Here is a 144,179-nt window from a genome sequence, read left to right as displayed (position 1 = left end):
GCGACACCGTTAATGATGGCGATGTTGTGTGCGTAGGAAGAGAGAGGGAGTGTCAGAGCTCTGTGTAGGCTCTGTGTAAGAGAACGGGAGAGAGAAAGAGAGTGAGAGAGGGAAATGCAGCCCAAAGAGTTATGATAGAGAGAGAGAGAGAGAAAGAAAGATAAGGTTAGGTTAAGTTAAGATTCAAAATTCAAAGTTTGGATATAGGGTTGTTCATACACCTCAACCCGTTGTAAGTGAAATTGTGTGAGTTATAGGTGCTTTTTCACGATGAATCCATTTTATTTAAAAATATATATACATCATTTCAAAAAAACATGGGTATACATGCATGTGTGATTATACTCCTGCACACCTGTTCTTTAAATGTGTATACTCTTTATTTATGTCAACTTGCGACATAGTCGTACTTCTGTATTGACGCATGTGACTATTATGTACCCCTATATGTGTTGGTGGGCTCTCAAAGAAGCTGTACACATTTATGGATCCAAGCATGAATCACACATATGACAAAAACAAACGATTAAGGAAGAGAGCGTGTGCATATTCGCGCATGCAACATTAACACATTGATCTAAGATCCTGACAAAAAGCACTTTATCAACCCTTCTTGGCCTCCTATTGATCTTGGGTCATGGTTATGTGATGCTCTATTTCACCTATATAGAACACCCTATACCCCTAAGTTCATAAGATGTATACATACTCATCATGAAACACCTACATATAGTACCCTATGGCCCGAAGTCCATAGGATGTATATATACTCATCAAAACACATCGAAATAAGGGGTTACTACTATGGCTACCTCTGGTCTCTTACTACAGGCATACTTGTTGGTTGCCATTGCCAACAACAGCAGTGGCATACACCTGGGCCCTTTCCCTCCCCGCCCTGCACAACCTGCCAAATCAGTTCTTCGGTTACTTCTCTTGTGCACAACTGCAGACATACATGGTGTCAAGGGAATCTCGCAACAATACATCATCTCGCGTCATTCTAAGAAAATGCCTCCTTATGAGCACACAGAGCGTCCGTGCGTGAAGATGCCTTGCGAGCTCATAATCTTATAGCAATATTTTGCACTGATTTGGTACATTTTTGTCATGTTAGTTTATAAACTTCCAACCTAGAGCACGAATACCGTTCGCATGCGCAGACACTCTGCGAGCTCCTACAGGATACTCTTGTGGAGAGATTTGATACATTTTTTCATTTATAGACTTACAGCCCAGAACACGGAGACTTTCTGCGTGCATGCGAATGCTTTGCAAGCTCATAGCGTGTAGGAGGTCCGTAGGATGGTGAGATTTGTCACCTATTAAGTATTAAGAATTGAAACTGAATCTAATTTAAAGTTGAAACACTCAAGGAGATTATTAATAGTCTATTGATGGGTGCGTTTAGTGAGAGTGAAGACTGCCCATCTCTTGTAAGCTGAGCTCGCGTTCAGACTGCACCTAATATAGGTTTTTTCGCTCTTTGAATAGTAAGGAAGCTCTCCAACCATGACGCATGCTGAAGAGTGTCCTGGGGTGAGGCTACCCGCAAGAAAAGTGGGTCAAAAACCTTTTGTTTTCTTTCTTACCTATAATATCTTGCCACGTCTTTTGAATGCATTTGTGGCTCATTATAAAGTGTGGAGTTTGAACCCAACCTTAAACTACACACATGCCCGTGCCTCAACACCATTTACACTGCTAGACAAGCAAATATTTTGTTACACAATATCACAAGAAGGATCAACTATAGACGGGCCTGCTAGTTACATTATCGATAGAATTCCTATTGCAAACAACATGGGTATCTATTTGTTTCGAGGGTTGGGGGCTACCCATATCGTGGTTGTTCTAGAACATCATCAAGAGTGTTTTGGTGAATCGCAAGCTACCACGTCCATGACATAGCTCATGGTCGAGGTTGAGTGAACATTCCTATGTCTACCCTTTCTTATAGGCATGTTTTTTGAGGCAAGTGCCATTGACCTTATTTCTTGGTCTCCTTGCTAGCTATGCGACCCTCCTTAGTTATAGCTCCATGATGTTATGAAACAATTTGTGAGATTATTGCTACAGGTCTCAAACATCATCAAGATTTTTCTAATGATTGCAAGCTAGCTCGTAGATGGCATAGCTCGTTGTTCAGGAAGTTTGAATGCTACCTATGTCTAGCCTTTTTCATTTGCATGTTTCCTAAGGTGAGTGTCATTGACCTTATTTCTTAGTCTCCTTGGCTAGCTATGTGGGCCCTCTTTTGTCATAGCTCATGATGTTATGAAATATTATGAGGGATTATATTACAAGCTTGTTTTTACCAATCCCAAGCTACCACATATATGGCATAGCCCATTGTCTAGGTAGTCTGAAGGCTACATATATATAAGAGTGTATTTGCATGGCCATGGTTGCAGTATTTTTCTTGCATATGTAGGTTGGTACATTGTCGTGTAGTGAGAAAACACTGCTTGTGTGCCTCCACTCTACCAATTTTGGAAGAGTTGGCAAAACGTTGTTCGTCTCTCTATACTCTCTCTCATCTAGAGTGCAAAAATGATAAGTCCTTGCGCATTTCTCTCTCTACACACTTTCATCTTTACATGCAGCACTGACCTCACCTAAAACACTACAACCCAATGCGCAAATGCGCTCTAATCTTTCTCATATACATGTTTTCCAAGTGAGTGTCATTTAATTTATTTCTTGGTCTCCTTCCCAAGTATGCGGGCCAATTAGCCTTTGTCATAGCTCATGATGTTATGAAACACTATGTGGGATTATATTACAAATATTTTCAAAACTTCTTATTATTAAATGCGCCATTACTATGTTTTGTGACCTTATTTCATATATGAGTGTTGCATAACTGAGCATGGTGTGTGTGTAGGAGTGGGTTTGATGAATATGCATGTTTTCTCTCTTTTTTATGGGATGGAAGGTTTGTTTTCAATGTTGGCCTTCTCTTTATCAAAGGGCTTCAATCTATGTCAATCCTTGATTGGCAAGATCGTTAGATAAATACCATAATAATAAATGATATATTATTAAAAATTCTCATTGAGGTTGATCACTTTATGTTTATCTAGGTGATTTATTAAAATCAATTGGAAGCTTCAAGAAAGAGGGAGTTTGATAAAGCTAAAGGTTGTCCTTTCCTTATGGAGGGTCTTTTAATACCCCACCTTGTTTTGATAACATACACCTTGAAAATTTTCTCTGCATTGGACAGAGTGTCGGTTATAGGAGACCTTAAAGGAGGCATCCACTCTATATGGTTGGGAGGGAGGGTGAGCTATGTTTTGAGGTATGTCGGTTGTGAACCCTCCTTCCTCTATAGCTCACATCCAAATCATACCTCCATATTTGAATCTCCTTCAACCATCAACCCCACAATATGAAATCTAAAATTATAGAGTTCCATGGCTGCTTTGGAACCAAAAATTAACCTACCTCCTAGTAAAAGGATACCCATGTTTCCAATCAGGAGCATATAGAAACCAACTCCAAAGCACTATATCTTCCACAACCTACCTCAACAGGGACCATGATCTTCTTAGAATTGGTTTAGGGGTCACAACATACTTTGTATTGGCTATGACATTGTTCCTACAATCCAAATTCTCGAGCTTTTTCTTGATACATGGCCATCCATCCCTCTACCCGTGAGATTATCCTAACTCAATTCAAGCTAAAGTTCTTTCCAATGGTAGAATGACCCTCTCTAATCATGGATGTTTAATTTTTAAGACATTCTCATAAGCCCAAAACTCTTTCCCTTATAAGATATCCTAAACATATATATGGCTCGTGCATAACGGCTTTGTGCCCCACTAATCAAAGCGCTGCTTTCCAAAACCTTATCTTCCTAGGAGTGTACCCTCATTCAACGATTTATGGTAGATACATAAGCTTCCAACAAAATAAATCCCACCTTGTACAAGTCTCCCTCTCCCTCTCTCTCTCAAAATTTATTCTCAATGACATCATTATGTGTTTCATGATACCCATTAGCTAAATAGTCTAGTCATAATAAATTATTCATGCCCTCTCATCCACGCCTATTATATCTTGTTTCACTATTTTGGTGGAATATTTTCATGTCTCTTCATTACTATGATTTTGAGAGGCGGATTTGAAAGATAGACCCGGTGGCCTCAACACAAGAGCTAACCCATGACGGCCTCACCATGAAAGGCAAACAATAGGGGCACCACCTAGCTTGAAATGCGGCTAGGGCGCAATGACAATACTATACAACACACCATACACCATGTCACACAGCTGAACATGTTATGAATTGTGGTATGAGGTGGTAGACAAAGAAGTGGAGATAGATAATGTGAGTTGTGAATGTAGGTCAGTGGACTACTATTCACACAAGAGGTGGCAAACCCGCACACCCATATATGCAAATCAAGAACGAAACAACCCTAAGGTGGTGAACCCGCACACCTCTACATACAACACAAAAGAAATAAACAACAAAGTGACATACTCACAAATCCAACACAATAGAAAGAATGACATAATGAAAAGAGTAGATTATTTGTGGGGAGAGATAATGGATAGAGAGGAACAAGAGAGGAAGGAGGAGAACATGGGTTTCTCGTCTCAATGGGTGGAGATGATGTCAAGGAGTTGTGTGAGGGTAACCTTCACACTTGTTGAATGCCGAATCCTCCACTTCAAATTGCACCAAGGCGTAGCGGTTGATGATGATGGAGGTGGAATATGTGTTGATGAGTAACTTTTGTGCGCATAACCTCCTTACAATTATGGTGTGATGGTGTCTCCCAATGCTCTTTTACATGGACTAACACTTCTAGCTATATTAGAAGTGTGGAGGCATGGTGCCTACGCCTCAAAATGCTCATAACTTCTAATAACGTAGAGCTTTTGTTGTAGTGAGAGCGTTCGTTGTTTTGGTGATAGAGACCCCTCCTTATACAGGAAAAGAGGGTGGAATTTTCCTATATTTTATTGGGACGTGACCCACACCATCTGACTGTGGGTTGCCATGTCTGATGCAATGATGCTTGTGATAGAGGTCCACATAGAGAAAATAGTAGGGGAAGAGAGAGATGGAGAGGAAAAGAGGGTAGAGGAATGGGGTTTTTACAATTTATGCTAGTCGTAACTAGCTTATTTGAGAGAGGAGAGAGGGTTTTTTACAAGAGGTTTTCGAAGGTGGTTTTGTCGTTGGAGAAGATACATCCGCCACTTATAGCGGTAGTAGCTCTATCTTTGGCCAAGAATTCATTTATTGTGGCTTTGTTTCTCTCACTCATGCCAAAATTGATGTTGTCGTTTGTAATTGATGAACGTAGGCATGGCCCACCTAATTGGCGCTTCCGTAACTTGATGCTTCGCTCGGACAAGCCTCCCTTGCGTCATGTCGTTTGTAGTGGTCGTAGTCGAATGCCTTTGCGGTTGTCACAATGGTCATCACTTCATTGAAGCCGTTGGCGCGAAGCGTGTATATACGAGAGCATGTGTATGTGTGCGAATTGATGGTGGATGTAGCTTGACTATTTTGGGCCTATGGGCTGATTTGTGAGAGTGTTTGGCGGTGATTACGAGAGTGGGGTGCGTGTTGATGGTAAGTTCTGTGTGTGTGTGTGTGTGTGTGTGTGTGTGTGTGTGTGTGTGTGTGTGTGTGTGTGTGGCTGAAAAAATAGCAATTTTCAGCTATGGAGAACTTGGGAACGACATGAGAGTGAGAGAGAAGTGAGTGTGTGTGTGCATGTACTCTATGTGTGCTGCAAATTAGCTATTATCAGCTTTGTGTGTATATGTGTGTGGAGGGAGATAAAGTTTTTTTTTTGTTGGTTAGAGAGAGAGAGAGAGGGAGAGAGGGGGAGAGAGAAAAGGGACAAAAAAGTAAAAATTTCAGCAAAGAGAGAGAGTGAGAGGGAGAGAGAGAGGAGACAAGGAGAGGGAGGGCTCCATGGATGGAAGAGGACAAGGTGGAAAGAGGTGATGATGAGAAGGAGGCCCCCTTTATTTGCTTTTGTAAGAAGGTGGTGGCCATGGTTGTACAAACCATTGAGTGCCCTCTTATTTACTAATATAGTTATCAATTATTTTGAAAGTGGAGCCCTTTGAGGAGAAAATAAAAAAAATGATGACCCGTGGCTCCGCCGGTACTTGAGGACAAAGGCTCCTTACCGTGCAAGATTTTCTGCTTCGGTGAAATCTTTTACTAGAGATTTTGTTTATCTTGATTCTCAAGTGGTCGTTCACACGCCTTGTGCTTGAGATTTTTTTAATTTTTTTTTTTTCAAGAGGGAGGGGGAGGGTTTCCATAGAGAAAGGTGAGTTGATTTCAAATGTCGGCCCTCATTAGCCCTCCTCTTTAAGCTAGAGACATTTATGCCTCTAGCTTCGTGCTTGATCCTTCTTCATCTGAAGTGGAGGAGTCTCCCTCCTCAGAAATATCCATCATAGGTACTTGATCAAACCTTAAAAAGTACTTCTTTAACCTCCATCCATTGACACGTGTTTTCTAAGGCCTACCATCTGCATCCATCAGTCGATAACTGCCATTGTTGTAGCGCTTTCTAATGACGAATGGCCCCTCCCATCTGGGTGAAAACTTTTTATCTTTCGTAGTGTCAAACCTGCTATCATACCTTAGGACCAACATGCCTTTCTTTAGACCTTTCTCCTTGAGCCTTTTGTTGAAGGTGAGGCGTCGTTGCTCTGCTTGAGTTGCATAGTAGTTGATAGCCTCTTCTCTGTCTAGTTGGAGCCTCTCTAGATCTAGAATGTGGTTGTGGAGATGAGCATTAGGGTGTTCCATGTGCCTAGCTAGCACTCTAAGACTAGCCAATTGAACTTCGATGGGTAAAATGGACTCCTTACCATACACCAAGTGATATGGTGTGAATCCAAGGGATGTGCGAAATGAAGTGCGATAAGCCCAAAGTGCAGCCATAAGGTGCTTATCCCAATCACTTTTGTGATTGTTTACATGTTTAGTGATGATCTTGCAAATCATACCATTTATCTTTTCCACCAAACCGTTGCATTGTGGGTAGTAGGGAGTTGAGTGGTGTCGTGAAATGACCAGCTTTTCCATCAGCTCTCCTACTAGGTCTCCTCTAAAACCTGGTCCTCTATCGGAAATTATCTCAAGAGGAGTTCCAAAATGACAGCAAATATTTTCAAATACAAACTTTGCTACTTCCTTAGCTGTAATTCGAGTGGTAGCTACTGCTTCAGCCCACCTGGTCATGTAGTCTACACCCATGATGATATACAATTTACCTGATTGGGACCTTGGCAAAGGCCCAATAGCGTTAATTCCCCATTTCTTGAATTGTCCATAAGATATTATAGGAGTCTGTGGCTCATAGGTGAGCCTCCATCCCCTGCTTTTTGACATTCCTTGCATGTTTTACACCAATGGTGCACATCCCTCTGTAGACTAGGCCATACAAACCCGGCTTGTAGAATCTTTCTACTAGTGATGTCAAGTGCAAAGTGTCCTCCCCAAAAACCATCATGGCAACTTAAAATGATTTCAGTGATCTCTCTAGAGAGAGGTACACACCTAAGAATTTGATCCTTACCCTTGCAATAGAGGTCATCATTGATAAGGCAGTATTTTGTTGCCTTACGCACAAGCCACTGCTTTTGGCCCTTAGTAAGATCTTTAAGACAATCTCCTGTGTCCAAGAAACTCATGATGTCAGGCATAGCATCACTACCTTGGAAGAGAGGCAGCTTCAACTTGATAGCACCCACCACTGGAACATCTTGTAGCTTCTCTCTAGCTAGAGCATCTGCTTATTGATTTTTTGCTCGAGGGACATGATGTAATTGTACAATTTGAAACTTCCCCAAAAGTTCCTTAACCTTGTGCAAATGGCCTAGCAAGCTATGATTTTTACAAGCCCAAGTTCCTTGTATTTGTTTTATTAAAAGCATAGCATCACCAAAAACATTTAGTCGTTGAATACCTTGTGTCACACACCACTCTAACCCAAGAGTTAAGGCTGCATATTATGCCTCATTGTTGGAGTGAGAATCCAAGAGATGCCCAATGGAGAAAACCTTATGCCCTTGCTCGTTGAAGATGACAATGCCAGCTGCAGCTTTGTCCACTGCCCTCTTGTAGGCTCCATCAAAGTAAAGAGAGTGAGCCCCCTCTAGCTTTGGTACCTCCAACACAGGTGTAGTCTCTTGATCATTTGGCTTTATCTTTAGCTTCTTTTCATAGTGGCGATGAGTGAGAATAACTCCTAGACTGGCCCTTGTGGAGTTCTCCACTTGCATTGTGTAGTCAAACTCTTACAGCCTTGTGAGCCATTTGGAAATCCTAGAAGAAACATCCATGTGTTGCATTACATAAGAAAATACTTCTTCCATTGTTAAGATTATGAATGGTCTAGACAATAAATAAGAGCGAAACTTGGTGGTAGCAAACATTAATGCAAGCACCATGTGCTCCACTATTGTGTATCCCTTATCTGATGGAATCATCATGTGACTAGAGAAAAAGATAGGATGCATGAAAGAAGTTTGAGGATCCTTTTGCATCAATACTGCCCCAAGTGTTTCATTGCCCACACTAGGATTAACATAAAATGGCTCATCCCACTTTGGAGGTGCAATGGTGGGTAGTGAGGCTAAGATTTGTTTTACCTCATTGAACTGTTGTTCATCTTCTTCACTCCAAGTGAAGATCTCTTGATGGGTAACTTGTTGTAAAGGAAGAACCACTTGGGAGAGCAAGTGAATGAACCTGCTCGTTACCATTTGAAGGAATGAGACCAACTGCTTGGTCGTAGTGGGTGATGGTAAAGACACCAAATCTTGAACTTTGCTTCGGTCAGCTTCAATACCTTTGGCCGAGATTACATGGCTAAGAAGAGTAACCTTGGTTTCACCAATGTGGCATTTCTCCACATTGAGTTGGCCACCCAAAGCTTGTAACCTAGCTAGACCTTCATAGACTTTCTCCAAATGAAGAGAACGAGAGCTATAGATAGAAAAGTCATCAATGAAAACACGAATTGATTTGCCAAAGAATAGCTGAAAAACAAATGTCACATAGCGCTGAAAAGTGGCTGGAGCATTGGTGAGACCAAAAGCCATAACTCTGTAAGCAAAACATCCCCACGGTGTGATGAAAGTTGTCTTCTTTTGATCTTCTTCAGCGATGCTAATTTGGAAGTATCCTGAGTAGCCATCACATACTGTGTAGCGCTCATGTCTTGCTACTTCATTGAGAATTTCATCTTGAAAAGGGAGAGGAAAATGGTCCCTCTTTGTGGTTGCATTAAGGAGCTTGTAATCAACACAAACCCTCCACTTACCATTCTTCTTTGGTGTGACTACCACTGGAGAAACCCACTCCGAGTCTTCAACAGGATAGATGAAACCTGCTTCTAACAATTTTCTCACCTCCTTGAGCAAGGCCTCTTGTTGAATTACCCTAGCCATCTCAGCTTCTACACTACAAGTTTACTTCCCTCCTTGAGCTTGATTTGATGTTGAACTACTGTGATGCCAGTGATTTTATCATAGTCATCAATGAACAATGTGGTAAAATTACTTAGCATCAAAACATAATCTTCATGCTCCTTCCCACATAGCTTACTTGCTTCTACTAGAGGTTGTATACCTGGTGGCTCCCCTTGGTTTGATGATGATGCATCAGGTTGCTCCATCTTCTTAGGGTCCTTGAGAATGATTCCCATCACCTCAATGCTACTGTCGCTTTCTTCGGTCATTGTTGACCCCTCCTCTGAAGTGGTTGAAGAGTCACTAGAAAACTCATCCTCGGAGGTTTCTAGATCCATGTCGCGTTGTTGACCTCCCTTTTGCATCCTTCATCTGGATTATGCCAGTGTCCCAGTCTTGTTTAGCTTTCATAGCCATAAGCCAAGGCCTCCCTAGAATGATAGGATAGCCCTCCCCTTTATGTGGCATAACAAAGATGTCCACATCCACCTCGGTGTTGAACGCATTTACCCTAACTGCATTCACAATGCCAACACATTGAACTTTTACATTATTTTCCATTTTGGCTCGGCATGGTGCCGGCCTACTTACTTCTAAGCCTAAACGGTGCATCATTCTTTTACTCATGACACATATTTGTGCGCCACCATCGATGTAGATATTACATATGTGCTGCTCTTTGATGTGAGCATCCATCACCGGTAGTATGTCATCTAGATTCCTCCCAGAGATATCCCCTTTGTCTTCGGTCCTCTTGTACTAACCATCTTTGTCTATTGTCTCCTCACCCTAGGTGCAACGTGAAGTAATTGAGGCCAAGTGATCTTTGGGCCCTGCATAGAGACATCTTGAGCCAAATCATACGGTTTATAACATTCACCCAAAGAGAAATCTACAATGTCAATTCTACGTCGTGACTTGGACTGCTTTTCGCTAGATTCCCCCTTGGATTTCATCTTTTCTTCCTTTTGGGAAGATTCACCATGCATAGCGCGCTTTACCCCCATGACATCTACTCCTTTAACCGTGGTCTTACCTTTTGCCACTCCCTTGATATCCTCCTCCACTTTCACCTTTCTTTTACCTTCAAGGCTGATAACACTCACCGCCCTGGTTGTTGGCTGGTTGTGGAGGTAAGGGTGGAATGAGAGGTTGTTGTGGTGGAGGGTGTGGTTGAAGTGGTGGTTGTAGAATTTGCACTGGTGGTGCTTGTTGTGGTTCTCTCGGTGGTGGTGGTCTTGCTCTTGGTGGTGAAACTTGGTTTTGCCTTGCTCCTCTATTAAAATTATGCCTCCTTGGGAGTGGGCAGTAATACATACCATGGCCATATTCTCCACAATTGTAGTAGTGGTATTCTTGGTTCTGTCTTCTTTGTCCTCTCCCTTGATCTTGGTTGCGATTGTGTGCATACCCTTGTTGCACCAAATGGACTGAGAGATCCTCAAGCTGGTTGGTGATTCGGTTGAGCAGGTCTTGTTGATCTTCAATTGGTTCTTGTGGCTGAATCCTCTGGGCGGCTGTTGTAAGTGGTGCTAGAGGTGGTCGGGTCCTAACAACTTCCTCTTTATCAACATTCCTGTCTTGTAGGTGCAACTTCTTGTCTTTAAGGTGGGCCACTTCAACTGCTAGCTCATACGTAGCAGGAAACCTTTCCTTCACCTTCTCTTTAAGAGTTGGCCATAACCCAGCCACACAAACCGATCCTTCTTTAGGAAATCAGGTGCCCCCTCATCCTCTCTTTGCGATGCAACCCATCGCCCCCATAGATCTACAAACTTTGACTTGTATGATGCATACTCTAGCATGCTACCTTGCTTCAACTCCGTCAACAATTGCCATAGCTTCTCTGATGTTGTGCCCTCTCCAAAACGCTTGACAAAGGCTGCTCTTAATAAGTCCCACCGTTCCTTGGTTGCTTGTGCCAAGGCATTGTACCATGACCTTGCCTCCACCTTCATTAGAAGTGGGAAGATGCGCAAGCGCGAAGCATCATCATCTCTCCCAGATATGACACATGCTATTTCCAAGTTGTCTAGAAAGTTTGCAGCATCCTCACCCACCTTACCAGTAAAGGTTGGAAATGCTACCCTTGCTATTGTGAGAGAGAAAATATATTTGACTAAATATTTTTTTTTTCCTTTAAAGATTCAATACATGAGTGCTTGGTAGATGGAAAACATACTATACAAGGATGAAAATAACTACATCAAAAGATACTTCATGCTTAATCATAGGGAGGATAAAGGGTAGAGAAGAGATGTTTATCTCTTGCAGTCGTTCTATGCCAAACATGGTTGTAATGAGCTGCTAATAAAACATCTTGCGGTCCAGGATTACTTTGATTGATTGAATTCGTTGTGGTGCGTAAGTCTGGTCCCTTGCAAAAGGTTGATGCGTTGGATCCATCACATGGTAATGCGGAAAGGCTCCCTCCTTTGTGGTGGAAGGTTATAGTCGGAGGTGTAGAGCTCTTGGTAGTTGAGGTCAAATTTGTAGTACCATAGGACAAGGTTGTCTTCGTCTTCTAGCTCTAGGACTGTTCCTCTAGCAATCTCTTGAAAAAACTTAAACTCTCTCTCTCTTTGAGCAACTTCACTTTCCTACAAGATAGAGTGCCATCCAATGCATACACAGGTGTGATGAGGTAGGTGGTGAGTCTTACCACTTGTATTAATCCAAGTTGGATTGATATATAGCAAGCTGTAAAGTCGTCATCATAGCCTTGATCCACAAGTAACAATCCTTGAAGGTGGAGGGTCTTGTCTTTCAGCCAAGCAAACCCCATGTCAAAGACCTTGTCGATGACAAGCTCCGCTACTTCACTCGGTAGACGATGTAGAATCCATGCTGCTGTCTCTAGTTCCTGGCTCATGAGATGAGAGTGAGGTATAAAAAGACTTTGGAGGATTTACCCTTTTGTTTTGAAGACGCGGTGATTGTCGGTGCTGGAATACCCTTGGTGCAAGGGAGAGGGAGGGACCACGCGTTCGTAGTAGCTTCCTCAAGTTGTGAATGCTTGTTGTGGGAGTAGGTCGAATAGGTGGCAAAGATGGGGGCGTAGGTGTAGAGAAGCCTGGTGCTACTTGAAAGCCTACCAAAGTAAGAACGCTCGTGTGGATGTCGAGGGAGAAAATGATGGCTTTTTCTTCACTTTGGGCTGCACTCATGTCGGAGGTGTGGTTTTTGGCAACAATGTTAGCATGATGCAGATTGTGCCTTGCTTTTACGCTTGTGGGGATGATTAGAAATGTAAATAGTTTGAGTAGGAAAAGAGGGTCTTACCACCTCTTTTATGCTAACAATACAACACCCTGGCAAGAGTGTCTTGATGACTTGCGTCAAGCTTTCTTAAAGCTCCTCCTCTTCGATGGTCCAGTTGGAGAATTCAAGGAGCCACTCATCCATGAAGCGAAGTAAACATGTCAGTATTGTAAACTGAAGGTTTCAAGAGCCCTCCTCAGTGGGGGCACCAAATGAGAGGTAGATTTGCAAGATAGACCCGGTGGCCTCAACACAAGGGCTAACGCATGACGGTGGAGAGGGGGAATGGGGGACGACACCCGACATGACCAGAAATGCCTCTCTATAGCTCAGGGTCAACACAGCACCCCAATCCACTCGAAAACACATTCAAAACGACAATTTGCACCTAATCCGCTTCATTTGCACAGTTCCTAAACGCACACGCGCTTTCCAAGATTACGAAATGAGCCCACACCTTACTGCACCTGCTCTATCTCTCTCTGCACATACACTTACTCTCTCTCTCTCTCTCTCTCTCTCTCTCTCTCTCTCTCTCTCTCTCTCTCTCTCTCTCTCTCTCTCTCTCTCTCTCTCTCTCTCTCTCTCTCTCTCTCTCTCTCTCTCTCTCTCTCTCTCTCTCTCTCTCTGCAAAGCACCGACGATCTGGGCGTACACACGCTTCACCGGCACCGCGGCTGGCATTAGACGAGGCGGCAAGAGAAAAGGGGAAGGGGGGAGCGACACGACACAATTGCCCAACAAGGTTGTTCATTGATAGCTTCCCAACTCCTTTACAATGCTCCTCTGAGCTTCTTCTTCTCTCTCCCTCTTCCTCTCCTCCACCTCCAGTGCAAAAAAAACAAGAGTCCCCTTCTTTCAAAAAGTTCGGCCCCTTTTCTGGGCTCGTTTTTGAGTTTTTAGGCATCTTTCCTGGTAGGCCGACATGCGGCACTCCCCTTGGGAGACTTGACCTTGCTTTGATCATTTTGAACACATCCCGAGGCTTCACTTGCACACCCACATGTGGGAGCCCTCTAGGAAGCAACGACGGCGCCATCGTTGCTCCCAAGAGCAAGCTTGCCTTCAAAAATATTTGGGCGGGGGGGAACCCCGAGGTCCGCACTATGTGAAACGGACCCAACCCCCACGGGCTCCACGTCATCATCCTCCCGTGCGGGCAGAGCCGCCCCGCCTCGCCGGTTGCCGCCCAAAACCGCCGCGCCGCGCCCCATTGGGCCGCGCGCCACAAGTTCAAAGCGCCCAGCGCTCCGCCATGGCCACGAGCTCCAAGAGCTCCTCTCTTCCTTTGTGATACCTTATGAGGACTCACGGCCTACCCTATGAAGTGTGCACACCCGTAGCCTTGCTGCGCATATGGGGCCATTCGGTGGACACGTGGCATCTCCACAAGGCTAAGCCCTCAAGCCCTTTTTTTTAAAAAAAACACACTTGTGAGAGAGAGACCCTCTCTTGGAGTGCCAACTTGGCCCCTTTCCCTTTCACTGTTGTGACAGATCCCACTCCACAGCTGTAAATCCATGTTTCAAGACCGTTTCCCCGGCTCTGTCCTACACAATTCCCACCAGCTTTTGACTTCTTCTTGCCCGCCATCCGAGGCCGCCAAAAACCAAGAAAAGTACCTGCACCATCCTTTCTAGCACCTGCTGCCAATTTCAACTTGTTATAACTTGTTGACCAAGTACCCGATTGACGCGCCGTCGACTTGTGCTAACTCCACATGACTCCCTCTATCACCTAGAATCCTATCGAGGCTTAGGAAGTGCCAGATGGCTCATACCCCAATGCGGCCAAGTGGGCTCAGACCCGGCCCCCGGAAAATCTTCAAATGGCCATAACTTGCTATCGAGAGCTCCGATTCACAATCCGAGAAGACAGGCATGCTCCATAACTCTAGCACTACACACATATGCATTGACATCAACCCGGGCCACCTATCCCCATCTGCCCTGCCCGTCGGGGATCTGCTACACACGCTTTCTTTAAACTGCAATATCTAGAGCCCCGGGGCTCCGTTTGACGAGCCGTTTGAACCGGCCTGGAGAGCACACTGAGGATCACACTTTGGCACATGATGGGCCCCTTCTGGATACCTTTTGACTGCCAACCCTGTTAGCCACCGTCTAGAGCCTTCTTGGCCCAAAAAACCGCATTGGACATACATTTCCGCTTCCACTTGGCCACAATAGCTTTAGACACATGCCCTAGCACCATCATGTGCGCCCGTATGCATCCATACCCTTGCATGAGCCCATATCTTGCATCGACATGTTTTGGGTGCACCATCATTGCCCAACCCTCTTGTTGAGCATTCATGCTCAACTAAAAGCACACTCTTGAACCTGAAAACTGCAACACTTTACAAGCACGAAATGAAGCAAAAATTATAGCGGTATGTACATATTATGTACAGAGTATGTACAAGGTGTCCTCTCTCTTTATAAGCTCCCTCTGTCTAGGTTGGTTGCCCAACCCCCGTAGCCACAATCTGGTGTACGTCAGGTACTAACCCCCGGGCAAAGTACAGTTTGAGCCGCACACCATTCACCCTATGCCTTAAATGCCTGCCATTGGCTCTTACCAATTGATAAGTCCCATTCGAAAAGGCTTTATGCACGTTATACGGACCTGCCCACTTCTTCTTGAACTTCTTCTGGAAGGTAAAGTCCAAGTAGCTCTCATACTTCATCACCAGATCTCCTTCTCGAATCTCCTTGTTTGGCAAACTCTTGTTGAACTTCGACACTCGCTTATCCCTCTGCTTCACATAAAAGTCTGCCGTAGCCTCTCTATCCATCTATAAAGCCTCCAAACTAGTGATCCAATCTTGCAACATATGATGTTGAGTGGCACTGACACGCCACATACCTTTCAATGCACCTAGTTGCGCGTGCACTGGCAAAACCACCTCTTTACCATAAACTAGATCAAATGGAGTGAAGTTTGTGGCCACCTTATAGGATGTGCGGTAGGCCCACAAACACTTCTCCAAGTTCACCTCCCATTCTGTCACCTGCTTATAAACATACTTGGTTAACATCTTCACAATCTGCCCGTTGGCACTCTCTACTAGACCATTGCATTGCGGGTGGTATGGTGAAGAGAAGCGGTGTTGGATACCTAGCTTTTCCACTAAAGCCCGCACTAATTTGCTTCGAAATCCTTGGCCTGTGTCCGAGATCAGCACCCATGGAACACCAAAACGGCAACAAATGCTATCAAACACGAACTGAGCTACCACATTTGCATTTACTTCTTTGACAGCCTTGGCCTCGATCCACCTGGTAAGGTAGTCTATAGCTACCACAATGTATTTCTTCCCACTTGACGACTTTGGGAGGGGACCGATGGCATCCAAGCCCCACTTTTCAAAATCATTTTGTGCTATGATAGCCCCTTGTGGTTCCGCAATTAATCTCCTTTCACTTATAGCTTGGCACTCATTGCAGGTCTTGCACCAATAGTGTATATCCCGAACTATGGATGGCCACCAAAAACCTGCTCTCAACACTAGAAACAGCACATGATCCTTGCCTTGATGTCCACTCTCCTCATGGCACTGCTCTAAAACCATGCCAATTTCTTCTTTGTAAAGAACCCTTCTTAGTATGCCATCTCGGCCATAGGTCATTAGATCCTCGCCAACTAAAGTGAACCTGCAAGCCTTTTGAATAATCCTTCGCTTCTGCAACTTGGACACTTCGGGTGAGCACTGGCCTGTACTCAAAAATTCATCGATATCCTTCAAAGTTTCCCTACCTGCATATGTAGCTGGGGCTACATACAATCCCGCAACATGCACCTGTATTTTTCCGCTAGCCAATTGGTCTGCCATCTGATTCTGTTCTCTCCTAATGTGCTTGAATTGTATGGTCTCGAAAAACTTTAGCAGCTTCTTGATGGAAAAAAACCAATGCTTCAAGGAATCTTTTTTCACCTGCCATTGCCCTAATAGTTGCTTTATGACCAGCAACGCATCACCCTTCACAATGAGCTTGGATATACCAAATTCCACACACTGTTTCAACCCTAAATGGAGAGCGAGGTACTCCGCTTCATTGTTGGTGTGGACATCTTCAAGATCATAGGCTTTAGAGAAGATGATTTTACCTTTCGGGTCCTGGATCACCACACCTCCTCCTGCTTTCTGCATCACTTTCCTATAAGCTCCATCAAACCACATGGTGAAAGCCCCTTCTAGGTCAGGCTCTCCTCCAGCATCATCTCGAATCACTCTTGGATAGACCGGTAAATCAACGTTCTTGTTGACCAAAATGTCCGCCAAGTAGGACCTGCTAGTGTGGTCCACTTTAAACTCAAACTCAAACTCCTGCAACTCCAACACCCACTTCATAATGCGCCTTCCTGGCTTCAAGTGTAGCACTACCTCCGGCAATAGATTGTTAGCTGTGAGCACAAAAAACTTCCGCACAATGAGGTAGACTTTGAATTTCCTACAGGCAAAAACCAAATCCATCACCCACTACTCCGCCTCGGTGTAGGTCATCTCCCCTGGGCTTATCACCCTGCTCTCAAAGTAGATGGGCTTGTAGGACCTGCCCACCTTCTGCAACAATACTGCTCCAATGGCCATAGTACCTACTGTCATGGCAATATAGAAGTCATCCTCATGGTTGGGAGGGCACACCGCAGGCAACTGACACAATATTTCCTTTACTCTATCAAAAGCCTCCTGTGCTTCTTCAGTCCACCGGAATCCATGAACCTGTTGAGCCATTTTTTGTAGGGGATACACATACTGCGACAGCATCCAAAAAAACCTTGACATATAATTTAGCTTGTGCACAAACGACGCCAATCCTGGAGCATCTGATGGGGGCTCCATCAGCACTAAATCTTTCACCTTCTCGGGGTCAGCTTCTATTCCATTCTGCGACACCACATGGCCCAACAAATTGGCCCTAGGTTGAGCCAACCTGCACTTCTTCGGGTTTAACTGACCACCTTCTTCATCCAGCCTTTGAAAGCACAGCCTCAGTTTCGACAAATGCTCCGCTCTAGAGCTGTAGCGACCAATATCATCCATGAAAACTCGGATAAACTTACCCAAGTATGATCCGAAAACCTTATTCATCCACTCCTGGAAGGTGGCATACGCATTTACCAAACCAAAGGGCATCCTCTGATAGGCAAAGCATCCCCAAGGGGATATAAAAGTCATCTTCAGCTGATCTTCTAGAGCAATTCCTATCTGGAAGTATGCGGAAAACCCATCCATAATGGAATATCTTTCGTGCCCTGCCACCTGATTCAAAATTTCATCATGAAACGGCAATGGGTAGTGATTCCTCTTGGTAGCAGCATTCAATGGCTTATAGTCAACACATACCCTCCATTTCCCATTTTTTAAAGGAGTGATAACCACTGGGGAAACCCACTCTGATTCCTTTACGGGGTATATAATACCTGCATCCAGTAACTTATTGATCTCCTGCCAAAGGGCTTCCTTTTAAATCTCACCCAATCTTTTTAGCTTTTGAGCCTTAGGTTTGTACCCTTCCTTGAGGGCTATTTTGTGTTCAACACCCTTGGCTCCTCTCAAATCTTTATACTCCTTTGCAAATAAGTTCAGAAAAGATGCACACAATTGGACATAGCCTTCTTTCTCCTTCTTGGTCAAATCTCCACTTAGCATATTGACCACCTCTTCAGTACCCATGGTATGCACTTGTGCTTGCACCTCCTCTCTCACACCAGGTTCTTCCACTGTGACCCCGAACAAGTCAGCATCGATCTTGAGCATATCATCCTCACTTTCTTCCTCCTCTGTACCTATATAGCCCTCATCATAGTCCATTTCAGTCTCATACTCATAGCTAGTGGTGTCCTCCTCGTCTTTAGTCTTTATCGGATGAGAATGGCTTTCCTTGGTCTTCAGATCTAGCACCACTTGCCTTCCTCTTTCTTTATCAGGTAGGGTAAACACCTTGCTTTCCCAATCCTGTTTGGCACCTATTGCCAACAGCCATGGCCTCCCCAAGATTATAGGATATGCGTTATCCCCTGCTTTCATCACAAAGAAGTCGATCAGGCACTCTATGCCCATTACTTTCACCCTCACATCCTGGGCCACTCCCAAACACCTGGTTCTAGCATGGTTAGCCATCCTCATGCGCACATTCGACTTGGATACCGTCTTAACCCCGGTTTCCTTCATCGCCGCTTCCGTCATGACACAAACCTGTGCTCCCCCATCTATATAGGCTTGAACCTGCATCCTTTTTTCGATGACAACATCCACCAAAGGAAGAACATCCGTCGTGCTACCTACCCTGAGTGCCATATTTTGCACCGCCTGCACATTGCCCTTCCCCCTTGGTAGTCTGGTGCTAACACTAGTCGACCACTGTCGTCTCAATGTTGGGTTCAATGCCAACAACTGTCCAAAAGTAATATTAGCTCTTTGACTTTGGACATCACTCACCAAATCATACTCTGGATGGCCGCGCCCAAGCTGGAAATCTGTTTGTTTAATCCTGCGACGCCTTCTTTTCTTGCTAGTTTCAGGCTTCTCTTTCCCCTCGTATACCTTCTCTTTGCCTTTACAAGCTCTAGTCTCCCGCTCGGTTTCTGTCTCCCTTTCAACTCTAGCCCTTTTGTTAGCCAACACCTCGACATCCCGTTTATCCACCCCAATGATGTTCACCCTAGGGACCTCACCGCCATCCGTTTGGGCTTGCTGCACAGGATTCTCGACCACCTGCTCCCTTGGGCCATTAAACTGTGCTTGGCCTCTCCCTCTGCCAAACAATGGGTAGATACCACCTCTTTCCCTCACCGGATGGGGACAGTCCGGTGCATAGTTCCCTTCTTCACCGCAATTATAGCACCTTCCAGCTAGAGGCTTTGCCCTTCCCCTTGCCCCTCTTGGCTGTCCTCTGTCCATCACACTCAATCGAAGCTCTTGCATTTGCTCTGACAGATCCTGAACCGTACGTATCCACTGCTGTGGAATAGCAACCGTAGCTCTATTCCCCTGATTTTCCTCTTGAGTCGACTCTCGTGGGCTTTGTAGTTGAACAAGTGCCATCGCTTCATAACCTGCTACGCCCTGCTCTATCTTCTTCTTTATTTTCCTGCTTTTTGATCTTGCAATTTCCACTGCCCCATTGTAGTTCTCTGGGCTTTCAAAGTCCACTTTCTCTCTCACCTTTGGATGTAAACACGCCATAAACTTATCCAGTTTGAAGTACTCACTATTGGCTAGTTGCATAGCCGCTGCTAACTCTTCCCAACATGCTTCAAAATGGTCCAAAAACAAGCTAAATTCCTCACCTACATCCTGCTTTAGAGCCTTTAGGTTTGCATCCATTTCAACTGGAGAAGCTTCTTTATGAAAATCATGCAAAAATCTTGCCCGTAGAGCCGGCCATGCCTGCCTCGGCTCAATCTCCAAAGCTTCGAACCATAGCTTGGCCTTTCCGTGCATCACCAACGGGAAGGTTTGCATCTTGCTGTCTTCATTAGGCATTCGCAAGGACAACATATACAATTCAAAATCTGCAAGCCATTCATCTAGATTCTCTTTACCTGTAAAAATCGGACCATAGCTTCGAGACGCCATGTCGACCGATCACCAAAAAACTGCTCTTTTTCCACTTAACTGGGAGCTATCAGTGTGCTCCACAGTGGGGGCACGAGAAGATGGAGAGGGGGAATGGGGGACGACACTCGGCACGACTAGAAATGCCTCTCTATAGCTCAGGGTCAACACAGCACCCCAATCCACTCGAAAACACCTTCAAAACGACAATTTGCACCTAATCCGCTTCATTTGCACAGTTCCTAAGCGCACACGCGCTTTCCAAGATTACGAAATGAGCCCACATCTTACTGCACCTGCTCTGCCTCTCTCCGCACATACACTTACTCTCTCTCTCTCTCTCTCTCTCTCTCTCTCTCTCTCTCTCTCTCTCTCTCTCTCTCTCTCTCTCTCTCTCTCTCTCTCTCTCTCTCTCTCTCTCTCTCTCTCTCTCTCTCTCTCTCTCTCTCTCTCTCTCTTTTTGCAAAGCACCAACGATCCGGGCGTACACACGCTTCACCGGCACCGCGGCTGGCATTAGACGAGGCGGCAAAGAGAAAAGGGGAAGGGGGGAGCGGCACGACACAATTGCCCACCAAGGTTCTTCATTGATAGCTTCCCAACTCCTTTACAATGCTCCTCTGAGCTTCTTCTTCTCTCTCCCTCTTCCTCTCCTCCACCTCCAGTGCAAAAAAAACAAGAGTCCCCTTCTTTCAAAAAGTTCGGCCCCTTTTCTGGGCTCGTTTTTGAGTTTTTAGGCATCTTTCTTGGTAGGCCGACATGTGGCACTCCCCTTGGGAGACTTGACCTTGCTTTGATCATTTTGAACACATCCCGAGGCTTCACTTGCACACCCACATGTGGGAGCCCTCTAGGAAGCAACGCCGGCACCGTCGTTGCTCCCAAGAGCGAGCTTGCCTTCAAAAATATTTGGGCGGGGGGGACCCCGAGGTCCGCACTATGTGAAACGGACCCAACCCCCACGGGCTCCACATCATCATCTCTCCCGCGTTGGCAGAGCCGCCCCGCCTCACCGCTTGCTGCCCAAAACCGCCGCGCCGCGCCCCATTGGGCCGCGCGCCACCAAGTTCACAGTGCCCAGCGCTCCGCCATGGCCACGAGCTCCAAGAGCTCCTCTCTTCCTTTGTGATACCTTATGAGGACTCACGGCCTACCCTATGAAGTGTGCTCACCCGCGGCCTTGCTGCGCATATGGGGCCATTTGGTGGACACGTGGCATCTCCACAAGGCTAAGCCCTCAAGCCCTTTTTTTTTAAAAAACCACACTTGTGAGAGAGAGACCCTCTCTTGGAGTGCCAACTTGGCCCCTTTCCCTTTCACTATTGACAGATCCCACTCCAGAGTTGTAAAGCCATGTTTCAAGACCGTTTCCCCGGCCCCGTCCTACACAATTCCCACCAGCTTTTGACTTCTTCCAGCCCACCATCCGAGGCCGCCAAAAACCAAGAAAAGTACCTGCACCATCCTCTCTAACACCTGCTGCCAATTTCAACTTGCTATAACTTGTTGACCAAGTACCCGATTGACGCACCGTCAACTTGTGCTAACTCCACATGAATCCCTCTATCACCTAAAATCTTGTCGAGGCTTAGGAAGTGCCAGATGGCTCATACCCCAATGCGCACAAGTGGGCTCAGACCCGGCCCCCGAAAAATCTTCAAATGGCCGTAACTTGCTATCCAGAGCTCCGATTCACAATCCGAGAAGACAGGCATGCTCCATAACTCTAGCACTACACACATATGCACTGACATCAGCCCGGGCCACCTATCCCCATCTGCCCTGCCCGTCGGGGATCTTCTACACACCCTTTCTTTAAACTGCAATATCTAGAGCCCCGGGGCTCCGTTTGACGATCTGTTTGAACCGGCCTGGAGAGCACACTGAGGACCACACTTTGGCACATGATGACCGCCTTCTGGATAGCTTTTGACTGCCAGCCATGTTAGCCACCATGTGGAGCCTTCTTGGCCCAAAAAACCTCATTGGACATACATTTCCGCTTCCACTTGGTCACAACAACTTTAGACACATGCCCTAGCACCATCATGTGCGCCCGTATGCATACATACCCTTACATGAGCCCATATCTGGCATCGACATGTTTTGGGTGCACCAACGGCCTCACCTTGAAAGGCAAACAATAGGGGCACCACCTAGCTTGAAATGCGGCTAGGGTGCAATGACAATACTATACAACACACCATACACCATGTCACGCACCTGAACATGTTATGAATTGTGGTATGAGGTGGTAGAGAAAGAAATGGAGATAGATAGTGTGAGTTGTGAATGTAGATGCGTGGACTACTATTCACACAAGAGGTGGCGCACCCGCACACCCATACACGCAAATCAAGAACAAAACAACCCTAAGGTGGCGAACCCGCACACATCTACATACAACACAAAATAAATAAACAAATATGTGACATACTCACAAATCCAGCACAATAGAAAGAATGACATAACGAAAAGACTAGATTATTTGTGGGGAGAGATAATGGATAGAGAGGAACAAGAGAGGAAGGAGGAGAACATGGGTGCCTCGTCGATGGGTGGAGATGATGTCAAGGAGTGGTGTGAGGATAACCTTCACACTTGTTGAATGTCGAATCCTCCACTTCAAATTGCACCAAGGCGTAGCGGTTGATGATGATGGAGGTGGAATATGTGTGGATGAGTAACTTTTGTGTGCATAACCTCCTTACCATTATGGTGTGATGGTGTCTCCCAATGCTCTTTTACATGGACTAACACTTCTAGCTATATTAGAAGTGTGGAGGCATGGTGCTTATGCCTCAAAATGCTCATAACTTCTAATAACGTAGAGCTTGTGTTGTAGTGAGAGCGTTCGTTGTTTTGGTGATAGAGACCCCTCCTTATATAGGAAAAGAGGGTGGAATTTTCCTATATTTTATTGAGATGTGACCCACACCATGTGACCATGAGTCGCCATGTCTGATGCAATGATGCTTGTGATAGAGGTCCACATAGAGAAAATAGTAGTTGAAGAGAGAGATGGAGGGGAAAAGAGGGTAGAGGAATGGGGTTTTTACAAGGTATGCTAGTCGTAACTAGCTTATTTGAGAGAGGAGAGAGGGTTTTTGCCAAGAGGTTGTCGAAGGTGGTTTTGTCGTTGGAGAAGATACATTCGCCACTTATAGCAGTAGTAGCTCTATCTTTGGCCAAGAATTCATTTATTGTGGCTTTGTTTCTCTCACTCATACCAAGGTTGATGTTGTCGTTTGTAATTGATGAACGTAGGCATGGCCCACCTAATTGGCGCTTTCGTAACTTGATGCTTCGCTCGGACAAGCCTCCCTTGCGTCATGTCGTTTGTAGTGGTCGTAGTCGAATGCCTTTGCGGTTGTCACAATGGTCATCACTTCATTGAAGCCGTTGGCGCGAAGCGCGTATATACAAGAGCATGTGTATGTGTACGAATTGATGGTAGATGTAGCTTGACTATTTTGGGCCTATGGGCTGATTTGTGAGAGTGTTTGGCGGTGATTACGAGAGTGGGTGCGTGTTGATGGTAAGTTGTGTGTGTGTATGTATGTGTGTGTGTGTGTGTATGGCTAAAAAAACAGCAATTTTCAGCTATGGAGAGCTTGGGAAAGACATGAGAGTGAAACAAGAGTGTGTGTGTGTGCATGTACTCTATGTGTGCTGAAAATTGGTTGTTTTCAGCTTTGTGTGTGTGTGTGTGTGTGTGTGTGTATGTGTGTGTGTGGAGGGAGATAAAGTTTTTTTTTTTTGTTGGTGGTTAAAGAGAGAGAGAAAAGGGACAAAAAAGTGAACATTTCAGCAAAGAGAGAGAGTGAGAGGGAGAGAGGAGACAAGGAGAGGGAGGGCTCCATGGATGGAAGAGGACAAGGTGGAAAGAGGTGATGATGAGAAGGAGGCCCCCTTTATTTGCTTTTGTAAGAAGGTGGTGGCCATGGTTGTACAAACCATTGAGTGCCCTCTTATTTACTAATATAGTTATCAATTATTTTGAAAGTGGAGCCCTTTGAGGAGAAAATAAAAGAGGGAGAAAAATGATGACCAGTGGCTCCGCCGGTACTTGAGGACAAAGGCTCCTTACCATGCAAGATTTTCTGCTTCGGTGAAATCTTTTACTAGAGATTTTGTTTATCTTGATTCTCAAGTGATCGTTCACACGCCCTGTGCTTGAGATTTTTTATTTATTTTTTATTTTTTTTCAAGGGGGGGGAGGGGGGGGAGGTTTCCATAGAGAAAGGCGAGTTGATTTCAAATATTGGCCCTCACTTTGAACATGAGTTTAGCCATGCACTCGCAAACACACACTCTCACACATAAGAGATATTTTTTTCACACAAAAGACACCATTTATTAAGTATGAAAGGTGAACTTAAGCGCCTAGCCCAAAAATCTCTATATTTTTCATAAAAGCTCTAATTGAAAAGCTCACATATTTATTATCTCCCAATAAACACATTGGTGAATATACATCATTTTGGCCGAATACTATAGGGAGGCATCAAATGCAACAGATAGAGGAAGATAGAAATGAGTTTCAAGAATATGAAGAATTGAAAGATCACTATGTTGGTCCTCAAAGTGCAAGGCCACAAGAAGCTTTTAGGCCTCAAATTGATGTAAGGAAAGGGGATTTTGTTCTTGTGAGAGTCGCAGATCGAGAATATATGATATGGCAAGGAGTTGCAGAGTCGGACTTGATGTGGCTAGCTCATCCTCTAACAACAATAAAGTTTTCATTCAAGATTGGGCACCAAAACATCAAAAAAGAAATCGCACAACGCAAGAATAGTATGCTGAAAAAAGAATCTGTGCTTTGAATCTTGTTGACCCAAAGCATTGGAAGTGTGTTGATGCACTTGTGTGGTCATGGACTTCAAGGGGTAGAAGACTTGAAGAAGCAATTAGGATCCCACCCAATGTTGTGGAGAAGGCACAAGCTAGCCTAATAGGAGAAAACGGCTAGCATTTCACATTCATATCTTGGTGTTTTTATAATATTCCCTACCTATGTATGATTTTATGAGGTTTTATTAACACCAGCATGAAAATAAACTTTTTATGAAAAAAGAGGTGTTTCTCAACACCACCAATTTTTTTGAGAATCTATCTCTTTGCCTAATGTAACACAAGGACTCAACAATTGTAGCATTTAATGGTCTAGTAACTTGTGCATAGCGAAAAATAACATAGACGTAGTGAGCATTTCATTAAGAATAGATTCCTAATGAGCATAGCAAGAGTGCGGATAGAGAGAGTAATAAAAGCATAACTTTTAGTTACATAGGGCATGAACAATACTTCAAAAAGAGAGATAAATTAAGCTATTGACAGCAGTTGAGGACCAAACTTACATGGAGCCGGTCCCCCCTCCAAAAAGGCTTTGTATTATAGGTTTCCACCATCAAGGGAGACATTTTACAATACAATACTTTGTATTCCTTCAAGAATTTGCTGGTGCAATGAAGATGGAAGCTTCAAGCACCAAGCTCACACTTGTAAAACACAACATCAATTCCCTCACGGTCTCAGACCCAAGACCTCGCACACCTTCGTAGATGGTGAGAGGTAGCAGGATATGAGAATAGATCGAGAGGAAGAAGGAGTATTCTTACCAGAAAGAAGGATGTCTCCTCACATAATCACTCATAATAGCTTAGCATAGCTTAGTAATTAGCATGGTAGAGGAGATGAGCATGCATTGGAGCTTCGCTCTTGATTGGATTTGTATCACAAAGCCAAGAGTTTTGGTGTAGGCCTCCCTTCTCACAATGTTGGAGTAGGTGATGAGCTTTCCATTAAAGCTTGAGAAAGAGAGATAGTCTTCTTTACTTCACACATGAGATTGTGTGAGTGTGTGTGTGTGTGTGTGATAATGCCTTGCAAAAATCAGCCCCTCTCTCTCTTGGTCGACCCCTCTTGCTAATTGCACATGCTGGCATGCTATTGGACCCTGCAAAGCTTAGCCAATGATAATTAAGAAGCATAAGTGATAGCCTTGTGACATGTGTCCCCCTTTCCCCTTTTGTGAGAGCTTTAGAAATTTAAACAATGCAATAAACTCTCATTAGACCTCTTAGTCTTCTAGCTAATACGAATCAAATAAGCCATTGGGCTGCTGATTGGACCCCTTAGGAGACTGTCCAATAGTCTTCTAGAAAGCTTAATTTCTATTGGTTCTTTTATCAAGTGTTTTTAAAAGAATTAAACTAAATTTACTCTAGCCTAATTCTCATTGGTCCACCTCTATGGCCATCCAATAGGATTTGAGTGAACCTTGGGGGCAATTAGGCTAGAGAGCTGACATGTGTCCAGTATTCCCTTTGTGTAAAGGGAGCTTGCAAGAGTGTGTGTGCGTGTGTTTCTCTCTCATCCCCTACATATAAGGCTCGTCCCCCCCCCCCCCTTAGATAGGGATGTGGGAAGACTTTTGAGTCTTCCCACAAGCATCCAATTTACCCTAAGGCTAGACCATTGGACATAACCTTTGGATTTTGAAACCTTAGCTTTTTGGAAGTCTTAATGGGCTGAACCTTAGGGTCTTTGAATCCCATTGATACACATTGCTCTTTTATAGATGGCCCCCCCTTTGGATCGCTATTGTGGCCGGTTTGCCAGCTTAACCAATATTCTAGCTTTTTGTCCCCTGGTACTTCCCCATATTAAATTATCAGTTTAACATGTGAAAATCATTTAGGAGAATTAGATATTAGTTATTATGACATTACCTCTCTCTTGAAATCATAGTCATCGTCAACTATGGGGTAGAGAAGATAAAGCCTAGTCATTAGTTCTTTTTTTCTAGCGGGTAGAGGATCTCTATTTTACCTTACGACATCGTTTCAGAATGGATGACTAATCCATTTGGTGCTTGAGAGCCTAAGCTTGTGCAAGCATGTATGCGCATTAGTCCTATCAATTTTCCATAGTAGAGTGACAAGATCTACTTGGTGTTTGGAAGACATCGTCTCCGCAAAATTGATCCTAAGCACGCATACTTCTTAACAGTTGTGCACAATTAAACAAAAAGAGAGTCTTATAAGACAAAAACTTTGTTCATTTTTTAAACATTTTTACATTTGCTTACTCTAGGGAAGTGTTGTAAGCATTGACAAGGTTTAGGTAAACCTTTAATTGTATGCCTTGCATACATCTAGCATCTTCAAAAGGATAATTCTTAAACTTTATAAGATACCGTTGACAAATCTTACCGCCTCTCAATACATTGTCTTCATGTCCAAGAATGGACTTGGGCTGCAGCACCTCTTCTTGGTCCTTGATCTCCGGTGGGTCTTCAATAGTTGGTTCTTGAGGTGGCTCTCCTTTGTAAGGCTTTAGTAGGCTCACATCGAGGACTTGGGCTGCAACACCTCTTCTTGGTCCTCGATCTCCGGTGGGTCTTCAATAGTTGGTTCTTGAGGTGGCTCTCCTTTGTAAGGCTTTAGTAGGCTGACATGGAAAGCATTGTGTATGAGCCAATGACTGGGCAACTTAAGTTGATAGGCAATCATTCATTGGTCTAAGAATCTAGAAGGGACCATAGTACCTTTTTGCTAATTTAGCATAGTACTTTTGGTGTCCCATAGGATTCTTGCCCGTCGTGTGCCTTAATCAAGCCTTGGGAAATTTAAGCAAGACCCAATCATTTTCTTTAAAGGATTGGGCTCTTTTGTGCAATCAGCAACATCCTTTTGCCTTTGTTGTGAGATAGATATAGCATCCTTAATCTTTTGGAAAGATTCTTGTAGGTCTTGTCTATACTCATCTACACAGCGAAAATCTTCCCATGTACCTTAAGTAGCAGGGGACTTTTAGATCTTCCCTCCATTACCTCAAAAGGTGCTTTTTTGGTGGAAGTATGTATAGTGTTATTGTAGTCATAGTCCACTAACAGTAAGTACTTCTCCCATTGGGACCTTTGATCTAATTCCGTTACGTAGGCTTTTAGTAGATCAAGAATTGTTAGGTTAGCTATTTCACTTTGACCATCCGTTTGAGGGTGATAGACTGAAGAGAAGTTTAGCCTTGTCCCTAAATTCTCAAAGAGACCCTTCCAAAAATTACTGGTGATTCTAGGATCTCTATCCGACACTATGGACATTGGCAAGCCATGGTACTTGAAGATTTGTGATATGAACAGGGTTGCCATTTGATGGGCTTTGATAGTCTTTTTGACAGGTATAAAATGAGCTTATTTGCTGAACTTGTCTACTATCGTCCATATTCTTGTATTCCCATGGTAGACTTAGTCAATTCAAAGATAAAATCCATGGATATACTCTCCCGTGGTGAATTAGAGATTGGCAAAGGTTGAAGCAATCCAGGTTGCTTCCCTCTATCAAACAGATGACACGGTATGCCCATATGCAATAAAAATTGTCATTATTTCCCTAGATGATATTTTACTCTACAATGCTACTAAAGAAGAGCACCTAACACACCTCAAGTTGGTGTTTGATCTACTATGAGAGCATAAATTTTACGCCAAGCTTAGAAAGTATGATTTCCTTAAAACTGAAATGAAGTACTTTGGGTAGGCGGTTTCTTATGGTGGGCTTCAAATGGATCTAGTAAACTATGATTTTGTGATGGCCTATTCCAACAAACCTAGAAAATTTTTCTAAGTATGGTAGGCTATTATAATAGATTCATTAAAGATTATGCTTAGGTTGCAGTTCCTATGAAAAACCCATTAAAAGACCAAGTCAAGGAATTTAGTTGGGGTAATGACCAACAACGTGGCTTTGATCAACTTAAAGTAGCTTTATCTACGACTCCCATTCTAGCTAGCATTGATCTCTCAAACCCGTTGGTACTTGAGACAGATGCTAGCAACAAATACATAGATGCAATGCTCCTACAAGGAGGGCAGCCTATTGCTTTCAAAAGAAAAAGATTAGATTCTACTCAACAATATTAATCCACTTTTGAGTGAGATATTTATGCATTATTCATGCCCTTAAGCAATGGCGGCATAATCTATATGGTGTTCGGTTTGAGATTTTTTTCAATCATGAAAGCATCAACTAGTTTGCTTATTAGAAAATGGAAGGATGTAAGGCCACATGGGTTGAAATCCTTCATGCGTATGACTGCAAGTTAAGACATCATAAAGGTTAGTACAATGTTGTTGATGATGCCTTGATTGCATGCCTGAGATAAATGCTCTTACATTTACAGAAATTCACAAGACTTTCCATACTCTCTTAAGGCTAGGTGTGAATGTGATTGGTATTACTCCAAGGTGTGGAGTCATGTTATGGAACAAGATCTCGCTAGTGTTCAAGACAACTCTACGCAACGTTCCACTTTAACTAGCAATGAACTAGTGAGATGAAACATTTTTACATCGATAAGGTTTACCTAATCCACAAGGGGAGAGTATGTGTATCGATAGACAATGTTGTCATGCACTAAATCCTTTATGAGTGTCATGATAGTCCTAGTGCTAGTCATCTCAAGATGTGAAAGACCTATGCACTCGTACGTTCTACGAGCCGCATTTGCATAAAGACATACAATAGTATGTAATTCACTACCAAAACTACCAAGTTAATAAGGTACAAAGATTAAAAGCAGGAGGGTTGCTTCATCCTTTAGAGATCCCAGACGGAAAGTGGGAAAGTATCTATATGGATTTTATAGTAGGATTACAAATCACTATACATCAACACAATTCCATTTGATTTGTGGTTGATCGTATTAGCCAAATGTGTAGGTTTATTCCTACAAATCACTATACATCAACACAATTCCATTTGATTTGTGGTTGATCGTATTAGCCAAATGTGTAGGTTTATTCCTACAAAGGCACTTAAATATCCAAAATTAGCAAGCCTATTCATGGAGAGCGTTTACAAGTTGTATGGTTTACCCACCAAATATAATAGTTGATCGCAATCGTAAGTTTAAAGCCATTTTTGGCCAGAAATATTTCAAAAATTGGGTACTAAGCTAAGTTTAAGGTGCTGGTCAATCCAAACAGCTAAATCATGTCATAGAAGATATGCTAGGTTCCTATGTAAGTAAGAAATAATCAGATTTGGAAGACTATCTCCCAATCATAAAGGTTGCTTATAATAGTGCTAAACATGTTTCTTCAGGGTTTGGTCCCTTTATGTCAATGTACGGTTACCAACCTTGCTCAATCACCTCAATTGGGTTGGCCAACAAAAAAATCCAACAAGTTAAGGACTTTTGACAGAATCATATGCCCATGTTACGTACTCATTATTGAAATGTTAACAAGCCAAGGCTAGATATAAAAAGTAGGCTAATGAAAAACGACGATTGGTTACTTTTGAAGAAGATGACCATGTTTTCCTATGTGTATCAAAACATTTTGACACTCTCAAGACAAGTCCAATTCCAAAACTATCTCCTCAGTATTGTGGTCCATTTAAAGTTATTAAACATATTGGCAAGGTCAATTATAAGTTGGATTTACCATCCTCTTCAAGTTTGCATCAAGTTTTCCCTGTTAGTCATTTGAGGAAATTACTAGGCATGGATGGAAATGTCATAGCCATGTATTTTTTGGTTGACCTTATTGAACCGCCAAGTTTGCCTCATGAACCATAGCACATTCTAGATTCTCATGTTTTACATACAAGGCATCATGTATGTCATCAAGTACTGGTGAAGTGGAAATATAGGTATGAGGAGGGTTCTACTTAGGAGAACATTAGTGTGATTAGAATGATTTCCCACTTTTGTTTTTGAGGATGAAAACTATTCTTAAAGGGGGGGGAGTAGTGTGAAGCATGGGACATGCAAGGCCTACTAACACGGGAGCTACGAGATCATGACCCGAGAAAGGGGCCTTATATATCCTATGTTAAGATATGTAAGGAAGGTTGGGTGGTTAATCTAGAGGCCAATGGCCATTCCCTATGTCCTCTCAAATATATCCACTATTATGAAGGTTAATCTTCCACTTTGAAAATAGTTCATATTGATACAATTGGCCTTTCTCCTTAGCAAGGAGCTCTTGAATTTATATGCCCCATAAATTGTAAGTCCCAACGTATCAAAAGGGGGTTTGAAAAAATAGTCAACAACAATGGCAAGAGAAGGAGGCATTTTTTAGCTTCTCTTTGGGAATTCCACAAATGAAAACGTTCTTGGAATGTTACTCCTGCTCTCCTCTATATCCCACATTCTCAACATTCTTTGTTGGAACATAAATTGAATGAGAGAGGAATTGGATGCCACATTACTACTACATGCATCGTCCAAGACTTGGTTGTGCATAGATTTTTCATCCCACTTAGCTAGAAGACATTGTATGCAAAACAAAAGTTGAAAGTCAACTCTCCACAACTTAGTCACTTCAGAGATGTTGCTGTAGCAAAGCCTTCCATTGCTTAGCTTATAAATTTTTTTTCTTTGTAATGAGGCTATCAACCTCTTTGATCAATGCCATAGTTTACCCATAAGAGAGAGAGAGAGAGAGAGAGAGAGAGAGAGAGAGAGAGAGAGAGAGAGAGAGAGAGAGAGAGATTTTATTATCATTCTCCAAGGTCAAATTTGACCTATGGATCAAACGAAACACATCATGTGGGGTGTGGGGAGGTGATGAGCGAAGAATGTTTTCTCAAAATCTTTATCAATTTTGAGATATGTCACTCAGACTGCCTGCACGTATAGGGTACACAGCTGCAGATTTTTACAAATCTGTTTCCACCTGTAAAAACAACACATTTTAGGTCCATTCCCGTTGGTTCCCAACCATTTTCATGTGGTCTACAACTTTGCAGTGGGAAGTTTATGCAAATTTTGAACGTGTTGGGAGATATAGGCTATCCGATTGCAGGGTATTCGAAAAGTTGAAGATTATGTATGCCTATTGTGGTGATTTTCTACATTCGGAGAGCTCGGATTGAGCTTTGTCATTCTCTTGTTTTGCGCATTGATGTTTTTTTCTCAGTGAAGAGAGTGTGGGTTGAGATTTTCAACACATTTATGCGTATACGTTGAGAACACTTTGTGGATGTATGCATTCTTGTGGACGCTAAGGATTTGAGAGTTGGATTCATCATAGGTTATCTGCATTGACTTATGCGATTGAGCAGATTTTGGAAAGTGTGGTGCACAGTTTGCAGAGAGTTTTTGCATGCATTTCTGGCAAGATTGTGAGCTGAATTTTCAGTTGATTCGGATGCTCATCTGATACACATTTGGTACATGCTTGATGCTCGTCTACATTGCCATGTGGATGCACATGATGTGCGCTTTTCGGCGGATGATATTCTTCGCCTTGCAATGGCATATGTGGACTAATTTTCAATTGTTTTGAGCATCAATTTGTGTCATATTTTGGTTGGTTTGCATCCAAGTTTATGCCAGTATATGCATCACTTGTAGACTGCGGTTGATGCACTTTGTGTTTCGGATTATATGATTGTTTTCCAAGTTTAAAGAGTTGAGACTTTGGGGCAGCTCATGTATGCTTGAGTGCGGATTTTACACATGATTTGCTCATGGTTTTGAGCATGTTTATGGCATGTATGGTTATTATGGTTAGATAGCCAAATAATGTCGAAACTCTGCCGGATTTTTTCTTGCGAGTTTATTTGTTTATGTGCATGGTTTGCAATCGTGTTTTGATTATTTGGCACTCAGTGGTTGCTTTGCCGTAGTGTTTTGGCATTGCATTGTGAGAGTGTTTGCTCACCCGATTACGTCATTTGACATATACGTGGTAATCTCTTCAGGAGGGAGATTGTTGATGATAGTTTCATCGATTACCACATAGTGCTCCTGGATTAGAGCGGGTTTTTTGGCATCATTTGAGCGGTTTTGCTCACTTGGTTTTGTTACATTGATCACCATATTTGTTGACACTTCTCTTAGACAGCTTATGCCATCTTTTGTTGTATTTTGACAGTACTTGGTGTATAAGTTAGCCGGGATTTGGCTATTGTCAGTTGATCGATTTGTGCTTGGTCTTGTCACAAGTTATCTCCATGGATTTGGCATGTACATCATTGTCAAGGTTTGTGCTTTTCCGTACAAGTTTGAACCATCAAACTTTGAGCATTGGAAAGCAGGTATGCATGATGCATTAACTTAGTTGGACCAAGTGTTGCCACTACAGGGCATGGATGCTAGGCCAGAGTCTATGACTCACAAGATGAGTGGGAGGACTTGGATGAGCTTGCACGTCAACGATCATATTACACCTTGGTGAGTCTGTCTATCACATTGGTTTGGATGCATGTACAACAAGAGAGTTATGGCAAAGATCGTGCAATGCTTTTGGCACAAATGAGTCTAGAGAGATTAAAACTACCATCAATATGTGAGTCCCCTTATTCTATTATGTACATAATGAATCAGTATGGTAGGCGGGCACCTGGCCTAACTGGCCACATGGGGCTTTACCCCAACAACCTCTACGTAAAGGCCAATGTGGCCGTGAGAGAGAAAAGAAAACCTTAGAAAACCTGTACAAGGCCATCACAAGTATGACCTCAGCCGACGCACACTGGCTCACTAAATCATTGTGCATCCAGCTCTAATCGTAGAGAAAGTATAGAGCGATCGGCACCATACTCCTCACCAAAGCCGCACACATCGTGCAGGTATCTCACCATACGCTGAAAAGTGCCCCTATGCTCAAGGTCAACATTAGTCATTGCACGATTAACTACTCCCACTGCAAATGCACCTACTGCAAATGCAATCTCGGGTCTCGAGATCAGTATCTCGTACATGAGACTCCCAAATGTTGATGCAATCCTAGCAATATCTCCCGAATGTTATTGCAATCCTAGCAATATCTGCCAATCTGACCATCTCACTCAAATCTGGCTCAAAAATCCACTCATGGAAATCACCTTGACACTCGAACTTCGATCCCTGGAATCCATCCTCGTGTCCATCACATGTCACCTGCGCACCAAGAGCATCTGTCTGTCTTGAACCCTGTGTGGTAAGAGCAATGCCAACTCTAACTCACACACATCAGCCTCTGGCCTAAGCATATCCATGAATGACTAAATCACACTCAAGCCATACATATATGTCATCATATCCACGAATGACATGCCCTGCTGCATAACTGTCTGCACAATTGGCTCAACGTGCTCACAAATTGGAGCATCATGCAACCTATCCGCAACCTATCTGCAAACGAACATGTCTCATCTCTCTGCATGGCTGCGTACTCACGAAGACTGTGCCGTCTCGTACGTGATGTACTCGCATCGCATGAATCATGCCAACACTAGTACCTCTCGTTATGACTAACTGTCCACGATGCAATCTGAAATTGTGCTCATCCAGCACTACCTGGCATCCGTTGTCTCGTAACTGACTCACAGAGATCAAGCTCTGCGTCAAACCTGGCACATGGCATACATCTCGCAACACGTATGATGCACCACTTAGCAACAATAGTCTAACATCTCGTGCACCAACTATGTCATGCATTGAACTATCAGCTAGACACACACGTCAAAGCATTCCACTAGCGTATGTGCTAAACCACTCACGACTTGGCGTGACATGAAATCTAGCACTCACATCTAGTATACAATGCGAAGGTAATGTGTCGTCAAAAACCAACATAAGAAAGTCAAGAGTAAACATGGAAGCAAAGGCGACATCTTCATCATGTGTAGCCACATACGTTACATCTTCTCCAACGACATCCAAAGTGATAGCATCCCTCCTATGTTGTCTCCTGTGCTGTCTCATCCACCGAAAACAACGCTTACGTACATGCTCTATATGACCACAATGCCAACACACAACATCTCTATGTCTACAAGATCGTCCTTTGGGTTTTAGCCCCTGCAAACACAAGGTCTCCTCTTCTCCTCTCCTCTCCATCGCTGCACTCACTCATACACGCTCCCACTCGTGCACTTCACCCTACCCATGCAAGAGCATTATGGGTAGGGAAAACGTCCCTAGGCAAATTACAAGAGGTTGAGAGCGACTGCTGTGGCAGATTACGGTGATTGATATTGACCTTCCACGTTACGAGCGTTGATGTATGTGCCAATGATTGGCCTTTAAAAAAATATGTCCCATCTGCTGATGTGGCACTCATTGAGTGGCTTTAGGCAAGAATTTACGGTTTATAATCGCCTGCAGATGAACGGACACGATCCGTTGCCCCCCGACCTTGGACTGTGACGGTAAGTAAACGCATTGCTAGCTAGCCAAGCCATGACACTAAGTGACACATGATGCGATGTGGGGGCGGGTAAAGGGATCGACGGTGAAGGACGATGGCGGGGATCTCGAGGCGGACAAGTCCACCCAAAAAATAGCGGCACCGTTGGGAGGCGGGGTTTGAACCCAGGACGTCGCCTCTCAATGCTTTTTGAAGCATGGGCTAACCACTACGTCCGCCCGCTCACATTTGAAACCAAAGCCGTTTTAGACAATGATATAAACGATAAACCTGGACGGCTTAGAACTAAACCTGGACAGACCCTTCGCCGGGTTTAATTCTTGGCCGGATTTAGTTTTAATAAGCCATCTACGGCCCAGAACACCTGGACGGTCGCGCATGGAGTTCCCGTCCAATGATCCCCTCAACCCCCCCTCTTAAATGATCCGTGTCACTTAGTCCTGAGGCTAGCCAAGTCTGTTCGAGCTGAAATGGAATTGCATGGCGCAGTCATCTGTCGAACGGAGTACGTATACTCTAATAAAACCATTCCAAACTCCAGCGACGACAGTCGTGCATTTTGCAAACAAATAGGCTGCTGGTTTCACGCTTGCAATCCACGCAGATTTGCACATTCATGTTTGCAAAGAGCAGGCGCTTCTCAACTTCACAGAGATATAACAGCCTTTTGGAATGACTCTGAGGCTCTGCTATCTGTGCCATACAAAAATGCTGGGCGTTTTGGGCAAAGCAGAGGTGACCTACCCCTAGTTAGGTCCATTAATCAACAGTCAGAAGGTACATCATCACCTCTGAGTCAAGAATCTAGAGAGCAGAGAAATGGAGAAAATGGGACCATTTTATCAACATCATCATCGCCCTTTTCATCTCCAGCTTTTTTGGGCTCCGACACTTTCTCTGAGATTTCAGATGACAGTTTTAGTGAGACCAAGCGGCTTGTGGAGACCGCAATGCTTGCTGCTGCAGCGGGCCTTGCTTACTTTTTGAGCAACACATTTCGAGTCGAGGTTTGCTCAACACTTATCAATCCTCAATGTTTTTGCAAACTTTAACATCTATGCAAGTTTTGAGCTGTAGCACACATGAGGCCATATTTTTAGAACAAACGAGAAAAACAATCTAATATGGACGTTTTCTGATTGGGAACATACTGCACAAGTTAAAGTCGACTGTACCAGGGTATAGATTTGACAAAAAGAAGAACCTTGTGTAGTAGGCTGTAGTGTTGAATAGGAGTGGAACAAGTTTAAATTCTGATTCGCATTGAAAAATCCCTACACATGTACCATATGTAAGTTCCTAAACCCTCAAAAGGGTAAACAAAAACAAACATCTCTAGTAGCCATACCTTTTCTCATTTGGCCTTCAAGGTGCCCTTGGGTAGCCATCATGTGGAGGAAGTGTCCAAAGCGAGTTGGAGATTCTTCGACTTCTTCGGCAATGGTGGTGCAATCACCAGCCTTTGTTCATTTAAGATTCTACCCTCAGAGGACTCTCTAGGGACATTGGAGGTTGCGACGCTCTTGCAGTTAGAGATGGCCGTGATTGGATTTCGGATATGGTCGTGATTGGATTTTGGATAGTGGTGCCACACGGCATGACACCTTCGAAGGATCTTTTGTCCACCATGCGGCGACACTGTGGTACTATCTTTATCGGCGACAAATGTGAAATTTTTGTTCACAACGAGAGGAATTTTTGGAGTTGATTCCAAATGGCAGAGGGGGTATGTATACCTCTAGGGTTCTTTATGCTCTGAAGTTCATCTTATGTTTGTGCATGAGCTGTACAGCTAGGCATGGAGGTGATTTTTACAGAGGATGCAGTGTCTATTTGGGATTGTGACTCCGGCAAGGAGGTCAGAGAGGACTCAATGGAGGATGTCCTCTACAGGCTCCATGCTCTTTCTACCCTCTTTTCCTATTCCCGTTCCTCAAGCTATGGAGAAAGATGCACCGTTTTAGATGAGTGTTTCTCACCATAGTGCAAAGATAGAGCCAAATGTACTAGTAGCTCCTCTCCCGGGAGCAAGTCAGACAAGTTATCAAAGTGGCTGTTAGACCCCTTGTGAGATGCAGTAACTTTAGATTTTCCATCAAATTGGCGTGATGCCGGTACGACACTATGCTCTCAACGACTTCGGTTTGCTGAGGTAAATGGGACTTTATTACAGATGAACTATGCGTTGATGTCGACAGTCATCAAGGATAGAGATTTTCTGACAATTGAGGAGGCATTTTCACAATCAAAGTCAAAGTTGGCCGTGCAAAATGAACTTAGATCCTTTCATTAGTTAATAAAAACTGCCCATAGGGCTACAAACCACCTATACTAGAGAGGGCTATATCAAAAAGATGGAGATAGTCTCCAAGACTCCAGTGAGTAACAAAATATCTACAATGAGGCTAAATCACAAAATGGGAGGAGGAAAGAGCCACACAGGTGGCCGGTAGTGCCATCTGGGTGCACCATGGACCATGGTGAAGAAAGGCCTTGAGTGCTAGAGTCGCAGGAAAGCCTCTCTGCACTCCTGCATGCGGTCGGAGCTTCCCTGGAGTCTCTCAAACTGACCTCTGAGAGTATGAATCAACTCTAACTAAAAGTCACGAACAGTCTCCGCTGGTGGGAGAGTGCGAGTCTCTAAGATGCGGAAGCAATGAACCCGCCAAATAAACCAGAGTGTGAGGCCCCAGACGAGCTCCCAACACACCTCTCTCTCAATGCACCACTCTTGGGGGTAAGCTCTCTGGTAGGCTAAAGTGTATTTTGACCCCCCTGAATCACTATCATCCTGTTGGTGGAGGCTAGCTCAAAATGGAGAGCAGGGCCCGTGAGGATGGACCAGGCAACAACACCCCAAGTGTACTGTCGCGCTGTGGAAAGAGTTGGCATCAGTCTAAGAACGTGAAGCCAAACCTGTTGTGCCATGGGACAGTCCCACAGACAGTGACATTGACTCTCCAAAGGATGGTCACAAGCTGCACAGGGTGCCGGAAAGCCACTATGTACTAGCCAACTCCCCATTGTTGTAGCTTTGTGTGCAACTAGCCACTGGAACAAAGTGGCTCGCCTCGGCTGTCTGGAGTCCCACAACCGCTCTCAAAAGCCTAACAAGAACTTAGCTGTGATATCCTCCTCCTGCCAATGAAGTGCTGCAGCAGGATGAGCCTCTCCCCGTGCTGCTAGTATGTGTCACCCGAGTCGAACAGTGTACTGAAAAAAAGGGATTCCAGGGTGATCGGTTGAAGAGAGGGGGTCTCTCCAAAACCGCTCTCCAGGGTCCCATTGCACTCGTGCCAGAGGGCAGCTCTCCCAAGCCCAAAGCCGCTAGTGGCTTGTTTCAATCTGCTGGGTTAGGATCTGTGACACAAGTCCTCCGACAGATGCGCACTATTGGTATTCTCTAAAAACAGCACTTCGCAACCTGTGGAGCCTCTACTGAGACTCTGTGTAGGCGACCCTCGCCCTGGATCTCAAAGAACATGGGGGGTACGGACTCCGAGCAAGCATGAACTGCAATGAGGACCTCCAATTGCGTGAAGACCCCCATCCATCTGGGAGCTGCTGTCTTTAGAGGGGTGAGCCACTTAGCTGGTAAAGCCTCTGTAATGTCGTGGCATATGCTCTGCACCTCTTTCATGCCTTGTAGCTGGATGCTCTGGGCTTTCTAGGCAAACCTGAAAACTGAACCCAATCGCCGAGAGTGCGGGTTGGCCCTTTGCCATGGGACCCCAAGGCCTACTACAAACCAGGTGGCCCCTCTGAGTGCTAACCATGGGGTTCCAAACAAGGGGTTGTCTCAAGAGCTCCTCCGTGCAAGTGGACTGGTGCTGCTCTAGGCCACTCCGCATTTGCTCCCAAGATCAAAGCAGGCTCGTAGCAAATCGATCCTCCAACCTCTTGCTCAGACCAACTTTGCGCATCTGATCTGATGGAAGGGCTCCAAGCCTCAAGGGCCTCTTGCATGAGGGATGCGAGCTCGAAGCCGCTGAAGCAACAACTCCTTCTAGGGCTCCTCCCCTGGAAGTAGTCCTTTGACAACAAACTTTCCAAGAAGAGCTCTGCTCTGCTATGCTGTCTGTGATCCCTAGCCCCCCCTAAGAGCATGGTAAGGTGATGACCTGCCAGGCTACTCTGGCCTGGGCTAACTAAGTCACGCCCTGACCAAAGAAAGTTCACGATCAGCCTCTCTAGTTGGCTAATACAGGAGCTCGAGAAGATCCAGCAAGACGTGATGTACCACATAGTAGCCAACAACACTTGGTTGGCCACTACAACTCTGCCTACCAAAGAGAGCTGTGCCGAACTCCAATGCAGCAACTTTCCTAATGGACATGAGGAGGGGAGCAATCTGCTGCTCAGGGACAAGTCTAGGCCAACGTGACAACCCAAGTAACGAACTGCAGTCCCTGGGAGAATCCATCTAAAACCCTCACTTGGTGACCAATCAAGCGTAGGAGCATTGCCAACCAAGAAAGCCACTGTCTTCCTCTAGTTGATCTGTGCTCCTGATGCACAATAAAACACCTCAAGAGCGTTGTAAGGTGCAACGGAAGTGAATGTTGAACTTTGCTAAAGATGAGTGCTGTGCTCAAGGTTCCTTTTACTTAAGGAAGGGAGAGCCTTCCGTTCCTTTAGTGAGAGAGTGCAATGGACACAAATAAAGTGAATGCACACTGTGAATGGAAGGGCATGAGACTGAGAGATAGAGAGAGAAGAGAATACGACACCAAAATGTTGTCAAACCCTCCTCTGAAAGCCCCACTCTCTATGGCGAGAGCGGTCTACTTACGATTGCACAAAAATCTCTACAATGCTTTGGACTTGCCGACGATGTCGACGATGATGAGGATGACGACGAGACGGGCTGAAATCTGAAAACGCTAGGGGCTGAAATCTGCAAATCTTTATCTGCTGAATTCTGACTTTATGTCGGTGATGATGTCGATGACGATGGTACGACGACGACGCGCTGAAAACGCAGATGCTGAAATTTGCTTTTTTCGGGCTGAATCTGCAAACTTTGCGGGATCTGACCGCGCGGCGAGGATCTGCTGCGGAAAGGTGAGATCTGCGAGGTTTGGGGATTCTACTGCGGAGTCTGACTGCTGAAATCTGAAAACGCTGAGTCTAGGGCTGATTCCGTCACGAAGATCTGCAAAACGCTGAGGTTGATCTGCAAACTACAAACGCTAGGGCTGAAAATGGGTCCTGCTGCAAACACGTTGTGGATCTGCTGCTGCAAACCACTAACGCTAGTGTTGATCTGTCCTTTGCTGTCGCCAGGCCGATGCAGATGCAAAAATGCTGGCTGATCTGGGTTCTTGATCCAAAAACTCTAGCTAATCTGCTGTGATGCAAAAACGCTAGGGCATCTGAGGTTATGCTGAGAAGTTGCCTGTTGAGCGGGTGCTCCTGCTGCCTCTTCTGCCAGGAAGTGCTAGCGCTAGGTTTCTATTTATACAAACTTAGCAAAATTGCCTTACCTACTTTCCAACAAAAGTCACTTAAAAATAATAAGTGAAAAATGTCAAAAATAGGGAAAATAGGTCTATGCATTGTAAAAATGCTCTTGATGGGTTCTGATGGAAATCTGATGATCATGCTGTTTGCAACCAAAGGATATGCATCTAATCCAAGTGTCTGGAGATGCACGGTCAGCGAACAGACTCACAAAAGTGCCAGATCACTTTCTATTCTAGATTTGACTTGACTAAACTGAACCCTGGTCATGCTGTAGCTTGTCCACGGACACATAGGGTTGGATGTGTCACGTGACATCCCCTCCTTTTCAAAGTGAGGTACTGGTACCAAACTGTATGGCGTCGAGAGAGATCGCTAATATCATCCGGAATTCTGTGAAGGACTCTTCACTGGCCCACTCTGATGCGTGGGTCGTGCGGTAGTTGAACTTCATAAAGGTCTGCAAAGCTTGCTTCTTTGGGCCGCGCCGAAAGCGACACAAAGTCTTCTGTGGCTCCCTCAATGCTTCAACTTCGTCTATAGTCATGCGTCTACCTTCTTCAAGAATCTCCGAGGCTAAAAATTCCTGAAACCACTTCCAACACAAAAACATGAAGATACCTATTCCATGTAAAGTGACTGAAAAAAATCTTGTCGTCCTCAAAGACTGTGCATGCAATGTAGATGAACAAAGAGGCGGAGTGCCAAACTGTTCACCACACACACGCAAACAATGAAATCGAATCTTGTCTTGCTGATCTAAATCAATCAACTGTGGCAATTCACAACGGAAATGCCCATACTTAGTGCTGATACTTTCTTGTGCTCTTTCTACAATTGTGTCGTGCCAAGGAAGAGACATGGAATGTGACTTCCTTGAATGCATACTTTTCAGCTTTCCATGAACAATTCACATACATCCATGTTCATTCATGAGTGAAACGTGCGCAACGTACAATATGTTATGCCTAGGAAAAGGGATCACATAAAGACGCTGACTAAAATATAGGAAACGATCACGAATGAAACACTCGAACAATGCGTGCTGACTAATCATGCGAACACATAATACTTCCTCTGAGGGTTCTTTGGACCTAGGCTTGAGAGCCAAGATCAGTTCTTCGTGTTTGATCGAATCTTCCTATGGGGGTTCTGTAGACCTCGACTCGAGAGCCAAGATCGGTTCTTCGTGATTGATTGAATCTGTAATGAGGTTAGCTTCACTAGAGAAAGTATCAACTAACACATCATCCTTGTGAACAATCACATCTTGATCATCATGCAAATCATCATGCTTGTGAGAAATCACATCTTGATCATGCAAATCATCATGCTTATCATTATCATGCAATTCATTATGCTTATCATCATGCAAATCTTGTGTCATGCTTGGGAGAAGAAGAGACTAAGAGAGTCTCCTTTTCTTGATTCTGTTCAATCTTCGCCTGCACATTAGAAATGAGAGAGGAAGAATGAACAACGTTCTTGCGATCCAATTCTGTTTTTCTTTCTGCGTACTTGCAATCAAATTCTTTGGCCTCCAAGCGTAATTGCTCGCGCTCACCCTCCATGGCTGCCATTCTTGCTTCGTGCCACGTTGTCATTATGTCCATCATCGTCTTGCACCAAGCCTCCATAGGATCTGGTGCAATCCTTGGCGTAGATGGGGAAGGGGGAGGGTCAGAAAAACCTCATGGTGCGGAAAACTCTTCTTCGCTACTCTCATGCTCACCACCTTCATGCGAAGTATCCATTCCGCTTCGGGTGATGATCATCCACTGAAGTCTTGGGTTTTGAAGTTCACGAGGAACTTGGGTTCTTGGGGGTCTTGGGTCTTGGGGTTCTTGAGGTTCTTGAGGGTCTTGAGGTTCTTGAGTTCTTGAGTTCTTGAGGTTCTTCTTTTGCTTGCATCCTGTGTTAGAAAAGGATCTTCTCTTTACCCGAGTTCTGCTCTTTTCCGCGGGCCCACCCCTTGGCGGCCTTGCGCTCACACCAAGGTTGCTTTTTCCTACCTCACATCGATTGGCCGGCCGCTAAGTGCACGGTCCTCTCTCAATGAGTGAAAAGAGGCACAAGGGGAGGATGGACAAACCCTTCTTTCTTGGGTTTCTTGTCACACTTCAAAAACACGATCAGGAATCGACACGCCCAAGAGGACTTGGGTTACGTGCGACCGCAACAAGCAAAAAAAATTATGTGGTTCTTTTGTTGAGTGATATAGAACACTGCCAAAGCTCTGATGCCAATGTAAGATGCAGCAGGAGTGAATGTTGAACTTTGCTCAAGATGAGTGCTCCGAACTGTGTTCAAGGTTCCTTTTACTTACGGAAGGAAGAGCCTTCCGTTCCTTTAGTGAGAGAGTGCAATGGACACAAACAAAGTGAATGGACACTGTGAATGGAAGGGCATGAGACTGAGAGATAGAGAGAGAAGAGAATACGACACCGGAATGTTGTCAAACCCTCCTCCGAAGGCCCGACTCTCTATGGCGAGAACGGTCTACTTATGATTGCAATGATCTCTACAATGCTTTGGACTTGCCGATGATGTCGACGACGATGAGGACGACGAGACGTGCTGAAATCTGAAAACGCTAAGGGCTGAAGTCTGAAAATCTTTATTTACTGAATTCTGACTTTATGTTGGTGACGATGTTGATGACGACGGTCCGACGACGACGCGCTAAAAACGCAGGTGCTGAAATTTGTGTTTTTCGGGCTGAATCTGCAAACTTTGCGGGATCTGACCGTGCGGCGAGATTTGCTGCGGGAAGGTGAGATCTGCGAGGTTTGGGGGTTCTACTATGGAGTCTGACTGCTGAAATCTGAAAACGCTGAGTCTAGGGCTGATTCCGTCGCGAAGATCTGCAAAACGCTGAGGTTGATCTGCAAACCAAAAACGCTAGGGCTGAAAATGGGTCCTGTTGCAAACATGCTGTGGATCTGCTGCTGCAAACCACTAACGCTAGTGTTGATTTGTCCTTTGCTGTCGCCAGGCCGATGCAGATGCAAAAACGATGGCTGAACTGGGTTCTTGATCCAAAAACGCTAGCTAATCTGCTGTGATGCAAAAACGCTAGGGCATCTGGGGTTATGCTGAGAAGTTGCCTGTTGAGCGGGTGCTCCTGTTGCCTCTTCTGCCAGGAAGTGCTAGCGCTAGGTTTCTATTTATACAAACTTAGCAAAATTGCCTTACCTACTTTCCAACAAAAGTCACTTAAAAATAATAAGTGAAAAATGTCAAAAATAGGGAAAATAGGTCTATGCATTGTAAAAATGCTCCTGATGGGTTCTGATGGAAATCTGATGATCATGCTGTGTGCAACCAAAGGATATGCATTTAATCCAAGTGTCTGGAGATGCACGGTCAACGAACAGACTCACAAAAGTGCGAGATCACTTTCTATTCTAGATTTGACTTGACTAAACTGAACCCTGGTCATGCTGTAGCTTGTCCACGGACACATAGGGTTGGATGTGTCACGTGACAAGCGTGCTCACACCTGTGCAGATTGGCCTCTTGGCCCTCCAAGTACAAGGCTGAGTCGTCGGCAAACTCAGTGTCAAGAAGCTCATCTGCCCTAATAGGGAGCTCAAGACCACGCAAGCCAACCTACTGAGAAGTATAAAATCTGCTTATTGCCTTAGCATAGAACATAAAGAGGAAGGGGGCTAGAGGGCAGGCAACCTTGTCTGACCAAACGCATGAGCAAAAAGCATTCCCCTCTTCGCCCTACCAAGAGCACCTGACTGTGCGCATGCCTGTAGAGAGATGACACGCCTCTGATCCAAGCATCTGAGAAACCCATCCTGAGTAGAGTGCTCTCCAAGAAGTCCCAGTCAACTTTGCTGTAGGTCTTCTCAAAATCGAGGAGTATCACCAGATCCTCTCCTTGAAGACGCGCGATGGTCGACGCCTCCCAAAAAGTGAAGATGTTGTCAAGGATACTACGTTCCTTGAGTAGTGGCTGAATCCTCAAACTCAGAGCCTTTGCTAGAATTTTGTAGGATGAGTTGAGGATGGTAATGGATTGCATTGTCGAATCTCATCCAAGGAACCTCCCTCTTGGGGGATCAGGTAGATCATACCCTCACTCATGCTGTCAGGCATCTCGCCTGTGTGCAAAACGTGCTAGAATGCGTTGCAAAGATCTGAACCAAGCAAGTCCCAGTACTCTAAGAAAAAGCTGGGGGTCAAACCATCCTCCCCTGGACAACTACCTTGGGGGAGTGCTCTGAGGGCCTCATGGAGCTACTTTATCTGGAGGGGAAGCTCAAGTCTCTGTCACATCTCCTCAGTAACAAGGCAAGGCATCTGTGCCCAAACCTGCTCTTTGCATACATCCTGATGCGCTGACTGTGGCTCAACTGACAACAGATCATGGTAAAAGTCAGTAGCAACTGCACGCATATCCTCAGGTTTTGAAGCAACTGATCCGTCGGGTCTTCTCAACTGGCTAACACTAGTGTGCGCATGGCGAGGCCCCACCATCTCAAAAAACTCCCCACTAACGCTATCACCCACTTGAGTCCACTGAGATGCCTGCCGATGGAAGACAAACTCATGACGCCACTCCTCAATGCGAGCCGACTCCTGTCTAGCCTGCTGCATCTGCTCCTCCAACCAAGGACTGTCTGGATGCTGCTCCTCCATCCTCTGCAAGAAACCGATGCCTCGTCAGAGACGCTTGTCCTCCTCCCTCGCTGCAGCCAAGCGAGTTGCAGACTCCTGAAGGAAGAAGCGACTAAGCTCAGCTAGTCCAGAGGCCACTCTACCAGCAGGGGTGTCTTGCGTGTCCAAGCTTTGTTTAAAGTGCCTCCACTCGCTCTCTAAGACTTGGATCCAACAAGATCCTCTCAGGGATGCGTAGCATCGCACCCCCCCTGCTGTGTCTCTCTGTCACAGTGAGAATCAATGGCGCATGGTCGAAAAAAATAGTCCTTGCCAGGATGCAAACAAATCCCCCCCTTGTCACAGATGTGGTCACTGGCGTAGAAGCGATCTATCGGAGATAGATTCACTCCTACTCTGCAGGTCATAACGAGAAAAAGACAAGCTGTCTGGGGGCCTCACAAAGCCTGAGTGCTGTCAAACTTCAAAAACCCTCAAAGGCATACATAGACGCTCCCAAGTTGCCAACTCAGCCCTGTGCACAGTAGCATGGTGTCACGGGGACGGGCACCACGTGCCAATAGGAAAGGATAGATTGAACGGACTTTTCGCACTTCAATAACAACTAAACTGAAAGAGAGAGAGCACACGCGACATGGAGTGGCGGAATTCCACCTCAGAGAGTATTGGCCCCAAACCTTGGTGTCCCTTTCGATATTTCTTTATATTGCTTCAATTGAGTACAATGCCGGTACTCCAATCCTTGCACCTTCGCAGTGAAGCATGCTAGTGAATGAGCCCTTTGCACAAATTTAAAGGCCCTTGGCCTTGAAAAGCAGTTTACATGAAAAGCTATAAACTCAAAAGCAACTGCTCCAAAAGCTGGCCTTGAAAAGCTGTCAGCGCAATTTTCGGAAATCCGTACAGGTGCCACGTCAGCACAGCGAGCGCAAATTGTGGAAATCCTTATTGCTGCCACGTCATCATAGCGAGCGCAAATTGTGGAAATCTGTACAGATCTGCCACGTCAGCATCTTCTACTGCTTTGTGTGTGTGTGTGTGTGTTGGCCCCGCTTTAATTTTTTATGCCTTTAGGTCCCCTGGGCTCCATCAAACGGGGTCCCATAAGTTGGTGGGAACTTCTCTTTAAACATAGGCCACTCGACAAGGCTTTGCAAGTTGGTAAAACTTCTTCTGTTGCTTTTGCTACTTCTCTTAGGGTTTAGGCCCCTCGGCCGGGATATGTAGGTTAGCTCGGTTCCTCAGTGGCTTGACACGTCAGCAGTTTGTGACACACGGCCACCTCCAATCCTGTCAGAGGGGTCCTCCAACATGTTGAAGTCCCCCCCAACACACCATTGCTCTGCATGCGGCAAAGATCTACAATATGAGACCAAAACTCTACTCGTGCACTTGCCACATTGGGCGCATATATGTTCAGGAAACCCATGAGGCAACCCTGAACCTGCGTAGTAATCCATTGAGCTCTGCTAGGCACAATAATACCTCTGCTCACAATGGCCTGCTGCCATGAGTCCGCAATAGTCATATTGTCACAAAATGGTGATGTGGCATGACCACTTGCTGTCGTGGACAAACAATACGAACAGATGACGTGGCAATTGTACGGACGTCCGAAATTCGCATTGACATGCCACGTGGAACAAAAGTACGGATTTTCGCTTTTCGCGCTGACATGCTGATGTGGCATACTCTATGGAATTCCGAAAATCACGCTGGCTGCTTTTTGGCAGTTTTTGAGGACCGGTTGCTTTTGGGACAGTTTGCTTTTGAGTTTAATTGCTTTTGGGGCTTTGCTTTTGGCATCCCTTGTAAGAAGTTTTGAAGTTTTGAAGTATTTTAAGTGATTTTCTTGTGTGTCGTCGGATTCATGACTTGGGGTGCCCAAGTCCTGTGATAGTGGTATCAGTGCATTAGGCGTGTGCTTTTCTCAAATCATACCGGTCCTATCAAAGAGCAGACAAGGCACTTGGACACTTTGAAATTGTTACTGAAGAATCTTCGTGCCCCGACTCCGGACTTATTAGCCACCCCCACCCTTCATCGCGAATCGGGCACACTCCCGTCTTCATCGCTCTGTCTTACAAGGCATAAGCCATAAAGAATCCGAGATTACACATGGGTTCTCGTGGAGAATCTAACAGAGATAACATCTCTAGTGGGAAGGCAAAGAAAAGTTGAAATCCGGCACGGGAACTGAAGAAAAGAATGAAGATTTGGGCAAATTTTTCGACGGAGAAGTTTGCCAGAGCGAAGTACAAGTATCAATTGCAGGTTGACACGTGTGTGAAAAGGTTGACCAAGCACTCCAAAAACCTGAGATGTTATGAGCTTGTCTAGAGTTAGAAGAGAGAAAGAGGAGGCGCTCACACTGTACAAGAGCTTAAGACTAGATTATAAGCTTAATCTTGATTACAAGACTAAATACTTTATTAAGAGAACTTGATACAAGATTTTGATTACATGACTTGAGTACAAGATAAGGCTTGATTGCAAGGACAAAACTTGAACATAAGGCAAGAACTGGCTTTCCTCATAGGATCCCACAACTGGCGTTGGCGAGACTGAGGGGCTTGTGGCCCAAGACCCCTATTTATACTAGTGCTTGAGGAGGTTAGAACTTTCTAGGTTCTTCTTGAGGAGGTTAGAATCTTCTAGAATCTTCTAGAACCTTCTAGCTCTTCTAGAACCCTCTAGATCCTTTTTCAACTTTCTAGGACTTTCTAGATTCTTCTTTAAACTTCTAGAACCTTCTAGTGATGATGCAGGTGATGACATAAGCAATGATGTAGGCGATGACATAGGCGATGACACAGGCGATGATGTAGGTGATGATACAAGTGATGTCATAAGCAATGATGCCGTCTTCTAGAGTCTTCTAGAAATCTCTTCTAGGATCTTCCAAGACTTTCCAGAATCTCCTTAGTGCTTTCCTGTAGGAAACTCAAGAAGACCGACTCTCAAGCATCCATGACGTTACCCCCTCCTCTAGCGACGAAACCTACGAGGAGCAATGGTGTTCCTTGACTTGGGCTTCCATGGATGTTGTTGATGAAACTCTTGGACTTTGAGACGTGCATGCTAAAGATTGCGTGCTAGTTCCCATGTTCGTTCACTGACATCATATCCTTTCCATCTACCACGCGAAACTCGAGAATCTAGGACTTTCTCAACCTTATATTCGTCATGTTCTTGAATCTCAACCAGAGGAGGTGGTTGTAGGGCTCTTCATGGGATGTTAGATGTGTGACAAGGTTCTAGGATTGAGACATGAAAGACCGGATAGATTATCATGGATGAGGGCAACTGGAGTTGATGGGCAACTTGATTGACTTGACGGATAATATTAAATGGGCTTGGCCTTCGATAATCTAGTGACAGGGGCGCGATGAACGCAGATCACTCCAAAGAAGCCACACTTTATCCCCCTCTTTGTATTTTGGTTGCTGTATGCGATGTAGATCTGCACTTCCCATATACTTGGATTGAGCTTCTTTGATATGAATTGTAAGTTCTTTGTGAATTGCAGACAAATGTTGTGCAAGATTAACATCAGTTGGATTCTTGACTTGATGGTGCGCGTGTATGTCCTTTTTGGGACGTTGACCATAATTAGCAAAGAATGGAGTGTAACAGGTGGAGGCATGAAAACTGTTATTGTAGGAGAATTTTGCTAGCGATAGGAGCTCGACCCAATTATCTTGGTGATAATTGATTGTACAATGGAGATGCTGTTCCAAAACTTGATTCACTCTCTCTATTTGTCCATCACTTTGTGGGTGATTGGTTGAGGAGAGGTTGATTTGTACTATGAGTAGCTTGAATAAGCTTTTCTAGAAGCTAGAGATGAATTGTGGGCCTCGATTGGAAACTATGTCATCCGGTAACTCATGATAACGATAGATATGCTGTAGAAAGAGTTTGGCTGTACCTTCTTTGGTGATGGTTTTGGTGGTTGGAATGAAGTGTGTCATCTTTGTAAACCGATCCACCACCAGTAAAATGGAGTCAAATCCTTGTGACAAGGGTAGCTTTACAATGAAATCCATGGAGATGGATGACCATGGCTTGCTTGGAATGGGCAAGGGATAGAGTAACCCATGAGGACGATGACGAGGGGCCTTTGATCTATTGCAAGTGTCACAAGTGCTTACATACTCTTTGACAAGCTTCCACATTTGAGGCCACCAAAAATCACGGGATAGAAGCTCAATTGTCTTATTACCCCAAAATACCCTGTTGATGGAAGGTCATGCCTCTACTGAAGTACCTCCAAGCGTGTTGGTCTTGGTGGAATATAGAGAAGACCCTTATAGTAAATTAGTCCATCAATTTCTTGAAAGTCCTCATTAACACCTTGTCCTTGTAGTTGTTGTCTAATATTATGGGCAAGTGGGTCCTTGGCAATTTGCTTCTTCATCTTAGAAAGAAAAGTAGAATCTTCAGGAGCTTGACTTATGGTTGCGTTTAGCTTAAGTTGCTCAGGTTTCAAAATCACTGACTCTTGTTGATCAAATGCTGCGTCGCCTTCTTTAGGTGCAAGGTAGGAAAGTCCTCTTCTAGTTCTTGTCTTATGTTCAAGTTTTTTCCTTTCAATCGAGCCTTGTTTTGTACTCGAGTCATGTAATCAAAGTCTTGTATCAAGTTCTCTTAATAAAGTATTAAGTCTTGTAATTAAGATTAAGCTTATAATCAAGTCCCAAGTTCTTGTACATTGTGAGCTCCTCCTCTTGCTCTCTTCTAGCTCTAGACGCGCTCATAACAATTTGGCAAGACTAAGGGGCTTGTGGCCCAAGACCCCTATTTATACTAGTGCTTGAGGAGGTTAGAACTTTCTAGGTTCTTAAGGAGGTTACTTCAGGAGGTTAGAACTTTCTAGGTTCTTCTTGAGGAGGTTAGAATCTTCTAGAACCTTCTTGATCCTTCTAGTACTTCTAGAACCCTCTAGATTCTTGTAAGGTGAGCGGAAGTGAATGTTGATAGTGCTCAGGATGAGTGCTCTGAACTGTGCTCAAGGGTTCCTTTTACTTACGGAAGGGAGAGCCTTCCGTTCTTCTTAGAGAGAGAGAGAGAGAGTGTAAGTGCAATGATTACAAACAAAGTGAATGCTACTGTGAATGAAAGTGCACAGAGAGAGAGAGAGAGAGAGAGAGAGAGAGAGAGAGAGAGAGAGAGAGAGAGAGAGAGAAGAATACGACGCCAAACGGGGTTCTCAAACCCTCCTTCAAGGGCCCCACTCTCTATGGCGAGAGAGGTCTATGCTATAGATTGCACAAATCTGGTACAATGGTCTAGATGCTGTGAACTCGATGATGACAATGTCGACGACGACAATGGAGACTATGATGACGACAATGATGGTGTCGTCGTCAAGTTCGGGATCTGCGATGATGGCGACGAAGGTATCGTCCTCAAGATAGGGATCTACGATGATGATGACGAAGGTGTCGTCGTCAAGATAGGGATCTGCAATGACGATGACGAAGGCGGCGTCGTCAAGATAGGGACTGCGATGATGATGATGTCGACGACGATGGTGTCAAGGCTGACAATTGAAAATGCTAGATGCTTTGTTGGGGATTTGCTGCTGTGGCGGTACTGCGGCTTGAATCTACTGCTTCGTCGGACTAGGCTGAAATGCAAAAACACTGGCTGATCTGGCTGAAATCTGAAAACGCTAGGCTGATCTGGTACTAGATGGGGAATCTGGCGAGGATCTGCAACCAGAGGATGCGGGTTCTTGCGAGTCGAAGGCTTGAAACTGAAAACGCTGGTGGTAGTGGCTGAAAATGTTGATCTTCTTCTTCTTGAGAAAACGCTAGGGCTCCTGCTGAGGTGCTGCCTGACTGCCGGGTGCCTGCCTCCTTGTGTTCTTGCTTCTTCTGCTTCTACTGAGTGCCCAATAGTTTTCTTTTATAGTTCTTTAGCAAATTTCTCTACTTACTTTTCCAACAAAAGTAACTTTTTAATAAATAAGTGAAAAATGTGTATACTGGCAAAAAGGGTTCTATGCTCTAGAAAATGCTCATGATGGGTACAGAATGTCATGCTAATGATCTTGCTGTGTGCAATCAAAGGATATGCAACTATTCTAAGTGCTTGGACATGCACGACCTGCGCACAGGCTCACAAGGGTGCCAGAACACTTCCTAGGCTAAACCTGAACCCTAGACCTGAGATAGCTTGTCCACATGCACATAGGGTTAGATGTGCACGTGACATCCCCTCCTTTTTAAAGGGAGGTACTGGTACCGAGCTGCATGGCGTCGAGGGAGTGCGCCAACTACTCCTGGAATCCGCCGAAAAACTTTTTGCCGGCCCACTCTGATGCGTGGGTCGTGTGATACTTGAACTTCATGAAGTTCTGCAATGCTTGCTTCTTTGGGCTGTGCCGAAAGCGACAAACTGATCTGTTGCGGCTTCAATGCTCCAACTTCGGCTATGGTCGTGGTCCACCTTCTTCACGAATCTTCGAGGAGGAAAATTCCTGAAACCACTTCCAACATATCCATTTTGTCACAAATTGCTGACGTGCCAAGCCATTGAAGAACGGAGCCGACTTGCAGGTCCCGACCAAAGGGCCTAAACCCTAAGAAGAACAAGCAACAACAGAAGAAGTCCTACCAACTTATGTAGATGTATGGTACAGCGGAAGTGAATGTTGAACTTTGCTCAAGATGAGTGCTCCGAACTGTGCTCAAGGTTCCTTTTACTTACGGAAGGGAGAGCCTTTCGTTCCTTTAGTGAGAGAGTGCAATGGATCACAAACAAAGTGGATAAACACTGTGAATGAAGGTGCTGAGATTGAGAGATAGAGAGTGAAGAATACGACACCAGGAAGTTGTCAAACCCTCCTCCGAAGGCCCCACTCTCTATGGTGAGAGCAGTCTACTATTGATTGCACAAATCTCTACAATGCTTTGGACTTGCCGACGATGTCGACGACGATGAGGACGACGACGAGACGGGCTGAAATCTGAAAATGCTAAGGGGCTGAAATCTGCAAATATTTATCTGCTGAATTCTGACTCTATGTCGATGACGACGATGCGACGGCGACACGCTGAAAACGCAGATGCTGAAATCTGCGTTTTCTGGGCTGAATCTGCAAACTTCGCGGGATTCGACCGTGCGGCGAGGATCTGCTGCGGGAATCTGATTTCGTCGCGAAGATCTGCAAAAACGCTAAGGTTGATCTGCAAACCAAAAATGCTAGGGCTGATCTACTGTCGCCGGGGAATCTGCTATCGCTAAGGCTGATCTGTTGTGTCTTGTGGTCGCCGAGGCTGATCTGCCATGCAAAAACGCCAGGCTTCTGTCTTGCTGAAAAACGCTAGCTCTGCTTATGCAAAAACGCTAGGTCTTCTGTCTTGGGGGGTCTTGCTGAGAAGTTGCCTGATGAACACCGGGTTCCTACTGCCTCTTCCCAGAAAGTGCTAGCGCTAGGTTTCTATATATACAAACTTAGTAAATTTGCCCTACCTAGTTTCCAACAAAAGTCACTTGAAAATAATAAGTGAAAAACGTCAAAAATAGGTCTATGCACTGTAAAAATTCTCATGATGGGTTCTGATGGAAATCTGATGATCATGTTGTGTGCAACCAGAGGATATGCTTCTAATCTAAGTGCCTGGATATGCATGGTCTGTTGTCACAAGGCGGGCACCACGTGCCAATAGAAAAGAACAAACTGAGCAGACTTTTAGCACTTCAATAACAACAGAACTCTGAGAGAGAGAGAGAGAGAGAGAGAGAGAGAGAGACGACACGCGACACGGAGTGGCGGAATTCCACCCTAGAGAGTATTGGCCCCAAGCCTTGGCGCCCCTTTCGGTATTTCTTTATATTGCATCATCAAAGTACAAGCCGGTACTCTAGACTCTGCACCTTCTCCAGGAAGCATGCCAGAGAATGAGCCCTAGCCTCATATTTAAAGGCCCTTGGCTTGAAAAGCAGTTATAGTAAAAAGCCTTTAAAATTCAAAAGCTTCTGGTTCAAAAGCAAAGCCAAAAAGCTGCCAGCGCAATTTACGGAAATCTGTACAGCCTGCCACATCATCATGTCAGTGCAATTTTTGGAATTTGTCTGTTGCCTTAGGGTTAGGGTTAGGGTTTTTGGTAGAATTAGGGTTTGCAGGTTTTAGGGTTAGGGTTTTTGGCAGATATTAGGGTTTGCAGGTTTTAGGGTTAGGGTTTTCAGAATTAGGGTGTGCAGGTTTCAGGGTTAGGGTTTCCAGCATTAGGGTTTCAGCCGGTTTAGGGTTTTTGGCAGACATTAGGGTTTTGGCCCCTCGGCCACATCTGTACGTTGACTCCATTCTTTAGGCTTTGACATGTCAGCAGTTTGTTACATCTCCCCTTCTTGAATGAGAGTAATCGTCCGCGATTACAGCATACCTGCAAAACAACTCAAGTTAGCTCAAAAATTTTCGAGGGTCATTCCGAGGGACAATCAGTTTGCTCTTTTTATTAAGGAGTTAGCTTCTCCTTTCTGCTCTTTTGATCAAGGAGTTAGCTGCTCCTATCGACTGTTTTGATCAAGGAGTTAGCTTCTCCTTTCGTCCAGATCGGAACTCTTGATATTCCGACATAGTAAAATTAGCCATCACACCCAGACCGTACTGATCTTCCTCGGGTGTCTTGATGCACTAAAATTACATACCCAGGCAATCTCATCCAATTAGGAATATTCACTGGTTGGCACATCACAATGCAACACAAATGCTCACATATGCATGTTACAAGACATAGAAACATAAAGCCGCCGATGAACACTCCTCCCGCATAACCTAACAAGGTCCGGGCCGGGAGATATTCAACGACTCCCTCATCACTCCTCCCGCATAACCTAAAAAGGTCCGGGCCGGGAGATATAGAGGCCTTTTACAACCAAACGTCCCCCAGACCGCAGCCTGCGTCGTTTGGAGGTACTGAGAGTAACCACTGCTCAGACTTCTTAATACTCCTCCCGCATTACCATCCAGGTCCGGGCCGGGAGTCACAACAACAATTATTTTACAAGCATACAACCAAATGCTCCCCAGGCATCGGCCTGCGTTGTTCGAAGGTTTTCAAACATACAACGAAATGCTCCCCAAGCATCGGCTTGCGTCGTTCCGAGGTTCAAACAATACCGAAACAGTATTTCTCACTTCTCCACCACCCGAGAGTAAAATCACCAATCATTGAAACAAGTATCAAACCAGAGTCAAACAATTCAAATCGGCACCAAAACAGGTTCAAAACAGATACCATCCATTTCAAACAAATTCCAAACAGGATCACCAAACAAGCTCAAACAGAACTCAAACTTAAAAAGCAATCTTGACATCAGTCGAGCTCGAAAAGTCGACCGACTTTCCATCCTGAAACCTGCACCAAAAAATTAGGGTTAGGTTTCTTCCATAAGGTCGTAGCCGAGCACAGCATGGTCCATCAGCTCTTGGACAAACAGTGTTTCTTTGGCGGCGATGGTAGTCCCAAGATAGCAATCGCACTCGGTCTCCAAGCTCATCCGCTCGTGAAGAGACATCTACTGGGAGATGTCGAGAAACTTCAAGTTATAATCTACTAGGGTTTCCATGGCAAGCATTTCATGATACCCCGCTCTGCCAGAAGTTGAACAAGTACTTGGACTATGCTGCTTGGTAGCTATAGACATCAACATTTGCATAGCACTGCTTCTGAGAAAAACAGTGACTTGAAACAAATCTGGATCCTTCTCTTGCAAGTGATCTTAATTGGCTTATGCCCTGTAAGACACTGCGGTGAAGACGGGAGCGCGCCCGATGCGCGATGAAGTAAGGGTGGGAGTCGCTAATAAGTCCGGGTTGGAGGGCGAAGATACCTCGAATCAAATTCCAATAGCTCTGTCTGCTCTTTTGTAGGACCGGTATGCTTTTAGAAAAGCACACGCCTGATGCTCTGATACCACTGTCACAAGGCGGGCACCATGTGCCAATAGAAAAGAACAAACTGAGCAGACTTTTAGCACTTCAATAACAACAGAACTCTGAGAGAGAGAGAGAGAGACGACACGCGACACGGAGTGGCGGAATTCCACCCTAGAGAGTATTGGCCCCAAACCTTGGCGCCCCTTTCGTTATTTCTTTATATTGCATCATCAAAGTACAAGCCGGTACTCCAGACTCTGCACCTTCTCCAGGAAGCATGCCAGAGAATGAGCCCTAGCCTCATATTTAAAGGCCCTTGGCTTGAAAAGCAGTTATAGTAAAAAGCCTTTAAAACTCAAAAGCTTTTGGTTTAAAAGCAAAGCCAAAAAGCTGCCAGTGCAATTTACGGAAATCCGTACAGCCTGCCACGTCATCAGCCAGCGCAAAACGCGGAAATCCGTACAGCTTGCCACGTCATCATGTCAGCGCAATTTTCGGAATTTGTCTTTTGCCTTAGGGTTAGGGTAGGGTTTCTGGCAGAAATTAGGGTTTGCAGGTTTTAGGGTTAGGGTTTTCAGAATTAGGGTTTGCAAGTTTTAGGGTTAGGGTTTTCAAAATTAGGGTTTGCAGGTTTCAGGGTTAGGGTTTCCAGCATTAGGGTTTCAGCAGTTAGGGTTTCTGGCAGACATTAGGGTTTAGGCCCCTCGGCCACATCTGTACGTTGACTCCATTCTTTAGGCTTTGACACGTCAGCAGTTTGTTACATCTGCGAACAGACTCACAAAAGTGCCATATCACTTCCTATTCTAGACTAACTGAACTGAACCCATGTCATGAAGTAGCTTGTCCACGGACACACAGGGTTGGATGTGTCACGTGACGGTAGAAGTGAGACCCCCCTTGGGTTAATTTATTCTTATAATGGATGCCAAAAGTAGAGCCCCAAAAGCATGTAAACTCAAAAGCATCCTGATCCAAAAGCTGCCAATGATAGCCAGCAGCGCCATTCCGTACAGTTTCCGTACGGACCTTCCACGTCAGCAGTCAGCGCGTTTTGCGGCACTCATATAGCAGTCAGCGCAAATCGCGGCATAATGAAAATCTTAACGGAACAAGATTGTTGAGTTCTCACCCCTGGAAACAAACTCTACAATACAAGAAAATATGTGGATGAGTTCTTGTTAACCACATTGAAATTTGAGACATGAAAGGAGACATACAATAAAATGATACATCAGACTAGCATTTGTTGAACCCTATCCTATAGTGTTAGAAGACTCTTTATAATATGACAACTTAAAAATCAAAGATGAGACCTTGGCATAAGAATGAGTAACTCTCAGAAACTGATGATGTGGCATGATCACTTAATAAGTTGTTTCCAACTTATGGACAATTGGCCAAAGGGACACCCAGGCATTAAAATAAAGCGTGGAACCTGCTGATGTGGTTGTTGTACGGACGGGTTTGGAAGTTTTCGTATATAATCAGAAAATTACTCAAATTAATGCCATTTTTATAGTGCTAAACATTGTGTCAATACGACTCACTCTCACTCTTCAACCCTTCATAAGAGTTGATGAATAATTTTTTTTAATTTTCTGATTTGTCTCACTATCCATCCCATTCCTTCTGGATCCATTATGTGTTCCTTGTGTGGAAATAGTTTGACTGATAATATGTGAAGTGGTTTGTTTTGTATGGCAGATAACATGTGATGTCAAAGTTATAAATGTGGCTCTAATATGTTCTCGTTTCAAATGTACAGAATTACTTTGGGTGTTTCTTTCCATTGCCACTGGTTATTTCATCATTGAGGTGGGGCGTCAGTGCTGGCAGGAAGACCATGGTATTTTTGAATGTCGCATGAGACGATTTTCTTTCAAATTGCAAGCATTTTTGCTGCATGTCTACACATTCTGGTGGTACAGTATAGTTTAATTGCTGATGCTTAATTGTTGGAGTTCTTTGCAAGAGTGCTTAGGTTAAAACATTGTGAACCATGGTTTATAACTCCTTACATTTGACCAACTATTCATCTGGTCCCAAGTTTATGAGGGTAGTGCTATAGAAACTACTCTTGTACTTTGAACCGATGCCTCATTGAAAGGAACAGTATCCACATACTGATCTGCATGCAGTTATTTGTGGCCTTAGTGATGATCGACTCTAGAGAAGTTTTTCCTCTCACTGATATTTAAATGGCTCTGTTCTCATGATGAAGGTCCGGCGTTGTGATTGCTTTGCCAAAGTAAATGTTCTGTTTTGGAACCTTCACCACCACCACTGCTTCGATAGGAGTTTTGGAACGAGGTTGCCTGCTTAAGACATATTGTCCACAAGTTTCCTTGTATCTTTGATAAATATCTAAGGAATGATTACTGCCTTCGCTGCCGGATTCCCATATACTTTTAGAGGATTCTCTAATTTTCTTTGATTGTATTTGTACAAGATAAGTTTAAAATAATTCTGTGCTCAAGTGAGGGGATTGTGGTGCGCCAACAGAATTTACTTCGAGGGCAGGCATAGTTTGTCACGTGACACATCCCAACCTTATGTGTTCGTGGACAAGCTACACCATAGCAGGGTTCCCGTCAGTTCAGTCAGTTAGATTAGCAGTGATCTGGCACTTTTGTGAGTCTATTCGTAGACCGTGCATGCCCAGTCACTTAGCATAGATGCATATCCTCCGGTGGCACACAACATGATCATCGGAATTCCCATCAGAATCCATTAGCATCAGTTAGGGGAATTTTCCAGTGCATTTAGCCTATTTTCCTATTTATTGGTTATTTTCACTTATTATTTTTAAGTGACTTTCCCACAAAAGTAGGTAGGGCAATTTTGCTAAGTTAATATATAAGCAAACCCAAGTTAGCACTTTTTGGCAGAAGAGGCAGTAGGAGCTTCCCGCTCAACAGGCAACTTCTCAGCAGTACCCCCCCCTCATGACCCCCTAGCGCCATACTTCCCCATCCCTTGGCGTTTTCCAAGCATCAGCATTGCCATCGACTCCATCTCCTTGGTGTTTCCCCCCTACAGCCAGCCATCGCCCACAAACCTCCACTCCCAGCGGTTGTGTCTCCTTCAAGCAGTACTAATCACTAGCGTTTTTGACAATCAGCATCAGCCCCAAAACCCTAGCGTTTTGGCACCTCAGATCTTCAGCAAATCAGCGTTTTGCCTTCAGTTCAGGCCCTTGAAAAATGCAGCCTATTGTGGCGATTTTGCAGCAGGTTTGCAGCCATAAAACGCAGCCATAGCCAGCAGTTCTTCAACGTTTTTAGCAGTCACTTATAGCCCCAAAACGGCAGCCAAAGCCTGGTTGGACCAGCGTTTTTATTCAGCCCTAAGATTCCTCGCCAAACCGGGGATTTCCAGCCATAAGGACCACAGAAAAGCAACCAGTTTCAGCCCCGAAAACAGTCCACAAATTCAGCCAAAGAAGAACTCAGATTTCAGCCATCAAGTCGTCGTCGTCACCGGCATAGTCCAAGTTGCATCAGTCCATTGCATTCGCATTGTACACCTTTGTGCAATCAAAGTAGACCACTCTCGCCGAGGAGAGTGGGGCCTTAGGAGGAGGGTTTTACAACCTCTCGGGTGTCGTATCTCTTCTCTCTCCTTCTCTCAGTCTCATTCACTTGCACGCACAATATCCACTCACTTTGTTCGTGATCACAACACTCTACAAGACGGAAAGCTCTCTCTTCCCTAAGAACTAAAAGGAACCTTGAGCAATAAAGATCACTAATCTTGAGAAAATACAACATTCATTCCACTGCACCTAACATTGGTATCAGAGCTTTGGAAGTGTTCTGCATTACTCAAGGAAAGAACCACAAGATTTTTTTTTTGCTTGTTGCGATCGCACGAACCCAAGTTTACTTGGGCGTGGCGATTCCTAATCGTGTTTTGTTGAAGAGTGACAGGAATCCCAAGAAAGAAGGTCTTGTGTAGCCTCCCCTTGTGTCTCTTTTCACTCATTGAGAGCGGACCGTGCACTTAGCGGCCGGCCAATCGACGTGAAGTGGGGAAAAGGAACCTTGGTGTGAGCGCAAGGCCGCCAAGGGGTGCGCCCGGAGAAAGGAGTAGAACACGGGTGAAGAGAAGATCCTTCTCAAACGCGATTTGCAAGCGAAAGAAACCCTCTAGAACCCCAAGAACCCAAGACCCTCAAGACTCAAGAACCTCAAGAACCCCAAGAACCTCAAGAACCTCAAGAACCTCGAGACCCTCAAGAACCAAGTTCCTTGTGAACTTAAGAACCAAAGATCCTAGTGTATGGTCGTCATCCGAAGCGGCATGGATACTTCGCATTCAGGTGATGAGCATGAGAGAGGCGACGAAGGATTCTCCCCACCAGGAGATTTTTCCAACCCTCCTCCTTCGCCATCTACGCCACGAGTTGTCCTCACTCCTATGGAGATGATGGTCAAGTCGACGTTGGATATGATGGCACAACAACAAGAAACGAATCGAGTTGCATTGGCACAACTCGCAAGCAAAGCAGAAGAACAAGCAGCAAAGGACCGTGCACAAGAAGCCAAGGACCGCGAGCGCGATGAAAGAAACGCCGCACTTGCTGCAAAACAAGAAGAAAATCGACTTGCTCAGGAACGTGAGTGCATTGCTCTTGCCGCAAAACAAGAACATCGACTTGCTTTTGAACGTGAGCGTGATGAACGAGAGGCTCAAAGGGAGATTCGTCATCAAGAATTTATTCCCACATCCTAGCCTCGAAGACCGAACCACCCAAAGATCGTGGGAGTTCGTCAAGTGGCGCAAGCCACGATGCGGATTCCAACCATCCAGTCACAGAAAAGTTGACTTTCAGTAAGTATGACGTTAAGATGGATGCTACAGTTATTCATTCTTGGTTGCATCAATTTAATGCTTATTTTGCGACAACTAAGAAGACAGGAAATAGCAAAGTTGACAGCAGCTATGTACCTTGCCGGTGATGCCATCAATTGGTACCACGCATGGCAAGAGGCACAGCTAGCCGCGCACCTAGAGGAAGCCGACGATTTCACGCTCCTCTCTTTTAGTTGGGCTGATTTCCAAGATAAGCTCAAGGCGCGGTTTATGTCACCTCAGTACCTCGCACGATTGAAGGACGGTTGGCGCGCTCTTAAGCAAAATGGTATGCCGGTTATGTCTTTTTCTAATCGCGTTTTACAGCTAGGTACACAACTACGCATGTCGAATGATGAACGCAAAGAGGCTTTTCTCTTTGGATTGGACGAGTATAGCAAGTACGATGTCGAGGTATTCGATCCAATCGATCTCAACAAGGCGGTAGCGATTGCTCTCGCACAGGAGATGAAGCACAACAAGGGAAAGCCTAAGGAGAACAAGACTTCTACAAGTACCTCGCAGACTTCTCAGAACCCGCAGAACGGTAAGAATGATAACTCTTCTAACCAATCTTCCAACAGTATCTCATCAAAGAATTCTTCCAATGAATCGAAGAGTAAGGCTAACACAATTGCTAAACCTAAGCTTACTCCAGATGAAAAGGTAGCACAAGGAATTGTAGGAGGATACATCACGTCGGAAGAACAAAGCACTTATTCTAAGGAAGGTCGTTGTTTTCATTGTCACATTAAGGGTCACATAAAAGAACATGTCCTAAGCTTGAATCGAATGAATCTAAAGAACCCACAACACCCACTACATCTGTCAATGCAATGAATGATAACACGAGTGTGCCCCAAGTTTCTCAGGACCCTCCCATTGATGATTCTCTCATTAAATGTTATGGTCGTACGTCGGGGCACCGTCTTGTCATATTGTTTGACCCAGGTAGTATGCATGATGTGATCAGTCCCTCTCTTGTTGAGAGAGCTCGCTTCGAAGTTAGTCCGAGATCTCCTATCGAGGTCTCTGGCTTTCGTCCTGGTATGGACGCTCTCATCACAAAGTAGTGTCTTGATGTGTTGTTTGCAATTCAACAAACTGCCTTCACTAGAAGATTTGTTGTTTCTTCTCTCTCAGGATGTGATATTATTTTAGGCATGAAATGGTTTCGTGAACTAAACACTCTCGTTGATTGGGAGGCTAGCACTTTAACTCTCAATTCCAAAAGTGATTCTCCTACTGTCTTTCATGGAGTGGACACTGCTCCTTCTCCATCTCTCATTGCTAATATGCAGGACAAGGTTGAAAGGATTCGAGATAAGGAGACTCTCTCAGTCTCTTTTTCTCCACAGCATGACACACAGAACTTGCATGATTATGAGAAGCATGATGATTTGAATGATAATAATTTGTATGATGATTTGGATGAAAATGACAAGCATGATGAATTGCATGAAGATGATGTGATTGTTCACAAGCATGATGTGTTAGTTGATGCTTTTTCTAGCGAAGCTAACCTCGTTGTAGATTCGATCAATCACCAAGAATCGATCTTGGCTTTCGAGTCGAGGTCCACAGATCCCCCACAAGACGATTCGATAGATCTCGAAGAATCGATCTTGGCTCTCGAACCTTGGTCCAAAGAACCCTCACAGGAAGTATTATGTGTTCGCATGATTGATATGCACGCATTGTTCGAGTGTTTCATTCGTGAAGGTTTCCTGTATTTTAGTCAACATCATTATGTGATCCCTTTTCCTAGGCATGACATATTGTATGTTGAGCATGTTTCTCTCATGGATGAGCACGAATGTATGCGGATTTTTCGTGAAAAGCTGAAAAGTATGTATGTCAGGAAGTCACATTCCATGTCTCTTCCTTGGCATGACACAGTTTCCGAACGAGCACATGATAGTATGAGCACCAAGCAAGGGCATTTCCATTGTGATTTGCCACAGTTGATTGATTTCGATCAAACAGAAAAAATTCGACCTCATTGTTTGCATGTGTTTGATGAACGGGTTGTCACTCCGTCTCTATGTTCATCTACATGGCATACACAGTCTTTGGAGAAGACAAGATTTTTTTCCTTCACTTTACATGGAATGGGTATGTTCATGGTTTTGTGTTGGAGATGGTTTCATGAATTTTTAGCCATGCAGATTCTTGAAGACGAGAGAAGCAGGATACTCGACGAAGTTGAAGCATCAACGGAGCCACAGAAGACTTTGAGTCCCTTTCGGCACGGCCCAAAGAAGTAAGCATTGCAGACCTTTATGAAGTTCAAGTACCGCACGACCCACACATCAGAGTGGGCCGGCGAAGAGTCCCTTTGAGGATTCCGGATGCTGTTGGCGATCTCCCTCAACGCCATACAGTTCGGTACCAGTACCTCACCTTGAAAAGAAGGGGATGGCACGTGACACATCCCAACCCTATGTGTCCGTGGACAAGCTACACCATAGCAGGGTTCCCGTCAGTTCAGCCAGTTAGATTAGCAATGATCTGGCACTTTTGTGAGTCTATTCGTAGACCGTGCATGCCCAGTCACTTAGCATAGATGCATATCCTCCGGTTGCACACAACATGATCATCGAAATTCCCATCAGAATCCATTAGCATCAGCTAGGGGAATTTTCCAGTGCATTTAGCCTATTTTCCTATTTATTGGTTATTTTCACTTATTATTTTTAAGTGACTTTCCAACAAAAGTAGGTAGGGCAATTTTGCTAAGTTAATATATAAGCAAACCCAAGTTAGCACTTTCTGGCAGAAGAGGCAGCAGGAGCTTCCCGCTCAACAGGCAACTTCTCAGCAGTACCCCCCCCTCATGACCCCCTAGCGCCATACTTCTCCATCCCTTGGCGTTTTCCAAGCATCAACATCGCCATCGACTCCATCTCCTTGGTGTTTCCCCCTACAGCCAGCCATCGCCCACAAACCTCCACTCCCGGCCGTTGTGTCCCCTTCAAGCAGTACCAATCACTAGCGTTTTTGACAATCAGCATCAGCCCCAAAACCCTAGCGTTTTGGCATCTCAGATCTTCAGCAAATCAGCGTTTTGCCTTCAGTTTAGGCCCTTGAAAAACGCAGCCTATTGTGGCGATTTTGCAGCAGGTTTGCAGCCATAAAACGCAGCCATAGCCAACAGTTCTTCAGCGTTTTCAGCAGTCACTTACAGCCCCAAAAACGCAGCCAAAGCCTGGTTGGACCAGCGTTTTTATTCAGCCCTAGATTCCTCTCCAAACCGGGGATTTCCAGCCTTAAGGACCACAGAAAAGCAGCCAGTTTCAGCCCCAAAAACAGTCCACAAATTCAGCCAAAGAAGAACTCAGATTTCAGCCATCAAGTCGTCGTCGTCACCACCGTCGTCGTCATCGGCATAGTCCAGGTTGCATCAGTCCATTGCATTCGCATTGTACACCTTTGTGCAATCAAAGTAGATCACTCTCGCCGACAAGAGTGGGGCCTTTGGAGGAGGGTTTTACAACCTCTCGGGTGTCATATCTCTTTTCTCTCCTTCTCTCAGTCTCATTCATTTGCACGCACAATATCCACTCACTTTGTTCGTGATCACAGCACTCTACAAGACGGAAAGCTCTCTCTTTCCCTAAGAACTAAAAGGAACCTTGAGCAATAAAGATCACTAATCTTGAGAAAATACAACATTCATTCCGTTGCACCTAACATAGTCCTTAGGATAAAATTTACAGGAATTTCGATCACCACAAAATGTGATTCCAATATCTTTAAATGTACAATAAAAAATACCAAGACTAGTTGGTTCTCAATTTCTCAGGTCTCCTCAGTGTGTACGATAAGAACAATAAGAGGGATCTTATCTCTATATGAACTACATGGAAGGACAATAAGATGCTCAGAGCCTTGTTAGACTTGGTGGTATAGCTATTGAAGAGGAGGAAACAATTGGAGGTGGACCTTGAACAGTAGGATCTCCATGCCTGTAAACCCGAAGAATTGGAGGTTGTAGAGCTCATATGGGCCTTGTACTATACAATTACAGGATGAGTGCGTACATCCCAGGGGATGTCGGAGATTATTCACTCCACCATTAGGGTGAAACACGGTTGCCCACTATCCCCCACTCTTTTTGGCATGTATATGGATGAGGCTTCAGATTACATAGAAAGGGAGGGTGACAAAGGAGCACAATTGGCAGGGACATGGGCACCCCTATTGTTTGTATGCGGATGATTTTGTGCATATTTCAGGTTCACTTGAGGGGATGCAACACCATCTTAATGTTTTACACACATTTGTGCAGGATACTGGTATGTCTGCAAACCTTGACAAGACCAAGGTTATGAACTTCAATACTACAGTGCAATGGGTCAGGCAATCAACGCCCATTTTTACTTACAGACAGGACCAAGTGGAGTATATGGATATAAACACTTACCTTGGGGTGGTTTTTAATGGCTCGATTTTCTCCATGAGGAGAACAATAGAGACTAGACTGACTAGAGTATACGCAGTTTTGGGAGGTTTAGAGAGGATGTGTTCATAGGTTTAGTTCAAGGAGCCTCGCACCAAGCTATGCCTTTTTGATACTCTGGTTGCCTCAGCTATGCTATATGGAGTGCAGATACGGGGACCCTTAGTAGATCATAGTCTTCAACATCGACGTACAAATGGATGGCAAGACATGGAGAGCAGAGTTATCCGGAACGCGGAACAGGAACGGCGACCGGGCCTCCGTGCGGAACAAGGGAATGGCAAGGGGTCTGGAATGGGAACAGCGTGGAACAGGAGGCATAAAAAACACCCAAATAATGAAATTTTATCGTTGTGTGTTTGAATACAAGTAGTACTAGAGTCCTTTGACTCTAATACCCACCAAAAACACGATTTGAAGACCATTCAACCTTAATATGACTTGATTGTGATGTGCGGCGCCGCGGTCATAGTACATACACAACAAACACAATGCCCATACACAATGACACATGCAATTACAGATTAGAGCTCTTGATTAATTGCAAGAGTAGAATTTAAGAGATAAAGACTTGAAAGTTGAGCCATAACATTGAGCAAAACATACTTTTTGCTTAATTTTGGCTAACAAGGCCCGCCAAGGCACTACAAAAAAACCAAAGGTGACATATACCATAATGAGACTACAAGGGGGCAAACTACAATACCAAAAGACCAAAGGTGACAAATACCATAAAGATGCTACAAAGGGGGCAAGCCGCAATACAAAAATGTATGGATAATGGAATTTATAGAGTCTTAAGACTCAAGACTCAAGAGCCACTAGCTTGAGAAACCTCCCAATTAGTAGTAGCCTTCCGTATGTCATGCACATCCTCCCATTCCTCATCATCGAGCTCTAGGCCCGGCTCGACCTCAGTCATGGAGGAAGTACCTGGTGTCGGTGCCTGTGTATTTCCACCTGCCTAAAAAGCCTCTTGCTGCATCTCCCACTGTGTAAAAGGATTTGTCTGTTTACTTGTACTCTTGCAAAGCATTTTCAAATTTGCGCCGACAAAGACAAGATCATTTGCCTTCTCTACTCCAAGCTGATTCCTCTTCTTGGAAGCAATGTGGCTAAAGGTACTCCACAATTGCTCTAAGCATGAAATACTAATTGATTGATTGAGAATACGGATCGCCAATCTCTGAAGCTAAGGGTCATCATAGCCATAGTCCTCCCACCATAGCATTGAACCTATTTTCTTTCGATCAATATGAGCATCTGGACTGCCAAATGACCCCCGCATCTCTCTGTACTGTCTCAACTGATCTCTGACAATGCATCACTCGTCTCTATCTAGAATCATCTTGTTTAAGATCTCTGTAAATTGGTTCACAACTTCTTTATTTGTCTCTTGCCCTGCACCTTAGAACTCTGGTTCCACTCTCAGAGACCACTTATCTCCATGATCTCTAGGATGATCAAGGCTAAGGCCTTGGCTTCCCATATGATCATCTAAGCAAAGCTGGCTGCCCTGGTGGTGGAGGCTCTTGCGAGTTCAGTGTTCAGTGGCATTCATACATAGCTTATTGGAGCTCCCAAAGTCGTTATGCTTGGCTGGCTCTAGAGTCCTCACGACACTTTTCAGCAGAAGGCGATACATCATGTTGGTATGCACAGTTGGCAGCATGATTTGAGCTACACGGTTTTAATATTCTCTAGATGCGCCCTCTGAGAGAGAGAGAGAGAGAGAGAGAGAGAGAGAGAGAGAGAGAGAGAGAGACGGAGGGAGGTCACTAGAGTTATATGACAGGATTTGTTTTAGTTGGATACCCAAAGGACATGGATACAACCTATATAGGTGCTGGGCATGGAGATGACTACATACAAAGAGAATTTTCTCCAACTCAGAGAGGATAGGTTCTTATCTAGGCGTGCCTACATGGACACTCACTTGTTCCATGGCTTAGGATGTGCTATTGGATTCAGACATCATCACACCGGTTGGAGATTGAGACTAGCCGACTTGGAGGGCTTAGGCCAAGCTGTCCCAGCTGTGTTAGAGAGAGCTAGAGACAAAGTTCTACTATATATGCCATGGTGCAACATACTATGAGATATGTGGCCCCTTTCACTACCTTTTTAAAAAGGGTTTTGGGCCTCTATCTAGAGTTATGAGATACCAAGATCAGAGATGCCTTGGACTCTATCTACTAGAGATTCAATGACATTGTGCAGGGTTACTCTGAGAGAGAGAGAGAGAGAGAGAGAGAGAGAGAGAGAGAGAGAGAGATATTCATTATCGTCCACTGAGGTCACATATGACCCATGGGACCAAAGATCCATACAAAATCGTTTTCCTCTCTAGTAGAGGAGGGTGGAAAGTACGTCCTCTTCTCGTGAGAGAGGGCGGTGTTCACAACCTACAATGGAGAGGTCTTACCACTAGTCGTCTCCTAGACGGACTTAGTGGCAGTGTCTTTAACTCCATTTTACAAATAGAAGAGAAACTACTAGTTAAGTGGTATCCTTAGGGATTGTCTTGGTAGACCGAAAGTCCTCAATGATTGCACGTCCTCCACGGTAAACTGCCCATTTCCCAGCTGCTCTGGCTTCATGGACCTTGGTAAGCTCTTCTCTCTTACATCGAAGTTGTAAAGGAGTCAAATCCTCTGCAAACCAGAACTCGGTGTCTTTGAGATTTTTTGAGTGGTACAACATAGTATCACGGGCTACTTTGGACTTGAATGTTATGATTCCATGGGAGCCACCATTTTTGGTGACATGTGAGGCTATGGAATGAACCTGCGATGTGTCGAGCACCGTCTCTGCTAGGTGCAGCGGAATGATTGTTTGCGCTTTGCTCAAGATAAGTGCTCCGAACTGTGCTCAAGGTTCCTTTTGTTCTTATGGAAGGTAGAGCCTTCCGTTCTTAATGAGAGAATGCTATGATCACAAACAAAGTGAATGGACACTGTGCGTGAAAGTGTATGAGACTGAGAGATAGAGATACGACACCAAAGATGTTTGTAAAACCCTCCTCCGAAGGCCCCACTCTCGTCGGCGAGAGTGGTCTACTTTTGATTGCACAAGTGGTACAATGCGTATGCAAGGGACTGATGCAACTTGGGACTATGCGGATGACGACGACGGTGATGACAACGACAACTTTAGGGCTGAAATCTGTGGTCTTCTAACTGCTGAAAATCTGCAAATCTTTGGGCTGTTTTGGGTGGCTGAAAATGACTGTTTTGGCTGCATTTTTATGGCTGAAAATGGGGGTTCTTCTTCATCCAACTAGGGCTGAATTGTCTGCTTCTAATGCCTGCTGAAAACGCTGTACATCTGTTGTCGCTAACGCTGAAAAGCAAAAACGCCGAGGCTGATGTGTGGTTGCGGATGAAATCCAAAAACGCTAATGGCTGAAGTTGGAAATGCTGGCAAAATCTGGGACTTGCTGGCGATCATGGGGAATCTGCAAACGCTAGGGGGTAGGGGTCGTCTGCGGGTAGGAAATGCTGAAAACGCCAGGTTGTGGTGGAGGCTGGCGATGGCAAACCAAAACGCTGGGGCTGAAGTCTATGGCGAGGTTGGGGGAACCAAAAACGCCAAGGGTTCCTACTGGGGTTCTGCTGAGAAGGTGCCTGTTGAGCATGTGCTCCTACTGCCTCTTCTGCCAGAAAGTGCTAACTTGGGTTTGCTTATATATTAACTTAGCAAAATTGCCCTACCTACTTTGTTGGAAAGTCACTTAAAAATAATAAGTGAAAAATACAAAAAATAGGAAAAATAGGCTAAATGCACTGGAAAATTCCCTTGATTGAATCTGATGGATCTTGAAGGGAATACTGATGATCATGCTGTGTACAACCAGAGGATATGCATCTACACTAAGTGACTGGGCATGCACGGTCTACGAATAGACTCACAAAAGTGCCAGATCACTTCTAATCTAGATTGACTGGACTGACTGAACCCTGATCATGCTGTAGCTTGTCCACGGACACATAGGGTTGGATGTGTCACGTGACATCCCCTCCTTTTCAAAGTGAGGTACTGGTACCGAACTGTATGGCGTTGAGGGAGATCGCCAATAGGATCCGGAATCCTGGAAGGGACTCTTCGCCGGCCCACTCTGATGTGTGGGTCGTGTGGTACTTGAACTTCATAAAGGTCTGCAACGCTTGCTTCTTTAGGCCGCGCCGAAAGTGACACAAAGTCTTCTGTGGCTCCTTGCTTGCTTCAACTTCGTCTAGAGACCTGCTTCTTTTGTCTTCAAGAATCTCCATGGCTGAAAATTCCTGAAACGATTTCCAACACAAAACCATGAACATACCCATTCCATGTAAAGTGAAGGAAAAAAATATGGTCTTCTCTAAAGACTGTGTATGCAATGTAAATGAACATAGAGACGGAGTGACAACCCGTTCATCAAACACATGCAAACAATGAGATCGAATCTTTCGCTTATGATCTATAGCAATCAACTGTGGCAATTCACAACGGAAATGCCGATGCTTGGTGCTCATACTTTGATGTGCTCTTTCTACAACTGTGTCATGCCAAGGAAGAGACATGGAATGTGACTTCCTGACATACATACTTTTCAGCTTTTCACGAAAAATCCGCATACATTCGTGCTCATCCATGAGAGAAACACCTCATCCTGGTGAACAATCACATCTTCTTCATGCAAATCATCATGCTTATCTTTGTCATCCAAACCTTCATGTAAATCATTATCATTCAAATCGTCATGCTTCTCATAGTCATGCAAATTCTGTGGAGAAAAAGAGATTGAGAGAGTCTCCTTCTCCTGAATACTTTCAATCTTGTCCTGCATATCAGCAATGAGAGATGGAGAATGAGCAATGTCCTCTCCATGAATGACAATTGGAGAATCACTTGTGGCATTGAGAGTTATAGTGTTAGTCTTAAAATCCATGAGAGCGTCATTATCACGAAACCATCGAATGCCCAAAATCATATCACATCCTGAGAGAGGAGAAACAACAAATCTTCTAGTGAAGGCAGCTTGTTGAATTGCAAACAACACATCAAGGCACTCCTCCGTGATGAGAGCGTCCATACTGGGACGAAAGCCAGAGACCTCGATAGGAGATCTTGGACTAACTTCGAGGCGGGCTCTCTCAACAAGAGAGGAATTGATCAATCATGCATACTATCTGGGTCAAACAATATGACAAAACGGTGCCCCGACGTACGACCATAACATTTAATGAGAGAATCATCAATGGGAGGGTCCTGAGAAACTTGGGGCATACTCGTGTTATCATTCATTGCATTGACAGAGGAAGTGGGTGCTGTGGGTTCTTTAGATTCATTCTATTCAAGCTTAGGACATGTTCTTTTTATGTGACCCTTAATGTGACAATAAAAACAACGACCTTCCTTAGAATAAGTGCTTTGCTCTTCCGACGTGATGTATCCTCCTACAATTCCTTGTGCTACCTTTTCATCTGGAGTAAGCTTAGGTTTAGCAATAGTGTTAGCCTTACCCTTAGATTCATTGGAAGAATTCTTTTCTGAGAGACTGTTGGAAGATTGGTTAGAAGAGTTACCATTCTTACCGTTCTTACCGTTCTGAGGGTTCTGAGAAGTCTGCGAGGTACTTGTGGAAGTCTTGTTCTCCTTAGGCTTTCCCTTTTTGTGCTTCATCTCCTGTGCGAGAGCAATCGCGACCGCCTTGTTGAGATCGATTGGATCGAGTACCTCGACATCGTACTTGATATACTCGTCCAATCCAAAGAGAAAAGCCTCTTTGCGCTCATCATCCGACTTCCGTAATTGAGTATCGAGCTGCAAAACACGATTAGAAAAAGACATAACCGGCATACCATTTTGCTTAAGAGAGCACCAATCGTCCTTCAATCGTGCGAGGTACTGAGGTGGCATAAACCGCGCCTTGAGCTTGTCTTGGAAATCAGCCCAATTGAAGGAAAAGGACGTGAATCCGTCGGCTGCCTCTAGGTGCGCGGCTAGCTGTGCCTCTTGCCATGCGTGGTACCAATTGATGGCATCACCGGCAAGGTACATAGTTGCCGTCAAAACTTTGCTATTTCCTGTCTTCTTAGTTGTCGCAAAATAAGCATTAAATTGATGCAGCCAAGAATGAATAACTGTAGCATCCATCTTACCGTCGTAGTTACTGAAAGTCAACTTCTTTGTGACTGGATGGTTGGAATCCGCGTCGTGGCTTGTGCCACTTGATGAACTCCCACGATCTTTGGGTGGTTCGGTCTTCGAGGCAAGTACCTGTCGAACCAATTCTTGAGTTCGTAGTTCTCTTTGAGCCTCTCGGTGGATCTCCAAGGCCGCGTCGTGGCTTGTGCCACTTGATGAACTCCCACGATCTTTGGGTGGTTCGGTCTTCGAGGCAAGTACCTGTCGAACCAATTCTTGAGTTCGTAGTTCTCTTTGAGCCTCTCGTGCTGCCGCTTCCTCCTTTCTTAGTTCTTTTCTTTCTTTTCGTGCGTTGCGTTTGCGTTCTAAAGCAAGGCAAGTCTTTGTGTTGTGCGGCAAATCTTGCATTTCTTTCGTCGCGCTCGTGGTCCTTAGCTGCTTGCTCACGGTCCTTAGCTTCTTGTTCTGCGGCAAGTCTTGCAATTCTTTCGTCGCGCTCACGGTCTTTAGCTTCTTGTTGTTCTGCTTTGCTTGCGAGTTGTGCCAACGCAACTTGATTCGTTTCTTGTTGTTGTGCCATCATGTCCAACATCGACTTGACCATCATCTCCATAGGAGTTAGTACAACTCGTGGCGTAGATGGCGAAGGGAGAGGGTCGAAAAAGTCTCCTGGTGGGGAAAAATCTTCGCTGCCTCTCTCATGCTCATGACCTGTATGCGAAGTATCCATTCCGCTTCGGGTGACGACCATGCACTACGATATTTGGTTCTTAAGTTCACGAGGAACTTGGGTTCGTGAGGGTCTTGGTTCTTGGGATCTTGAGGTTCTGGAGGTTCTTGAGGTTTTCTTTCGCTTGCAAATCGCGTTTGAGAAGGATCTTCTCTTCACCTGAGTTCTACTCTTTTCCGCGGGCGCACCCCTTGGCGGCCTTGCGTACACACCAAGGTTGCTTTTTCCCACCTCACTTCGATTGGCCGGCCGCTAAGTGCACGGTCCGCTCTCAATGAGTGAAAAGAGACACAAGGGGAGGCTGGACAAGCCCTTCTTTCTTGGGATTCCTGTCACTCTTCAACAAAACACGATTAGGAATCGACACGCCCAAGCGAACTTGGGTTCGTGCGACCTCAACAAGCAAAAAATTTCTTGTGGTTCTTTCCTTGAGTGATACAGAACATTGCCAAAGCTCTGATACCAATGTTAGGTGCAGCGGAATGATTGTTTGCGCTTTGCTCAAGATGAGTGCTCCGAACTGTGCTCAAGGTTCCTTTTGTTCTTATGGAAGGTAGAGCCTTCCGTTCTTAATGAGAGAATGCTATGATCACAAACAAAGTGAATGGACACTGTGCGTGAAAGTGTATGAGACTGAGAGATAGAGAGAGAAGAGAGATACAACACCAAAGATGTTTGTAAAACCCTCCTCCGAAGGCCCCACTCTCGTCGGCGAGAGTGGTCTACTTTTGATTGCACAAGTGGTACAATGCGTATGCAATGGACTGATGCAACTTGGGACTATGCCGACGACGACGACGGTGATGACGACGACGACTTTAGGGCTGAAATCTGTGGTCTTCTAACTGCTGAAAATCTGCAAATCTTCGGGCTGTTTTGGGTGGCTGAAAATGACTGTTTTAGCTGCATTTTTATGGCTGAAAATGGGGGTTCTTCTGCATCCAACTAGGGCTGAATTGTCTGCTACTAATGCTTGCTGAAAACGCTGTACATCTGCTGTCGCTAAGGCTGAAAAGCAAAAACGCTGAGGCTGATGTGTGGTTGCGGATGAAATCCAAAAACGCTAATGGCTGAAGTTGGAAACGCTGGCAAAATCTGGGACTTGCTGGCGATCATGGGGAATCTGCAAACGCTAGGGGGTAGGGGTCGTCTGCAGGTAGGAAATGATGAAAACGCCAGGCTGTGGTGGAGGCTGGCGATGGCAAACCAAAACGCTAGGGCTGAAGTCTATGGCGAGGTTGGGGGAACCAAAAATGCCAAGGGTTCCTGCTGGGGTTCTGCTGAGAAGGTGCCTATTGAGCATGTGCTCCTGCTGCCTCTTCTGCTAGAAAGTGCCAACTTGGGTTTGCTTATATATTAACTTAGCAAAATTGCCCTACCTACTTTTGTTGGAAAGTCACTTAAAAATAATAAGTGAAAAATACAAAAAATAGGGAAAATAGGCTAAATGTACTGGAAAATTCCCCTGACTGAATCTAATGGATCTTGAAGGGAATACTGATGATCATGCTGTGTGCAACCAGAGGATATGCATCTACACTAAGTGACTGGGCATGCACGGTCTACGAATAGACTCACAAAAGTGCCAGATCACTTCTAATCTAGACTTACTTGACTGACTGAACCGTGATCATGCTGTAGCTTGTCTACAGACACATAGGGTTGGATGTTTCACGTGACAGTATCCCACTTGACTGTTGGCATTAAACTCGCAAGCTGACGTACTGAAGCGTGAAAATTACATGAGAGAGAGAGAGAGAGAGAGAGAGAGAGAGAGAGAGAGAGAGAGAGAGAGAGAGAGAGAGAGAGAGAGAGAGAGAACCTGTAGCCAGCCCTGCGCGAACCTGCAGCCAGTCGCGAGCAACCCTCCACGCGCACTTGCAGCCGCACCCTCTTGCGTGCATCCTGCTGCTTCCGCGTACCCCCATCCCTGCAGCCTGCAGTCACAGCGTCAACCTGCAGTCACGACGTCCCCTGCCTGCAGCCCGTCAACTCCTCGCGCTATGCTGCCTGCAGCCCCAACGCGTTCCTCCTCGCGCTCTGCTGCCTGCAAAACCCTAATTTCCTGCAACCCTAATTTCTTGGAAACCCTAATTCCTTGAAAAACCCTAATTCTCCGAAACCCTAACAGTCCGCCAACCCCACCTGTTTCAAACCTTCACCGTGTGCATCGTTCGGCTACCTGCAAGGGAAGGAGAGAAAGAGAGAGAGCGTGAAAGAGTTCAAGCTTCACTATTGGGTCTTGCTTTTCCCGTTTGCCAGTCTCGCCCATTCTTCATGGCGGCTTTGCCGGTCTTGAGTGCCACACACGGCGCTCCATCACCACTTGCCTGTCGCGTGAATTGTACTGGTGACCTGTTGACACGCATTGACTCCAAAATTCAACACTTGGCACAGCATGCCTTGGTTGGCGGGATGATTGGACAGTCTCCACCTCGCTCTTCTATACGTGATTGGTGTCAGACTGCACTGGGCACTACTCAGGGACGGGTCTCGGAACTTACATTGCTTGGCAGAGGCATATTCATGGTACGTCTTTCAGATCCCGCCACTGCCTCAACTCTCCTGGCTCGCTCTCCGATACTCTCTGATCGCAGAATGATATACTTGACGAGGTGGTATCCAGAGTTCACTACTGAGGAGTTTGACAGCCGGCATCTTATTCCCAGATTCCCTCTGACGCTTTCCTTCCCGGATATGCCTCTCCATTTTATTGATGAGCATCTCCTTCAGATGATTGCTGCTCATTTTGGCACAGTAGTTCCAGGATCTTGCATCTTCTCCTTTGGTCCACCTCGCATTCAGGTCCTGGTGTTTGGGGATACTTCATTACCAGATACAGTTACTATGGCTGTGCGTGATCGAGATTACTCTTGCCGAATGGTAGTCACTGGCCGCCTAGGATAGTGTTTACGTTGTCACGAGATGGGACACTTGGCGCGCGATTGCCCCACTCAGCCACGCCATCGGCGCCAACAATAGCCAACTCGAGGCACCCACACTCAGCCACGTGGTCATCATCCACAGCCGGTTCCTCCTACTACCACTCGAGCACCTGAGCAGCCAAAGGGTGCTCCCAAAGCTTCAACCCTCCATGTTCCTCCCTCTGCTTCAGTTCCTACTGAGACTGCATGGCAGACAGTAGGTCGTAACCATTCCTTCCGTCCTCGTCAGCAACCCACCCCGCAACCAACCCCCAGTGTTAACTCTCCTGCTCCCTCACAAGTTTCCGCCACTCCCTTACCCCCAACTTCTCCTCGCCATTCTTCTTCTTCAGCCCAGGATCACTTACCTCTGCTACCAGCTCCTCCATCACTTGCCATTCCCCTGCCTGCTCCTTCCCCTATTCCCGAGATCCCTATTCCCATGCAGATGGATCATTCACCGTTGCTTCCTCTCCCTTTTCCTCCCCTCCCTCTCGCCCTTACTCCCCCCCCTCCACCTTCTGGTCCACCCCCTCCCTCAGTCGCTCATACTTACGTCCCACGTAGTTTTCTCAGCTCTTGCCCTCTTTCATGGGGCACTCATCGAGCTGAAATGTGCGGTAACTCAGAAGGACCATTGCGAGTGCAGCTCTACCTTATGCACCACAAGCCAGGTTGTGTTCCCTCTTTAATAGGCAGTCGCTCTCAGCCTACCCATTCCTTTTTCCTTCCATTCCATGCAGCTCAGGAATGATCCGAGGATCAGGTTCTGCATTTTGTGCATGCACAAACTATGGCTCAGCTTAATTTATGGTTGTCTACTTCCGCTCCAGATGTATTGTCTCCACACTTCCCTTCCTGTATTGGTGCAATGGAATGGAGTGATGTTTATGCTTGCTATTCATTGCCTATGATCATTCATGTATCCTCAGATGTGGTGCTTCCTATGTCTATGCGCATTTGGGGTGTCAAAGCTGCAGCATCGGTCATGCAATGTAAACAAGCTGAGGTTCGCAGTTGGTGCAATGAGATGCCATATTTTAGAGAAGGGTTGCGGGTTGCTTTCCTCCCGCCAGAAACTCATCCCTTGGATGGCCCAGCTGCCTCCAAGAAGATGGGCAGTTAGTCAGATGCTTTACCAATTCTTCCATGCAGACTATGGATTTACATGTAGTTTCTTGGAATACTAATGGTTTACAGACTTCTCGGGTAAGAGGTTCACGTAAGCTTTTACTTCGCAGAGATTTACATGCTCATGTAGTAGGCACTGTGGATATATTACTAGTACAGGAGCATAAGATTGCCTCTCCCTTTGGTAATCTCATGCCCTTGGGGGCTCACACTTTTTGGGAGCCTGCTTTAGGCATTCATGGACAGAGTTGCGGTGTATGCATTTCAGTGGGGCCACGATACTTAGCATCAGTTCAGCAGCATGGCACCCTTGTCGCTGGCAGAGCAGTCTATGTTTCTATCCGGATTCGGGACTCTACCATTGGTTTTATGTCAGTATATGCACCCACTACTCCTCGGGAGAGAGCTACTTTTTGGTCCTCTTTGGTTGCTGCTCTACCTGCTGTGGACTCTTGGGTTGTTGGAGGCGACTTCAACAATGTAGAGAGCGACTCTTATTGGCGATCGCTCACTCCTCCAGTTCTATCATCCATTTCTCCAGATGAGCAGCCAGCTTGGGATCGATTTCTTCTAGCTATTCAAGGTGTTGACGCTTGGCACATACCCTCTTTTGGTCACCACCCTGCTACACTTCATTACTCGTGGGGGTTTCAAAGATAGCAGGGAAGACTATTAGAGCGACTTGATCGTTTTTACATTGGCCCTTGGGCAGCAGCTCTAGGTGGATTTACTACTATTTGGCGAGGGACAAGCCTCTCAGATCATTTTCCCATCTCATTGTTTCTCTCTTTCACTAGATCCGCTGCACAGAGACGAGGCTGCCGCATCCCTGACAGTGTTCTCACCACCGAAGTCTTGCAGCAGCAGATTCGTGACTTGTGGTCCACATGTGATTCTTATTGTGGTCCCCCAAGAGAGTTCCTTGCACATTGCATTACTCAGTCTAGTATTTATTGCCGTGATCAGACTGCTAGTATTCATCGTCAGTTGAGAGTACGCGAGTCTGACCTCCACATTCCTCTTGGTTCCACTCAGCGCTTGCTTGAGGAGTGGCCTCAGGATGCTTATCTCGCTGCTAGACAGACAGAGCTCACACAGGAAATTCGTCGCATACAGGAGGCTAGGTCTGAGTTCACTCATCATGCTTCAGTATCTCATTGGATAGCTAAAGCTGATCGAATGAATAAGGACTTCTTCACTGCGCATAAAGAGCGCCCTCCTGGCACCACCCTCAGGACTTTGTGCGATGTTCAAGGAACACTTCATATGCATCCTGATGTTATTCTTGATATGTCTCCAGATTATTTTGAGGCATTGTTCACTGCTGATGTATGCACTACTGAGGTTTTACTTGCCCGTGAGCAGATCTGGCATCACACCCAACGTCGTTGTACAGACACTATGGCAGAGATCTTGTTGGCCCCATTCACACTTGCAGAGCTTCATGCTGCTATCGAGAGTCTAGATCCATCTTCTTGTCCAGGCGAGGATGGCCTCACTAGAGCTTTCTTTTTGACCTATTGGGATGTATTGAGTACACCACTGCTTCGTGGTTGTCAGGATATCTTTGCATCAGGCTATATGCATCCGGATCTTTGTTCAGGTCTCATATCTCTTATTCCGAAAGGGGGTGACACCACTGAGCTTCGCCAGTGGAGACCTGTTACCCTACTCCCTTCGGTCTATAAGATATTAGCGTTACTGATCAGCCATCGCTTGCGACCGTTCTTACCAGATATTATTCACACTTCTCAGATAGGCTTTGTCATGGATAGATGCATATTGGATAATATCTTCACTTTTTATGAGGCAGTAGAGTGGGCCAGAACATCTTCTGAACCTCTCGCTTTTTTCATCCTTGACTTCGAGAAAGCATACGATCGTGTTGAGTGGGAGTTTCTAGAAGGATCATTAGCCAAGATGGGTTTCCCTTCGAGATGGATCTCAAGCATATCCGCTCTCTTCAGGACTGCCAGCAGTGCTATTGCTATTGGTGGTCGTGTCAGTCGCAGTTTTCAGCTCTCTCGATCTGTCCGTCAGGGATGCATATCTGTATTTGTTTGTGGGAGAGACTATGTCCGACTTTCTTCGTGCTCAGACTCATGCATTTCGTGGCTTGACCATGCCAGTACCTTCAGCTCCGGACCTTATCGATCAGGAGTTTGCTGATGACACTATGCTGATGTTGCGCTATTTGCTAGCAGCTCTTGATGCCATGCGGGGAGCCCTGGAGGTTTTTTGCATTGCCAGTGGTGCACGCATTAACTGGCATAAATCCTATGGGTTATTGGTTGGCAGTGATGACGTACCTACTTGGGGGGTAACTGATGGTTTCATATGGCTACAGCCAGGTCAGACATACAGATATCTGGGCTTCCAGGTTGGATTTGACGTTTCCTCACAGTAGCAGTTTGCACCCGTACTGCAGTCTATTCGCAGGAAGCTTTGTCATTGGTCTTCACGTCATCTGTCGTTGGCTGGCCGTGCATTGGTCGCCAACCAGGTCATTCTGGCTACAGTATGGTATATGGCCTCCTGTTGGATGCTACATTCTGGAGTGATAGCTTAGCTCCGTAGACTCGTGCGGAACTTTTTATGGAGTGGCACAGATGGGAGTACTGATACTCGTGCACGAGTTCGCTGGTCCACGATTATTCACCCTCGATCAGAGGGTGGCCTTGGCATTATTGATCCAGAATTACAGAGCCGCGCCCTTCTTACCAAGCTTATTGTTCGGGGTCTTTTTCCCGGGCAAGAACCTTGGAAGATGCTTCTTCAGGCCGCTCTTTCCACAGCAACTCCGCGCCGCGGCACTAGAGATGGCCATACTTGGCATACAGGGTATCGTTTTCTCTTTACGGATGCCCCCTTGTTCACCAGCACTCTCTCACCTGTCATCCGATCACTCCTTCAGATTTGGGTCTCCATGCGAAGGGCTATCATACGCTCACCTCCCTCATGTCGTGAGGAGATTGAGCGCCAACCTCTCATTTGGAATGATGCAGTTCTTGATTCTTCGGTTAATCCACCCCGTCAGCTTGGAGAGAGGACTCACATTGATTGGGCTGCCTGGGACCTTGGCCCTGCTGCCTCTATGTGGTTGTTTCATGAGACACGTATGCTGGATGCAGATTTTGTGGCAGAACATTATGACATTGGTCGCGGGGTGACAGACAGACTGCTTGAGATTGACTCCGCCGTTCCTTCACAGTGGGATGCAATCATGCGAGGCACGGTTCAGATGCCTCCCCATAGTGGCTGGGAAGGTCTCTTTGCTCAAAGCACTCTCTTATTAGTTCGTTTAGACACCATGCTGTTCACAGTTGATACAGACTACTCTCAGGGGATTCATGTTAGATTGACATATGCTACCACCTCTCCGCACCTTGTCTACCCCGGCGCTCGATGGGAGGCCATACAAGTAGTAGGCTCCCGTGGGAAGCGTCGTCGTGTTGACCCTCGTTTCGCTTCCGCTGATGCCGCCCTTTGGAGGCTTTGGGTGTGGGAGGGTCGTGCACTATCTCAGCTTTATTGGGACCCAGGAGAGTGGCATTGGCCTCACTCTAACCCCACCGGTGCACCTGTATCATTCTTTGAGTACACTGTCAGAATTGGAAGATTAGCATTGATGAGACAGCACCCAGAGCAGCCCACTCGTATGCGTTTCGGGTTACATTCAGGTCTCTCCCATGCCTATCTACAGCAGTTTTGGTCAACCATCTGGGATTTACATGCGGCTCGTCGTATTACTTTTTTCATGTGGATGATTGCACATGCAGGACTTCCAGTTGGGACTTGGCTAGCTACTATGGGTCATGATCCGTTATGTACTCCATGTCCTCTGCGACTACCCGAGTCCCCTGCACACTGTCTTTGGTCATGCTCCTCTTCCCATATCGTGTGGCTAGCAGTTTGCTTTTTACTTAGCAGAGCCAGTGTTCAGCATGGATTTCTCACTTGGGGATCTGTCTCATGGTTGATGCCGATGCCCGGGCCGCATCTTTTCTACGAGGGTTCAGACACAGATCCAGCTCTTATGCTTACCTCGACTGGTTATCGGCGAGGGACTTTGGCTATGTTACCACAGATCGCTTGGCAGGGGGATCCTCAGACCCGTGATGAAGTTTTTTAGTCATCACTAGCATTACACTATGGAATATTTGGAGAGCTCGTTGTCTTCACATTCTCAGTGCAACACCACAGCTCCTTCAGGATACCCTCACGGCCATTTGGCTGGACATCATTCACACCCTCATTTGGCAGTGGGATTCTTCCTCGGGTACCTCTAGAGCAGCCGAGGCTCGTCGATTTGCCTTCTTTCGGCGTTGGGCCAGATCACCACTCTTCTTCACACTTCCAGGTGGCCAGATTACATGGCATTATGCCCCCCCTCAGTGGTTTCTCCTTCACTCATCACACAGACCACCATGAGATTGTTCTAGTCGAGTTGTCACTATAGTGGCTCTCACCCTTCCATTCAGATTGTACACCCCATGTGATAGGCTATTTTGGCATCCGCTGGGGATTATATTGTACTCAGTAATATATAGCCATGATTTTTCCAAAAGAGAGAGAGAGAGAGAGAGAGAGAGAGAGAGAGAGAGAGAGAGAGAGAGAGAGAGAGAGAGAGAGAGAGAGAGAGAGAGAGAGAGAGAGAGAGAGAGAAAATGAAATTTAATGTTATATTAACGTCTTCAAAGGCCAAAATGACCTATGAGACCAATCTGTTACAAAATAGTGAATCCGATACCATGTATGAGTACAAAAGAACTAGAACAAAAATACTACTACTATTAGAATCCATCCTCATGTGCACAGAGAGAGAGAGAGAGAGAGAGAGAGAGAGAGAGAGAGAGAGAGAGAGAGAGAGAGAGAGAGAGAGAGAGAGAGAGAGAGAGAGAGAGAGAGAGAGCACTCTCTTATTAGTTTGTTTAGACACCATGCTGTTCACAGTTGATACAGACTACTCTCAGGGGATTCATGCTAGATTGACATATGCTTCCACCTCTCCGCACCTTGTCTACCCCGGCGCTCTATGGGAGGCCATACGAGTAGTTGGCTCCCGCGGGAAGCGTCGTTGTGTTGACCCCCGTTTTGCTTCCGCTGATGCCGCCCTTTGGAGGCTTTGGGTGTGGGAGGGTCGTGCACTATCTCAGCTTTATTGGGACCCAGGAGAGTGGCATTGGCCTCACTCTAACCCCACCGGTGCACCTGTATCATTCTTTGAGTACACTGTCAGAATTGGAAGATTAGTATTGATGAGACAGCACCCAGAGTAGCCCACTCGTATGCGTTTCTGGTTACATTCAGGACTTCCAGTTGGGACTTGGCTAGCTACTATGGGTCACGATCCGTTATGTACTCGATGTCCTCTGCGACTACCTGAGTCCCCTGCACACTGTCTTTGGTCATGCTCCTCTTCCCATATAGTGTGGCTAGCAGTTTGCTTTTTACTTAGCAGAGCTGGTGTTCAGCATGGATTTCTCACTTGGGGATCTGTCTCATGGTTGATGACGATGCCCGGGCTGCATCTTTTCTACGAGGGCTCAAACACAGATCCAGTTCTTATGCTTACCTAGACTGATTATCGGCGAGGGACTTCGGCTATGTTACCACAGATCGCTTGGCAGGGAGATCCTCAGACCCGTGATGAAGTTTTTTCAGTCATCACTAGCATTACACTATGGAATATTTGGAGAGCTCGTTGTCTTCACATTCTCAGTGCAGCACCACAGCTCCTTCAGGATACCCTCACGGCCATTTGCCTGGACATCATTCACACCCTCATTTGGCAGTGGGATTCTTCCTCAGGTACATCTAGAGCAGCCGAGGCTCGTCGATTTGCCTTCCTTTGGCGTTGGGCCCGATCACCACTCTTCTTCACACTTGCAGGTGGCCAGATTACATGGCATTATGCCCCCCCTCAGTGGTTTCTCCTCCACTCATCACACAGACCACCATGAGATTGTTCTAGTCGAGTTGTCACTATAGTGGCTCTCACCCTTACATTCAGATTGTACACCCCACGTGATAGGCTATTTTGGCATCCGCTGGGGATTATATTGTACTCAGTAATATACAGCCCTGATTTTTCCAAAAAAGAGAGAGAGAGAGAGAGAGAGAGAGAGAGAGAGAGAGAGGCTCACAGACGCGGAGAGGCACCGGGAGACAAATCACAACGTTCTTCCATGCAAAGATTGAGCAGACGCGAGAGCAGCCAGAGAGGAGCGATATAAGGCATATTACTAGCAAAGGTATACTGAGTGATCGAGCAGCAAAGCTTGGGACATCTTGTAGGCCCAAGATGAGGGGATGCTACGATTGCTAGAGGAGGTTGCAACAGAGGATCAAACCTATATTGGCGAGAGTCTAGACATGGGAGATGCTGTATGCAGACTCTCGCCATGGAGGACATCGACACAATCATGCACGGACTGATGCGAGCCATCTCCAGATTCTGATACACACATATCCACCATTTTGTATCTTTCTCTGAGATACATACTCACCTTTTGTATATGTACCCCTTAGGCTTTTTATACCTACCATTTACAGTCCTAGTAGTGTTTCTGTTTAGTAAGTTTCTTTCTTATTATCCAGACCTTTATCAGATTCACCACGATGTAACTCTTTGGTCTCATAGGTCATTTTGGGCTTTAGAGGACGTTAATATAACATTTCATTTCATTTGTGTGTGTACACCCACATGTGCATTCGCGTTGTTGGGAAACAAGAATAAGAGGCACCTCTATAGCAATGTCTCCCAATATCGATCAAGATACAAATTTAGCACCATAAACCGTATCAAAAGAACTCTTACAAAACGACAACTCAAAGACAAGTGATTCATTAGGAATTTACAAGCACACACCAACCCAAAAGACCACCATGGAAACGAGGAAGCACCTGCATTGGCATGGAATTACAGCATACGCCAACCTATGCACTTAAGGAAAAAATCTTCCCCTTCACCTTATCTTCTTTAAAACCATCAATTCGAAGTGTACCTATGCCACAAAACATGTAAGACCCCGGCGACTGCCATATCTTGTACCCTGCGAGGAACATACTGTATCTTTCAAACCACAACTTCAAAGGGATGCTTTGAAGCCTCAAAATTCTTTGCATTTTTTGCAAAAAAAGTTCAGAAGATTCCGATTTTCGAACCTATGCACCACTACGTGTAGGATTGGCACGAACATCATGTTGTCATGGCACGACTACATATTGAAAAGGCTAGTCGAGGGCAAAAAAACTGCACTCGAAAGCATGAAGGAGGCACGACGACTCAGAACTTGCAAATTTCTGGCAATAAGCTACCCCCGTGCTTGCTCACAACTCACATATGACTTATATACCAGTTTTAACTCGAAACAACTTTTGTATAAGCACATTCACCGACACGTGGCACTACATGGGTAACTTGCCTTGCATGTACATGTATCTAATACACCAAGCTAAAGAGATCACAAAACAAACTCATAAAGACTTGTCACGTCATGGCATCACCATATGTACAATATGTATAAAAAATGGGTTTCTCAAAATGCACACAGTATAGTTTCTCAAACCCTAAGCCTGCTAGAGCATCCATGCTCTTTAGTATCATAATATGTCCACCTGGATCAAAAGGCTATATAACATAAACTTTGACCATATGAAGAGAATATCACAATTTCCTTACATCCAAAACCATTATCATGCTCAATATTGAAAGCCATGACATATGTAGCATCCATTCTGCTTGTGAGCATAAAAAGTTATCTTCAAGGGCCATATATGGAGAGCCATTAAATGTAAGGTGCAGCGGAATGAATCTTGTGCTTTTCTCAAGATGAGTGCTCCGAACTGTGCTCAAGGTTCCTTTTGTTCTTATGGAAGGGAGAGCCTTTCGTTCTTAATGAGAGTGCAATGATCACTAACAAAGTGAATGGACACTGTGCATGAAAATGTGTGAGACTGAGAGATAGAGAGAGAAGAGAACACGACACCAGAGATGTTGTAAAACCCTCCTCCGAAGGCCCCACTCTCTATGGCGAGAGCGGTCTACTTATGATTGCACAAATCTCTACATGCTTGGACTTGCCGACGATGTCGACGACGACGAGACGGCTGAAATCTGAAAACGCTAATGACTAAAATCTGCAAATCTTCTATTTGCTGAATTTTGACTCTATGTCGGTGTCGATGTCGATGACGATGCGCTGAAAACGCAGATGCTGAAATCTGCGTTTTTCGGGCTGAATCTGCAAACTTCGCGGGATCTAACCGTGCGGCGAGGATCTGCTGCGGGAAGGTGAGATCTACGAGGTTCGGGACTTGTTCTGCAGTGTCTAAAGGCTGAAAACTGAAAACGCTGAGTCTAGGGCTGATTCCGTCGCGAAGATTTGCAAAAACGCTGAGGGTCAGGCTGATGCAAAAACGCTAGGGCTGATTTGTCTCGATCTGCAAAAACATTGCTGATCTGTTGGTGCAAATTGCTAACGCTAGGGCTGATCTGTCTTCTGTTGTCACCAGGCTGCTACAGATGCAAAACCGCTGGCTGATCTGGGGTGCAAAACGCTAGACCTTCTTGCAGATGCAAAAACGCTAGGCTTGCTGGGGTCCTGCTGAGAAGGTGTCTGCTGAACTGAGTTCCTGCTGCCTCTTCTGCCAGAAAGTGCTAGCGCTAGGTTTGCTTATATACAAACTTAGCAAAATTGCCCTACCTACTTTCCAACAAAAGTCACTTAAAAATAATAAGTGAAAAATGTCAAAAATAGGAAAAATAGGTCTATGCACTATAAAAATGCTCATGATGGAATCTGACTAGAATTTGATGGTCATGCTGTGTGCAACCAGAGGATATGCATCTAATCTTAGTGTCAGGACATGCACGGTCTGCGAACAGACTCACAAAAGTATCAGATCACTTCCTATTCTAGACTGACTTGACTGAATTGAACCCTGGTCGTGCTGTAGCTTGTCCACGGGCACATAGGGTTGGATGTGTCACGTGACAACGTGTTCTCCTTGTTCTTCTGCCCATTTGTGCTAGCCTAGGTTTGCTTATGTACAAACTTACTCAATTTGCCCTACTTTCCAACAAAAGTCACTTAAATTAATAAGTGAAAAATGTCAAAAATAGGAAAAATAGGTTAAATGCACTGAAAAATTCCCCTGAAGGATTCTGATAGGAATGCATATGATCATGCTGTGTGCAACCAGAGGATATGCATCTACACTAAGTGTCTGGGCATGCACGGTTTGCGAACAGACTCACAAAAGTGCCAGAACACTTGCTAATCTAGACTGACTGGACTGACGGAACCCTTGTTATGAAGTAGCTTGTCCACGGACAGATAGGGTTGGATGTGTCACGTGACATCTCCTCCTTTTCAAAGTGAGGTACTGGTACCGAACTGTATGGCGTTGAGGGAGATCGCCAATAGCATCCGGAATCCTGGAAGGGACTCTTCGCCGGCCGACTCTGATGTGTGGGTCGCGCGGTACTTGAACTTCATAAAGGTCTGCAATGCTTGGTTCTTTGGGCCGCGCTGAAAGCGACACAGAGTCTTCTGTGGCTCCTTCAATGCTTCAACTTCGTCTTTAGCATGCTTCTTTCTTCTTCAAGAATCTCCATGGCTGAAAATTCCTGAAACCACTTCCAACACAAAAACATGAACATACCCATTCCATGTAAAGTGAGTGGTGGAAAAATTATCGTCTTCCTCAAAGACGGTGCATGCAATGTAGATGAACAAATAGACGGAGTGCCAAACGGTTCACCACACACGTAAACAATAGGATCGAATCTTTCTCTTCTGATCTAAATCAATCAACTGTGGCAATTCAAAACGGAAATGCCCATGCTTGGTGCTCATACTTTCTTGTGCTCTTTCTACAATTGTGTCGTGCCAAGGTAGAGACATGTAATGTGACTTCCTTGAATGCATACTTTTCAGCTTTTCATGAACAATCCGCATACATTTGTGCTCATTCATGAGTCAGACGTGCTCAACGTACAATATGTCATGCCTAGGAAAGGGACCACATAAAGACATTGACTAAAATATAGGAAACGATCGAGAATGAAACACTCAAACGATGCGTGCTGACTAAAACGCTAGGGCTGATTTGTCTTGATCTGCAAAAACGTTGCTGATCTCCTGGTGGAAACTGCTAACGCTAGGGCTGATCTATCTTCTGCTGTCGCCAGGCTGCTGCAAATGCAAAAATGTTGGCTGATCTGGGTGCAAAATGCTAGACCTTCTTGCAAATGCAAAAACGCTAGGCTTGCTGGGGTCCTGCTGAGAAGGTGCCTGTTGAACTAAGTTCTTGCTGCCTCTTCTGCCAGAAAGTGCTAGCGCTAGGTTTGCTTATATTCAAATGTAGCAAAATTGCCCTACCTACTTTTCCAACAAAAGTCACTTGAAAATAATAAGCGAAAAATATCAAAAATAGGTCTATGCACTGTAAAAATGCTCGTGATGGAATCTAACTAGAATCTGATGGTCATGCTGTGTGCAACCATAGGATATGCATCTAATCTAAGTGTCTGGACATGCACAGTCTGCGAACAGACTCACAAAAGTGTCAGATCACTTTCTATTCTAAACTGACTTGACGGAACTGAACCCTGGTCATGCTGTAGCTTGTCCACGGACACATAGGGTTGGATGTGTCACGTGACATTAAACCTCATGTCATAGCTAAAGGCTTTAACATATCCTTCAAAATATCATATACTTCAAGATTAGTCATTTTGGTGACTTCACGCACATCCACCTCGTTACTCACAATCTACTTTGTGCAATCGTCAAGCTCAACCTTATTATCATTCTTATATGTTGAAGTGGTCCGGGGAAAGCAGCAAGGAAGTGGCCTCTAAGCACCACCTAGGCTCCCGTGTCGCTCAAAAAAAAAAAAATGGATGGCCAAAAGACCAAACCAAACCCACACAAAACCAAGACAAAGGGCACCACCTAACTAGAATGAGTTAGGACATATCAAAACATGAACATCACACTTGAGCTTACACACATCTTTGTACGATCATCCCCATCATACATCCTAACATACCAAATGGAGAGACTTACCTGCGACAATTCATGAAACAAACTCACAAAGGCACTAACACTTGAGCATAAATAGACGCACACACATACACAATCACAAGCCAATTGATGATTTTGTTACTCTAGTGAGGGATCTCCAATCCAACCTCAACCTAGACCAACAAAGTACCACCAATGCTCAACACCATCATCAACAAAAACTCTCAAAGGAAAATACACAAGTGTTACCACAAGTAGACGTTTCTAATTGTTGCGGCAAGCTAAAGAAGATTCCAAAATGAGCACCAATTTGTGAATTGTCAAGAGATTTAGGAGATAATGAGAATGTGTGCCCAAATCCAATTGTTATAGATAGATAAGTAGACCATACAAATGGAGAGCCTAGCTCTGGCGATTATCTCGACATAAGGACTTGACACGAGGGCTTCCTCACACACTTAAGTAGCTAAAGCTCTTCTTCTCTCAATTGATAAGCCCCCCCAAAGTGATGTAGAAGTGCTCTATTTATAGCATTTCCAAGTGGATTATCTCTAGGCATAAGTATGCTTATTTGTGTGGCTAATTAGGTTTATGGTTTTTTGAATTCTTTATATGGTGGGACTACTTTGTCTTCTCTATTTACATTGAGTGAGAATAGGGAGAAGAGAAATAACTTATAGGGTTGAATGGAGGTGTTTCTATCTACATAGGGTCTCCATTTTTTTAAGGCGAAATTGGATGGGCAAATTGCATACAAGTTAGTAGTTATAATATTTACAAGTGAAGCACAAACGTGCCAAATGGATAATTTACAAAGGGAATGCTCAAATGAGCATAACAGGAAAAGTGATTTTATGGAATGGTTATATACAAGGATGAGTTTGAAAAGATAAGAAACCTGTCACTGCTCGCAACGCCTTGTCGTTTGCCGCTCCAATGCTTGATCCGTGGCGAGGTCTTGTCGGCTTGCGTAATTAGGGTGCTTGCGGGAGATTAAGTTAATGAAGAAGATGCACACAATCAGCTTTTTGCTGATTTTTTGGAAGAAGAGATCAATCATTTCTCTTCATTGATAATTACTAAGTAAGTAGTTAGGGTAGATGAGTGTTTAAGCTTTCATGGAAGGTTTGTAAGAGTGGAGGTGATAAGGATTAGTTGTACTTAGAGGGGGGAGAGAGTGTTTGCAGGTTTGAATAGAATGGAGATGGAAATGAGAGTTTGTGTGGGTGAAGAGAGAGTGAGGGTGAAGCATTTTGGACCAAGACAGCAAAACTGGGGTCCACCAAAATGCCCATAAAAAATCGCTCATAGCTCCAAAAAATGCGAAATAAATTTTGCTAGAAACCTCATTTCATGAGCTACAACTTTGTAGTTTTGTGCAAAGTCTAACTCGGAGTGGAATCATGCATGAAAATTCGCCCAAAAACATGTGTCTTTTTCTCCCTCTCAAAGTCTTCCAAGTGGGGTCCTTGGTTGTTCAACTTGCATATATTTCAATCGGTGAGGCATGAGGGCTTCACATGGACCCTTAATAATGCTCCATTGAGTCCATGAAAAATTATTATTGAATTTGGTGATGATATGTATGATAACAAGTGTACAAGCTAAGGTGCATGATTATAGTAATAAATATAAATAATATGTATATAAAATATAAAAGTAAAATAAAATAAGGTAAGATAATATGCAAAAGAGGTATGCTAAAATATATATTGTTATATTTTCTTACAATAGGTGGAGTGAAAAAATAATATTTACAGTTTTACACAATGTGAAGGGAAAAAGTACACTGTAGTTAATTTGTGTGAAGAAAAAATTGAAATCTCATGGATAAGTAAAATATAAATATATAAATGAATAAATACACTCTCTTGAGATGTAAATAAATATAAAATTTACAAAAATCACTATACCGTAAAAAAACATGACACACACACCTAGTGAATTAGTAAGTGGGTAGGGAAAAAAATGCTCACACCTAGTTACATAAAAGGGGATGGGAAAAAATGTGTAAAAATAAATTTTTTGTTTTTATAAAATCACACTCCTAATATTTATGCCCTTTAAAACAAAAGAAAGAAATATTTACATAAATACTAAGGGCAGTAATAATTTTTTGGATCCAATCCTACTTACGTAATTAGTAAAGGTGGAGTTTTATAGTTAGGACACACTTTAGAGAAATATACATATTTATGAGCACACCATATCCACTATAGCGTAGTATCACACACATGAAGAAAAATAAGGTATGTACAATCTTTGAGTTAGCACGTGGGTAGAGTTAAAAGGTTAGTAGTGATGGAGTGAGGCTAAAAATGTGAAATTTTTAATAGCGAACAACAGCTATCAATGTAAGAAGGTTCGTAGGAAGAGGATCAACCAAAGTAGCATCAACCTTATCCCTATCCTATGAGGTATAACCAAAAGGTCTTCATGGATGCCCATATCTTCAAGAATGTCTTTTTTTTAATCATGAACCAAGGCATCACAAAAGATGTCACCATCCAAAATATCCGGGCAATTATCCATAGAAAACTCTTTATCCATAGGATCCAAAACAAGCTTATTGACATCATCTTTCTTTGGGCTTGATAAACCTCTTCATGAGCAACATTAGTATGCACATGGACATCTCCATCAATTTCATTTATCTCATCATTCACATTCACATTGGGAGAAACTTCGTCTTCGGCATGTGAAACACCATTAACTGGTATAAATAACAAGGATGGCATGATCTATACATTCTTCTTAGCATCCTTCTCCTCATTATATGCTTGATGCTCTTTATTAGAACCACCATGATATAATATTGCATTAGAGATGCCCTTTGTATCTACATCAATGCATAGAGAAACCTTCGGTTGCACATCACCCTTCAATCCAAGATCTCTCAATCTCTCTAGCTTCCATTCCTTATGCTTTGCAACCTTTACTGCAACATCAAAAGTCTTTGGCCTTTTAAGCTCAACTCTCAACCTCAAATCAGTCCTCAAACTTTTCATAAACATACACATCTTAAGCATAAGAGGAGGAACATCATTGTCCAAAGCAACACACCACCTTTTCCACAAATCGTGAAAATGTTTCCCAAAGGCATCTACACTCTGATTATCACCTTGTATAAGTCCTTTAATGGAGTGCCATACATCCTCTTGGCCTCAAATCTCTCGAGGAAATCCTTCTTTATTGAATCATAACTCATTAATTGTGGAGATTTACATAATCTTCATTGAGCTTTATATTCATTGTACCATGTCCTTGCATCCTCTTTCAAGCAAAAGAACAAAATCCTAATTATAAGCATTGGATCTACCTTATTGGCAATAAAATAAGAGTATTCAAATTTCTCAATGAACTCATTAGCGTCTTTATCTACATGATCATAAAAGTTTGGAAATCATAGCCGTCAAAGCTTTCAATGGAAGGTGACTGGAAGTAATTCCTCAGTGGTGGACTCCAAAACATTGCTGGGAAACAAGAACAAGTGGCACCTCTATAGCAATATCTCCCAATAGCGCTCAACACACAAAGTCAACACCACAAACCGTATCAAAAGAGCTCCCATAGAACCACAATCCAAAGACAAGTGATCCTTTGGGAATTTACAAGCACACGTTCGTCCAAAAGACCTCCATGGAAACTAGGAAGCACCTATCCTGGCATGGAATTACAGCACACGCCAATTAATGCACTTAAGGAAAAGAGCTTCTCCCTTCACCAGTATCAACCTCTAAACCACCATTTCAAAGTGTACATACGCCACAAAATATATAAGCCTTCACAACTTACCATGCACCAAATTGCCTGCAGGCTGCCATATCTTGTACTTGCAAGAAACATATTGTATCTTCCAAACCACAAATCCAAAAGGGATGCTTTCAAGCGTAAAAAATTCTTTGCATTTTCTACAACAAAAGTTTTGAAGATCCCGATTTTCGAATCTAGCCACCACTATGTGAAAAATTGGCACGAATAGCATGCTGCCATGGCATGACTACACGTAGAGAAGGCTAGTCGAGGGCAAAAAACTGCACCAGAAAGCATGGAGGAGGCACAACGACCCAAAACTTGCAAATTTCTGGTAATAAGCTACGTCCTTACTTGCTTACAACTCACATATCATTTATATACTAGTTTTAACTCAAACAACATCTGTACGGACACATACAGTGATTCGCCAACTAGCACTACATGGGTGACTTGCCTTGCATGTACATGTACCTTACACATTAAGCTAAAAAGGCCACAAAACAAACTCGTAAAAGACTCTCATGTCACAATACGTACTAAAAATGGGGTTCTCAAAATGCACGCAACACAGTCTTAACCGGTATCCATAGTTGCCAAGAAACACATTTCTTCACTCATGAAACGTACGAAACGTTTCAGAAACGTTTCTGTATGAGTTTGGACGTTTCAAAGGTAAAGTCAAGGCTCATGTTACATGTAAACCTTGAAGCCTCTTGTTCTTTGTTTCGGTCATGAAATCCTCAATGTCATAAATGTAGCTTCTGTCTTGCTTCTAATGATGAAAGTTAGTCCTATTCTCCCTCTTTTTCATGTCTAATTGTAAAACATAGATCTCAACTTATACCACTTAAACTTACGTACATTTCTTTAGTTTGCACGAAACTTCTGTTTTGGCGTTTCTTTCTCGGACGAAACTATTTCGAAACTTCCGAAACTCGTTTCAAACGAAACGTTTCGAAACTCCGTGTCAACTATGCCGGTATCAGAGCTTTGGTTTCTGGCTTGCACGTGGAGAGGTTTTTTTGTGGAGAGATTGAGCTTGCCCGGTTCCATTTCGGAGCTTATGGAGTTATTTTGGCTCAGTTAGAGAGATCTTGACACTGAGAAAGCACAGCGTTGGAAGAGCAGGTCGGCTCTCCGTTTTGCAGCACTGGAATTTTTGTGCAGGCCTTTTATGTGACAACATTAAAACAAAAGGCAGCATGAGAGTTGGAAGAAATCAACTGCAAGCGCTGAAGCTGCAGGTGATTTAAAGTGCTGCTTTGCAAGTGCTGGAGAGGAAGAGCAATAAAATCTATGCTGGCGATAGTAAAATCAAACACTGGCAGTTAAGTGGGCAGCAAACAAGCAGCGCTTCTTTTATTTGCACAGTGGCTAAACTAACGGCAAGGACTGGGAGAAAGGTCAGCATGGAGGGAGTTCAACCAAAAGCAGAGTGCTAAGACTTTGCAACGCCAGCAATGGGAACACGAAGGGCTTGACTTTTGTACAAAGGCAGCATATGCAGCTAATGATATCGCTGGTAAAGAAAGCAGATGCCTTGGGTTTCATGTATGTTGAGATGTGGCGATTATGAAAAGCTCTGTAAGTGCTTTTCAAGCTTCCTGATAGGGAAATAGTTCGTGGAGTGCAGTGAATGCACTTGTGCAGCCGTAGTTGGCTCGTGCATGCCTTTGATTGGTGTGCAATTCTGTTGAGTTGAAGGCCGATTGCCATCCGTCTATGCACGGCATATTTTGATGCGTTATCCGGCAAGATGATGGATATGTATGCCATGTGTGACGCTCTGTATGCCTTGATTGGCGTCTTGATGCTGTCTTTGAGCTCATGCCATTCTGTTGTGACGGAGAAGAAGTTATAGGAGTTTCTAGGAAGATGCCCAACCAGGTAGAAGAAATCAAAACTTGCAAATCTGGAACACACCCAGGAGTATGTCTTGTAACAACTAAGAGAGGATGTTTTGAGCACCATGCTTATAGAGTGGATTTCCAGCTTATTATGTTCGGAGCTCCATTTAATGGGATACCATTGTTGGAGTCTCTTATTCTTGATTCTTCCTTGCCCACTTCTTACGGCTGTTGGATGGTGGGGATGAGCCCATGCTGCAGTTGATGTCTTGGTGGATGTATCCCTGAGCCAAGTAGACAGGTAAGACGGTTTTAGATTTGTGGTGCGACAGTGACTCTTCCTCTGTACAAGGGTGGAGGTTCCTATGTTTTGGCCCCTGGATTGAACACGGGAGGCTGGTACATAAGCACACACCTATTTTCTTATCCATAGATTGCCATGCAGTTACTCGTAGGGGGTTTGAGGACCCACTTAAGATGCGCAGGTAGAGACTGTTGGGCGTGTTGTGGCAGTTATCTATTGTCTGGATATTCACTCTCCAGATGGGAATGTAAGGGCGTTGGAGGAAGATGTTGGATTTCAATTGTAGTGAGCTAAAGGAAGGGTTGTGTTAGTTCATAGCCTAACTAGTTTGGAAATTTGGATGGTTATGTAAAGTTTTATAAGCTAGACATGCTTCTCTGGACAGTAAAGTATTTTTCTTAAAATGTGCAGCATTTCACCTATGACCAATGTTTATTGAAGTGTTTTTAGTCATTAGCGTATCGGGCAATAATGTCTGCAGGTTGCCACTGGCATGCTACTTTTGGTGCTGTCTGGTCCTTTGAAGGCTGCCACTTACTTGGTAAGCGCTAAATCTTTTCATCATTGTTTCATTGTGAAATTCCTGAATGTTTTTTTGAAGAATTCGCACATTTTCTGGATTTTTCTGTATGTATACGAGTTTTTTCAAGGGGTTTGATGGTTTTTGTAGCTTATGCATGGCTTTCTGGGATTGACAATGGGTGCCTTGTGGAGGTATGATATGTCCAAACTTTAGCATCTACTGTCCTTAAAAGGAGCCTTTTTCTTGATCCTTTGTTTTTTGCTTGTAGATCAAAGATGAGTTGGGGTACCTCATTAATAATCTGTACACTGGTAAGCTATGTTGCATCATGCATGGCATGGAGCCAGTGATAAGAAGGGATTTAACAAAAAAAATTCGGCTTGAGAGATATTACTTAGGCTGCATGTAAATTGAAGGGTAAGCAAATGTTCACAAAGTTAAGAGAAAGAAGAGACAGTAATTGAAAAAACCAGATGACCAGTTTTTAACGGATAGAGTATGAAGCTTTTGCTGCAAGTAGGGTTGTGAGAACTGTAGCCTGCTACAGTGTCACTTTCACTTTGACACGACAGTAGTTTACAGTTGGGCTTTGGTCAGTTGGTCTTTGGTCTGGTCGGTTCACACTTGGGCAGAGACACGTGGCAGAGTGGTCTAGTGGACATCGTGGCCAGGTTACCACCGCCACCTAGTGGGGATAGACTTAGATGATGTTCTTTATGAGCCGTTGGTGGCTCTTGATGATTGTACATATGAGTAGTCGTTTTGGGCCAGTGGCATTATCTTTGTACGTAGTCGTCTAGAGTGGGTTTTTACACAGAGCACGTCTGCACCATCCCGGCACATCTATGCCTCGACATCCCCATTGTACCTGAGAGTCCTGGGCTGGACCTGAGTGTGCTGCCACGCCAGAGTTTGTATCAGTCTTTGAGATAGTCGAGTCATATGTCCTGGTCTGCTGTTGTGTCTTAGCAAGCTCTGTTGACGTCTACTGTTTCCTTTCTGTTCAGTCTGTTTGAGGGAGATTTAGTCTGTTTGAGTGAGATTGTCACGCACATTGCACTGAGGACCACCCACTGTAGAGAGCACGACACATTATCCGCGCTACAGGTGCTCTCATTTTGGCGATCACGGTGGGACCTCAAAGGAAGTCTCACTCTTGTGGGGATAAAATCGTGAAGCTAATCGGTTGTTACCTGGCTCTGCACACTTGCTTACACTGTGTAGGTAGTCTCCAAGTTTGGTCCTCTCTCGCCCTGGTCCAAGTCCTAGTCCTCGTCCGTGGTCCTTGGTCTTTGGTCCTGGTCTAGTCCTCGCCCTGGTCCAGCCCTCCTCGTCTTGCCAGCTAGGTGGTCTAGTCACTGGTCCTGGACCAGGTGGTCTAGTCACTATCCTCACTTGTTCTGTGTTAGACCTGTGCTGTTCACTGTTCACTGCATGACACATACAAGGCGGTCAGTTGAGCGTCAAAGCGCACTACTGAGCCCTCTGAAGCACTATAACAGAAGACGCCCGGTGGTATCTAGTAGAAGTCCATTAACCTCATCAACCTTACCTCCACATACGCCATCCCCCATTCCTTCATCTCCCATTCCTTCATCCGGTTCCACATCTTCCAGATCACCTTCTCCAGTAAAGCTCTCTCCTATTGTGCTACAACAAGGGGCCATGGAGGCATTGGCTAGCGTGTTGGCCAAGGTAAGCATCAAGTTCCCCACCTTCAAAGGACTCTCCTCGGAAGATGCGGACGACCATGCACGGAGGTTCGTATCTCTCTGTAGAGGACGTGGTCTTAACAGGGAAGATGCTTATCTGGTACTTTTTCCATCCACCTTGGACGGCTTAGCAGACAAATGGTACAGCCAATTTGCAGAGAATCATTTTGCAACTTGGGCAGACTTAAGACAACAGTTCTGTGCAGCTTTTAGGCCGGGCGACTACCAAGAGAAAGTGTTGGATGAGTTGGCCAACATGGTGCTCCAGCTAGAGGAAACTTTTGCGGAGCTTATGACCAAAACCAAGTCGCTGGTTGCCAAGCTTCCCCAGCAACCCAGTGAATTCATGGTTAAGAAGTGGGTGGAGAAGGTGCTTCCTAAAACCTCTCAGCAAAAACTCCGGGAGAGCCTCCGACCTGACGCCACTCTAGAGGAATTCATCGCAGCTGCTACTAGAATAGAGGGGGCCAGGAAGCTGTTCAACAACTCTCCTCACATAGATACTCCCTGTGTTCTCCGAAGGAAGTCGTGCTGATCCTTTGACTTCCTTGCGCAAGGAACTCGAAGCCCTCAAACTACAACGTGCCCTCCAAGAAGAGAAATCAATCTCTCTAAGACGAGAGAAACCATCGCACCTGGAGGCTTTCGATCAAATAAAGAGAGAACTAGAAGAGATTCGGTCTCAGCAGGAGACCAAAGCTATGGTATGGTGCAGCTCTTGTCGCTCTCCTGGACATCCTCCACAGGACTGTCCCCTTTGGGCTTATTGCCACTTCTGCAAAAAATCTGGGCACGAAGATAAGGATTGTTACTATATCAAAGGATTGCGGCAAATACAACAAAATCTAGGTCCTTCTCTCCAACAAGGGCTAGCACCTGCATCCAACGTGGTCTCACCCTACGGCCATCAAAACCCGTTGCCTCCTCTGCTGACAACACCCCCTATGCAGCAAGGTATGCACAACAACTTTGCACCCCACAGCTTTTATCATGCCAGTACTCCCTCAGTTCCCCAAAGTTTCTACACCTCAGCCTCCAGCACCATGCAACAACAAGAGCAGCGACCACCTCGTCCCCCGTTTTGTCCGTCTAATCGGCCAATCCTATGCTACAGATGCGGTGAATATGGGCATTACCAAAGTATGTGTCCTTTACCTGAAGGGTCTCCTCCTTCCAGACATTGTCCGGAGTCTAAGGACCACTACAGTAAAGATTGTCCCAAACAAAGGGCATCCTCATCTTCAGGCCCAAATCAAAATCAACAAGAGTTTACATTCCCGAAAATCAATTTGATCACAGTGAACACCACCCCTTAGCCAGCACGTGCTACACATACAGTTCAGCCACAACAAGCAGCAGAGCCTACTGGGGTGCTCACTCGAGCACAAAGAGCAGCCCTGGGTTTAAGTTTGCCAACGGGACCATCCGGTCCAACACTTGAGCAACCTGTTCAAAATGTTGCACCCGTAAGTGGTGCAAAGAATAGGCCAATCTCTATGCTTTCGGACATTGATGGAGCCTTCCTGGCAGCAATAGCTGACTTGCAATAGGTCAAAATTTCCGAGGAGGCCCAGATTGTAGAAGCTAGGCCCACAGTGGAAGCAATCTTGACGAACACCTTTCAGCAAGTGTCTCTTTATGAGATGCTCCGGCTAGATGCAACCCTGAGAAGTGACACCCTCTCAATAATTCAGTCTTTGTGCCCTGGTACAGGGCCTAGTGGCGGGCACCTACCTGTGCAGCCCCTGGAGTCCTACATGATTTCATATCCAGCTGCTCCCCTCACCGACTATAAAAGTCCACGTCTTATGTATCTATTCTTGGGCAGTCATTCTCAGGCGTCATAGTGGATGGTGGGTCTGGAATCAATCTAATGCCTGAATTTACCATGTCAGCCTTAGGTCTGCAGCCTACTCGCCCTGCTCCGTTCACTGTTACATTGGCAGACCAGAGGACAATCTATCCTGTGGGCATAGTAGAGAAGGTGCCTTTGAAGGTACAAGACTTCACATTTAGCTTGGATTTTGTGGTGGTCAGTCTTCCTCAGGTGGAGGGAGGATTTCCTTTGCTGATTGGTAGACCATGGTTGCGGCATACTAAGGCACTTCATGATTGGGGAAACGACGCCATGTGGATACACACTCCCGGCTCCCAAATGCAACCAATCCGGCTTGAAGGAGGGATGGATCCAGTGGCTCAGCACAACTCATTGTCAGTACAGTCCAACCCCGACTCTGAGCAGGCCATCCCACCTGACGGGCCTGACGAGGACCTGCTACAGTGGTTGGAAGCTACCACTTCGATGCCATGCTACATGGTCTCTACTCAAAACTTACCTGTGCCGCCAGTAACACTCTCTCTTCAAAATCCTCAGGAGGACACAGATGTCCAAAGTTCTACAGCAGACAGTACAACAGTCGAAGAAGTAAGTGTGTCAGCCCCAAATTCTCATGCTTCGAATGACCCGCTGATGGAAGCCCTCGGTCTTGGGGAACCTATAACACATCACCGAAGGGGGAAGAAATCTCCTCTGCATGCACTCGCCAACGATTTCCCCCTTCCTGGAGCATCTCCCAAGTCGGACCCCCTTCAAAAGCACTCTGTCATGTCGTTTGCATCTGAAGATTTACCCTTCAAGGAGCTCCCACAGGGATGGTTACAAGAAGAGTATGCAGAGTTTCCAATCGATCAAACACCTGCACATGATGTCTTGAAGCTCCAAGAGGCAGCCCACCTCTCATCTTCAGAAGCACCCTCTCCAGCTACACCCCCAGACCCGGTCAGAGAAGTCAACCTGGGAGATCCTGACAACCCTCAGCACGTACTGTTAGCAGCTTGGTTATGGGAGCATCCCGCATTACTCAATCAGGTAGTCTCTTTCATACACTCTTTTAAAGATGTTTTTGCTCGGTCCTACAAGGAATTAGAGGGGATTCCACCAGAATTGGGTGTCCACACTATACCTCTGGTTGAAGGGGCCTGTAAGAGGCGGAGCTTACAAGCTCAACCGGAAGTATGCTGAGGCGGTCAAGGCAGAGTTAGAAAAAATGCAAGAGGCAGGGATCATAGTACCTGTGGAGCACTCTGAGTGGTTATCACCCATGGTGATAGCGCCTAAGAAGCAATCCAACAAAATCCGTGTGTGCGTCGATTACCGTGCTTTGAATAAGGTAACTATCCCAGATGGTTTTCCAACACCTTTCACTGAGCGTGTGCTCGAAGATGTAGCAGGGCATGTATTTTACAGTTTCATGGATGGGTTTAGTGGATACAATCAATTGGGCATCCATCCAGGTGATCAGCTGAAAACAGCCTTTGTGACTCCCTGGGGTATTTTTATATACACTCGAATGTCTTTTGGGTTGAAAAATGCCCCACCTTCTTTCAGTAGGGCGGTATATCTCATCTTTTGTCCTCTGCTTACGGATCATCTTCGCATCTTCATGGACGATTTTTCGACCTTCTCAGGTGCTCAATGTTCAACCCCAGTGGAAAACCTAGAGGAACACCTCGCTCAGCTCTCTGCTGTCTTTCTCAGGTGCAAAGAGGCACGCCTAAAGCTAAATCCTAACAAATGTCATTTTTTGGTTACTGAAGGCACACTTCTAGGCCATGTGGTGTCTGCTGAAGGTTTAGCGCTTGACCCAGAGAAGATTGTGGCAATCTTAAAGTTACCACCTCCCATCAACCCAAAAGGGGTACAGAGCTTTGTAGGCCACACAGGGTATCATCACAGGTTTATACGCATGTATGCACAGGTGGCTCAACCCCTGACCCGCCTAACCAGTGCTGCTGTTCCCTTTCAATGGTCAAAGGCAGAGGCTGAAGCTTTTGCATACCTTAAAAAACGCCTCACTGAAGCGCCTATCTTAGTAGCTCCCGATTGGTGTCTCACCTTTCATGTGCATATAGATGCCAGTCAACTGGCTGTGGGTGTGGTGCTGACTCAACCTAGTAAGGAGTATAATCTGGATCGCCCTGTTCACTATGCAAGTCGCCTACTCACCAAGGCAGAGTGCAACTATAGCACCACAGAAAGGGAAGGTTTAGCTATTGTGTATGCTCTGCAAAAATTTCGGCACTACTTATTAGGGGTCCACTTCACAGTTATTACTGATCACCATGCCCTGCGATATCTGCTCAACAAGCCGCAGATTGCAGGTAGAGTATGGCGATGGCTACTCTTATTTCAAGAGTTCGATTTCGAAGTGGTACTCAGGCCCGTCAAACATCATGTCCTCGCCGACCACCTTTCTCGCGTTCACACTGGTGAAGAAGCAACAGGGGTTGTTGACGACTTTCTTGATAGCAGTCTCTTTAAGGTAGATACCACACCGGAATGGTACGGCGATGTTTTGCATCTGCTTTCTACTCGCCTCTACCCAGAGAATGCTTCTCCCCTGCAGAAGAGACGCCTGTTGCTGAAGTCTAGGCCTTTCACTCTCATTGGGGGCCAACTATACAAATCAGGGCAGGATGGTGTTCTCAGGCGGTGTCTCTCCCCTCATGAAGTCGAGTATATTTTAGAGGATGCCCATAATGGTCCCTCTGGTGGCCATTACCCTGGCCATATTACTGCACAAAAGATTCTCCAGTGTGGCTTATGGTGGCCCTATATTTTCCGCGATGCAATTGCCTATGTAAAGGTATGTGATGTATGTCAGCGCTGTGGCGCTAAACCAAGCAAACAGTCAAACCGTCCTCTGCAGGTCTCTATGGCATGGCAACCCTTTGAGAGATGGGGCATAGATTTTGTAGGCCCAATTACTCCCTCTGCCCAACCCGGCAATCGGAAGTATCTCTTGGTGGCTACCGACTACGCAACAAAGTGGGCAGAGGTACTTGCAACAACGGACTGCACTGGCACTACGGTAGCCAAGTTTCTCTACGAAAATATTTTGTGCATGTTTGGATGCCCCTTGGAAATCACCAATGGGGTAGTCACTTTGTGAATGAAACAATTTCTACCTTGCTGGCCAACTACAAGATTTTTCACAGAAAATCTTGTTCCTATTATCCTAGAGCAAATGGGCAGGCAGAGAGCACTAATAAGGTTCTGATAGCACTCCTGCGGAAAGCATGTCATCTTCATCCCTCGACTTGGGCTCAAGCTATCCACGGTACACTTTGGGCTTATCGAACTTCTTTCAAAGCCACACCCAATCACACCCCATTTCAATTGGCTTTCGGTTTGGAAGCGATAGCACCTTTCGAATTCAACTCAGGATCCCCACGAGTGGGGAGTCTCCGTGCCAATGGAAATTTGGGGTCGGCATCTGTCTCTCATCTTTTCCTTTTGGAGGAAAGCCGAGGTTTGGCTTCACTCGCTTTAGAAGCAGAGCAGCTTCGTCGTCGTAAAGCCTGGCATGATCGCCATCTCAGGAAGCCGCAAATAACGCAAGGAGCACTGGTGCTACTTTATCAGGCCAAGTTTCTGAAAAAAGCAAAGAAGTTGGTCCCAGCATAGCAAGGACCATATAAGGTCATGGAGATTCTACCCCACGGCGCTGTACAATTAGCCACTCTCGAAGGAGTTCCGTTGCCTTTAGTCAATGGATCTCGGATAAAATGCTATCATGCTTAAGCTGCCGCTCAAGGGTCTAACGGAGCTACATTCAAGTGTTGAGCTTCGCCGATTCCTAAACCTAAACCTGTAAATAACTTCGGAATCACTCATCGGCATCTTTCTCATACACCCTATGCTTACAATCTCTCATTAGACAGCTCCCCTTCTGCAGACTCTGTTAGGCTCAATGGGTTTGATTCTGGAATTGGATCAACTCTATCCGTCACTCTCTGTCTTCAATCTTTGTCTTTCTTGGACATAACCTAATCTCCTCAATCTGACTAAGTCCTTTTCTCAGCTTTTGCTCTCAAGTTCAACTCAGTTCTTGGAGATGCATAAATGCTTTGAGTGGGGTATTTATGTAGGATGATACTTCGCGTTTTATCTGGAATTGCTGATTCCTTCTGGTACCTCAGTTTTATCAATGCTTTCTATTATTTTGGTCTAGCTAAATCTTTAAGGTCTTTGGGATAGTTTCCGAAGCGTTAAAGCTACCTATTTTTTTCTACTCTCAACTTGTCTCTCCTCTCAACCCCCTCCCTTAGTCCTAACCCTACCCATTACCTTCCTCTCCCTAGCCCCTAGCCTCGCCCTAACCCTCCCCTTTCCCCTTTCCCTCGCCCTCGCCCTAACTTTCCCATCTCCTCGCCCCTCGCCCCTAACCCTAGCTTTCCCCTCCCCCAAACCCCCTTACCTATCCCCTCGCCAAATTCCCTCACCCTCTCGCCCTCGCCCTAACCCTCCCACCCCCTCGCCCTTTCCCCCTCGCCCTCGCCCCCCCTCACCCTCTCGCCCTCGCCCTAACCCTCCCACCCCCTCGTCCTCTCCCATCCCCTCGCCCCTCGCCCCCCCTCACCCTTTCGCCCTCACCTAAACCCTCCCACCCCCTCGCCCTTTCCCCCTCGCCCTCGCCCTCGCCCATCCCCTCGCCCTGGCCCTCTCCCATCCCCTCACCCCTCGCCCTTTCCCCCTCGCCCTTTCCTCCTCGCCCTCTCCCTCTCCCATCCCCTCGCCCCTCGCCTTTCCCTCTCGCCCTCGCCTAAACCCTCCCACCCCCTCGCCCTCGCCCTCTCCCATCCCCTCGCCCCTCGCCCCTTTCCCCCTCGCCCTCCCCTTTTCCCTCACCCATAGCCCCTTCCCATCCCCTAGTCACTGCTGACAGAGTCACCACTCTCCAGGTGCCTCGCCCGTCTGGTGCCCTCTCCAAGGTACCTTTAATAATGATATATCATCTACAGGCTCTGAATCCAGCACTCAAGGATGTGTTCTCTCAGCAGCAACTGATACACTTGGGTCTTCAAAATTTGGCTCAGACCGATTTGTCTGCCAATATCTCTACTGCCAAGCTATGTTCCCTCTTGCTAACTTTTCCAAAGCTGAATGATACTGCACTTACAGCGGAGGATATTGGACAGGCCATGAAAATATTGACTGTGCTGGCACCTCTGCCCGCAACAAAAACCTTCTCGAATCTCTCACCAGAAGAAACTGCAAATGCTTGTCAGGAACTTTTGCTGGACTCACATCCAGACTATCACAGGAGTCAGCAACTGTATTCAGTGTTACAGTATTATTTTTTACTGCGAGCACCTGAAAGAACAGGGGTTCCATTTTCTCCAGGTTCTCCAGCAATATGCGATGCTCTTTTTTGTCTCTACCACTGCCTGCCATACCCATTTCACAATTTGCTGTTTAAAGCGCTATAGGACAGGGCAAAGCATTTTCGGACTCAGCGTAAAGGCAAAGCGGAAAGGTTCAATTGCTATGCAACGCCTATTATGTATTGGGTAGTACAAAATATGCAGCAAAAGACAGATGCAAAAGCAGTTCTCACCCTTCAAGATGATCCAGAAGAGCAAGAACGTTCCAAAATGGCCAAAGGGAAAGGCATCTTGCGCAAGAGGGCAAAGGTACAAAAAGATTCATCTGAGCAGCTGACAACACTACCTTTCTCAGAATCACAGATCAAAATCTTTGAAGTCCATACTACAACACCAGCAGTGCGTATGTCTACTTCTGTGGCCACCTCCACTTTCACACCACCTCTTGTGAGTAGTGTTGCAGTCACTAAAACACAACCTCCAGTTGTGTCGCCAGCACCACGTACTACTCTTAATGCTGGGGCACCGAAGGATACTGCAGGGGCATCTAGCTCTGGGGCGCCTACATCTGACAAGCATGACATATATGATACTTTTGCGCCTCAGGCCGACAAACTTATAGAGGCAAACAAAAGAGCCATTTCGACGATTATCAATGCAGCCCTCTCATTGCAAGGTACCAACGGTATGCATCGCGCTTGCTATGACGGTATGACAAGGGAAGTGCAAACGCATCTTCAACGAGCGATGGATAGGGACAATTTCATTGCTACAGCTCAAGATCGCATAAGAATCTTAACTCAATAGGTAGTGGACCTCAAACATATTGTCCACACTCAGCTAAAACAGTTAAAAGAGGCAAATGATATGACTGCAGCAGTTCAGGACCTCTCTCTGGTGGTACATACACTATGTCCTTCTTGTGCAAAATACCAAGCTGTAGCCATTTCACAGGCAGTTCCAGCTACAGCTACAACTACAACCCCGGTTTCTCAGCAAGTTCCTGCTATGGCAACACAGGTACCGACACAGACGGATGTTTCCAAAGCACATTCAGGGGATTCTCAAACAGCAGAGAAAGCAAATCCTACCAATATGGAGTCTAAACCAACAGGATCGGTCTCATCACAATTTCAGGGTCCCTCTATGGCCTCCCCTCCCAGTCCCCATCCTTTCCTCAGCACTTCTACGGCTTCCCGGGATTCCAACAACCTGTTCCACCCTCGCAGCCTGCGCAGTCTTTTCTTGGGTTTCCACCAGCTCCACCTACTCACCCTCAACCGTCTCACATGACGCAGCCTGCTGCTCATGGGGTGGCTACTCCATACCCGATGTACCCTCCTCATGGCCACTACCCCTCACCATACACTTGGCCTCCATCTCCTTAGCCACCTTACTATCAGCCTCCTCCTCCTCCATCATCCGACCACCAACAGTAGATCGCCGATATTTCAGTTCTTCAGTTCCGCTCTCCGGGACGGGCAGCGGTCTTGTGGCGGGCAACCTGTAGCCTGCTACAGTGTCACTTTCACTTTCACACGACAGTAGTTTACAGTTGGCCTTTGGTCAGTTGGTCTTTGGTCTGGTCGGTTCACACTTGGGCAGAGACACGTGGCAGGGTGGTCTAGTGGACATCGTGGCCAGGTCACCACCGCTACCCAGTGGGGATAGACTTAGATGATGTTCTTTATGAGCCGTTGGTGGCTCTTGATGATTGTACATATGAGTAGTCGTTTTGGGCCAGTGGCATTATCTTTGTACGTAGTCATCTAGAGTGGGTTTTTACACAGAGCACGTCTGCACCATCCCGGCACATCTGAGCCTCGACACCCCCATTGTACCTGAGAGTCCTGGGCTGGAGTTGAGTGTGCTGCCACGCTAGAGTCTGTATCAGTCTTTGAGATAGTCGAGTCATATGTTCTGTGCTGCTGTTGTGTCTTAGCGAGCTTTGTTGACGTCTACTGTTTCCTTTTTGTTCAGTCTGTTTGAGGGAGATTCAGTCTGTTTGAGTGAGATTGTCACGCACATTGCACTGAGGACCACCCACTGTAGAGAGCACGACACGTTATCCGTGCTACAAGAACTTAAACAGTAAGAGGATGATTGTAGCAAGAATTGCAAACAAGTAAAAGGGCATATGTAAGACCAAATTTACTACTGTTTTTAGTAATGTTCTTTCAGTACATTGTAGCGTTGGTTTTGGAGATAGCAATGAGGGGTTGAGAGAAAGATGTCTTCCCTACATTGCTCGAGTCCTAGGAAGGGATGCGACAATACTTTAACAACGCTAGTCAGGCTTCATGTAGACTTATGGGAAAAGTAAATGTCCATACAAGCGATAAAAAGAGAGAGAGAGAACTGCTGAAAAAACCATTTGATCAGTATGTAAACGGGTAGTGGGAAGCTTTTCCTGCAAGAATTAAAATAAAATTGAGGTTGCAAACAGCCATAATGTCATATGTAAAAAGCAGAATTTGTATTGTTTTGAATATTTTCATTTGCGTACATTGTAACCTTGTTTTGGAAAATAGCAATGAGGGGCTTGAAAACACAGGTGTTCTCCACATTGTTTTTAAGTCCTGTTGGATTGAGAACTCTTAGAGCATTATTGTTCACCTTCCAGATCTGCTTACGGGCTGCTTACAGGCTTCGCATCACACATGCAATGACTCTTGGTTGTGGTTGGCCACCTGTACACCTATCGGATAGGGATTTCAGGCACACTCCGGGTTTGCACTGGCACTTTACCCATTTCAGGCCTTTTTTCGTCCTTGTTTCTAGGGGGCTCTCTATCCTTTGTCTTGTATCATTTGCCATATGGAGTTATTAGGATCGCAAGCCTTTTGTCCATCTCTCTCTCTCTCTCTCTCTCTCTCTCTCTCTCTCTCTCTCTCTCTATACGACGTTAAAATTCTCTTCTTCTCGGGTGTGTGTGGTGGGTGTGTGAGTGTGTTAATAAGAAGAGGAAAATGGTATAACCTTTCTATTACCCAAGTGTGGTAGATTGGTTATTCCATTTCCCTCTTGAATAACAGGTCTTGAGTTCAACTCTCGTCGGATAGATCTTTTGAGGTCTCTTGGGATAGCTTCCTACGACGTTAAAATTCTCTTCTTCTTCTGCTTTATGGGGTACAGGTGTGGGGACCATCTGTGGATCATGACAGGTGGAGGAACATGGAGAGGCCCTTGGTATCTATGATCTCTCGGATGATTAGAGCCAAGTCCTCCATACCACATGCGATTATTCGAGTGGAGCTAGCAGCCCCTCCTATAGAGATTGAGGCTATTACCAGATCAGTGTCCTTTTTGCACAGCCTATGGGATACACGTGGAGGCAGATACGCTAGATTGGCTCTTGAGTCTTCTAGACAGTTAGCGACGTAGGGAGACACATCATGTTGGTATGCGCAGATGACCTCTTGGTTTCAGAGGCATGGTTTCAGCCTAGATAGACTGCCTCCTTTTCAGTATTCCCTGGATGCACCTTCAGTACCAGTCACACGGACGGAGATCACTAGACTTATTCGTCAGGATCTTATACAGTTGGACACCAGGAGGACATGGGTAGAGCCAGTGCAGGAGTTGGGCACGAAGATGGCTTTCTACAAGGAGCATCTTCTCCAACTCTCGGGAGATGGGTTTGTGATTCGTCCGAGCTACATGGACACTCATCTGTTTCATAGTTTGCGATGCGCTATAGGACAGATCCGCACATCCTCGCACCATTTGGAGATTGAGACGGGCAGATCCAGAGGGATACCACCGGAGAGCAGGATATGTAAATTATGCGGTACAGAGCCAGAGACAGAGTTACATTACATATGCCACTGCACTGTGTATTATGAGATACGAGGGCGCTTCCATTGCTTATTCAGGGAGGGCTTTGGACCCCTAGATAGAGTCATGAAGTATGAGGATCAGAGATGCCTTGGCTTATATCTACTTGAGCTACAACGGCATAGGGATAGTCTGTTGAGGAAACATGGGACACGACAGTCACAGAGACCGATCACAGATTTCTTTGGATTGGGAAAGCCAGGAGAGCAGCCACCAGTGCAAAGTTGTGCCTGCGTGCATACCAGAGGCACCCTCATTGACAGGGCGATTGAGCTTGGGAGATTGAGGCGACCACGACCGAGACACAGGAGCACACTCCATCGACGGAGACTTCAGCAGAGGATCAGGGACATCCTAGCACGACATCCGGAGTGTCATTGAGAACTTACTCTACACTTCATTTTCATTGTCACTACTCACTTCTCTTTTTTTTTTTTTTTGCATTCAGTACCTTTGTACTTTTGTATTCAGACATTGTACTAGTTTCACCACTTTGTATCAACTGGTCTCATAGGTCATTTTGGCCTTTTGAAGACGTTAATATATCATATCATATCATCTCTCTCTCTCTCTCTCTCTCTCTCTATATATATATATATATATATATCATTTTTACCATGATTTTCTAAGAGCCTTGTAGTGAATACTGGAACAGTAGCTGTCCAAGTCAACAGTGCATCTGCTGAGTTGACAGGGCTTTTTAGATGTTTATTAATAGCAGAAAGTAACCTGGTGAGCCATGCGTGTGCACGGATGGTCTGAGTGCTCACAAGTAAATCTACGGAAAACAGCCCGAACTATCAAAGCAAGTGCAACCAAGCTGTGTACCTCCCGATGTGGACGACCTTAGCTGGAGATAGATGATCTCAGCCAACTTGCGTACCTCAGGATATGGACGGCCTTAGCCTGACATAGAGCCGGGTTCAAGGAACGCATCACCGCAGCGGATTGAGAGATGGTGTGGCTGAGGAAGCTCTTGGCGTGTTGATTGCAGGATATGCCATGCTCAAAGCAAACACAACCAAGCTTCGTACCTCCGGATATGCACGAACTTAGATGGAGATGGATGACCTCAGCCAACCTGCATACCTCAGGATATGGACGACCTCAGCTCGAGATAGAGCCATCTTCAAGGAATGTAGCCCTGCAGCGGATTGAGAGATGATGTGGTGGAGGAAGCTCTGGGCACGTCGATTGCAGGATATGCCCAACATGGGTGTGGAAAGGAAGCTCCAGCACCTCAGAAATTCAAAAGATGATGATGGAGATTGCAGTAGACATGATCGACATGATGATGGAGAGGGAAAGAGATGATCCCGGAGATCGCAGTAGACATGCTCGACATGATGATGGAGATTATGGTTGACATGAGAGAAGGTCACTTGAAATGTATTGATTGCAAGATATGCCCAACATGGCTATGGGAAGGAAGCTCCAGCATTGCAGCTGATTAAGAGATATTGATGGAGGTTGCAGTAGACATGATCAACATGATGGTGGAGATCGTAGTAGACATGCTTGCCACGATGATGGAGATCACGGTCGACATGAGAAAAAGCCACAGTGCATGAATTGATTATAGGATATGCCCAACATGGTTGGGAAAGGAAGCTCTTGGCTGTTTTAACCAGATGCGGAGTGAGGGTTTTTGCCAGATGCAGTCCTTGAGTGCTCATATGGGATGATGATTATCTGAAAAGTCAGTGACAAGACCAAATAAGCCGACGAAATCTAACCTGCAGCCAGCTACACAATTGTCAGAGTCTATGAAGCAAGCTGAGTCGTTGCTATCTACGCAATTGTCAGAGTCTAAACCCTTTACACTGCATTCAGATTCGTTGCTCTCCATGCCACAGTCAGAGTCTAAGCCCTCCATGCAGCAAGCTGACCAATCAAATGATGAGATCATACTAGACATGATCGGCATGATGATGGAGAGGAAAAGAGAGAATGATAGAAAACGCAGTAGACACTGGACATGATGATGGAGATCGCGGTCCGCATGAGAGAAGGTCACTCAGAACGTATTGATTGCAGGATATGCCCAACATGGCTGTGAAAAGGAAGCTCTTAACTGTTTTAACCAGATGCGAAATGATGGCTTCTTGCCAGATTGTGGTGAGGAAGGCCTTGGCTTATGAAGCTGACGCATGAGAATCAGGAATGGTCTTGGAAGCAGCCAAGACATAGCTACTGGACTGATGCATGAGGAAAAGTTCATGAAAATGTTGTTGCGGATACCATGCATCAGCAAAGCAGACAATTCAGTGACAAGTTACAAGGTTGAATGTAAATTGTTGCCACAAGGGTATTCCTTTGATTCAAAATTGTTTGTCAGCATGCGGTAGCCTCTTGAGCAACCGAGGCTCTGGCGGTATCTCCTCCTAGCAGGAAAACTGATCTGGAGAAAGAGGGAAACATGTCTCATGTAGAGAGCACGGAACACCTCCTCTTCGGTGCTTGCTCCTTGGCTGTGGTGCTTTGCATCTAGGTGATCACATCGTCCTCGTGTAGATGCTTTGAGAAGAAAAATGCAAGGGAGAATGTCCCTGCTGTTGCTAAATTGGCTTTATCTGACATAAAAATAATTCTAAATGAATTATTGGATTTATAAGTGAGAGGGTTTTCTCGCTTGGAACACCAGGAAAATTAATTCTAAATGAATTATTGGAATTTTAAGTGAGAGGGTTTTTCTCACTGGAGACATCCGAGTACAGAGTATTCCTAGTGTGTCATTGAAAGTAATGACGTGAGCACTGAGAACGGGAATATCTGTAAGGCCACCAAGAACGGGTACTTCTGATGCGTCACAACGGATGGGTGACAGGGAGCATCAGTAAAGAAGTATCCGACCATCCGGGAACGGACATCTCTGATGCGTCATAGGATGGGTGACATAGAGCATCGTGAAGGAGATTGTACCGTAAGTTCGGTAGGAAAGGACTAGGTGATGGGTATTCCTGATGCGTCACAAGGTGGGTGACGGTTGCATCGGAAAGGGGATATCCATGGTTGAGAGGAAATCCGAACTGGAAAAGAGGAATACGCGTAAAGACGCAAGCACAAGAAATAAAGATGGGTTTTGAGAAGCTTTTCTTAAAAAGAGGAATATTTTAACGAGTTTTCCGGGAAGAGTAGACGCTTTCCCGCGAGGAATCTATGTTTGCATTGCATTCGTGCATGTGGTTGCATCCAGGGACGCCTGGGAAGTGTTGTGAAAGGCATTGTTTTAAACTTATAAGGTTTTATTGAGTTTTTGGGCAGGTTCAGACCAATTTTAAAATATGCCGACCGTCCACTTAATAAGTGGGCAGCCACTAAGAAAATAAAGCAACAAAACCAGCCAGCGAATTCTCTCTCCCTATTTCGGGTAGAACAGGAAAAAAAAAAAGAAAAAAAAATGGAAAAAAAAAAACGGCCGCGATCTCTACGTGAGCAGCTATTTGTGCCGTGGTGAAAGAGCTATAAAAGCACCACATGCTCTCATTGAAAAGGAGTTACCAACGTCAGCAAGAGAAGACTCTGCCGCCAGATAACGCAAGAGATCGCGAGACTACGAAGCACTGAAGTCGCTTTTCCCGCGCAAGAGCGACAGGTATCTATTGTGGATTCGCCATACAAATTGTTGTCGTGTGTTTGCGTGTGTGTTTGCAGGTACTTCATCGCGAAGGAGAAGCGAGAAGGCTTCGGCCTACACTTGGGAATTCCGGAAACGGAATTCGGAAATTGTCTACGGAGTCTCAACTCCGAGTACAGCCGGAAAAAGGATTGAGAGCTTGTCTCTCGGATTTCCCTTACGAGAAGGAACGACCATGGAGTCAGAGATTTAGAATGGAGGGGTTTTCTCCGGTTCTTGTGCTTGTAAAAAGATTCTCCCTAATAAAGAATTCTCTTTAAGGGGGGGGGGGGGGGGGGACCAGCCCATCTTCTGGTCCAAGTAGTGTGTCGATCTTCTCACTCTCTCTCTCTCTCTATTTATTTCTCTCTATATCCTCTGGCTTCAATATTAAGTGATAAATTCTATTTATCCGAGTATATATTTTATATTGTTATGCGCTCCCATTTGTGACACATGCCGCCCATCAATTTTCTCTATGCTGCCCTATTGCTAGGAGGCAAAAACGTTGGGGTTGGAGAAAACGCTAGGGCTGATCTGTAGCAAAAATGCTTCTAGCTGCTTATCTCCTTGCCAATCATGCCCCCTAGGGCTGCCCGCTAGGGGGCCCCTACACTACTTCTCTCCCCTAGTGCCCTGCCCTCTCCATATATAGCCCCATAAGTCTAGGTCGGCCAGTTGTCCACTAGCAATGACTAGAGAAAAATAGGGGAAATGCAAGAAAAATGCACTAGTGGCCAGTAAGGCCATGGGGAAAATATAGCAAGGCTAGGAAAAATATTCCCAGCTGTAGGAGCCTAATGGCCATGGAACCAAGCCAAAACCCAAGACTAAACATGGCTAAACACAACCAGGGTATAGCCACAAAACAACCCTCACTCCCCAACGCCTGCCCCTGGGAGAAATTGGTACCGACTAAATGAATCCAGAGAGATCCCTAAACTCTAACACACCCCCTCTCAACTCTTGGAAAGGAAGACAGATCTGTAAGTTAGAGTGAGCAATTTGCAATTGTAAACGGAGAAACTGGGATCGAGTAAAAGAATCCAGAGAGATGCCTGAACTCGAACACCCCCTCTCAGCTCCTGGAAAGGAAGACGGACCAGGAAAGCTAGAGTGAGCAATTTGCAACTGTAAAGGGAAGGTTTCGTGGACAAGTATATCTGCTATAGAACTCTGAGGTCGAATAGTAGTAACTAGCCAATATACCATTGAACCACTACCCCCGAGAGACGTCCGAAGTAACGTGCTGTCCATTGAGGGTAAATCCAGCTCTATCAAGAATCTCCTCAACTCAACCAATTCACAAGTCGCACAAGCAGCATCTCCAGAAGGTGCTATGCTGACCGGTCCAAGAGAATGCATCAAAACTGAGGGTAAAGGTAGAAACTACTAGTATCTGGATCATTTCCCAACTCTAAAGTGCTCTAACCTCGAGGAAAGAGTTGGAAACCTGTACCTCCGGTCATATGCCACATGCTAGCTGCTCCGAGAAGCCCAGAGAATGGGACAACCAAAATTGTTGAGAAATCAACTATGCGATGACGAAGAACCAAAGAATTGCACCAACCACCATATAGAATGCTCTACTGCAAACTGTATCTAAAGGAACTTCATCGGAACTGAGAGGGAAAACTGCTACTAATCTTCATTTGTTTGGAACACATTTTGAGAGGATATCACCCCACTCTCAAAGTGAATCGAGAACAAACATCGAACAAAAAGGAACACACATCAATATTGAGACTGTAGCTAATATGACAAGGTCAAGAGATCTTGCATCCAAGCTTTGCAAGAGAAGAACAAGGTGCTCTATAAAGCCACCAAATAAACTATCAATCTTCCCCCCCCCGCTGCCCCAGTGCTGTCCCCCTCAGCCCCTGCCCGCTGCCCCCCCCTCTTTTCGCGCTGCCCCACAGGCCACCCACTGCCTCCTTTCGCGTTGCCATCCCCCCCCCCCCCAGCTCGCTGCCTTCCGCTTGTGCACCCGCACAATTCCGGGCTGTTCCCCCCCCCCCCTTCCTTTTCCTCGAAGCCTCCTGCAAATTGGCTTTTGCAGCATTGTCTTTTTGGGCAGTGCTCGACGCTCGTCTGCAGTTTCTCTTCACCGCCCGTTTTTTCGCCACAGCAGTAGACACTGATGGAGGCTCCAGCTCCGCCACAGAGGGACTCGTCCAAACCCCCCTCGCCCAACCCCGCTAAGCCCACCATTCGACTTGCTCTTTCACCGACAGAGCAAGCGAGCCTTGCCGCAGAGGTAGAGCGATTGCAGGCGACTTCTGTCATCTGCAAGATTCTCGGCACCCGACCTAGCAGAGGAGAGCTGCGTGACCTTCTCCAGGCCCGCCTTCTCGCAGAGGTGGGCAAGATCTTGGATGTACAGATACTCGGACGAGGTTACTATCAGATCGAGTTTGAGACCTCCGAGATGGCGTCCAAGGTCATCGCCATGAGTCCACTGACCATCCGAGCAACACGTGCCCACTTTCGACAGTGGAGACATGGTTTCGACCGTGCTTCGGATGTTTTAGTAGAGGAGGCAGACATCCCCATCTCTGTTTGCTTTCTGGGTTTGCGGAGGGAGTACTTACCACTTTTGTCGAGGATTGGCTCAGCCATTGGGCCTGTCCTGGAGACACCTCGCACGGCAACCTCAGTAGCTTCCAAGGCGGCTTGCATTCCCTCAATTCGCGTTTTGGTCAGAGACACTCACATGCTCCCGAAGGTTATTCTTCTACCTCGGGTGAGTGGGGGTTGGTTTCGACAGTGTGGAGTATTCGGGCCTCCCGAACCAGTGCTTCATTTGTCGACAGATTGGCCATTTAGCGAAGGCCTGTCCACGGAGGAGGCCTCGACCTACACCACAGCCTCAGCCCCAGCCTGCAAGGGCTGGCCAGCAGACACGACAGACACAGCACACACATGGAGAGCCACCCTCTGAGCATGGGGCTCCAACGGAGGAGGAATGGCAACAGGCCCGTGGTAGACGACGACAGGGGCCACAGCGCCAGCCTGGCACTCAAAGTGGTCCTCAGGCGCCTACTCTACAGCAGTGGGTTCCCACGGGGAACCGGTTTGGGTCTCTTGAGCAGGATGAGGTCCCTGCTCCAGCCCCCATCCCAGCTTCACCCTCGACAGTCCCTCTCCGCCCAGAGTTCCCTCCCTCTTTCTCATCCTCCCCCCCGCCTCCTGCTCCTGTTGCCTCTTCCCCCCGCCCCTCTACCTCTGCCGCTCCCTCCCGCCCCTCTTCTCCACCGCTCCCCCCAGCTCCTTCTCCCCCCCCTCCTGCTTCAGTTCCACAGTCGACCCAGGGGGCAGGGCCTTCTCCGGCGGCTAGGAGATCTCTTGGCAGCGCCCTTGCCACGTGTCGCTTAGCGAGAGAGGGACAGCCTTTCTTCGACCCCCTCTGCAGGTATAGACATCTTCCATTGCAGCTATCCCTCGTGGTCTGACGAGCATTGACATCCGGCGCCGATGGGACTTCTTCGACTACGGCTTCACTCGTTTTCTCGGCGACCCCTCAGCAGACCATGAGGCAGCCTGCTTCAGGGTCCATGTTCTGTTCCTTGCCGCTAGGGAGACAGAGGCCTTGGACTCAGCAGTTGGCTTCTCCTTCCCCCTTTGCGGCAGGGACCAGACAGAGTGGACTCTCGACTCAGTGTTGGGATGGTTGCACACACAGGTCCTAGAGTTCTCTCACCACATGGGAGAGCTAGGAGTTACAGACATGCTCCAAACTATGTGGCCATTGGCCAAGTTTGTGGTGACACCTCCAGACTCAGCAGGATGTAGACACATTGTGGTTTACTTCTTTGTCGATACACAGTGCTTGCCATGCTATGTATACATTCATGAGGACTCTTGGACAGAGGAGGTCGCTTTACGTACGGCTCGCTCTGCTTGGGCTTGGGCCAGACACTCGTTGCAGTCATGCCTATCTAGAGGACGCTCGGATGCGGATTACTCCCCATCCAAGCCAGCCTCGAAGATAGCCCTTCTAGCTGTTGTGGTAGCATCTGTTCTCTCTCGCTCCCCATGAGGGTCGTCATGGAACGTGGAGGGACTAGGTGAGCCCCAGTTCCAGCGTCAGCGGGGCCGACTGCGTCAGGAGCTTCAACGCTGCCTTGTGGGAGGAGAGATTGATCTCCTTATGATTCAGGAGCACCATCTATGTGAGAGCCACATTAGACGTTGTGGTCAGCTCTGTGGACGATATGATACTTTTTGGTCAGCTGCTTTTGGACCTGGAGGCATCCAGGGTGGGGTATGTATGACTATTGCGAACTCTTTGCAGCAAGCCATTGTGGACAGAGGGATTATTGTGCCAGGCAGGGCTCAATGGATTACTATGCAGGTTCAGGGTGGCCTAGTGGGTTTCTTGGATATCTATGCGCCCAATGTGGCGAGTGCTCGTGCAGAGTTTTGGTCACAGATAGTTGAGTCTCTTTCGCAGGCAGAACACTGGTGCATAGGAGGGGACTTCATGTTGGAGGACCCTTCTGACAGGATTGGTGGTAGCCATTCTACTGTGCATGGAGTTGAGCTGGCAGCTTGGGAGAGGTTTTGTACGACTCTTGAGGGTTTCGGATGTTTGACAGCACTCTGGTATTGTGAGGCCCCCAGACAGCCTTGCCTTCTCTCGATCAGACCGCAGAGTGGGAGGAGTGAATCTATCGCGGATAGATCGCTTCTACACTAGTGACCACTTCAGTGACTTGGGAGGGACAGTGGGCATTCTGGTAGGGACCTCCTTCTCGGACCATGCACAGTGATCCTCACAGTGGCAAACAGGCACAGGAGTGGCAGCACGATGCTTCGCATCCCAGAGAGGGTCTTGTTGGACTCAGCACTCAGAGAGCGGGTAGAGGCTCTCTGGACAGAGAGCTTGGATAGGCAGGATTCTCCTGCTGACAGAGTGGCCTCATGCCTAGCCTAGATTAGCCGCTTTTTTCTCCAGGAGTCTCTGGCTCGTCGAGGAGGAGCAGCGTCTCAGACGGGGCATTGCTTCGTTACAGAGGATGCAGGAGCAGCATCCAGACAGTCCTTGGTTGGAGGAGAAGTTACAGTAGGCTCGACAGGAGCTTGCTAGCACAGAGGAGAGGCGACATGAGTTTGCTTTTCACCGATAGGCATCTCAGTGGACCCAGGTGGGCGACAGAGTGACTGGTGCTTTCTTTGAGACAGTGGGACCTCGGCACTCGCATGCCAAGGTCAGTTAGTTGAGGAGGCCAGACGAGTCAGTTGCTTCTAAGCCCGAGGATATGCGTGCAGTTGCTATTGACTTTTACCGTGAGTTACTGTCTGCAGAGTCCCAGTCAGAGCGTCAGGATGCATGCAGGGAGCAGGTTTGGGCACAAATGCCTTGTCTTGTGACTGAGGAGATGCGTCAGAGGCTTGAGTTGCCACCTCAGCTTGAGGAGCTGCACACAGCTCTTAGGGCCCTCCCCCGTGGTAGCTGTCCAGGTGAGGATGGGTTGACTCCCAGCTTTTCTTGGAGTACTAGGACCTGGTTGGCCCAGATCTCTGTAGCGCTTTTCAATACATTTTGCACACAGGAGTGATGCTTGACAGCATGAGTGAGGCCTGATCTACCTCATTCCCAAGGAGGGTGGCTCCTTGGATGAGATTCGACAGTGGCGCCCCATCACCATCCTCAACTCAACCTACAAAATTCTTGCCAAGGCTTTGAGTTTGAGGAGTCAGCCACTTCTAGAGAGCCTTTATACATGGGACTCAGACAGGTTTTGTGAAGGAACGCAGTATCCTTGACAACATCTTTACTTTTTGGGATGCTTCTGCCCTGGCACGGCTCCATGGTGAGGACCTCGTGATTCTTCTTCTCGATTTTGAGAAGGCATACGACAGAGTTGACTGGGACTTTCTAGAGGGCACTCTACGCAGGATGGGCTTCTCAGATGCTTGGATCAGAGGGGTGTCAGCTCTGTACAGACAGGCTCATGGTCAGGTACTCTTGGCAGGAGGTAGAGGTGATCGCTTCATGCTTACACGCTTGGTTAGATAGGGCTGTCCTCTTGCTCCCTTCCTCTTTCTATTCTATGCGGAGGTGATGAGCAGGTTTTTGGTGTCGCAGCAGGTTGGTCTACAGGGCTTAGCACTCCCTATTCGGGGAGATGAGCTACTGGACACCGAGTTTGCCGACGACTCAGCCTTGTACTTAGATGGCTAGGAGGCCAACCTTCACAGATGTGAGCAGGCTCTGGAGACCTTCTGTTGTGCATCGGGCACACTGATCAACTGGAGAAAGACAGTGGCTTTCTTAGTTGGAAGGGCCCCTGTGCCCGATTGGATGCCAGGAGAGGGTTTTAGGTGGATTCGCCCAGGGACTACAGTTCAGTACTTGGGCTTGTCTCCCGAGCAGCAGATTGCTTCCCCTCTCCTGTCTATCAGGAGAAAGTTGTTACATTGGAGCTCAGCACGACTCTCTTTGGCTGGCAGAGTAGTAGTTGGTGTTGGCGACTATGTGGTACATCACTTCTTGCTGGATCTTCTCGAGTTCTTGCATCAGCCAGGTAGAGAGGCTGATCAGGAACTTCCTTTGGTTAGGACGTGACACTCAGATAGCCCGAGCTAAAGTGGCTTGGTAGGTCATCACTCTTCCTTGTTCAGAGGGAGGGCTCGGGATCATTGATCCAGCGTAGCAGAGCAGAGCCCTTCTTGGGAAGTTCATCGTCAAAGGACTTCTTCCAGGTGAGGAGCCCCTGGAAGGAGTTCTTGCTACAGCGGCTTCGTGCTAGGGTGCCTCAGGCAGGAGGCCCTTGGCAACATTCGACCTGATCGATCTTTACAGAGATGCACAGAGTTGGTTTGAGCAAGAGACTGGAGGACCGCTTCGCTGTGAGCTTGCTTCGATCTTTGGAGCTCTTGTGGCGTGGCCTGGAGCAGAGACAACCTACGTGCACTGAGGAGCGCCTACGACAGCCCCTCGTTTGGAACCCCATGGTTAGCACTCAGAGAGGCCACTTGGTTGGTAGTCGGCCTCATGTTTCTTGGGGTCCCATGGCAGCGGGTCAGAGGAGGTGCAGGGTCTCCAGCTACAGGGCATGAGAGGGGTGCAGAGCATGTGCCAAGACATCTCAGAGTCAGTTCCAGCTGAGTGGCTCACGTCTCTCGAGCCAGTAGCACCCCGGTGGATGGGAGCCTTCATACGACTGGAGGTTCTCATCTTAGTCAGGGCCTACTCAGAGACTGTTCCATCCCTTTTCTTCGAGCTCCAGGGTGGGGGACGCCTTCAACGAGTTGCAGTAGAGGCCGCGCAGGTGGCAGAGTGCTGTTTTCAGTGGATCCGAGTAGTGGGCATCTGTGGGAGGACTTGTGTCATAGATCCTGACCCAGCAGCTCTTGAGACTCGATACTGGAGGCTGTGGGCTTGGGAGTGTTGTCCAATGGCACGAGTACAGTGGGATCCTGGTGAGTGGCTATGGAGGGATCCCTTCTCTTCTGTAGAACATCGAGGAGTCCTGTTCTTTCAGTACACTGTTCGTCTGGGACGTCACATACTAGCAGCACAGAGAGAGGCCCGCCGCCTCGTTGCAGCACCTCATTGGCAGGAGGAGGGTCTCACAACTGAGTTCTTGACAGCATTTTGGGAGAGGTTGTGGGACTCTAGACAGCCGAGGCGAGTCACCTTGTTTCAGTGGCTGATCGCACATAGAGCTACAGCAATTGGGAGCTGGCTAGTGCATAGTGGTCTCTCGGCCGAATGCAGCTTGTGACCATCTTGTGGAGAGTCAACGTCACTGTCTTTGGGACTGTCCCTTGGCCCAGTAGGTGTGGCTTCGAGTTCTTCGGCTGATGCCTGCTCTCTCCACGGCTCGACAGTACACTTGGGGAGGAGCGGCTTGGTCCACCCTCACGGACCCGGCACTTCAGTTTGAGCTATCCTCCACCAGTAGGATGGTAGTGATGCAGGAGGGGCGACCTACACTTCAGCCTGCTACTACAGAGCTTACTCCACAGGAGTGGTGCAGTGAGAGAGAGGAGTATTGGGAGCTCATCAGTGGCCTGACACTCTGGTTCATCTGGCGGGCCCGTTGTTTCTGCATCTTTGAGGCTTGCCCTGTGCCACCAGCAGAGACTGTACGGGATTTTTGGCTAGAGCTGATCCACACTCTCAAAGGACACCTCGAGGGATTTCAGGGCGGCTCCCGCAGAGAGGCTTTCCTTCGACTCTGGCGTCCTGGGCCTTTCTACACCATGGTCCAGGGTGTACTCCGATGGCACTACGGACCACTTGTGTGGCTTTTCCCTCCCCCCATCTCTTGATTTAGCCCCATTGTACATATGATGGTTCTTTCATTGGGAGAGTCTCCCACCATGGTTGTTGTAGCCCTCTCTTGAAGAGGTGGTTGTAGCCCTATGGGCAGTTTCAGTAACTAATAGAAGGATCTTTTTTTTGGGAAAAAAAAAAAAAACTTATCAATCTTGTCTAGTGCACATGGAACCACAAGAATTGAAAGGAAGTAGTCCACGGAAATTGACTCCCAAGCTGGCTCCACATCCTCGGCGAACACCCCACCATGGATAAGTGTCATAACTCTCCAGTAGTCCCCACCTGTGTAACTGGATCACCCGAGGTAGGTGAATCCGAAAGAAAATATATATGTGGAACTTGAACCAAATCTGGAAGAACCGAGAAGACCGTCCCCCGCTTTAGAGAATGCCGACTAACTATAACTCGTTCCCAGTCCAAGAAGAACCATTATTCGCCTATACGAAACAACATGCCAGTTTAAGGATAAGGGAAGTAGGTGCGTCCTGAATGGTACAGTCTCAAGGATCAATCTGGAAGACAAGGCATAGGAATATACTGCTTGGGTGCACTAAGAAGAGCAACCGTCACACCACAAATCCGAAAGATGAAGCAACCACCATAGTGGCTAAAGGAAAAAAAAAAACATCCGCCACGGTACAAATCGCATTATGGGTTAAAGCACACTATTCAAAACCTCAAAAAATGGGCAAGGAAACCAAGGACTAGTAGACACCGTGTATGGTACTCCGTTGAATGGAGCACCGGTAGTTGATTGAAGATAATAACTTGGAAGCCCCCTTTGAAAGAGAAGTATCCTCAAAAGTACGCAGTGAGGTAACAATTGACTCAGCCCCACGTCGGAACAGAGCAAACATCACTGAAAGCTCCAGAGCTAAAGCCAAGAATTGCCCCCAAGATAGGAAGCCCTCTTCCCACTCAATCGTGGGAAAAGAAAATGAGTATCACTAGAAAGAAATCTGTAACAACCTAGAGTGAGAGTGCTTCCTCTGTAACTGAATAGCAAAACCTGAATTTGAAGGAACTCCAGACTCGAAGAGAATCACAGCATCGGTAAACTTGGACTGCCAAGAATAGGAAGACCTGAAAGGTTGTTACCTGCCAAAGAAGCCGTCGAGGTCCAAAGAAGAACGTACCTACTCTAAGCAAATTCCCTAATATCAAACCAAATGTCTACCACCTCTCTGCATTTGCTAAGACCAAACCTCTAGATACAATCCAATACAATATGCCAAACTGCATACAAACTCGGAAGAGCACATGTACTCCCACTAAGATACTCCCACTCGGAAGCCATCGAGGTCCAAAGAAGAACTTAGCTACTTTAAGCAAATTCTTTGAGATCAAACCAAATCTCTGCCACCTCTCTACATCTGCTAAGACCAAACCTGTAGAGACAATCCAATACAATATGCCAAACTGCATACAAACTTGGAAGAGCACATATACTCCCATTGTTGTAACTTGCTTCCTTAAAATCTATACCAAAACTGTCCTTTTTCGCTGTGATTTACCACATGCTCCACCTCTAAACCCAGTGAAGTTGGATGATCATATAAGAAGTGGTTCTGGAGATTGAAGAATCCCCCTCTGCCTGTCAAAGCCAACTCCAACATGTGCATTGGAACATGTACCTGATCTGCTGCTTACTAGATGAACAAGAGACTACTGAAGCCAGGACTGGAACTTCCATCCTCGGATGGAAAAGAAAGAGTCAAACAATATCCTCTACTTCAAGAAGTGAAGATATCCCCCTTTGTCATCCATAATCCACAATCTGGTACCAAAGTGCAATTGAATCATCAACCTACTACCCATTGGAGAGGAAGCTCTGTTGACAATTCAAAGAAAGATGCGCATTTGCAACAGGCATAGAAAATCTGCCAATCCATATTCTCAAAGAAAACACAGCCGTGGAAACCTGCTCCAGAATTGTTGAAGAAGATGCCACTGCTCTCCAAACACGTATCTGTGAAGAAGAAGGCTGAAATGAAGTGGTTCATGGATCCAAAAGCCGCATGCATGCTCCACTTGCTGGAAGGCACGACAACAAAACTCCATCTGGGAAAACCAAAGCAATCTATAACACTGCTACACATCCTGTAACCTCCATCAGGCTCCCCTCAATGAAGAGATGTCGGTAAACAAGGGTAAAGATGGAGAAGTCATAGACGAGGGTCCATAGCCTCCACATAACCAAATCAGTCCCAAACTTGGAGAGAAAACAGGAAAAAACAGCAAGCTTCTTCTCTCTCAATCAAGTCCAAAAGGGCACCGGATCAGCCAAATCCGAGCATCCAATGTGGTTGTGTCACCGAGGGCTTTGATACCATGTCAAAGGTGGCAACGGAAGATGCAATGAAGACAAGAACGGCTCGTGATCCGGTGGACACCTCGACTTGTATAGAACACCTGCAATGCCACATACATGAACAAGGCACCTGTGGAGAAGAGAGATCATTGAGGTAGAAAGAGACAAGACATCTGAGAGAGAGAGAGAGAGAGAGAGAGAGAGAGAGAGAGAGAGAGAGCTGCTCATACAAGTGACCAAGGGTGGTCCACTCTGACATGCCCAATGGATAGAACTAAGGTACACTCAACCGCGACTGCTACCGACACTGCCACCTGCTCTTGCACACGAGACCACTGACACATTCTCCACATGGGCTGCTGTAGCCTCCTGAGAAAGCGAGGCTCTGGCGGTATCTCCTCCTAGCAAGAGAATTGATATGGAGAAAGAGGGAAACATGCCAGAGCATGGAACATCTCCTGTCAGGTGCTTGCACCTTTGCTGTGGTGCTCCGCATCTAGGTGATCACATCGTCTCTTTGTAGATGCTCTGAGAAGAAAAATGCAAGGGAGAATGTCCTTACTGCCCATCAACTATCTCTATACTGCCCTACTGCTGGGAAGCAAAAATGCTGGGGCTGGAGAAAACGCTAGGGCTGATTTGTAGCAAAAGCGCTGCCTGGCTGCCCATCTCCCTGCCCATCGTGCCCCCTACGGCTGCCCACTAGGGCGCCTTGCACCCAAGGGCTCTGCACTACTCTCCCCTAGTGCCTTGCCCTCTCCATATATAGCCCCATAAGTCTAGGTTGGCCAGCTGTCCACTAGCAACGATTGGAGAAAAATAAGGGAAATGCAGGAAAAAAGCACCAGTGGCCAATAAGGCCATGGGACAAATATGGCAAGGCTAGGAAAAATATTCCCAGCCTACAGGAGCTTGCCGGCCATGGAACCAAGCCAAAACCCAAGACTAAACATGGCTAAACACAACCCAACATGAGAAAACAACCTCATACTGGCTGGGCACGGCCACAAAACAGCCCTCACTCCCTAACACCTGTCCTTGGGAGAAACTGGGACTGCCGGCTGGACGAATCCAGAGAGATGCTTGAACTCTAATAGGAAGGGCAGCAGGTCAAAGGATCATGCTTGCTATTTGGGCTGGAAATCTACTTTCAAGGAGGCTATCAGATCAAAGAAGCGTGTTCACTTTGAGGATGGTCCCAATTCTTCTTCATCCTATAACAGTTCCAACAGTTCTTCTTCCTCTACTTCCAACGAGGATGAGAAGAAGTGGAAGAAGCGAAGAAAGAACAAGCAAAGCAAGTCGAAGAAAGGATAATCAAAGAGAAGTTTAGAAAGCACAAAAAGCAACCTGCGCTGCCTTTTGCTAGCCCTTGCCGTTACCAACACCTCCTTTGGCTACCTTTGTACCTGCCTTGTTGCTGTGCTGGGCTGCTTGTGCTGCCCTTTGCCGCCACTATTGGCGCTTACCGTACCGCCATCTGCTGACGACAGTATTGCAATGGGTGCCATCCTTCAAGGTATTGTATTGTTCACCTTGGAGTTCACCCATTGCCTCGACCAAGAACCTCGCTAACCCCTTCTTTGCCTTGTTACCTGTTTGCATGTAACCGGGTTGAGGTCCTACCAACTCGATTGGTCCTCTGAGACCTGTGTCAATGGCCCCAACCGCTCCTTGCTCGGTAGCAGAAACCACTTGAAGGGCTCCCCAATCCTGCTTTAGCCGGACTACAGCGAACCTTGCAAGCAAAGGTGCCCTAAACAGAGTTTCTTTTGCTGGTCCTCATGCTACTGCAAAAGATACTTGACCTCATGAATATCCCGGTATTCGCTTTTAGTGTGGCCTGCTTTGCGCATGTTTGTCTTCTTGTTTTCGGCTTTTCCTGTTTCCTTGTTTCTCACCTGCAACTTCTTGCTCTAGTTTGTGTGTGTGTGTGTGTGTGTGTGTGTGCGCGCGCGCGTGCGTGTGTTCTGTTCCAGAGTGGAGTTTGGATTTTCTTGCTTTGCTTTCATCGCGCTGTTGAGATTGGCTTTCGGGTGGGTGTATGTGCACGCGTGCGTGTGGGTGGGTAGGTGCAGTCTGTTTTTAGAACATGTTTCTTTCGTTTTATTTCCCTGTTTTCCTTTGGTTTTCTATTTCTTTCATTGTCTTCCTTGTCTTCTTTTGAAGGTTCTTGTGTTGTTTGCCCTGGCTGTTGGTTTTGATGGCTTGTTGCTCTGCTCTCTACTTGCTCTACCATGTTTCTACGACAAGATTTCACATGGTCGTTGTCGTCAGAGCCTCCTTCATTGTCTTCTTGGAGTTCCCTCCCTAGCTCTGATATTCAGGATCCACCCGAGCGGGCCGTTTTGGGGGTGAGGGGGGGTGTGAGGGATTGTTTTGTGTTCTTAGCATCCCACGATGTACAATTTCTGTGTAAATGGCATCGGTGGTTGCTTTTTCATAGTAGAGGCTAGCCAGTCTAGCCAGCCTCGTGGAAGCAGAGAAACAAGATAAGTTTGTTCGTATTTTTCCCACTTGTAGAGAGACTGGTGTCTTTGAGTTTTACTGATTTATTCTTGCCACTGCAGGTTCGAAGCACAGGGGCCATGGGCTTTGTTTTTTTAACATCATGGCTGATTAGAGAAAACCTGCTCGTTTTGGTGAGATAAAATGGTTACAAATCATTTATTACTTGTACCATTAGAGCTAGAAAGAGCAAGGAATTTTCAGGAAGATTTCTGAACTGTTTGCAGATTACTATCAATGCTCATGCATCTATATCACTTTTGCTAGCAACAATGGGAATCAACTTTGTTCCTTCCATGGGAAGCATTTACTTTATATTTGGCACCCTGGTATGCTTTCTTTTAAAGGGGGCTTTTTGTTGTAATTCAGACTCGTTCTTGCGGTCACTGGATGCATAAGCCCCATTGGCCTCAAAATTGACTGCCTTATAAACATTGCTGTTTGCTTTTGTTTACGGATGTTGTAAGGCGTCTTTTGAAATTCTAACAATACATGTTTAACTGTATCTGTAGGTGCTATTGAATTGTGGCTCTTTTGTCTTGATTCTGCATCTTCTTTATGCCATATTCTTGAAGAGGCTGGAACTCAACTCACCACTGGTTTTCCCTGCTTGGCTCAAAGCCTTGTAAGAAACACATCCATATCACAACTTATTTTTTGTATTTTACTGCCATGAATGTTTCCACTTGCTTCAAATCCTGAATTCAAACTTCAGATAGTCCAGCTGCAGGATTATGACGGTACGGTAAGAGCTAAAACTTACTCTCTAGTTCTGTTCTGTCTTTGGTTAGGAGGATACGTGAAGAACCTTTTTCTAGAAGTTCCTGTGAGCAGGCGCCTACCAGCATTCTTCTTGTTTAGCTTCTAGGCTCTTCAATAGCACTCTAGCTAGTGGTGGTCGTCCTTACAAATGAGGCCTAGGATTTCCTTGTAGAGGTTACTTGTTTGCACTGACTTCTATGCAAACACTGGGCGCACCAAGGCCTGATAAAAATCCCCACGACTCAACAGAAAAATGCAATATATGGAATCATAAAGTGACGCTCGCTGATGCCCTCGCCCAACCCCCCCTGCGCACGCTCTGCCCCCCTCCCCCTCTCTCGCCATCGCTCTCCCCCCCCAGCCCCTCGCGCTGCCCTGCCCGCCCACTGCCTGCAATCAGCACCAGCGTGCAGTCAGCCCTCAGCGTGTCCGCCCCAGCCCGCCATGCCTCAGCCCCCTCCCGCTGCGCCTCAGCCCGCCCACCCGCCCAGCCTCGCACTCCTGTTCTTTCCGCATCGCAACCCCCACCCCCTCCTCCCTGGTCTTGCTCGGGTGAATTCGTCAGCACTGATGACGTGCTCGGCCAGCAGAGGGCCACCTCTCGTCATCGTCATTTTGCCCTTTCTCCGCGGCAGCAGACACTAATGGAGGCTCATGCTCCACCTCAGAGGGACTCTCAGGAAGCCCCCTCGCCTAACCCCGCAGAGCCTACCATCCAACTTGCTCTTTCGCCGACAGAGCAAGCGAGCCTTGCAACAAAGGTGAAACGCATGCAGGCGACTTCTGTCATCTGCAAGATTCTCGGCACTAGACCCAACAAAGGAGAGGTGCACGATCTTCTCCAGGCCCGCCTTCTCGCCGAGCTGGGCAAGATCTTGGATGTTCAGTTCCTCGGACGCGGCTACTATCAGATAGAGTTCGAGACCTCGGAGATGGCGTCCAAGGTCATTGCGACGAGTCCCTTGGCCATCAGAGTAGTTCGAGCCCACTTTCGACAGTGGAGGCATAGTTTCGATCCAGCTACAGATGTTCTGGTAGAGGAGGCAGACCTTCCCATCTCCGTCTGCTTTCCCGGTTTGAGGAGGGAGTACCTGCCACTCTTGTTCAGGATAGGCTCAGAGATTAGGACTGTCTTGGAGACACCTCGCACGGCAGCCTCTGTAGCTACCAAGGCGGCCGGCATCCCCATAGTACGTGTTTTGGTTCGGGACATCCATACTCTCCTGAAGGTCATCCTACTACCTAGGGTGAGTTGGGGTTGGTTCCGTCAGAGTGTGGAGTGTTCGGGCCTCCCGAATGAGTGTTTCATTTGTAGACAGATGGGCCATTTGGCAAAGGTCTGTCCTCGCAGGAGACCTCGACCCACAGCGCAGGCGCAGCCTCCCAAGGCTGAGCATGCCCCAGACACATAGGATGCACAGGCTGGTACCTCGACTGAGACGAGCGATCAGACATTTGACGGTTTGCAGCAGGTGGCTGGCCGCCGTTGCGACAGGGGAGGGCTCATTCCACTGCTCCCCCTAGTGGCCGACCTTCTGCAGCTTAGCAGCATTGGGTTCCGATTGGGAACCGTTTTGACCCCCTTCAGCAGGACCCGCTTGAGGAGGCCCCGTCCTCTTCAGTTCCTCCACCTCCACCTCCACCTCCACCTTCTCCTCCCTCAGACGCTGCCGCTCCGCCTCCCGTCCCCCTCCCCCACCTCCACCTCCGCCTCCCGTTCCCCCTTTCTCCTCGATGGGGCCCACAGCCTCATCTCCCACCCCTCCTTCACTCCTTAGACGCAGGGGACTGGACACGCGTTTGCCGCGAGGCGATCTCTTTGTAGTGCTTTTGCCACGAGCTACGTGGCTCGAGAGGGAATTCCCTACCAGAGGCCACCTTTTTTGGTACAAACTTCTCCTTTTGCAATAGTCCCTAGAGGTTTGACTTGCTTTGACATTCGCAGACGTTGTGACTTCTTCGACTACAGCTTCTCACGGTTCCTGGGTGACTCTTCTCCTGACTTGGAGGAGGCTTGCTTTCGAGTCCACGCCCTCTCTCTAGCAGCTAAAGGCATTGAGGCTTTGGACACAGCGGTGGGTTTCTCCTTTCCGCTGTGCGGCAGGGATTCCACAGAGTGGACCCAACACACTGTTCTTGACTGGCTCCAACTTCAAGCTACTGAGTTCTCACACCACACAGGGTGACTTAGGAGTGACAGATTTGGTGCAGACACTTTGGCCTCTTGCCAAGTTGAGCGGTGACGCCTCCGGATGCAGCAGGTTACAGACACTTTGTGGTGCATTTGTTTGCTGACACTCAAAACCCTCCTTGTTATGTATTTGTACATGAGGATTCTTGGACGGAGGATGTAGCCCTTCTTGGTGCACGCTCGGCTCGGGCCTAGGCGGGACAGTCCTCCTTTCACACTTGTCTAGAGGTTGTTCGGATGCGGATTACTCCCCATCCAAACCGGCCTCAAAGAAAGCGAGGTTGGTTGTTGTGGCAGCATCTGTTTGCTCTCATTGACTCCATGAGGATCATCTCATGGAATGTGCAACGATTAGGAGGGCCCCAATTTCAGCATCAAGAGGGGTCGGCTGCGCCAGGAGCTTCAGAGATGCCTTGTGGGTGGTGAAATTGACATTCTTATGCTACAGGAGCATCATCTTTGTGAGAGCCGCATTAGACGATGTGGTCAGATTTTGTGTGGTCGTTATGAGACTTTTTGGTCAGCTGCATTTGGACCTGGAGGCATCCAGGGAGGGGTATGTATGACTATTGCGGATTCTTTGCAGCAGGCCATTGTTGGCAGAGGGATTATTGTGCCAGGCAAGGCTCAGTGGATCACTATGCAGGTTTAGGGTTGCCTCGTGGGCTTCCTGAAAATCTATGCGCCCAATGTGGCGAGTGCACGTGCAGAGTTTTGGTCTCATATTGTTCAGTCTCTGCCGCAGGCAGAGCAATGGTGCACTGGGGGTGACTTCAACATGTTGGCGGACCCCTCTGACGGGATTGGAGGTAGCCATACTACTGTGCATGGAGTTGAGTTGGCAGCTTGGGAGAGGTTTTGTATGACTTTGCAGGTTGCAAGTATGTGGCAGCATTCTAGCTTTGTGAGGCCCCCAGACAACCTGGCCTTCTCTCATTCGGACCGTAGAGTGGGAGGAGTGAATTTGTCTCGGATAGATCGTTTCTACACTAGTGACCACTTATATGACTTGGGTGGGACAGTTTGCATTCTGACTGGGACTTCCTTTTCGGACCATGCACTAGTGAGGAGATAGATAGAGAAGGGGGCTTACGATGCTACGCATCCCTGAGAGGGTCTTGCTAGACTCTGCGCTCAGAGAGCGAGTGGTGGCTCTCTGGATAGAGAGCTTAGACATGCATGACTCTCCTGCTGACAGAGTGGCCTCTAGACTTGCTCAACTTAGTCGGCTCTTTCTTCAGGAGTCCTCGGCCCGCCTGGCTGCAGCGAGAGAGGAGGAGCAGCGTCTTTGATGGGGCGTTGCTTCCTTGCAGAGGATGCAGGAGCAGCATCCAGACAATCCTTGGTTGGAGGAGCAGTTGCAGCAGGCTCGCCAGGAGCTTGCTAGCACAGAGTGGCGCCCTGAGTTTGCTTTCCATCGACAGGCAGTGAGACCCCGGCATACGCATGCCAAGGTCAGCCAGTTGAGGAGGCCCGACGGGTCAGCTGATTTGGAGCCTGAGGACATGTGAGTAGTTGCTACTGACTTTTACCGTGACGTGCTTTCAACAGAGCCTCAGTCAAAGCGTCAGGATGCGTGCAGAGAGCAAGATTGGGCACAGATGCCTTGTCTTGTGACTGAGGAGATGCGCCAGAGGCTTGAGCTGCCTCTTTAGCTATAGGAGCTTCACGTGGCCCTCAGAGAACTTCCCCGTGGTAGCTGTCCAGGAGGGGATGGTTTGACTCAGTTTTTTCTTAGAGTACTGGGACCTGCTTGGCTCAGATCTCTGCAACGCTTTTCAGTACATCCTACACACAAGAGAGATGCCTGACAGCATGAGTGAGGGTCTGGTTTACCTCATTTCCAAGGAAGGTGGCTCCTTGGATGAGATTCGACAGTGGAGGCCCATCAGCATCCTCAACTCAGCCTACAAAATTCTTGCCAAGGCTCTGAGTTTGAGGATTCAGCCATTTCTAGAGAGCATTATACATGGGCACATACTGGTTTTGTCAAGGAGTGTAGTATCCTTGAAAACATCTTTACGTTTTGGGAGGCTTCTGCCCTCGCTCGCCTATGTGGTGAGGATCTGGTGATACTTCTTCTCGATTTTGAGAAGGCCTATGATAGAGTTGATTGGGACTTTTTGGGGGGCACTCTATGCAGGATGGGCTTCTCAGATGCTTGGATCAGAGGCGTGTTAGCTCTTTACAGACGGGCACACAATCAAGTGCTGTTGGCAGGTGGTAGAGGAGATCACTTCATGCTCACACGTTCGGTCAGACAGAGCTGCCCTCTTGCCCCCTTTCTCTTTCTGTTCTATGCTGAGGTGATGATGAGCAGATTTTTGGTTTCCCAGCAGGTTGGTCTACGTGGTTTAGCGCTCCCTATTCGGGGCGTGTAACAGACTTGGACACTCCAAGTCAAGAATCTATTGCGACATCACCAAATAACCACTTCAAAACAGTTCACAGTTCACAATTGATTTACACTGGCCCGGCGGAGTCCGTGCCTAGAGATATTGGCCCCAAAGACTGGCGCCGCTTTTGGTATTTCTTTTGTATTAATCTGAGTTCAAAGTACAAGAGTGGTTGGGTCTCACTCAGACTCTACGTCTAGATGCTCTGTAGAGTGGGAGCCCAAACCACTTATTTATTTACAAGGGATGCCAAAAGCAGAACCCCAAAAGCTTAGAATCAGAAGCCTAAAAATAACAGCAAAGGCTCTTTCTCTTACAAGCTCTCTTGAGCCAATTAAAAAGAAAGCAAAAGCTTCTTTCTCTCTCCCATCCATTGCGTAGATAAAAGCAATGTCAAAAAGTTGCCTCAATAGCCCGCAAATTCCGCCGCAAATTCCGGACGTTCGTATTGTTGCCACGTGTCATGATCAGAGTTAGGGTTTCGGCAGTGTAGGGTTTTTGGCAACAGAATGAGGGTTTGCAAGTTTTAGGGTTAGGGTTTCCAGAATTAGGGTTTGCAGGTTTTTAGGGTTAGGGTTTTTGCAGACAGGTAGCCACGTCATCACTTTGTGACATACCCCCCTCTTGAAAGCATTATAATCGCCCTCGATTACGTCTGCAAAACAGATAGAGGCCATAAACCGTCTTAGCAGACACTGACTGTTAGTACCTACGCACTAGGAACACACATCTAGCACATGTACCAATCGACAGTCACATCACACGACATCACAGGACATCACGAGACATCACATGACATTCAACATTCATCCAGATCTTAGATCATGATTTATCGGCAATGTAGCTAGCAATCGCATCTAGATCCAATCGGGACCTCATCGATGTCCGATTGACTAATCCCTATTGCAACCATGTCTATTCGAGATCAAGTAGACCAAAATGCTGCAATCATTTCGTCTATCAGTTCCAGCACTTAAAAACAAGTCAAGAACAAATTAGTTTCATATTCAGGAATTCCATTTCATAAAGTCATCAGCAGAATACTGTCAGCTCTCAGTATCCCTGAAGCTCAAAGAGACATCAGTTACTCTAGTATCAAAATCGAGGCATCTGTTGACAAAGGAGCGGAGTAATTCCCCTCTTGTGCATCCCACTACACCAGATCTCCGGCCAAGCTGAATTTTGGGTTCCATTTGGAGTAGACTATGCTAAACCAAAAGCTTTGAGGTAAAGTTTCACAATCTGAGGAATATCTGCTAGGTCCATCTCGCATCCAATGCAGGATAGTTCTTGAATTTAACCAAGAACCGCCTTCGGACTTTACCTTTATTCTTCGTATCCTTATGTGCCAAAATCTGTTCAGGAACAAGGATCTCCTCGTTTTCTTCCACTTTGGGTTGCTCATCAGGCTCCCCCTCATCAGGCACATCACCTTTAAAAGGTCTCAACAGACTCACATGGAATGCATTGTGAATCCTCCAAGTGTCAGGCAGTTTCAGTCGGAAGGAGACATCATTGATCTTTTCGGATATCTGGAAAGGTCTAAAGCTTTGGAAAAAGCCTCTCCTTTCTCTTTTTATTTCTCAGGCGTGCCTTCTCAAAACGTAAAAGCACCCAATCTCCTCCTTCAATTTCAAATCGCGACGATGGCGATCTGCTGCCTTTTTTCTGTCGTTCTTGAGATTTTTGCAAAGCCTCGTGGACTTTGGCAAAAGCCGTATCTAGTCGCGTGTGTATTCATCCGCTCCAAAAATCTTATCTTTTGTGCTTAGGAAGGGTGGAACCTTCGCAGCACCTTCAACAATCTCAAATGGCGCCTTCCCCGTTGAAGAGTGTATCGTGTTATTGTAGGCAAATTCCACCAAAGGTAAATACTTTTCCCATTGAGTCTTCTGATCCGAGATATGAGACTTCAATAAATCTAAAACCACTGAATTGGCAATCTCAGATTTCCCATCAGTCTGCGGGTGGAACGATGACGAGAACTGCAACAACGTACCAATGTTCTCCCAAATTGCCTTCCAAAACAAACTCGTAAATCTGGGGTTCCTGTCAGAGACAATCGTCTCAAGCATGCCGTGTAATCTGAAAATCTGGGCCACAAACAGTCTCGCTAAGGGATCCGGCTTGACTAATTTCTTCACTGGAATGAAATGAGCCTGCTTGCTAAATCTGTCAATAACAGTCCAGATACCATCGTGACCACCCGGAATTCTCGGGAGATCAAAAATGAAATCCATTGCAATACTTTCCCACGGGCGGGTGGGTATGTGCAAAGGTTGTAACAATCCCTGTGCCTTATGCCTGTCAAACTTGACCTTCTGGCATACCAAGCAACTGCGCACAAACTCTTCCACATCCTTCTTGAGTCTCGGCCAAAAGAAGTATCTCTCTACCCTTTTCATGGTGGTAGCAATGCCGCGATGACCCGTAAAAGATGGACAGTGGCATTCAGTCATAACCTTTTACCTCAATGGCTGTGTAACGCACAACATGGTTTTCCTCATCAAGTAGCCATCCCGAATGGAATATCCCGCTACTATCTTCCCATCCTGTATCCGTGTGAAAACGTCTGCAAAATCTGTATACTGGTCGACCATAGATGTATCGCGGAAATAGCCAGAATCAACGGCTTCCGAGACAAAGCATCTGCCACCACATTCTTCTGTCCCTGAACGTGGACAATTTGGAAGTGAAACTGTGACAAGATGTTTGCCCACCGTATTTGCTTTTCCGATAGCTGCTTCTGTGACAAGAAGTAGCGCAAACTCTGATGGTCTGTAAAGATAGTAAAATCCGCTCCGATTAGGTAGTGCCGCCACTGAGTAAGAGCATGGATAACCGCCAAAAGCTCTTTCTCATAAATCTGTGCTGTCATTTCCGGCCTTGAGAACAATCGAGTCTCGTAAGCAATGACATGGCCTTCTTGCATTAAGACCGCACCAAGACTACGACCACAAGCATCACAATATACTTCAAAAGACTTCTCCAAGTCCGGCAGAGTCAAAACTGGTCCCGTAGTCAAGTTCTCTTTCAATGTCTGAAAGGCAGTCACCTCTGTGGGTCCCCACGAGAAAGGGACTCCTTTCTGTGTTAAGATATGCAAAGAGGAAGCAACCTCTGCAAACTTTCGAATGAACCACCTGTAGTACGAACACAGTCCCAAGAAGCTTCTAACTTCATGGACATTCTTCAAATCGGGCCAACCACGGATAGTCTCTATCTTGGCCAGATCCATTTGCACTCTTGCTGCTGACACAATGTGTCCCAAAAAGTGTATCTCTAGTAGGAAAAATTTACTTTTCTTTGCATTAATCACTAACTTGTGATCTCGTAATGCCCGAAAGACCTGAAGCAGATGATCTCTATGTTCTGCCTCATTCTTGGAGAAAACAATGATATTGTCAAAGAAAGTGCCAACGAATAGCCTGTACTCTCGAAAAATCCTGTCCATCATCCGATTAAATGTCACAAGAGCATTGGTTAAGCCAAAAGGCATTGCCAAAAACTCAAATAACCCAAAAGTCGTCCGAAAAGTTGTCTTGTAGACGTCTCTCGACGCGATTCTGATCTGATGATATCTACTGTTCAAATCAATCCTGCTAAAGCACGAGGATCCCTGTAATCTGTCGAGTATATCATCGATCCTATGAATCAGGAATCTGTTCTTGATGGTGATTTTGTTGAGAGCTCTTTAATCGATGCACATTCTCCAAGATCTGTCTTTCTTCAAAACCAACAACACCGCAGAGCAATATGGTGAAGTACTAGGCTAGACAAGACCCTTTTCCAAGAGGTCTTTGTCACAAGACGGGCACCACGTTCCAATAGAAAAGAAGAAACTGAACAAACTTTTAACACTTCAATAACAACTGAACCAAAGAGAGATACGACACACGACACGGAGTGGCGGAATTTCACACCAGAGAGTATTGGCCCCAAACCTTGGCGCCCCTTTCGGTATTTCTTTATATTGCATCAACACAGTACAAGTCGTTACTCCAGACTTTGCACCTTCTCTAGGAAGCCTATTAGAGAATGAGCCCTAGCCTCATATTTAAAGTCCCTTGGCCTAAAAAGCAGTTACAGTAAAAAGCCTTTAAAACTCAAAAGCTTTTGGTCCAAAAAGCAATGCCAAAAGCTGCCAGCATAATTTACGAAAGTCCGTACAGCTTGCCACATCATCAGCCAGCGCAAAACGTGGAAATCCGTACAGCCTGCCACGTTATCATGCCAACGCATTTTCGGAAATCTACCACGTCATCAGTTTTTGCGTGTGTGTTGGTCCTGCTTTATTTTAATCCTTCATGTCACTTGAGGCCCCATCGAACGGGGTCCCCATAAGTTGATAGGACTTCTTCTTTTGTTACTTGTTCTTCTTAGGGTTTAGGCCCCTTGGCCAACATCTGCAAGTCAAAGCTACAAGAAATCCTCCTCCCATGTGCTTTGTCCTTCTCAATGATTGCTCTAAGCATGCATATATGATCAAGTGTAGAGAATCCCCTCTTGAATCGAGCCTGTCTTGAAGCGCATACACCCTCTCTCTATGCCTATCTGCCCAATTGCTAAGTATAGATGCATATTTCTTGGCCAATGAGTGGCCAATCATGATAATGTGATAGTTAGTTGGCAAGGTCGGATCTCCAGACTTGGGTAGTGGTACAATCATAGACGTACTCCATGTGTCAGGAAACCCCTCACATGGCCCTACTGAACATGAAGGCCAACAAACCATCAATATGATCTCTAGCATGTATTTGCCACAATCCCATTATGATCCTGTGCCCTCCCTATGTGCAATTTGTCAATGGCTCGTCTCACCATCTCTGCTGTGAAGAAAGTAGAAGTGAGAGGACAGGGCTCCGGTGGGTCTAGCAATGGTGATTGATTTGCTACTATGTATAGACAGGATGCATATTTGTCCATATCTATGTAGAAATAATGACTGGAGAGGGTGAGTAGAGTCTTGGTTCAAGAGTATCTCTGATAAATATCTCTCTTAAGCTGAGCTAAGAAAGATCTCTTCTTTCACCGTACAAGTCGTCGGAAGAGTATACATCTGCCCATGTGTGATCTCTTCCAAAGCCACCTCTCTCTGTAGTATGCACTCGTCCTGTACAAGGCCATGATCCTCCGTATGAGCTCTACTGGCACCTTCAGCTCTTGCAATCTGTGCATTAATCTGCCCCTCGGAATTGTACCAAAAGCTTTGTGGAAATCCACAAAGTGACAATAAAGAAAGAAAGAAAGAAATTTTAACGTCTATAAAAAGGCCAAATCATTAAATCTGCCCTCCTCAATAATAGCTCGTAGTGTGAGAATGTGATCTAGGACTCTTGAAACGAGCTTGGCCTGAAGCTCGGATGCCCTCTCTTTTTGCCCATTTTCTCAGCTCATGCTGAATGATGGATATATATAATCTGGCTAGTGTGTGTTCAATCATGATAGTGTGGTAATTCCCAAGCAAAGTAGGGTCCCCAGATTTGAAAATAGGTGCAATCGTGGACACGCTCCTAAGTATTAGGGAAAACCCTGACACATAGCTCTATCAAACATCAATGCAAGAAGATCAGCCAAAAGATCCTTCGCATGTATAAAATCTACCAAGCAATCATGGTCATATGCTCTTCCAGTCCTCATCCTATCAATACCCTTCTTTACCAACTCTGCAGTAAAGAAAGTGGAAGTGTGGTGGGCATGTGATGGGTCTGGCAATAACTGCTAGGCCGGGGCCATGGAGAGAGATAGCATATTCACCCGATATGTCTGTAGATGTAATAGCTAGTGCAAGGGAGTGCTCGTGAAACAATCTCTAAACCTCACTTGAGTCTTGGCTCAAGGTAATTGATATAATTCTGAGTTAGGTAAGCTCTCTTCTTTCGTCACGCAAGGCGCTGGAAGGTAATCCGTGGCTGTCTGTGAGTAATGAGCACCTCCCTCTGTAGTCCTGACTCTCGTCTCTCTATACTCCTCATCATACCTATTGTTTATGGGTCATCTTCCCAGAACGAGGTCTCTCTGAATGGTGGCTATGTGGGAAGGCCTGTGCCGCCACATCATGTAGCGTGTCTGTCAGAACCTGTATGAGCTCATGAAGAGGGCGCCCTAGATCCTGCACGTAGAGGTGCATGTATATCTCATCAATATAGGCAGTCTGTCTCCCTCGTAAATGTATAGCGAGTGTGGGTGCCTGCAACGTGCATCTATACAGTGAGAGAATATAAGCGAAAAAGTCAGGACAGCGTGATCGACTACCACCCTAATTGGTCTAGGGCCCACCACAAAATCATCAATACATGGAATGAAATTGGGTGTAGTTGATCATAATCCAATGTACTAGCTCCATGACGATGAGGGAAACAAGTGAAATCACTCGACTCATGGAATCTCCCGATACCATTCTGGATGGCTAAACCATGTGCTCCCTAAGAAATCTGCCATACTCTGTCTGCTCTCTATCATGCGAGACCTCTGGCCACCTCACATCTCCGTAGGGGTGTCATAGAAGTCTGACTGGCACTGCGCTGACCTCGGGTTGAAATTTCCCAAAATCATGATATCACAATCTTTTAAAAATTCCCATATATTCTCATCCAAAATAGTAAATGGTGATTGCCCTCTGGGCGCCGCATAAGCTGACATACTAGGTGCAAAATAGCATATAACAATATATAGGTATCTGCCAATCTCTGGCCTCAGTCTCACCCACATTTATTTGTCATGATCATCTCTGTGAGCAATGTGTATCGTTGGCTGTAACTCCTCCCTGTAAAGTACAGCCACTCTGCCAGACTCTCGTCCTCTACTTGTCTCCTGTCTACTGGCCCACACCCATCTATAGCCACTAACATGTGGTAAACTATATCCAAGTGCATGATGTGTCTCCAAGTAAAATACAACACAAGAGAGGATGCATTGATGGGGTCTCAATCAAACCCTTTCAAGGGCCCCCTACACCTTCACATCTTGCTGGTGTGGTACTTGCTTTAGATTGCGAAAATAGAATTTACATAGATGCAATACTTTACTGCTAGACTCCACTCGACTCTACCCAAAGGAGGCGGTACCGCTGGTAACTCTTTCAAAGAAGTATCTCCAGGGGTAAATGGATGATGTTTTTTTATGCAGGTGAATTGCAACCACCATAGAACAACGTCACAGCCCTCTTGTGGCACGATAAGGCTGCAGAAGTAGAGGTTTGGAGCAACCAGCTTTCAGCCACGTAATCTAGGCGTTTGGCCTGCAACTAGGAGGAAGAAGGAAGTAGTCCCACGTCCTAGAGTTTTCAGGTCACCAGAGATTTTCTGCTAAGTAGTAGCCCAATCTAGCACTCCTACACCATCCCGAATCAGCCTTCGGAGGTGTGTTGCTGTAGGAGTTGCTTGGAGCCATCAGCTAGAGCAGTTTTGAGTCTCAGAGAGCAGACAGCTGGTGCCAAGTTATCATTTGGTTGGATCTACATCGATTGTTACCATTGCATGAACATGAAGGTATGATTCTTGTACACATCGTCTGTGCAATTCAGAAGCAAATACGACTCTGATAACCCTTGAGAGGGTTGGTGGGGACCCCATTGCGGTACACTATGTTTATAGGTAAATTTGGGTTTTATCTGTAGTGATCTAATTATTTGAGTATTGTTATGGCGTGAGGAGCAAGCATGTAAAACGCAATTTTGTTTGTCTTTATGAACATTAGGTTTGTAAACTGGAGTTCTGTAACTTACTCATGAGAGAGCTTATGTTCTGCATGTAGGTGATTCTCTTGTGTCCATTTAGGAGCTTGCAGTTAAAATTGCAGCAGATATAGCCAGCGCTGCTGCACAGGGCAATCATTGTTCAGCTTGCTAAAGTATTATTTGTGTTTTAACTACCTCAAACTTGAGGTGATATGGCTTGGCATTGCACTAGGCCACTTCGCGGGCGACCTTGTGCTTTCCCAAGAGCAAGTATCATGGCGTGGTTATGCTCAAGATTATGTGGAACCTTTAGAAAGAGGAATGGTCTATTGGCAACTCACTACTGGGTTCAAGCAAAAAGTAGCAGAACCCTTTCAAGAGAGATATTTAAAGTCGGAGTACAGAAGGCTGGTGTTTATGTCTGGAAATTTCCAGGCTTCAACTGTACGGTTGTTCCAGCTTTGCCTTTTAACTTCATGGACATAAAATCCATCAAGATCTTCATGTATTCAATGCTGGTTGACATTAAAATGTAGTGAGGGCTATCGTGTTGTAAAATATGTCATTAAATAAGCATCACGATCAAGAAAAGAGCTTTGTTTTAGGTGGCTTATTTCTTCAAAAGCGCTTTTTTCCTGTTGCTTAGGTTCTCATATACTCGCAATTTTTACTCAGCTAGAACTCCACAGAAATAAACAGCAAGGCAGTTCTTGAATTTTCGTGAGGTTTAAGGGCTAAGAGGAGATAGCAGAGGCCACTTTTTGTAATCGACGGGGGGAAAACTAGGTTTGCCTGGCCAGCGTCAAGCATGTAGGGAGATTCCTGATTAAGACCAGTCAGGGGAGTGTCTCTCTATCACAAAGGATGAGAGGTTCTCCTCCGCTTCAATTGGAGCAAGGTCGTCCAAGATCGGAGGGTGGAGACAATAGGGAGACTGAGTTTCAGCAAGAAGTTTTATGCCTCACATGTTTTCCATGGCATACATGTAATGCAGTGATTGTCAACCACAGAGTTCTTGGCAGAGTCATTGTCCCTACCTCCATTTCTTGCTTGCCTTGTCTTCTTGACATTCACTGGGTTTTAATTGAGTGCAATCACCAATGGTGCACTGGTAATTCGAATGGTAGGTCCTGATATTTTATATGATTTCACTTGTAGATTAAGGTTATGTTTCCAATGATCGGCAGTTTACTGACCTTGCCTATGTTGCATAGAAAGGAAGGCTATGTGGAGGGGGTGAATCTTTTCTAGCTAAAGACCAAAACGATGATGACTTCTTGATGTGAGTTCAGAATATAATGATTAGTTTGATGTCAATTAAATGTTTTCTTTGTTTCTCTTAAAGGAAGCATGATGGGATTTTTTAAGGATTCTTTCAAGCATTTAGGATGGAGTTCTCTCTTATATTCTATTTGAGAAGATACTAGGGTAAAACCGTTATTGGCCCGCTTACCCTCTGGATTTGGCTTTCCAAGATCGTGCTCTATGTCATTGCATAAATTTTTTGATTGATTGTTTCGTATTTGTGTGCATAAATGATTCGTTGGTAATCATTGTCAATCAATGATGTGGCGTAGTGACAAAGGGACTAGCCGAATGAGAGGCATATATGACATTTTAAATCAGATATAGTATTTGAGCTATGATAAATTATTTGGTCTTGCTCTTCACCGCCATGGTGCCATTCACCTTGGCATCTATTAGCCATATTTGCACGGGCAGAAATTTCCTTTTAGAAGTACTAGCTTTGCTTAGCCTTGCCAAATTCTGCAATGTAGCATGTGGGCCTCTTGATATTGGGATATCAAGTTCATTTTGTTCTTGTGTATGTTAACCATCGTTGGTGAAGGCTAGGGAATACAACCATCCTAGTCGACAATATTTATATTTTTTTGATGATGTCAAGCTGAAAAGGTGGTCTATGATAAATTGAGGCTAGGTAAGACTCCTCTCAGCCATGCATTGATTTTGTTGTGGCTCGTCTTCACTTTGATTCCTTGGCTACAAAATGCGTGATTTGTTAAGCTACTTGTAGGTTATGCTCGTGTGTGAGTACCTAGTCTCAGCTCAAAGATGATTTTGGATAACCATTTTTTTGGTACATATATGAGTTCAGTTTGTGGCAAACTACTTTCTGGATGAGCTTAGGTATAGTCAATGGGCATGCAAGTAGAAGGACAAGTGCACAGGCGCAGGAAAGCACATGGACTTAGTGACTTATGGATTTTTCATTCCCTAAGATTTCAAAGAATGTTAATTTGGAATGCATTATTTTTGCTTTTATTTTGGTACATGCAACTTATTAGCACTAAGTTGGTCCTCAAACATTTTTATATGATTAAACAAATTGTCTTATTATCATCCAATTTTGTATAATTGCTATAATAGATTTAAAATGGCATTTGAAAAGTTCAATATCCACATTACTGGCTTATAAGTTGAAAAGACCTCGACTCTTTATGGGTATGGATCCCACCATCGATCTTATGCATTGAAATTACTATCCAGCCTCAATTGTGTGAAAATTGAGTATTTTATCCCGTTTTCTCCAATTCATAATTTACGTTATAGTTGTATTGTGTGGTTAATAGTATTTACTTTTATGAGTTTTAGACATACTTTCATACTTTTAAGGGATAGACAATGTTTAGAATTGCACTTTCATCTTTTAACACATTGTACATATTTTAAAAGCACAATTTTTTTTCATGTTTACTGAGTATCACAACATCTATCTTTGTGGAGCCCCCGTAGTATCTTCTACAGCAAACACTATGGCACGAATTAACTTTTTGGTGTACCAAAATCAAGCTAAATTTGAAATGAGAGTGTATTCTCTTGAATATTAGCATTTTGACATGCAAAACATGCTAGAAATAGAAATTATATCAAAATGTTATGACTGGTTTCCATTTTGGCCTTAAATGAAAAAAATTTAAAAGTATTATAGAGGCTAAATTATGGATGCTAGTTATGCATATGCTCATTTTAAAGATTATGATGAATTCTATCATTAAAATATATCTCTTATGCCTACTTTGAGTGTAGCTATGAAAATATCAATATTATAGTGGCAAAGTCATAAGAACATTAATATCTTTGTGTATAGGTTTCACATACTTTTTCTAGGATCATGAGAAATATATTTTCATGAGCCTGCCATAAATTTAATGGAATAGTACTTAAGATGTTTTAAGAAAAAAAAAAACACCGGTGTTCCATGGCAAAGGTTTGATCTTGACAATTAAATAGTTTTGGCAAAGTGTAACATTGCATCCACTTTGGTAGGTAATTGTTAGCAAATCCTAACATGTTTTTGAATTAGTTTGGACTTTACCATATGAAAATCACTAAGAATAACCAACCTAGTGCTACTATCTAATTGTAAATTATTTGTTGCTAAATTTGTCGGCTCTCATCTAATTAAGTTGCACAAAACTTTTGAATGTGGGTTATCAACGATGAAAATTTTCTTCTCTTGTTTGAATGTATCTATCATGGATTCAAAACTTCTATTTTTTGAGGATGATGAGCTTATTTTGTAGAAGCCTAAGCACTAGCATGCCCCGTCATGTGTTGGTGATGAACATATGCAAGACGTCATCAATGATGATCACAAGTGTATTTACATGCATGAGTCTTAAGATATTTTAGATGTATGACCACAAACTTAAGAAAAACTCTACGCTTTCAATGCTGATCTTAGAAGCTTCATGTGACAACTCAAATACTCAATGGAAACATCTTAAATACTAGCAATGCAATTGAAACTCGTCTACAACTTAACTACAAGGTTTGCAATTGGTAGATGAGCCTTGAAAAGTGCTCTTGGCTCACAATGTAAATGAGTTTTATGTAGTATTTCAAAAGGAGTCTCTAACAATGAACAAGAAAGATCAAGATTTGAATTGCTTTGAATGGAAGTTATTTCCCATACCATGTTAAAGTGATGTTAGATTTTTCTCAATCTAAGATAGAGAGGGATAGGTTTTACCTCTGATGTGGACAAGGAATACAAGCCTAGGGATTAAACCTTGTGCCTTAAACCCTTGGAGAAAGTTTGATTTAGGGTCCAAAATTGTTCATGATCTAGAGAAGAAGAAGGGAAGCATTGTAGGTGAGTCTATTGTCAGTAAATTCCAAGTCTTCAAGGTTGGCAAGAGACATCACAAAGGAAGCAAAAGGGATCATGCATGACATTATTTAGTGAATACCTTTGAGGGAACAAAGTGAGATGATTTTTCTCTTTTTTAAAAGCCTAATTTACATCCAAAGGAAATTTTTTCCTTTGTTGAAAAAGAGCCAAAGAAGAATATAGGCAAGGAAAAATGTGCACATATTGTGCAAATTTTACTTTACCACTAAACATCTCTCTCTCCAATTCCATGTTAGCCACACCGGTCTTGCATCTTTAGTGCTAGCTTCTACTCTATAAAAGTTTACATTGAGGTTGGGAGCTTACTTGAGATTGATGAGTAGCTTTGGATATTTGCATCATTATTGTGTAACATATCCAAAATTTTATTCAATGAGCAAATAACTTAATATATATTAACTTTTAGAAAAAGTGTCTAGGTCAATTGACCTTAGTCTAAACTAGGCGGTTGTATGATTAGATAGAGGATTTAAGAGCATGTCAAAAGCATATACTAAGCCATTTGGGTTGAATACCATATGGAAATGTAAGTATAGTACACAAATTGAGACTTCTTATCTTACTAAGTTTCCATAGAGCGAAAATTAGGAAACGGCATGTGCCCATTCTGATCCAAAGCTATAAGGTATGAATTCCATTTTTTGTTATTGATGTGAATTGTCCCACATTCTTGGGAAAAGAAAATCCTTTTTGTTATTGTTCTTTCTCATTTGTTAAGAATATGCTGTTGTAACCCATCATCCATGGCCAAAAAACATGCATGAATATTTTATGGAAGTGATGATAGAGAAGTTAAAAATTATGGAACTCCTTGTGCAAACTGCAAACCATAGACCATTATTAAGCTTGTTTTATTGAGCTCTCAAGCTTAGATACTAATTTTAATAAGACTAGGTTTCAATAAGGTTGACATCTACATGTAGACATTGTTCGCCTTAGCTTAGATCGTGTTTACAAAGTATGTCTTTTTAGATCTATTTGGAAAATGTAGCCCTTTCTATGTCTCTTTGAATGTAGAAATTAAGAGTTTTCTCATCATGGGACATCTTTAATTAGCAAGTGTATCTTCTACTAATGCACATGTATCCCTCAATTAGTCAAGGTGGGCTTTAAACTATCGAAGACCAAAGAAAATCATTTCATTTCTCAAAGTTGCCTCATTTCTTTTTTCATCTTTAGACCTACTAGTGAGACTTTCACTGCCTCTGATGGCAAACACAAAATTTTTTCCCCCTTCAAAGTAATCTAGACAGTTTGCACCACGTTTTCTCTCTACATGTATGTGTGTATGTGTGTCTATGTGCTAAGATTTGATTAATAAAAATAGTTATGACTTGAATCATCTACAACTAGAAGAAGTGCTAGTCTAAGCAGCATCTTGTTATAGACAAAAAAATGTGATGGCGTTTGTAAAAACACATGGGTATGGAAGTGGTACTTTTCTACAATCACATCATGGGAAGGTTTTGGAGGGGAGAAGATGGCAAGATAGTACAAAAGGGATGCATATTACGAAGCCAACCTTTACTAATGCCTCTCTAAAATCCCATAGTTATGTCCCTAAGACTCACAAATACCACATGAAAACCATTGGGATGTGCTTAAATGCTCAAATCAAATCCTACAAAGCCCCACACCACCTAGAATAATGGACCTTTCTATATAAATCTAAGAAGTTTTCAGAGGGTGCCAACCTCCAAAAATGTGTGTGTATGGCGTTGGAGAGAGGGAATGGGGAACACGCCTAGCACACACACAACTACCTCTTTATACCTCATTGTATTCATAACACCACTATCCTCTCAAAAAACACCTTCAAACAACACACAATCGCATATCAAACACACACTTGCGCTCAACTCAATGCACATACGCTTGTGCGGACCACAACTCATCACACGCCCAGAAATACCACCATTTTTGGATTCTCACACACTCAAACACCTCTCTCTCTCTCTCTCTCTCTCTCTCTCTCTCTCTGCACACACAAACGTCGAGGGGGGCATACATGTGAACACAGTACATGAGAACAAAAGAGAAGGGGGGAAAGGGAATCGACACAACAAAAATGACACACTTCAAGGGGGACCTTTTAATTCACCAATCAACAACCGTGTACAACCATGGCCACTTCTCGGCTTACAACAAAGCACGGGCTCAACAGCCTCTCCCTATGGCTTCCTCACACATGGGCAAACACCTCCGCGGTGGCGACAAAAAATGCCTCCTCCTTGGCTCCTCGTTCAAAAGGAAAAGCCCCTCTTGCACTCCACCCTCGATCGAGAAGAAAAGAAGAAGAAGTCCCCAAAAGACGTTTTTTTCCTTCTCTTATAGAGAGCTCCCTCCATTTTGGAAGCTCGCATTTGATTGGTCCATCCAAGCACTCACACTTCAAAATTTTACAGGGGAGGCATCTCTCTCTCTCTCTCTCTCTCTCTCTCTCTCTCTCTCTCTCTCTCTCTCACACACACACACACACACACACACACACACACACACACACACACACACACACACACACACACACACACACACACACACACACACACACACACACACACACACACACACGAGCCTCACTTTAACTCATTTGGGGGGGGGGGGCTAAGCTCTCCGTATGAACGTGCCTTGTGGGCCGCACTACCATGCCATCACCCCGCTTGCACCCGGCCACCGCCCAAAATTGCCAGCCTCCTGTCCGCGTGCGCCTAGTGCTCCCAAGACCACCACCAATGCAACGCCCGCCGCCAAGAACGGCACGAGCTCTTCAAGCTCTTTTTCTCAACTCATACACCAAAAGGTTGGTGCACTCCAGAATATATATGGCCTCCAAGGCCCTTGTTTCACATATGGGACAATACATCGCCACATGGCAGCAACTGGCTCCCCCATGCTCACACTTCCAAAAAAGTCTCACAAAGCACAAAAAAATTTCCTTTTCGGCCCCCCCCCCTTTCTCAGCCATATTCTGCCTGAAGATCTAATCATCGACCCGTATATAGACTAGTTGAAATCCGCCATTGCTGACTTCAGTCCGTATGGATCTTGATGCATTTTGCAACTCCAAGGCCCACAACTCGAGTTGCCAAAATCGGCAAAAACCATCTGGTATCTTTCCCCGAGCAGATGCCCCAAGTTTTAACCTGACATAACTTGTTCTCTGGGATCCCGATTGAGGAGCCGTCAATTCTTGCCAACTCCCCATGATGCTTACTACCTTCTAGAACGTGGTCAAGGCTCAAAATACACTAGATGGCATGTCTACTAATGCAGTCAAGTTGGCCCGTAACTGGCCCTTGAAAAACTTTCCACTGCCCATAACTTACACTCTAGATATTGACGATCCGAACGAACTAGCATGATGCACAACTCAAGCACTTTGTATCTATGTACTCACACCCACTCTAACCACCTATCTCCACTTGCCCTATAGGTCGAGTATCTGCAAAGCATTCCAATTTTGGATAGCCATAACTTTCAACCTGTAGCTCTGTTTGAGGAGCCATCTAGACCAGCTTCTAGATCGGCTAAGCTCTCCGTGTGAACGCACCCTGTGGGCCGCACTACCATTTCATCACCCCGCTTCCAGCCACCGCCCAAAATTGATGGCCTCCTGTCCGCGTGCGCCTAGCGCTTCCAAGACCACCACCAATGCAATGCCCTCCAAGAACTGCATGAGCTCTTCAAGCTCTTTTTCTCAACTCATACACCAAAAGGGTGGTGCGCTCCAGAGTATATTTGATGGCCAATGGCAGCCCCACTGGCTCCCCCATGCTCGGACTTCCAAAAAAGTCCCACAAAGCACAAAAAAAATCCTTTTCAACCCCCCCCCCCCCCCCCCCCCCCCCCACTTTCTCAGCCATATTCTGCCTGAAGATCTAATCATCGACCCGTATATAGACTAGTTGAAATTTGCCATTACTGACTTCAGCCCGTATGGATCTTGATGCATTTTGCAACTCCAAGGCCTACAACTCGAGCTGTCAAAATCGGCAAAAACCATATGGTATCTTTCACTGAGCAGATACCCCAAATTTCAACCTGACATAACTTGCTGTCTAGGATCCCAATTGAGGAGCCGTCCATTCCTGCCAACTCCCCATGATGCTTACTACCTTCTAGAACGTGGTCAAGGCTCAAAATCCACTAGATGGCATGTCTACTAATGCAGTCAAGTTGGCTCGTAATTGGCCCTTCAAAAACATTCCACTGCCCATAACTTACAATGATGCACAACTCAAGAACTTTGTATCTATGTACTCACACCCGCGCTGACCACCTATCTCCACTTGCCCTATATGTCGGGTATCTGCAAAACATTCCAACTTTGGATAGCCATAACTTTCAACCTGTAGCTTTGTTTGAGGAGCCATCTAGACCAACTTCTAGAGCACTTTGAACACTACATTCTAGAGCATAATC

General features: G+C 45.6%; 1 protein-coding gene across 4 annotated transcripts; it reads left to right on the top strand.

Annotated features, from left to right (window-relative positions):
• Positions 1–35,859: 35,859 nt before the first annotated feature.
• Positions 35,860–136,867, top strand: LOC147465753 (uncharacterized). 4 transcript variants are annotated; one of them, XR_015189407.1, is made up of 10 exons: positions 35,861–36,457; positions 57,206–57,286; positions 93,092–93,151; positions 93,281–93,324; positions 93,402–93,444; positions 122,637–122,708; positions 122,802–122,903; positions 123,087–123,199; positions 135,052–135,413; positions 135,679–136,212. XR_015189407.1 is itself a non-coding variant. In XM_086521600.1 (9 exons), exons 1-9 carry the CDS (start codon positions 35,921–35,923, stop codon positions 136,850–136,852), a joined length of 1,089 nt encoding a protein of 362 aa, XP_086377726.1. In that variant the 5' UTR covers positions 35,860–35,920; the 3' UTR covers positions 136,853–136,867. The 4 variants fall into 4 exon arrangements, 3 of the variants coding, with proteins under 3 accessions (XP_086377726.1, XP_086377737.1, XP_086377734.1); XM_086521600.1 differs by lacking the exons at positions 135,052–135,413; positions 135,679–136,212 and adding an exon at positions 136,816–136,867 and having other exon boundaries at positions 35,860–36,457; XM_086521608.1 differs by lacking the exon at positions 135,052–135,413 and having other exon boundaries at positions 35,864–36,457.
• The last annotated feature ends 7,312 nt before the right edge of the window (positions 136,868–144,179 follow it).

Source organism: Adiantum capillus-veneris, chromosome 1, assembly GCF_014529385.1.
Source record: "Adiantum capillus-veneris isolate H3 chromosome 1, ASM1452938v2, whole genome shotgun sequence".
Taxonomy (NCBI): Eukaryota; Viridiplantae; Streptophyta; class Polypodiopsida; order Polypodiales; family Pteridaceae; genus Adiantum; species Adiantum capillus-veneris.
This window is presented reverse-complemented; position numbering and strand designations above follow the sequence as displayed.

Excerpts from the sequence above, each read along its gene's own strand:
- LOC147465753 (XM_086521600.1), top strand. The coding sequence starts at position 35,921 with ATGGAATTGCATGGCGCAGTCATCTGTCGAACGGAGTACGTATACTCT. Across the intron at positions 93,445-122,636 it reads CATTAATAATCTGTACACTG|GTTCGAAGCACAGGGGCCAT; the intron begins GTAAGCTATGTT and ends TTGCCACTGCAG. Across the intron at positions 122,904-123,086 it reads ACTTTATATTTGGCACCCTG|GTGCTATTGAATTGTGGCTC; the intron begins GTATGCTTTCTT and ends CTGTATCTGTAG.